Source organism: Ursus americanus, chromosome 2 (assembly GCF_024610735.1).
Source record: "Ursus americanus isolate L20-20 chromosome 2, mUrsAme1.1.p, whole genome shotgun sequence".
In the NCBI taxonomy this organism is placed as follows: Eukaryota; Metazoa; Chordata; class Mammalia; order Carnivora; family Ursidae; genus Ursus; species Ursus americanus.
The window spans coordinates 9,456,826-9,597,448 of NC_142128.1; the positions used below are offsets into that span (position 1 = coordinate 9,456,826).

The following is a 140,623-nucleotide window of genomic DNA, read 5'->3' on the forward strand; positions in this document are numbered from 1 at the left end:
ATGCAGGCTGCTGTCCATACAGCTGCAGCAGGTCTGTCTGAGGAATGGGGGATGTTGGCTGGTTTTCACATGCTGCTCACTTGTGAAAAACCAGCAGCCTCTCCCTTTATTTTATAAGGACTCCTCTGGTTGTTAAAAGTTTCTGGTCAGGTTCCAGAGTTCCGAAATAGTTGACTCTAATCACTTTTCCCAGCTCATTTGGTTGCTTTGGTGAAGAGCTTCCTACTCTGCCATTTTGTGTGACATCACTCTGGGGAGTGTTTTGTTTTGGTTTTTAATTTAACAATCTTTTTTTTTTTTAATTTTTTACTTACCTAGAGAAAGCGTGAGCACATGGGGCGGGGAGGGGCAAAGGGAGAGGGAGAATCCCAAGCAGGCCTCATGCTCAGCACAGAGCCTGACACTGGGCTTGTGATCCCACGACACTGAGATAATGACCTGAGCCAAAATCAAGAGTCGGACGAACGCCTAACTGACTGAACCACCCAGGCACCCTGACAATCTGTTTTTTCAAATGGGTCTGTTTAGACAATTTACATTTAATAGAAATTTTGATTGGTTAGGATTTAAGTCTGCAATTTTACTTGTTTCCTATTTGTTCCCTCTGTTTTTTTGTACCTCTCTTCCCCCTTTTCATGCCCTGTTATGGGGTACCTGAACGTTATTTAGTATGCCACGTTAATATTTCTAGACTTTTTTTTTTTTAAAGATTTTATTTATTTATTCGACAGAGATAGAGACAGCCAGCGAGAGAGGGAACACAAGCAGGGGGAGTGGGAGAGGAAGAAGCAGGCTCCCAGCGGAGGAGCCTGACGTGGGGCTCGATCCCAGAACGCCAGGATCACGCCCTGAGCCGAAGGCAGACGCTCAACTGCTGTGCCACCCAGGCGCCCCTATTTCTAGACTTTTAATGTAGTTCTCATTTTAAAGATTTTTAGTGGTTGTGATAGAGGTTATATTATACATACGTGGGATAATTTACTAGTATCAACCTTTTAGCAGTTCATGTGAAATGTAGGAACTTTACCACCTTTATGTCCCTTTTCCTTTCTTTATGACATTGTAGTCTTAAATATTACCTCTTCATACCCTGAGAACCACATGAGATGATGTCATAATTTTGCTTTCATCAATCAAACGTAACTTTAAAAATTGAAGAGATTATGTTCAACTAGATATTTACATTAAAAAATGCTTTTTTTCTTCATTCCTGATGTTTCAAGTTGGTTATTTCCTTTTCACTTGAGGAACTTTTCTTTGATCACTTCTTTTTTTTTTTTGTTTTAAGATTTTATTTTTAAGTAATCTCTACACCCAGCCTGGGGCTCGAACTCACAGCCCCGAGATCAAGAGTTGCGTTCTCCACAAACGGAGCCATTCTTTTAGAACAGTTCTGACAGTGGCAGATCATTTCATTTTCCTTCATCTCATAATGTCTATTCCGCCTTCATTTCTGGAAGATATTCTCACTGGATATAGAATTATGCATTGTCGGTTCTTTTCTTCCAGCACTTTAAAAATGTTTGCCACTTTCTTCTCTCCTCATTTCTGATGAGAAATTTTTAGTCCTTCAAATTGTTCTTCCCCTGTATTTTCCCACTGCCGCTTTCAAGATTTTTCTTTGTCTTTAATTTTCAGACATTTGATTATGATGTGTCTGGGTGTTCATTTATTGGGGTTTATCCTTAGGTTTATGTCCTTTGCCAAATTTGGGATGCTGCTGAAGCCAGTATTTCCTCAAGCACTCTTTTTTCTCTCCTAGGACTCCAGTAAAAGGAGTAAGATCTTTTGTTATTGTCCTGTAGGCACTTGTTCTTTTTTTTCTGTTTTGTTGCTTTTGTTCAGATTGGATAATTTCTACTGATATATCTTCAGGCTTATCGATTCTTTCCTCTCTTAAATCTTCATTTTTTTTATTAAGCATGTCCTGTGAGTTTTCCACTTACTCTAATTTTTCATTCTGAAATTTCCATGTGGATCTTTCTTTTTTTTTTTTTTTTACGAGACTTTGTTTTCCAGTATGTTTCAAGAATGTTCATAATTATGTGTTGGAACGTTTTTGTGATAGCTGCTCTAAAATCCTTATTCAGAATTCCAACATCTTGTCACCTCAATGTTGGTATCTGTTGTCTTTTCTCATTTGAGTTGTTTTTCCTGGTTTTTAGTATGAGTAGTAATTTTGTATCTTATCCTGGACATTTTGAATATTATGTTTTGAGGTTCTAGTTCCTATGTAAATCTTCTATTTTAGCAGTCAGTGTGTTTATGTTCAGAATGCACCTTCTGGTCCATATTTGTAGGCTCTGGTTTGAAGATTAAGTTAGTTTTTGAAACCTCTGCAGACCTATTTTGGCCTGCCTCACTTCTGTGCTCGCCAGAGGCCAGTTTGAACCCGCAGAGTTTTCCACATTGTAGTTCAGTTCTCAAAGCTTTTGCTCTGTTGATGCTGATTGGTTTCACACATGGGCTGCTTGGGGAGGCATGCCCAGTACTTCATACCCATATTTAAAGAATCCCTTTTCCCACAGGGCGCCTGAGTGGCTCAGTCACTTAGTCATCCAACTCTTGATCTCAGCTCAGGTCTTGATCTCAGGGTCATGGGTTCGGACCCTAAAAAAAGAAATCCTTTTTTTCTAGATCCTCACACTGCATTTGAGAGGGGATGCTGTGCCACCTTTTTTAGTATTATTCAGTTAGTGCGGGTTGTGGATAGTAGGGCTCCTTCCCAGTCTCTTCAGTGCTTGGTGGGGAGGGGAGAGGTGCCACTTCTGCTCTGTTGGGGCAGAGTGGGGATCGGTCAGCTGGGCTTTGTCCCGCAGTCTCTGCAGTACCTGACAGGGTACTGTGTATGTGATGGGGAGTGTGTGACGGGGAGGGGAATGGTATGGGCTCTTTCCTGGTATTTGCCTGGAGTAGGGTGGCTGTAGTCAAAAGGGTACCATCCTGTGGAACTACCCTCTTCCTGGTCATTTGGCTAGACAGAGTGGGCTTTTCTTGGGGCTTTTCCATGTGGGGCAGTTGGATGGGGGGGTCTGTTGGCATCTTCTGGTTGTAAACTGCTCTGTCACCCAAGCCAAGATAAATAGAGGGTAAAAGAAACAGACAACCCGGGGAACTCACCACTGGTCTTCTCTCAGGTCTCTAGCCAGTTTGCCTTCTTTCCTCCACCTTTTAAGAGGTCTTTGGTAGCTGTCGCATGTATTTTGAACAGGAGTTTTGGTTGCAACTAGCCAGAGGAATGTCATGGATGTGCTTACTCCATCTTCTACGGAACCGGAAACATGAGGCACTTTTAATTTTTTATTGAGAAGTTTGAGCGTGCTACTACTCATTTTAGTGATGGTACATGTGCTCCCAGGTGATGCACAACCCTGCCCGTGCTCTGTATAGGTTATGTCTCAGGGTCGCAGACTGCAGCAGGCAGTGGAAACCTCCCCCCAGTACACAGACAGCATGCAGAACTCCACGCTCCAGCCCCCGCCTCTGTTCTCCGGCTCATGGCACCTCTCCCATCTCTTTCCTCACTTCATCTGTCCATTGGGGTCCTGTTCTCCAGGTGAGCCGCATTGTCACCCGTACTGGACTTGCAGTGGCCGGGCTGGCAGGAGAACTAGGTGAACGAGTGCATGGCAAGCACTTAGAACAGCCACCGGCACCAGCTCGGCAGGCACCACACGGCGGGCGGGGGTTGTTAGAGCCTTCAGTTCGGGCACGGGCTCCGCTTCAGGTAAAAGACAACCCGCCCTGTCTGCGATCTCCCAGCAAAGCAGGGGAGTCACACTCTTGTTAGCTTCAGTCTGAAGATGAAATTTGCACTCATGCAACAATCTGCCAACATTTATTGAGTGCTCGCTGCGTTGCACATCCGAACGTGAAAAAATAAGGTACAGTCCAGATCTCCAAAGAGCACAGAGACCTGAGTGGGGAGTCATATCTATGGAAATGCACACCGTGAATAAATGCGATGAAAGTAGCCTCTACAAGATAGAATGGGGACCGCAGGGTGGGCATGGCCATATGTTTGGGGCTGAGGAAGCGTTCACACGGGTGGTGACACTCAGGCTGAATCTTAGAAGATAAGTAGGTTTTCCCCAGCTGAGTAAAGGCATTTCACACAGAAGCATAGATCAGCGTGGCAAGGAGTTTAGTGTCCACGTAATCTGGGTCATATGTCTGTAGGTGGATCGAAAGTATATGTTTAGAGAACACACAAGCCAGACTCTAACCTAAGTTGCACGGGTATGATTCTGGTTTTATCTCTTGTCGTTTGCATACAGAGAATTATAATTCGACCTGACAGGATGTATTGATACCTGCACAGTGATACAGAGTATTCATTTTAAAGGTAAACCTCTTGGGTCTGGCTGGAGGCACGCCCAGCAGCTGGACACACATTCAGTCCCAAGTATAAGATGAGAAAGAACCCCGAGTCAGTGATCTGAGGACGACGGCAAGGAGTACAGGTAGCAGGTGCCTGAGTGATAGCAACGTGCTGGATCTCCCCGCCTCCACTGCGTCGCTGATACAGCTGTGCGGCCTCTATTTCCAGCTGCCTCTGGCATCTGGTAGAGGCAGAGCTATTTTCTCCAGACTTCCATTACTTCGTCTGGATAAGATTTGGCCAGATTCGATTTTATCTTCCATACTGGGGCCTCTGGGGTAGGATGGCAGCTAAACCACGCACCTCTTCCCCACTCTCACCAGTGTGCTCCTGTCCCCCCCAGCTCCTCTTTTCCTAGGACACCACTGCCTGGAGGCTGCTGCTATTCTTAGGGGTCCAGCACAGAGGGCATGGCCCAGAGCACACGGAATCTTCCCTGAGTATCTTCCTCCCACAGCACTCTTCCCTTGCCTCTGCTTTCAACACACGGAAACCCAGCATTCCCACATGCCAGCCTCTTTGGACTGCAGCCCTTTAAGTACCTCCACCTGCAGCTCTTCCCCAGGCTTCTCTTAGCCCCCGATCCCCTCCGCCTGAGACAAGACTTCCTCACAGAGGCCTTTGCTGACAGCCCTCTTTGGCTAAGGTGTGCCCCCCATCCTATGCTATCATGACAGCCTGGGGCAGAGTGTATTTTCTGAAGATGGCCGCAGTGATATCTCCCATCCCGCATGCTCTTCTTACAGTATAATCTTACTGCTGCTTCCATCACGTGACGGTGGCAGTATGTCTCTTCCCCTAGAACCCGTGCAGATCTTTGAGATGGCCTCGACCAAATACGGTAGGACAAAAGCGACGCTGTGGTACTTCCCACGCTAGATCATCAAAGTGCCGTGCACGTCCCCCCTTTTTCTCTGGGAGCGCTTGCTCTTTCAACCAAGCTGCCATATTCTGAGGGAGCTCAAACCAACATGGAGAGACAACAGGCGGAAGAAATGTGCGTCTGTTCCAGCCCACAGTTGAGCAGAGGTTTCAGCTGACGGCCAGCATCAGCCACTAGCTGTGTGAGTGAAGATGCCTCTAGATGATTCCAGACCCCTACCATCAAGCACCCCTAGCCTTTGAGTCTTCCTAGCTGAGTTCCCAGACATTGCAGACCAGAAACAAGCCAGTGCGCTGGAATCACAGAATCCCTGAGGATCAGAAAATGATCATTTGGGATGCCTGGGTGGCGCAGTCGGTTCAGCGTTCGACTCTTGGTTTCAGCTCAGGTCATGATCTCAGGATCAGGAGATCAATCCCCCACGTCAGGCTCTGCACTCAGCGTGGAGTTTGCTTGAGATTGTCCCTTTGCCCCTTCCACCTGTGCTCTCTGTCAAAGGAAGGAAGGAGAGAAGGAGAAAGGGAAAGAAAATTGTTTTATACCACTACATATGTTATTGGTTTCTTATGCTATTAGTAACCGAAACAGTCTTTTTCTTTTCTGCTTCTGTACTGTCGGTGCATTTCTGTGTGTTTACTGTCTGACTTCCCTGTTAAACTGCATGTTCCTTGAGAGCTGGTCCTGTGTCTGCAGTGCTCATTTCTGTGTCTTGTGTGCCACAAGGCAGGCAGTGGGTGCACAATAACTACTGAATTAATTAACAGGAGGTCTGTGTTTCTTCTCTTTTAATGTGGGTAGACGTTCATGTTGGTGTCTATACGTACAAGCAGGCACCCACATGTTTCTGCGTGCAGGGTGGCTTCTGGCCTGCAGTTGTGTGCTGACCAGGTTGATCCCTCCGTCCCCAGGAATCTTCTCTCCCTCCCCACCCTGACGGATCTATTGCTGTGAGATGTACTTGATTGGTTCTGCCACATTTTTTACTTGCAAGTAAGTGGTGCCTGTAAGAAAAGGTGAAGAAGAAATAGGAAGCTGGGAGTTCCAAAGACAGACTTGACCCATTTTATAATTTTGTCAATGACAATCTTGAGAGAATAAGTACAGACCTTAGGTAGTCTGGTGTTTTGTCCTCCACCGCAGTTCACAGGCGGTGTAGATTGCGGGGTTAACCGCTTGTCACTGTGCCGTTATGGAAAAGCTTCAGGCTGCCCTCTAGTGGCAAGTAGCCCGAGAAAGCACTGTGCTATACTCCAAGGCAGCCTGGATCTCAGAACAAAGAAGCAGGAGTGCAGGGTCCAGTTCTGTCTTGTGGACTATAATCTGGCCGTTAGTAGGAGCTCAACTACTATTTACTTAACAAAGTAAGCCACGTGCACTGTTGGGAACACTAGCACATTTCTCTAGAGCTTACCATGCGTAAGACACTAAGCCAAGCACTGTAGAGGATATAAATCAGGGCCAGGTGGTTAATATTTTAGGTGTAGAGGCCATATGGTCTCTGTCACTACTCAACTCTGCCACAGACAATACATAATCTAATGAGCGTGTCTCTGTTCCATGGAAACTTTATTTATAGAAACAGGCGGTCTGCTTGCAGCCATAGTTTGCTGACCCCAATATAAATAATAAAAACAGGGATCTTTTCCAGTCACCAATAACCTCCCATTGCCAAATCCACTGGATCCTTTAAAAAATTTTTTTAACCTCAGAAATGTACAGAGGATAATATAATGAATATCTCTTCTGTCACCTACATATACCAAATGTTTATGTTTTGCCGTGTTTCAAATCTTTAAAAATAACAATACAGGGGCGCCTGGGTGGCTCAGTTGGTTAAGCATCTGCCATCTGCCTTCGGCTTAGGTCATGATCCCGGGGTCCTGGGATCCAGCCCTGCACGGGGCTTCCTGCTCATCAGCACGGAGTCTGCTTCTCCCTCTGCCCCTCCCCCCACTCATGTGCACTCTCTCTCATGCACACACAGGTTCTCTCCCACTCAAATAAAATCTTTAAAAATAAACTATTAGTTGAAAATAACAATACATTAGAGATAAAATTGAAGTTCCTTTGTGTATGCCACCTGGATGCCATTCCGTTCTTTCTCTTCCTTTCCAGGGGTGAACATAATGTGGAAGTTGTGTGTTTTCTTCCCATGCATGCACGTATTATCTTAATACATATGTAGGTATCCATATTGGGTATATTATTATTTAGTATCCTTTAACTTTGCATGTATCATTACGCCACTTTGCTTTTTCCACTTAACATTGTTTTTGACATTTATCCATATGCTATGTGTACAACATTGAATTATTTTTAATGGTAAGTACTTTTTGCACACAAAGGTCACAAAGATTATCTCCTATGTTTCCTTCTAGAAGTTTTATAGTTTTACCCTTTATTTAGTTCTCTGATCCATTTTTTTAAAGTAATCTCTGTGCCCAACGTGGGGCTCTAACTCACAACCCCAAAACCAAGAGTCACACGCTCTACTGACTGAGCCAACCAGGCACCCCTCTCTGGTCCATTTTGAATTATTTTTGTGTGTGTGGTATGAGGTAGGGGCTGAGATTAATTTTGTTCCATATGGATATCTAGTGTGGGCATTTTATAATATGTTCACGAATTCTTTGATATCCCTGTCTTCGGATGATAGAACCTAATTCTTCTTAGGTATGGGCTGTACTTAATGACTTGATTTTAATGAATAGAATGTGATAGAAATGATGGTGTGTGACCCAAAATTAAGGCATAAAAGGCATTTTGGCTTCCGCCTTGCTCGCCCTCCTTGGATTACTCACCCTGTGGGAAGCCAGATGCCGCATGTTGAGGACAATTAACCAACCCTATGGAGAGGTCCACATGGTGAAGAACTGAGGTCTTTTGCCAAAGGCTGGCAAGGAACTGGGGCGTCCTCTGAATACTAAGCGAGTGAGCCATCTTGAAAGCAATCCTGCAGCACTAGTTGAGCCTCCATGTGACGGCAGCCCTCACTGATGCCTTGACTGCCACCTCATAAGAGCTCCTGAGCCAGAACCACCCAGGTAAGCCACTCTCAAATTCCTGACTCTCAGAAACTGTGAGTAAATGTTGATTTAAGCCACTCAATTGTGGAGTAATTTGTTCTGCAGTAATAGCGAGCTAGTACCTCCAGTGTTCCAGCATCTTCCCCATTGAATTACAATGGTGCCAATATAGATCATCAGCTAATTACACATATATTAGTCTTTTTTTCTGGATTCTCTATTCTCTTCCCATAAACTATATGTCTGTTTATGCCAACAGCATACTGTCTTCATTGCTGCAACTTTTACTGTAGTCTTCAAGTCAGGTAGTGTAAGCCCTCCAACTTTGTTATTGTTATTTCTCTTGCCAAAATTGATTTGGCTATTCTGGGTTTTTTTGCATATCCATGTATATTTTAAATCAGTCGGTTTCTACAAGAAAAGAAAACCTACCGGGATTTTCAGTGGTACTGCACTGAATCTGTAGTTCAACATGAGGATAATGGCTATCTTAACAATATCGAATCTTCCAATCCGTGAACATATATCTCTCCATTTAATTAGGTTTTCTTTAATTTCTCTCAAAAATGTTTTATAGATTTGTGTCATGTTTTAGTGTAGAAGTTTTGCATGTATTGTTAAATTTTGAATATTTCATGTTTTATGCTATTGTAATTGGTATTATATTTTTAAGTATAAAATTTTAATTGTTGCTGTAATTGATTTTTATATACTGATCCTGTTTTGTTTCATGTACTCTCGCTCAGTTCACTCATTAGCCCTAGCAGTTCTTTGGTAGATTGTATCAGATTTTCTCTGAACACAATCATGTCATCTTCAAATAGGGAACCCTTTTACTTCTTCTTTTCCAATTTGGATGTTATTTCATTCTTTTTCTTGCCTCGATTGCCCTGGTAATGTTGAATAGAACTAATGAGAGTGGACATCCTTACCTTTCGCAGTCTTTCCTCAGTACGTGTGTATGTGTGGTGATAATATTGAAGATCTACCCTCCTAACAAATTTCAAGTATGCAATACAGCATTGTTACTTATTGTCATAATATATATTATATCTCCAGAACTTATTCATTCATAGCTGAAAGTTTGTACTCTGTACTCTTTGACCAACATATCTTCATTTCCTTCACCACCCGGAGGCCCTGGCAACCGCCATAGATTCTTTTAGATTCCACATATAAGTGAGGACATAGTATTTGTCTCTGACTTATTTCACTTAGCATAATTCCCTCAAGGTCCGTCTATGTTGTCACAAAAAGCAGGATTTCCTTCTTTTTTGGCTGAATAATATTCCATTCCATGTACATACCAGATTGTCTTCATGCAGTCTCCCATAGCTGGACACTTAGGTTGTTTTCATCTCTTACTTATTGTGAGTAAGTAAGCCCTCTCGTCAAGATTGTGATTTCATTTCCTTTGGCTGTATACCCAGAAGTGAGATTACTGGATATACGGTAGTTGTATATATTTATTTTTTTGAGGAACTGCCAAACTTTTTTCCACAGCCATATTTGAGGGTTCCAGTTTCTCCACATCCTCACCAACACTTACTTTCCTTTTTTAAACTATTATTATAGTCATCCTAGTAGGTATGAGATGGTATCTCATAGTGTTTTTTTTTTTTTTTAAAGATTTTATTTATTTATTCGACAGAGATAGAGACAGCCAGCGAGAGAGGGAACACAAGCAGGGGGAGTGGGAGAGGAAGAAGCAGGCTCATAGCGGAGGAGCCTGATGTGGGGCTCGATCCCATAACACCGGGATCACGCCCTGAGCCGAAGGCAGACGCTTAACCGCTGTGCCACCCAGGCGCCCCCTCATAGTGGTTTTGATTTACATTTCTCTAATGACTAATGATACTGATTTCATGTCCTTGTTGGCCATTTGTATGTCTTCTGAGAAATATCTATATGAGTCCTTTGCTTTTTTTTAAAATTGCACTATTCCTCTTTTTGTTGTTGAGTTGTAGAGACTTGCTGTATATTCTGGATGTTAAACTCTGATCAGATTTCTGATATGCAGATATTTTCTCCCATTCTGTGGATTGTCTTTGCACATTCTTGATAATCACCTTTGATGCACAGGAGTTTTTTATTTTGTTGAAATCCAATTTAGTTTTTCTTCCTTTTTCTTTAAAAGATTATTTTAGAGAGAGAGAGTGCATGTGAGAGAGAGAGGGAGTAGGAGGAGAGGGAGAGAGAATTTCAAGCCGACTTCTCACTGAGTATGGAGCCTGATGTGGGGCTTGATCTCACAAGCCTGAGATTGTGACCTGAGCCAAAACCAAGAGTCGGAGGCTTAACCAACTGAACCACCCAGGCGCCCTTAGTTTTTCTTTTGTTGTTAATGCTTTTGATATGAAATCCAAGGTCATAAAGATTTACCCCTGTGTTTTCTCTTAAAATTTTTATGGTCTTAACTTTCATATTTAGGTTAATTGATTCTTTCTCAGTATTGTTTTGCGTATTTGGAACCCTTGCAATTCCATATGAATTTGAGGATTGACTTATTTCTATGTCTGAAAAAAAAAGGCTGTTGAAATTCTTTTTTACTTTTTTTAAAGATTTTATTTATTTATTTGACAGCACAAGTAGGCAGAGTGGCAGGCAGAGAGAGAGGGAGAAGCAGGCTCCCCGCGGAGCAGGAAGCCCGACGTGGGACTCGATCCCAGGACCCTGGGATCATGACCTGAGCCAAAGGCAGACGCTTAACCAACTGAGCCACCCAGGCGCCCAAGGCTGTTGAAATTCTGATAGGGATTGCCTTGAATTTGTAGATTGCTTTGGGTAATACTGTCATCTTAACAGTAAGTCTTCTAATCAACAGGGGGTGTCTTTCTATTTGTTTATATCTTCTTTAATTTCTTTAAGCAGTATTTTATAGTTTTCAGTGTACTAATCTTTGGCTAAATTTATTACTAGGTATCTTAGTATCTTAGATTCTACTGTAAATGGAATTGCTTTCTAAATTTCTTTTTTGGATTATTTATTGCAGATGTATACAAACACAATTTAACACGATTGATTTTGTGAGTTGATCTTATACCCTCAACTTTTGTTGATTTTGTTTACTAGCTCTAGTGGCTTTCTTTTAAGTTCTTTGGGATTTTCTGTATAGGATCATGTCATCTACAAATAGAGATGGTGTTACTTCTTCCTTTGGAATTTGAATGTGTTTTATTTTTCTTGTCTAGTATCTCTGGCTAGAACTTCTAGTTCAATGTCGAGTAGCAGTTGCTAAGGTGCTGATCCTTCTCTTGTTCTTGATCTTACAGGTACATTTCAGTCTTTCACCACTGAATATGCTATTAAACATGGAGTTTTCATAAATACCTTTTATCATGTTGAAGAATTTTCTATTTCTGCTTTTCTGAGAGTTCTTATTGTGACAGGATGTTGGATTTTGTCAAATGTCTTTTCTGCATTAGTTGAGATGCTTATGTGTTTTTCCTTTGTCCGATTAATGTGATGTATTACATTGATTTTCATATATTGAATCATGCTTATTACATCCTTAGGATAAATACCACTTGGTCATGGTGTATAATCCTGTCAGATTTGGTTTGCTGGTATTTTGTTCACAATTTTTGCATCTATCTTCATAAAGGATGTTGGTCTATAGTTTTCTTATGATGTCTTTATTTGGTTTTGGTATCTGCTCTCATAGAATGACTTACAAAGTGTTCCCTTCTCTTCTATTTTTTGGGAGAATTTGAGAACAGTTGGTGGTAATTCTTCTTTAAGTTTTTGGTAGAATTCACCAGTGAAGCCATCTGGTTCTCGTCTTTATTTGTTGAGAGGTTGATTCAGTCTTTTTACTTTTTTAAAAAAATTGTTTATTTAGAGAGCACATACAAGCGGGGGGAGGGGCAGAGAGAAGGAGAGAGAAAATCCCAAGCAGACTCCACCTTGAGTGTGGAGCCATATGCGGGGCTCAATCTCACAACCCTGAGATCATGACCTGAGCTGAAACCAAGAGTAAGATGCTTAACCGACTGAGCCACCCAGGTGCTCCAGTCCTTTTACTTGTGATAAGTCTATTGAGATTTCTATTCTAGCAAAATAAGTCAGTCAGAGAAAGACAAATCCATAGGATTTCACTCATGTGTGGAATTTGAGGAACAGAACAGATGGACATATGGAAGAGGGGAGAGGGAAACAAACCATAAGAAAGTCTTAACAATAGAGAACAAACTGAGGGTTGATCGAGGGAGGTAGTTGGGGGATGGGCTAGATGGATGGAAGGGTATTAAGGAGGGCACTTGCGATGAGCACTGGGTGTTGTATATAAGTGATGAATCACTGAATGCTACTCCTGAAACCAATATTGCACTGTATGTTAACTCACTAGAATTTAAATAAAAATTAAGATTTCTAGTCCATCTTCAGTTGGTTTAATTTGCATGTTGCTAGGAATTTGTCCATTTCATTTAGATTATCTTATTTGTTGGTGTATTCATGGTATTCTCTTATAATCCTTTTTTATTTCTCTAAGGTTGGTAGTAGTGTCCCCACTTTCATTTCTGATTTTAGTTATTTAATGCCTTCTCTTTTTTATGTCCGTATATCTACAGGTTGGCCCATTTTGTTGATATTTCCAAAGAACCGACTTTTTGGTTTTATTGGTTCTCTGTTGTTTTCTACTCTGTGTAACATTAATCTCCATTCTAATCGTTATTATTTCCTTTTTCTGCTAGCTTTGTATATAGTTTGCTCTTTTTTCCTACTACCCTATGGTATAAAGTTAGGTTATTGATTTGAGATCTTTCCTCATTTTAAATGTAGGCATTTACAACTATACATTTTTCTGAGCACTGCCCTCACAGCATCCCGTAAATTTAATTATGTTATCTTTTCATTTGAATTTGCCTGTTTTTTAATTTCCCTTGTGATTTCTTCCTTGACCCACTGTTTATTTAAGAGTGTTGTTTAATTTCCACATACTTGTGAATTTTTTCAATTTTCCTTCTGTTACTGATTTCTGTTTTTATTCCTTTGTGGTCCAAGAAGATGCATGGTATGATTTCAGTCTTCTAAAATTTATCAAGACTTAGGTTGTGGTCTGACTTATGCTGTGTCCTGGGAAATATTCCGTGTGTACTTAAGAAGGATGTATATTCTGTTGTTGGGTACAGTGGTCTATGTATGTCTTTTAGGTACAGATGGTTTGTAGAGCTGTTGAGGTGATCTGTTTCCCTGTTGAGCTTCTGTATAGATAGTCAATCCATTTAAAGTAGTATATTGAACTCTGTTAGCACAGAACTGTTTCTCCCTTCAATTCCTTCAGTTTTTGCTTCATATAATTTGGGGCACTGTTTTTTAAATTACATGTCTGTTTATAATTGTTACATCTTCTTGATAAAATTGGCTCTTTTATCAATAGATAATGTCTCTGTCTCATAATGGTTTTTTGTTTTGTTTTGTTTTTTTGAAGATTTTATGTATTTGAGAGAGAGCGGGAGAGCACTAGCAGCGGGGTGGGGGGTGGAAAGGGAGAGGAGGGGTTCTCTGCCCTTCCCCTCCTTCCCCCCACCTTCCCCCCAAAATTAAAAATATACAGTTGAGTCTTTTGTAGACAGCACCTAGTTGGATCATGTTTTTATCCCTTTTGTCAATCTTTGCCTTTTGATTGAAATTTTTAATTTATATTTAAAGCAGTTACTTATAAGGAAGGACTTTTCATTTTTCCTATTAGTTTTCTGTGTGTTATACTTTTTTTGTCCTTCATTTTTTTCCATCACTGCCTTCTTTTGTATTTAATTTTTTTGTAGTGAACCATTTTGACTGCTTCTCATTTCTTTTTGCAGGTATTTAAAAAACATTTCCTTTGTGGTTGCCATGGAATTACATTCAACATCCAAAATGTGTAACAATCTAGTTTGAATTGACAACTTTAATAGCACATGAAAACTGCTCCTATGCAACTCCACCCCCCACTATTGTTGTTGTCACAAATTACATCTCTATATATGGTGTGCCCAGCAGCACAGATTTATAATTATTTTTAATGCATTTGTCTTTCAATCATGTAAGAAATAAAACATGGAGCTATAAACCAAAATACAATAATTCTGGTTTTTCTATATGCCCATATAGTTACCTTTACCAGAGATCTTTGTTTCTTCATATGGCTTTAAGTTCCTAACTCATATTCTTTCATTTCCATTGAAAGGACTTACTTAAGCATTTTATGCAGGGGTATCTAGTGTTATTGAACTTCCACAGTTTTTGGAACTGTGAATAAGTTAATTTCTTTTTCATTTTTGAAGGAAAATTTTCCTGGATGTAGAGTTCTTGGTTGACAAGTTTTTCCTTTTGCCATTTTTTTTTGAGACATAAACACAGAACACTGTGTGAGTTTAAGGTGTACAGTGTGTTGATTTGATGCATTCGTGTATTGCAGTAAGATTACCACCCTAGGGGCGCCTGGGTGGCACAGCGGTTGAGCATCTGCCTTCGGCTCAGGGCGTGATCCCGGCGTTATGGGATCGAGCCCCACATCGGGCTCCTCCGCTATGAGCCTGCTTCTTCCTCTCCCACTCCCACTGCTTGTGTTCCCTCTCTCACTGGCTGTCTCTGTCTCTGTCAAATAAATAAATAAAATCTTTAAAAAAAAAAAGATTACCACCCTAGCTTTAACTAAGACTTCTATCGTGTCACATAATTAACATTGTTTTTGTGGTAGGAACAGTTAAGTTCTAGTCTCTTAGCATCTTCGAAGTTTATAATACAGTATTGTTGACTGTAACCACTATGTTGTGCATTAGATCTCCAGGAGTCATTTTTCTATTGGTTGCAAGTTTGTACACTTAAACAACATCTCCTTCATTCCTCGGCACCCCCCCCCCCAGCCGCTAGTAATCACCATTCTACTCTTTGTTTCTAAGAGGCTGGATGTTTTGGATTCCACATAGAATATCATGCAGTATTTGTCTTTCTCTGATGTATCTCCCTTGGCATAATGCCCTCAGGGTTCATCCATGTAGTCGTAAATGGCACGGGCACTTAGGTGGTCTTCACATCTTGGCTGTTGTAAATAATGCTGTAGTAAACATGGGAGTGCAGGTATCTTTCACCACTTTCAATGTAGTGTCTCACTGCCTTCACGTCTCCATGGTTTCAGATCATAAATCAGGCGCTAGTCTTACTGAGGATCCCTTGTACTTGACAAGTTGCTTCTGTCTTGCTGCTTTCAAGACTCTCTTCATATAGCTTGATTATAACGTGTCTTGGTGTGCATCTCTTTGGGCTTATTTTATTTTGAGTTTGTTAGCTTCTTGGATGTGAGGATTCATATCTTTCACTAAATTTGGAACGTTCTGACCATTGTTTCAAATATTGTTTCTCTTTCTTTCCTCTGAGACTCCCATAATGCATTTGTTGGGCTTCTTGTTGTTGTACTGCAGGTCTCTTAGTCTCTGTTCATTTTTTCTCAATCTTTTTTCCTTCTGCTCCTCAGACTGGATAATTTCGGTCAAGTTCGGTGATTCTTCTGCCTGCTCAGATCTGCTCTTGAAACTGTTTAATGAATGTTTTATTTCAGTTAATGTACTTTTTAGCTCCAGAATTTCTCTTTGGTTCCTTTTTGTAATTTATCTCTTTATCAATATCCTCATTTTGCTCATACATCATTTCCCTGATGTCCTTTAGTTCCTGAGCATCTTCAACACTGTTCTTTTAAAGTCTCTGTCTGGTAAGTCTAAGGTCTGGGCGCCCTCAGGGGCGATTTCTGCCTATTTATTTTTGTTACTTTCAGTGGACCGTACTGTCCTGTTTCTTTGCATGGCTTGTGATTGTCATTGACAATGTCATTGGACATTTGTATATTATAATGTAGTAACTCTGGAAATCTGATCTCCCCTGCCTTGCTGCTTGCTGGGGTTTTTTAAGATTTTTTATTTATTTATTTGACAGAGATAGAGACAGCCAGCGAGAGAGGGAACACAAGCAGGGGGAGTGGGAGAGGAAGAAGCAGGCTCATAGCGGAAGAACCTGATGTGGGGCTCGATCCCATAACGCTGGGATCATGCCCTGAGCCGAAGGCAGACGCTTAACCACTGTGCCACCCAGGCGCCCCTGCTGGGGTTTTTTAAAAATAAAATCATTGAAGGCTGTAATAGTCCACTTGTTTTGTGACTTTTCCAAACTTTTTGCAGGCTATATCATTGTCATGTGTGGTCACTGAAGTCGCAGTCATGTTGGCTTGTGTTCAGCTAATGGTTTGATAGAGATGTCCTTGAATACCAGGAGCTAAATATAGAAGGAAAAAAAACCCCACTTCTAGTCTTTGTAGATTGCCTCCATGCTGCAGCTTTTTTTTTTTTTTTTTTAACACTTACCAAGGCCTCTACTGATCCTAGGGATCAGACCAAGGTGAAAACTTAGGATCTTGTCAGATATATTCTGAGCACACACCTTGCCCTGGGCATGCATGTGGCTTTCTAAATTCTCTCTTATACATAGGTGATTACAAATGCCCTGATTTCCCAAAGAAACTCCCCAGCTCTCCCCCCCATACTTTAGGCAGTCTGTATTAGCCGGCTAGGGGCCTACCATAACAAAATACCACAGACTAGGTATCTTAAACAGTAGAAATTAGTTTTTTCACAGTTCTCAGATGCTGAAAGGCCAAGATCGATGTGGTGTTAGTGCTGGCTTCTGAGTCCTCTCTTCTTGACTGCAGATGTCCATCTTCTTGCTGGGTTCTCACATGGCCTTTCTGTGTACACATCCCTGGGGTCTCTACTTCTTTTTTTTTTTTTTTTTTTGAGATTTATTTATTTATTTAGGGAGGGGAGAGGGAAGGGCAGAGCAAGAGAATCTTCAGGCAGTTTCCCCACTGAGCTGGGGCCTGACACGGGGCTCAATCCCAGGACCCTGAGATGATGCCCTGAGCCGAAACCAAGAGTCAGATGCTTAACCAACTGAGCCACCTCTACCTCTTCTTGTAAGGACACTAGTCCTATCGGATTAGGGCTCCACACATATGACCTCATTGAAATTTAATTACCTTTTTAAAGAACTTAACTCTGGGGCACCTGGGTGGCTCAGTCGGTTAAGCGTCTACCTTCAGCTCAGGTCATGATCCCAGGGTCCTAGGATGGAGCCCCACATCGAGCTCCCTGCTCTGCAGGGAGCCTGCTTCTCCCTCTCCCACTCCCCTGCTTGTGCTCTCTCTCTGTCAGGTAAATAAATAAAATCTTTTTTTAAAAAAATAAAGAACCTATCTCCAAATACAGTTACATTGAGGATTGGGGTTCAGCATACATATTTTGAGGGGACAAAATTCAGTCTATAACAGTGGTTCATTGTGTCTCAATTGTAACCTTTTGCCCGATGCATTTGTGGTGGTTTGTTTTCCTTGCAGTGTTTTCAAGCAACGCCCATTGCTTTTCCAGCCTGAGTGAGTTCCAAGTTTGGCAAAATAGAAATGAGTTCCTGCATCATTCCCTCAGGTCGCCCCCACATAGAGCAGATACACATAGTAATTTGCAAATTAGGTCTAGTGTGTTCCCTATGGAACCAGTGACCAGGTTCCTACACTGGGAAGGTAGGTTTCTGTCTTCAAGGTTGCTGCCAAGATGGAGAGTAGGTGGGAGAAGGACAAGTAAAAAAACAAAACAAAACCACAAAGTTTTTCTCCTCTTTAAAATTGCTGTTTTCTTGGTTCAGCATTTGTTTGGTTGATGTAAACCTCTCATTGTTTTCCAGAGTTCTGATAAAGTCGCTTCTAGCAGTTAACTGCTTTTTTTTTTTTTAAGATTTTATTTATTTATTTATTTATTTGACAGAGAGAGAGACAGCCAGCGAGAGAGGGAACACAAGCAGGGGGAGCGGGAGAGGAAGAAGCAGGCTCATAGCGGAGGAGCCTGATGTGGGGCTCGATCCCAGAACGCGGGGATCACGCCCTGAGCTGAAGGCAGACGCTCAACCGCTGCGCCACCCAGGCGCCCCCACTGCTTATTTTTTTTTGTTTCTGTTGGAAGATGGGAGCTTGAAGCTGCTTACTCTGCCATTTTGCTTAGGTCACTCAGTTATCTCTTAAAGAGATTTAAATAATGAGGAGGAAAAGTCATAAATACCTACGTACACAGTTACCATTTCCGGTGCTCAGAATTCATTCCTTTGTGTAGACCTAGGTTTCCATCTGGGATCATTTTCCTTCTGCCTGAAGGGCATCTTTTAACATTTCTTATACTGTTAGTTTGGTAGTGTTGGATTCTTCTTAGCTTTTGTATGTCTGAAGACCTCTTTATCTCACCTTTTTAAAAGATACTTTCAGCAGGTATCTCATTCTAGATTTAGAGTTTTTTCTATCAGTATTTTAAAGTTGCTACTCTGCTGTCTTCTCCTTTGCATTATTTCCAAGAAGAAATTTGGATTATCCTTATCTTTGTTCCTCTGTAAGTAACACGTTTTTTTTCTCTAGCTGTCTTTAGGGTCTTATCTGTATCGCTGGTTTTGAACAATTTTGTTATGATGTGACTCGTTATAGTTATCTTTGTTTCTTGTATTTGAGATTGAGCTTCAGATAGGAGGATGTGTATTTGTCATTATGTTTGGGAAGTTTGAGGCCACTATTTCTTATATTTTTCCATATCTCTAGTTATCTTTTTGAACATATGGAATCGTTAAAATAATTTTTATAGTCCTCTGGTCATTTTAACGTGTCAGTTCTGGGTCAGTTTCGATTGAGTACACTCCTCTCGATGAGCTGTTTCCCTGCTTGTCTACGTGCCTGGTAATCTTTGTTTGGATGCCAGACACTGAATTTTACCTTGAGTGCTGGTCATTTTTTTAGTCCTGTGTATTTTCTTGAACTTTGTTTTGGGATGCAGGTAAGATTGTTGGAAACAGTTTGATCCTTTCAGGTTGTGCTTTTATGATCTATAAGGTAGGTCCAGAGCAGTGCTCAGTATAAGGCTGATTATTTCCCATTACTGAGGCAGCAGCTTCCTGAATACATCTGATATCCTACTATGAGTTTTTATAGGCTGGCTGGTGAGAATAGACATGGCTCTTGACCCTTTGTTAGTGCCAGATCTTGTTTCTTTTAATACTTTTGGATGGTTTTTTCTTTGGCATTGAGCAGTTTCCCCATAAACATACACTCAGGAGGACTGTGCTAAATACTCGAGAGAAACCTCTGTAGATCTCTGGGAACTCTTCACAGTTCTCTTCTCTCTGCTGTTCTACCCTTTAAACTCCAGCTGTTTTGATCTCCCCAAACTCTTAGCCCTATATTTCAAGTAAGGAAATCCACTGGGCTCTTCCTCAGTTCCCTTCCTTTCTGTAACACTGCCTAGAAACTCAACACAGTAAGCTCTGAAGATCATAGGGCTCACATGGTTTCTCAGTTCAGTGATCACAGCCCTTTATTGTCTAATTTGTAGTCTTGGAAACCACTGTGTCATATATTGTCTGGTTTTTTGTTGTTGTTCTAGGTCATAGGGCAAATCTGTTGTTCTGTTATCTTATGTCGGAAGTGAAAGCCCCTATTCCAGATTTTGATACATTATATTTTCATTTTAATTCATTTCAAAATATTTCCTAAGGTCCCTTGAGACTTGCTATTTGACTCATGGATTAATTAGATTGTGTTGTTTAATTATCAGGTGTTTGGAGATTCTCCTTTTGCTTCTGTTATTGATCCTCTAGTTTGATTCCATTATGCTCAGAGAGTGCACCTTGCTTTATAATCAGTTCTTTTACCTTTAAGATTTCTCTCTCTCATGATCCAGGATATAGTCACTGTCGAATACCTTTACACATCACTTTCCTAATTCTGTTTCACCATACCTCTTTCTCATGTCAGACCTGGCACTTCTAATGGCCCACTTCCTGCTTCCCATATCACAAATGTAATAACCTTACGAGAGTGTAATTACACTTGCCCTCCCCACAACCCAGTTTTTGGTGGTTGTTATTACATCTTTTCCTTCTCTATTTGTTATACTCACCTATACAATGTCTCTCTATTTTTACTTGAAACAATCAGTTCTTAAAGTAAATCATGAAAAAACAGCCTTTTTACATTCACCCACTTGTTTACCATGATGGTCTCCATTCCTCCGTGTAGTCCCACATTTCCATCTGCTTGTAGCTCCCTTTCTTCTAAAGCGCAGCCTTTAACATTCCTTGTAGTGCAGTTCTGCCAGTGATGAATTCTCTTAGATTTCTCAGGAAGTGTCTTTATTTCACTCTCATTTTTGAAGGATTTTCTGCTGAACGCAGAATTCTGGGATGGCGAGATTCCGAGTGTGCCACTCCCCCCCCCCAGCCCCCGGCCCTTCATTTAAAAAAACTCTTTCACTGTCCTCTAGCCTCCCTTGTTTGTGCTTAGAAGCTGCAGTTATTGTTTGAGTTGCTTTGTAGTTTGTTCAGCTTCATGGATCTTTAAACTGTAATTTTTCACCACATCCTGGCAATTCAGACATTATTTTTCAAATACATATTTCTGCCCCAGTCTCACTTTTCCTTGTGAGAGTACAGTTGCACGTACGGTAGACTATTTGATAATTGCTTCATAGATCCTGGAGGTTCTGTTCATTATGAAATCATTTCTGCTGATCTGTCTTTGAGTCCACGGACTTTATTTTCCTGTCTCCAATCTGCTGGTAAGCTTATCTAGTAAAAATTTTCAATTATTTTTTAGTTTTAGCATTTCTGTTCGTTTCCTTCCTTACAGTTTCCATTTCTGGGCAGATTCCTATCTATTTACTTATTAAGACCATGCTTTCCTTTAATTCTTTGGATATATTTATAATAGTCCACTAAGATCTTGGTTGGCTAGGTCTAACATTTAGACCATCTTGGGTTTATTTCTATATACTGCTTTTTTTCTTGACTATGGATCACATTTTTGTTTCTTTGTCAGTCTAAAGGGATTTTTATTGAATATTGTACATTGTGAATAATACTCTGGAGTCTCTTATTTCTCCATGAGGTATATGGATTCTTGTTCTAGTAGGCAGTGTAATTACTGGCTAATGACCTTACACTTGTTTATTCTTGGTTTTGTTTTGTCTTTACACATCAGTGAAGAGCCTAGAGTGTTTCCCAAGCCCCACTAACTTGGTGAGACTCAACCTCCAAACTTGTTTCCTGTGGATCTTGTCATGGTTTGATTTTAGAATTTATTAAGGCAGACCTAGAATAGATCTTACTCTAAACTATGATCCTTACCTGAAGTTGTAACCTCTCTGCTGTTTCAACTGGATTCCAAGGATGTTAAGGATGCACTTATGAGATCTCTCCGTTTTGGTAGGGCCAGAACTCCCCTGGCAACGCTCTTACCCCAGGACTGCTCTAACTCTAATATCTCTGTTCAAATTGTAATCCATTTAGTACTTTGCTTTCTAGGAAGCCTCAGGGAGTCTCTGTGTGCATATACTGCCTGGCTGTATTATTCAGAGTTCTCCAGAGAAACAGAGCCAATAGGGGATGTATACACACACACACATATTATCAGGAATTGGTTCATGCAGTATGGAGGCTGAGAAGTCCCAAGATCTGTAGTCAACAAGCTGGGACCCAGGAGAGCCAATGGTATAGTTTCAATCCAAGGCCAAAGGCCTAAGAAGCAAAAGAGCTGATAGAGTGAGTTCCAAGTTCAAGTCTGAAAGCAGGAGAGAGAAGACAGATGTCCCAGCTAAAAGCCAGGCAGAGAGAATTCTTACCCAGGCCTTTTGTTCTGTTCAGGCCTTCAACAGATTGGTTGAGGCCTACCCACTGTGGAAGGGCAATCTCCTTTACTTGGTCTACCACTTGAAATGTTCATCTCCTCCAGAAATACTATCATAGACAAACCCCAAAATAATCTTTAACCAAGGACCTGGGCACCCTGAGGCCCGGTCAAGTTGAGACACAAAATTAACCATCATGCCAGCTTTCAGCCACAGATTTTTAGGGGACTCACACATAGACTTCTGGAACTCCCTGTCTGCATGACACCCTCCTTTCTGTTCCTCTGCCCAGTGGTTTCCAGCGGTTTCAGCTATCTTCAATCTGATTTTTGCCTCCTCAGCCAAGCGAGATCTCCCTACTCTGCTCAGACTCTAGCTGTCTGCACCCACTTGGGAAATTGTCCCCACTTAGAGGAACTAGGTGATTTTAGGGGCTTACTTCATGAGTTTCCTCTCAGGGATCAGTCTTGCACTTCCTGTTGTTCTTTGTCTGCAAGTAGTTGCTTCATAAATTTTGTCCATTTTTATAGTTGTTCATGGTGGGAGGACTAGCCTGGAATCACTTAATTATGGCTGGAAAGGTGGTTAGTTTTCAGCTGCTTTTAGAGTATTTTATTATATGAATTATGCCACTATTTCTCCATTCTTGGGCTGGTAGACATTAGACATTTAGGTGTGTTCAAATTGTTGGTAATACAAATGATGCTGCAATGACTTTGTACCCAGAAATAGAATTGCAACGTTATAAGGTACCTATTTCTTCAGTCTTACTGGATATTGCCAAATTGCTTTCCAAATTATAGTTTTACATATCCACAAACGTGTCTGTTCCATTTGTTTCACATCCTTGTCAAAATTTGATCTTGTTGAACTATTAAATGTTTCTCCTTGTGCAAAGGAATGCAAAATGGTTTCTCGTTACTTCAGTAAAGCTTTCCTAAATTACTAGTGAGGTACATACAGATATACATGTACATATGTATTTATTTCTTATTGGCCATTTGGGTTTCCTATTCAATAAATTACATTTTTATATCACTTGTCCTTTTTTACAGTTGAGTCTTTTTGTACTGATTCTTAGGAGTTCCTTATAAATTCATTACATGGTTTTTAAATATGAGTTATAGGAGGATTTTTTGTTTGTATGAGTTAGTTGTTTTTTCTCAGTCTTAGCTTGTTTTTTAGCAAATGTTGTCCTTTCCGATACAGAAGTGTTAAATTTTAATGTAGTCATATTTGCATTTTACTCAGTGATTTGCAGGTTTGTGTGTCCATTTCTTCGACCTCTGGGGTGCCCGGGAGTTTAAGTCTCAGACCTCTCTGTCTACATTAATTCCCAAGTAATCTTACTCTCACGGCATGGGTACACTGATGGCTTTTATGTCTGGTTCCTCCTCTGAATACCAGTAATATATGATAATTTAAAGGACCCTTGCTGAGCTAGATACTTTCTTCTTCCTTATCCAGATTCCTTGCATGGAAAAATCTGCACTCACTGCCTCCACTTCCTGGTCTTCCATCCATAGTTTAACTCACTGCAGCTGGGCTCTTGTCCCACTCTCCCACTGCTACTGCTGAGATTTGTTCCTAAGTTGAAATCAAACAGACAGAAGCAGAATTACCCTCACAATGGGTTGGGGAGAACTGCCTGCCTTTCTCATCTCTTCAGGTTGCAGCAGAGGCCTCTTTACTGAGCCCAGCCTATCTTTCTAACCTCTCTATTCCCTCAAACCTCCTATCTCCAGCCATATTCCTTTCCATCTCTGTGCTTCTGCACACTGCTCCTGCATCTGCCTTGAACCTGCTTTAACCAGTTCTTGTCTTTAACCAGTTTTTGTGGACTCAAGAAACACCTCCCAGCCTATCTTCCCCCTTATCATTCCCTCTCTTTTTTGTGGCTCTGTTAATCATACTGGCCACAGTGAATCGTAGCTTTCTACTTACACATCTTTCTTCTCCACTAAACAAAAGGCTTCTAGAGACCGAAGACCCTGCCCTTTCCCCTTTCATGTTTATCAGTAGTGGAGTGAATGAATGGCTGAGGAGGCTGAGCTCGATCAAAATCTGAATTCGTAGACCACCAAGGTTTTTTTCCCCACGGTTTTATTAAGATATAATTAATATACCGTACAATTCACAGGGTTGTGCAACCACCACCGTAATCTAGTTTTAAAACATTTTTGTCCCCCCCAAAAGAAAACCCTACCCTTTAGCTGTCATTCTCCATTTTCCGACCCCCAACACACTCCCCAGCCCTCACCAACCACTAATCCACTTTCCCAGACCACCAAATTTAACTGATCACAAATTCTCAAAATCTACCCGATTCTGGACCATGATGTGAAACTTGAGGTAACTGTCCCACTTAACCAATTTGTAGGGCAGGAAATCAAACTTAGCTTGCCGCTTCAGCTTTGATCCGCAATATGTTAGACTGCTTGATCGGTAATTTATTAGAATAAGATCCACATTTAACAAGGGTGGTTGGTCTGGGCTGGTCTGGCGTTTCACTGTTGCTGTGCATGTAAACCCCCTTTGGCAGAAACAGGGCAACTGAAAAACTTACCACCTCTGGTAGCAAGTGCCCGGTTACCACCTCTTCCGGGGAGTTCAGCCCTCTAGAAAACAACATGGATCAAGCATTACGTGAATGGTCGCTTTCCGGAGCATTTATTTTTAACGCGACTCTTCTACCGTTTCACCTCGGGGTGGGTGCCGCGCGGTGGAGGCGCGGAAGCCTCGAGAAGACCACCGCGGTGTTTCTGGGAGGCAGCGTTTGCAGAGTGGGGTCGGGTCTAGCGCGTTGCCAGGCAGCAGCGGCGTTGCCCGCGGCAGGCGCGCGTACGAGTCGCCTGCGCAGTGACGCAGCCGGCGCGCGGTGACGCGACGCGCGGCGCGGTGCACGCTGGGATATTTAAGTCTTCTCCGCGGCGCGGAGCCGCGATGTCTCCGGCGGCTGCGGCGGCTGGCGGAGGCGAGCGGCGGCGGCCCATAGCGAGCGTCAGGGACGGCCGGGGCCGGGGCGGGGGCTGCGGCGGCCCGGCCGGGGCGGCGCTCCTCGGCCTGTCGCTGTTCGGCCTCGTGCTGTACCTGGTGCCGGCGGCGGCGGCGCTGGCCTGGCTGGCCGTGGGGGTCACCGCGGCCTGGTGGGGGCTGAGCCGCGAGCCCCGCGGTTCGCGCGCCTTCTCGCTCGTTCGGGACGCGCGGCGTCAGCGAACCCTGCACGCCTCGCCTCCAACCAAGTCGGCGGTGAACGGAAATCTCCTAGAGCCGCGGACCCTGCTCGAAGGACCCGACCCCGCAGAACTGCTCCTCATGGGCAGTTACCTGGGCAAGCCCGGCCCCCCGCAGCCTGCCCCCGCCCCGGAGGCCACGGACCTGCGGGAGAGGCCCGGCCGCCGCCGCACTCCCGCTCGCGCCGCGCCGCCCGCGCACTCGGCCCATCGTGTGCACCACATTCCCCCCTCTCTCCCCAGTCCTCTTCTCCGACCCTCTAGGAGGCCTTTCCACCGGTAAGATCCGCACATCTCCCCCACACCCTCCTCTCTGTCGACCGGCTTTGAATGGAGAGCTTGACTTTTAAATCCGATTTTCTTTTTCATTGAGTCAGAAGTGGATTCTGTGTCGCTTTGTTCTCTTGAAACACCTTGGTGGGTGTCAACCGTCCCCTGCTCTCCTTGAGCCTTTGGAATGAGATGTGATGCCAGAGCTATTCCTTTCTTTGCAGTCTTTAAAACTGAATTTTAATACAGCATTTAAAAATATTTGATAAGCTACTAAAATATCCCTACTTGTGAAAATATCTTGATGTTTCTATAGTAGTTTTATAGTATGTTTTGTTATATTTTTCTTTTGGACCAATAAGAGCAATTAGGTCGGTTAGCCTAGCTCAAAGAGGTGTTCCCAGGAGACCCCTCTTTGATAAAACTTGATTGATAAAGATGATCAAATTAAAGAGCCATTTCCATTTAGTCCCAATAACTGAGCATTACAATGGAATACAAAACTTTGGTGAAAATGTTAGATTATCAATAAGTATATTTAGTTGAAGAATGAACTGAGGTGTCAAGAATGTTTGACTTTGGGTGTTTATTGCTTATGACTCAGCATAAAAGATTGAAAAGATTTAAGAATTCTTGAAAAGTTCTTCCTTGCATGTCCTAACATGCATTTTTCTTCCATTGCAGTTTTACTTGTGTGGGCAGGGTTTTCAATTTCCCTCTCAAAATTGTTAAGCCCATTGTAGGGACAGCTGCTAAGCAGCTGCCACTTTCCATCCTTAGACGGAATGGGGGAACGTTGCCATAAAAATGCTTTGTTTTTTGTGTCTCAGAAATCAGTTCAAGTGGCTCCTGGGTGGCTCAGTCAGTTGAGCGTGCACTCTTGGTTTCGGCTCAGGTTGTGATCTCAGGGTTGTGAGAGGAAGGCCCGCATCAGGCTCTGCGCGCTCAGGCATAGTCTGCTTGAGATTTTCTCTCCCTCTTCTGCCCCTACACCACGTGTGCTCGCTATCTCTGTAAATAAATTAATTAATTTAAAAAAACTTTTTTTTTTTTAAGCTGTTTAAGCTCTCTGGAAGATAATTGAACCCACATGATTCTTTAGTATAATTTACGATTCTGCCATTCCTCCAGGCTTCTTTGGTTCTATAACATGTCTCCCGTTCTCCTTAGGGATTGTGGGACTTTATCAAGCCGGTTTATGATAACACCTCGAAGACGATATCCTATCCAGCAGGCCCAGTATTCCCTTCTGGGCGTACTTCCTACAGTGTGCTGGAATGGTTATCACAAGAAGACTGTGCTATCTGCTCGTAATTCCAAAATGGTGTGCAGCCCAGTGACAGTGAGGATTGCTCCTCCAGACAGTAAATGGACTCGTTCGCCAATGTGAGTATTACTGCTGGCAGAATCAACTCCTGTTTATTTCCATGTATTCTTCCACAGCTGTTCCTCTGACAAAACGACTGTAAAGCAAAAAAGGGAAGAAGGTGCTTATTTGAATGAGAAATCCCTAACTCTAGTCCTTGAATAGCGTTTTGTTGTGTTTTCTTTTGGCTTTAGACTGTAGCTTTAATTTTAAGGGCAGTTTCTTTCAGTGTATACTTTTGCTTATTAGTTAGCTTCTGATTTCCACTGTCTGAAGTCTGTGCTATATAGCATGGTTATTAAAATATCTTAATGCCAGAGTCTTGTTTTTCATTACAGACCAGAGCAGACAATCAACTCAACACTGTCCTCACCATCAAGTAATGCCCCAGACCCATGTGCAAAGGAGACCGTACTGAGTGCCCTCAAAGAGAGGAAGAAAAGGACAGTGGAGGAGGAAGACCAAATATTTTCTGATAGCCAGGAAAATAAAAGAAGGTAACAGGCCCCGCAGGGTACTAAACAGGCCTCCCACACAGACTCCTGTGATTCACTACCAAAAAGAATCAGAGGCCAGCTCCACAGTTTGTGAGCCTCAGTAGGTGCCCGTCTTTGGATTCCATGGAAGAGCTTGGTAACAAGGGCTTTAATTCTGTTAGTTTCTTGAGGTACAGGTTAAATTCGACAACTAATCTTTTCCATAAATACTAAAGATAAGCTGACAGCTATTAGCCATGTTAGCCTCATACTTTTGATACAAAGGTGCTTAATTTTATTTTTTTAGAGAGAATGCTAAAAATCTTCCCTTCACCAGCTTGTGTTGTTCAATTATTTGGATAACCACCATTCGAATGTCATATTTGTGCTGAAGGAAATGCTTGGTGAGGAAAAGTGAAGACTGGAATATGGTAGATTTATCAGTAATGAGAGTAGAACCAATTTCATTATTTGGTTTCGGATATATTAATGAAAATGGAGTAAGCAGTCTGTCTCCCAAGTGCAGAAGGAGCAGAGGTTGAAGTCACTAGGTATGATGCATAACTGCTTATGGCTTACCAAGAATCAGTTGAGGATTTCATTCTTTTAATTTGACAGGTTGAGCACCTAGTGTGTGCCTGGGCCTATTCCAGGTACTGTGGATAGAGCAATGAGTAAGTTAGAGTCCCCATGGGACTTGCAGGGCGCCTGGGTGGCACAGCGGTTAAGCGTCTGCCTTCGGCTCAGGGCGTGATCCCGGCGTTATGGGATCGAGCCCCACATCAGGCTCCTCCGCTATGAGCCTGCTTCTTCCTCTCCCACTCCCCCTGCTTGTGTTCCCTCTCTCGCTGGCTGTCTCTATCTCTGTCAAATAAAGAAATAAAATCTTTAAAAAAATAAAAAAAAGAGTCCCCATGGGACTTGGATAATAAAATAAGGAATTATAGATTGTAAGTGTATAGAAGTAATAAAAAAAAAAAAAGAAAGAAAAGAAAAGGACCGCAACAGGATGATATAACAGACTAATGAGAATGGTTTTTTTTTTTTTTTTTTTTTAAGATTTTATTTATTTATTTGACAGAGATAGAGACAGCCAGAGAGAGAGGGAACACAAGCACGGGGAGTGGGAGAGGAAGAAGCAGGCTCCCAGCGGAAGAGCCTGACGTGGGGCTCGATCCCAGAACGTCGGGATCACGCCCTGAGCCAAAGGCAGACGCTTAACGACTGAGCCACCCAGGCGCCCCTGAGAATGGGGGTTTCTTTATATACGTTGGTCAGGGAAGCACTCTGAGGAGACAGTGGACCCCACACTTGTTAAATATAACCATTACCTAGACCAGATTGTTCATATCCTACAAAGTTGGCCATCTTTGGTACTACCAATGCCAGGTTAGGTAGGGAGATATAAATAAATGGATGTGTTTTTATGTGACATAGGAAGATCTAATGATGAGTAGAGATGATTTATAAGTGAGCAATTTGAACTGATGTCACCTGGCTAAGCAGGGGTGGGAAGGAGTGGGGGATGTGGAGGTGGGTGAGGGAATTATTCTTATGGTCCAAATAAGTCTCGTATTCTCCAAGGTTATAATTTTTCTTGACCGCAGTGAGCCTATACCTGAGGATCCTGTACTAACTTCCTCACACTTGGAGTGAGCAGTGGTTATGGGCACCGTGCATAGGCCCTTATATGTAATATGTGAAGTTTTTCCCTAACAGACTTGCCATATTAACCTCGAGCACTATGGGATGTGTGGGCTAGTCCCTAAAATGTTTTCAATTTTGGTTTTTCATTTGTGGATGGTAGGGTATTCAATTTGTGATTGCAATACTTGGGAGAGACATTAGCAAATAATACACCTGAATGAGTTCTAAAGGTCTTGAAGCATTTTTATGCTCATTATTATGAGGATAGTCTTAGAATAAATCTACCTTTCAGAATCTTCAGGATTTGAAGCAGCGTTTTTCTTTTTTTTTTTTTTTTTTTAAGATTTTATTTATTTATTTGACAGAGAGAGAGGCAGCCAGCGAGAGAAAGAACACAAGCAGGGGGAGTGGGAGAGGGAGAAGCAGGCTCCCAGCAGAGGAGCCTGATGTGGGACTCGATCCCAGGACTCTGGGATCACGCCCTGGGCCGAAGGCAGACGCTTAACCGCTGTGCCACCCAGGCGCCCCTGAAGCAGCCTTTTTCTTGTCTAGCCATTTCTGTGTGCCATAGAAATAGTATAAGGTTCCAGGAGTATGAGAGGATGCTCTAGGAAAAAAAAAGGTCAGTTCATTTAATTGAGGGTTTTTTGATTTGTCACAGGCGCCATGATAGCAGCGGGAGTGGACATTCAGCGTTTGAGCCCCTGGTGGCCAATGGAGTCCCTGCTTCTTTTGTGCCTAAGTAAGTGAGAATCCATCTGAATGAGGTAGACTGGAGAAGAGCACTGTCAGAGCTGTTGTCTTGTAGATTTTCCTCCTTGTTTTTCCATTGCTTTATTAGTCCAGGTTCAAATCCGTGACATCAAAGAGGAACATTTTGAGTAACGTCCCACAATAGCTATCTCCTTATTTCTTTTAATATTTTTTCATTAACATGGATAAAAATATGGCAAGGGTGAGAGAGTTTGTAAATATATTTAATAACTACGTATATAAACAGATTTGTGTGACGGTTAAAGTGCAACAGTATGAAATTTAAGATAAATGTTAAGTTTGTACATTTGAGTTTAAATACATTTAGGGATTGGTTGAAAGGTAAATGTCTTGGAAATCTGTGCGAAAAGACTTGAGGTAACTTACATGCTCATGGAGTCAGGAGAGTGGTAAGGCTGCTAAAAGAGCTGACATGCTCCTAGCCTGTGCTGATAGCAGAACAAAGACTAGAATGGAGCAGGTGAGGATGGGGTCCTGTTGTCCTCAGTTCTGCTCACACTGTCCGTGCGGTGTTGTGCTTGGTTCGGTGGCCTGCCCTGTAAGAGACGAGAAATACAATTTGACATTCATTCCAAGTGAAGCAGTTGTAAGATGTTACAGGGTGGTGGCGGTGCATGAGTGGGTTTTGAAAGTATAAAGTATTAACCCAAGGGAGGAAAATCTCAAGGGGAATAAGGAAATGAGGGAGGGAAGGATAATGGTCTCCAAAAACCTAAAGGGCTGTCGCATGAAGAAAAGGCTAACAGTTGTTCGGTTTGCTCCAAATAGATCCGTAGGGGAGATAGATGGAAGTTAGAGGAAATACGTTTTCATCCAGTGTAAGAATAAACTAGTCCGTGGTTGACATTCATCACTCTAGGAGAAAGTGAGTTGTCAACATTGTAACAAAGGTTGGATGACTATTCCGCAGGAAAGATGTTTTGGTTGGAAGCTTAGAAAAATTGGTTGGTTCCTCTTAACTCTGGTTTTTTTAGGAGGTTTATTGAGGTTTAATTGACATTATAATAAACTGTGCCTTTTAAAAGTGTACAGTTTGAGAAGTTCTGACATGTATACACCTGTTAAACCATTGCCATGGCAAAGGTAATAAACATAACCGTCTTCTCCAAAAGTTGCCCCATGCCCCTTAGTAACACCTCCCTCCAGTCCTGCCCCCAACCCCAGGCATCCACTGATGTGCTTTTTGTCACTGTAGATTAGCATGCGGGTTTTTTCTAGAATATTATGTAAGTGGAGTCATACATTTAATTTTTTAAATATTTGGCTTTCCCTTCCTGACTTTGTCAGATAGTTAGCTGAAGTGGTAACAATAGCATTAAGAGCTTTATCTTTTTTAAGTTTATTTAGGAAATATTTTGTGACCGTGGAGGAACCCTTAAAAGAATGTTGCTGTAAATAGCACAGCTCACTGTCTTTCTCTCTCGTTAGGCCTGGCTCTCTGAAGAGAGGTCTCAATTCCCAGAGCTCTGATGACCACTCGAATAAGAGATCTCGCACCTCTTCCGTGAGCTCCTTGACAAGCACGTACACAGGTGGCATCCCTAGCTCCAGCCGTAATGCCATTACGAGTTCTTACAGTTCGACTCGAGGTTTCTCTCAGGTACGTGGCACGGGAGAAAGGCATTCCGAGCATTATTTGATGAGCCAGTGTTTATTAAGCACATTCCATCTGTCAGATACTGAGATTACCTCTGAGCTAACAGAAGATGCAAACCCTTGAATGATAACTTAGACTCAGGGAACAGAATAGGAAGCCCAGAAGGTAACCCAGGGCATATGGGGACAGCTAATACAAAACAGCCGGTATTGGAGATAAATGGCCAAGGGTTGAATAATCCAATAAATGATATTAATTTGATTGAAAAGGTAGATTCAGTCCAGATTGCACGGGGTCATAAAAGAGATTTCATCCTGTTGTCATTGAGAATTGAGCGAAAGTTTTTAAAATATTGTAATTTTTTTTTTAATTTTTTTTTAGAAAAAATTGCAATCCTTTCTTAGAAAGAGGATGCAGTATGGCCTAGGGAACAGAGCAAGCTTTGCTACCAAACAGACTTGGATTCAGAGTTTGGCTCTGACACTTAGTAGCTATAGGGCCTCGGGCAGGTAAATCTCTTCAACTTTCCTTTTCTCCTCTCCCAAGGATTATTATAAATATCGAAGGTAGTGCTTGAAAAATATCCATTACAATGCATGTCAGTAAGTGGGTACCCTATATATAGTAGCGAGAAAAAATAAAGCGTGCACGGAGGAAGAGTTTTGGGGGGAGAAAACTTTTGAGATAAGGTAATCCGGAGGGCTTTTACAAGAACATAAATGAAAGATGAAGGCCTAAGCCTGAACAGTTGGTAGGAATAATCACCACAACAGGCAGACTGAGGATAATTCTCAAGAACCCTAGGATTTTCAGAATGATAAATGAGTACTGGCTTCAGTAAAGTCACCAGCCGCATTAGCCCCTAACAAGAGAGTGAGCCTGTCCTTTGAAGCTTTGAAGCCAGGCACTGCCTTCGTAGTTGCGAAGGTCCTAGATGGCGTCTTCCAGTATATGCTCTCTCTGTTGAAATTCCGTTGTCTGGCGTAGCCCCCTTCATGAATGATCTTAGCTTCTGCATCAGCACTTGCTGCTTCCCCTTGTATGGCGATGGCTTCTTCCCGGAAAGCTACTGAGTCAGCCTCTGCTAGCTCCAGACTGGTCCCCTCACCTCTCAGCCTTCGTGGATTGAAGAGTTAGGCCTTGCTCTGTTTTAGGCTTTGGCTTAAGGCGATGCTGTAGCTGGTTTGGTCTTCTACCCAGACCACTCAGACTTTCTCCATATCAACAATAAGGCCTTTTCACTTTCTTATTCATGTGTTCATTAGGATAGGACTTTTCATTTCCTTCAAGAACTTTTCCTTTGTGTTCACAACTTGGCTGTTGGGTGAAGAGGCCTAGCTTTCAGCGTGTCTAGGCGTTTGACCTGCCTTCATTATACCAAGCTTCATCATTTGTAGCTTTTGATTTAAAGTGTGACGTGCGACTCTTCCTTTCACTCGAACACTTACGAGGCCGCTGTAGGGTCGTTAGCTTGTGTAATAGCGATACTGTTGTATCTCACCGAATAGGGAGGCGGGAAGAGAGAGAAATGGGAGAACTGCGGTGAAGGGGACAGAACACACACACGTACCCTTTAGGTCGGCCGCCTTACAAGCGCGTGGCTTGCGGCTCCTCAAAACAATTGCAGTAGTAACATCGAAGATCACTGATCACAGGGGCGCCTGGGTGGCACAGCGGTTAGGCGTCTGCCTTCGGCTCAGGGCGTGATCCCGGCATTGTGGGATCGAGCCCCACATCAGGCTCCTCCACTGGGAGCCTGCTTCTTCCTCTCCCACTCCCCCTGCTTGTGTTCCCTCTCTCGCTGGCTGTCTCTATCTCTGTCGAATAAATAAATAAAATCTTAAAAAAAAAAAAAAGATCACTGATCACAGATCACTGTAACAAAGGGAATAATAAGAAAAAGTTGGAAATAATAGCAACATTTATCAAAACGTGAGTCAGAAACACAAAGTGAGCAAGTGCTATTAGAATGACACCGATAGACTTGCTTGAAGCAGATTGACCACAAATCTTCAATTTGTTAAAAACAACATTTGCGAAATGCAATAAAACGAAGTATGCCGGTACTCATGTGTTCTTAAAATCTTTGTATTATGTCAAATTCCAAATGTACACAAAAGGAAAGGGAGTCTAATCTATAGCTTTACTTGTTAGTTACCAGCATTTTGTCTGTCTGGTTACATCAGTCCACCCCACCCTGTTTTTGCCCTGGTGTTTTACAGTAAATCACAGACTTGTCGTTTCACCTACAGGGACTTCGGTGTATTTTAAAGCTTTTTGTAAACATTAATAACCACAGTTTTATGTTTTAAGATTTTATTTCTTTTAGAGAAAGTGCAAGCAGGGGAAGGGGCAGGGGGGAGAGAGATGATCTTGAGTAGACCCTGCGCTGAGAGCACAGAGCCCGACATGGGGCTCGGTCTCACCACCCTCAGATCGAGACCCAAGCTGAAATCAAGAGTCAGACACCTAACCAACTGAGCCACCCAGGTGCCCCTCAAAAATAATTCTTAAGCTGATTTGAAATCTTACTGTTTACAATGCACTGATATCATTATTTTTGAAATTGTGTATACTGGGACCAGTCAAATAAGTAATTATGAAGCAACACTTTTTGTGTAAGTATACATAAAAATGAGGGGGTGCCTGGGTGGTTCAGTTGGTTAAGCATCTGACTTTTGATTTCAGCTCAGGTCATGATCTCAGGGTCGTGAGTTCAAGCCCCACCTTGGGCTCCACGCTGGGTATGGAGCTTGTTTTTTAAAAATTAAAAATAAATAAGTAAACATAAATGTAAATAAATATAAATAAAATAAAAATTGTTCTGGAGAACATATGAGAAAACAAAATACACTCAGAGAAGTCCACACTTTCCACCTCTTTCTGCTTCACATCGTTCTCTTCCTATTTTTATTACTTTTTGGCCATCCTTCCTCTGTCTTTTATTCTTAAAACTATGTGCAAATCCATGTCTGTGTGTAAACCCCACCTTCTAACGTGTGAGGCAGTCATATGTACAAGTTTGCGCCTTGCTTCGTCGTTCCTTCTACGGTAATGCAGTTACTCTTGTCTTCTGTTGATAAATATTGGGCTGTTCCAGTTTTCTGCTGTGACAGATGGTACTGCACGTAATGCTTTAATTCATAATGTCATTTCACTCTTTGGCCATTACACTTCTTGGATAGGTTGCCTAGAACACAGATTTCCCAGGCCAATAGTTAAATGCATGTACAGTTTCGCTGCATATTGTTAAATCGCTCTCCTTAGGGGATGTACTATTAATAAGCATTCCCGCCAGCATCGTATGAGTGACCACTTCTGCACAGTCACACCCGATTAGGTTGTCATAGCTTTGGGTTTTTACCATTTGGGTGAGGAACAGTATTTGTGTGTGTGTGTGTGTGTCTCTCTCTTTTTTTTAAGGTTTTATTTATTTACTGAGCACGTGCATGTGAGGGGTGAGGGGGCAGAGGGGGAGAGAGAGAATCTCAAGCAGACTCCACGCCAAGCACAGAGCCTGACACAGGGCTGGATCCCACGACCTGAGCTTGAAATCAAGAGTTGGGTGCTTAATCCATTGAGCCACCCAGGTGCCCCATATTTGTGTCTCTTAAGAGTGAGTTTGGGGGCGCCTGGGTGGCACAGCGGTTAAGCGTCTGCCTTCGGCTCAGGGCGTGATCCCGGCGTTACGGGATTGAGCCCCACGTCAGGCTCCTCTGCTAGGAGCCTGCTTCTTCCTCTCCCACTCCCCCTGCTTGTGTTCCCTCTCTCGCTGGCTGTCTCTATCTCTGTCAAATAAATAAATAAAATATTTAAAAAAAAAAAATGAGTTTGGGCCAATTTTCATATATTAGAGAAACATGTTCCAAATGAACTAAAGATTTAATTGTAAAATAAAAATCTTTAAAGTATTTGCAAAAACAGGCTACTCACGCATTGCTGGTGGGAGTGTCCATTCATAGAGTTCTCTGGCGAGCAGTGTAGCAATAATTATCAGTATTATAGATGCATGTGCCCTTGGATCCAGCAGGTTTGCTTTTAGGAATTAATTCTATACATATACTCAAAAGCATATACAAGGGTGTCGATTGTAACATTTTAGTAGCAGAAGCTTGGAAACAATGTAAACGTACCTTCAGGGGCGGGGGGGGAGCTGGTTGAATAACAGTATTTCCATAAGTTGCAATACTATGTAACAGAAAGAATAAGGTAGCTTAATAGGCACTGACGTGTGTTCAGAAATACTGCACAAAAGCAAGGTGCAGAACTGTGTGTATAGCGTCCTCTGTTGTTTGTGCTGCTGGTTGCTTTAATTTTTTAACATGCCTAGAATAATTTTGTTAGATTTTATTAGAAACCGGGAATAACTGTTGAGTTTGGAGGAAAACTTTTTACTGTGTGCTCTGCTTGTTGGCATGTAGGATATGTGCTGCAAATGGTACCTTCCTGCTTTCACAAAGGTTTTAAGTGTAGATAGCTGGTAAGTGCAGTAAGATTCCCTGTCCTGGCTGCCGTGGGTACCTGTGGTTAACGTTTGTACTGGGTGTGCGAACACAGGTAATACACAGAATTTTTGGTCTGTGTTACACAAATGGGATCATCGCATATGTGCCATTTTCTCTCTCTCTTTTTTTTTTTAAATCATATATTGCATAGCATTCTATGTCAAATCTGTATTTAAATTTTTTTTTTAATTAGAGTATAATGTAGGAAAACAAATACCTTAAGAGTGTGGCTCCATGTAACCACCCCCCAGGTCAAGTAATAAATCATTTTCAATGCCCCAAAGCCCCTCTCATACCTAGTCCTTCCTTCTTGAATATTAGCACCATATAGTTTTCCCTATTTTTAAACTTTATATAAATGGAGACCAGGATATGCTTTCTTTTGTGTTTGGCTTCTTTCACTTACTGTTTTCCTTGTGGGATGCATCCAGATCGTTACATGTAGCAGCAAGTCTTTCATTTTCTTTATGTGAATATACCGTAATTACGTTTTTCCTCCTGCTGTTGGACGTTTGGGTTTCCAGTGTGGAGCTATTATGCATAATGTTGCTGTAGACATTCTCGTATTAAGTCTTTGGTGCACCTAGTAAAGTGTGTGTAATGCTCAGTTGTAGTAGATGTTGAACCATTTTTTAAAGTTATGGTTACGTTTCAGTTGATACTCTTACCAGTGCAGTGTGAGATTTTGTTCCTGTGGTTACACATCCTCACTAATACTTGTTGTTGCCAGTCTCTTTAATTACCCATTCCGGTGGGTATGAAGTATTTCGTTGTGGTTGTAATTGTAATTGCTGATTGCTAATGAAATAGAGGTATGAACTGTTCGTTAGCCATTCGTACTTCCTTTTTTATGAAGTGCCTATTCAAGTTTCTTTTCATTACTGATTTATAGAAATTATATATTCTAGATACAAGGTCTGTAAATTGTGTGTGTTGCAACAAATCACTATCCTACTCTCTGTCTCACTTCATTTTCTTCACTTTACACCAACGGTTAATGTATTATGTGCACTATTTAGGAACTCTTTGTCTACCTAAAGTCATGATGATGATATGCTACCTTCTAGAAACTTTATTCTTTTTCTTTTCACAGTTGGATCTATAATCCACCTGAAGTTGATTTTTGTATATGTTGTGAAGTAGCAATCAAAATTAGTGTTTTTCCATATAAATATCCACTTTACTTAGCAACATTTATTGAAAGGTTGGATCATCCCTTTCCTGTTGCTCTGTGGCATTGCCTTAGTTATAATTTAAGTGTATATATGTGGATCCATTTCTAGATTCTGTTGTTTCATTGTCTGTTTTTCTGCCCTGTGCCTATGGTTTTTTTCTACACTGTGCCACACAGTCTTTTAGTTTTGATGATGTGTAGTAGAATAAGTCATCCAACTTTCTTATTGCTCTCATTCTTTTCAGAATTGTCTTGGATCTTGACCCTTTGCATTTCTCTGTGAGTTTAGAATCAGCTCGTCGATTTCCACTAAAAGAAAGAATGGACACTTGTTGAGATATTAAGATTGTCTTTACCAATTATTTTGGAGAGAAATTACATTTTTACAATGTTGAATCTTCCAATCCATGAACATGGTATATCTTTCACTTAACTTACATCAGCTTTAACTGGGTAGTGGTTTTACATATTAAATTTATTCCTAGATATATTTTTTGATGCTATTATAAATGGTATACTAATATCTATTTCTGATATATGCAAGTACAACTGATTATCATATTTAAAAAATTTGCTAAATTCCATAATATTCATCTGTATATTCTTAGGATTTTTGTGTGTACATCGTGTTGTCTATAATGACAGCTTTTTTTTTCTCTTTCCTATCTTATATTGCTTGTTTATGCTTGTTGTATTTGTTTAAGACCTACAGTACAATGTTGAATAGAAGTGATAGCAAACATCCTGTTTTTTCTTGATCTCGAAGGGAGTGCTCTCCACTGTTACATATGCTGTTTGACGTAGGGTTGTTGTGGGTGGTTTTTGTTTTTTAAGATTTATTTATTTGTTTTAGAGTGTGTGGGTGGGGGTGGAGAGAGGGAGAGAGAGTCTCAAGCAGACTCCGAGCAGAGTGTGGAGCCCAATGTGGGGCTAAATCCTACGACCCTGAGATCGTGACCTGAGCTGAAACCAAGAGTCAGCCACTTAACAGACTGTACCACCCAGGCTCCCTGATACAGTTTTTTGGTAGATACTCTTTATTTGGTAGATACTCTTTATTGGATTAGGGAAGTTCCTTTTTCAAGGTTGTATCATCAAATAACCAGTTTTAGGAGTCAGTCTTCTACATGTTTTCCTACTTCTTTAATTTCTGCCCTTCTAGATATTATTTCCTTCTTTTTAAAAATTTCTTTTTTCCTTTTTTAAGTAGGCTCCATGCCCAGCATGGAGCCGTGGGGCTTGAACTCTTGACCCTGAGATTGAGACCCAAGCTGAGAGCAAGACTTGGATGCTTAACCAGCTGAGCCACCCAGGCGCCCCCCCCTTTTCTTTTTTTCATGTTTGACTTGCTGGGATTTCTTTCTGACTTTTCTTTTTTAAGATTTTATTAATTTATTAAGTTTGAAGATTTTTTTTTTAGTTTTAAATAATTATTTGAGACAGAGTGCACAAGCAGGGGGAGCTGCAGAGGGAGAGGGAGAAGCAGACTCCCTGCTGAGCAGGGAGCCCAGTGCAGGGCTTGATCCCAGGACCCTGAGACAATGAGCTGAGCCGAAGGCAGATGCTTAACCAACTGAGCCACCCAGGCACCCCTATTTATTTATTTATTTGTCAGCACAAGCAGAGGGAGCAGCAGGCAGAGGGCGAAGTAGGCTCCTTGCTCAGCGAGGAGCCTGATGCAGGACTCGATCCCAGGAGGCTGGGATCATGACCTGAACAAAGGTAGACACTTAACCAACTGAGCCACCCAGGCATCCCTCTTTCTGACTCTTTAATCCAGATTCTTAGATTCTTCGATCACCGGGTTTTTTCCAGCCTTTTCCCTTTATATGCATATATATATATATATGTCAAAGGTTATACATTCCCTGTAAACCTTTGCTGCATCCCACAGTCTTGAAATAGAAGTATTTTTCATTTTCATTCGGTTCAAATACTTTTCTAATTTCCATTTGGAGTTCAAATACATTGCTTAATTTCAAAACAGTTGATTGTCTAGTTATCTTTCTGTTACGGGTTTTTAGCTAAATTCCACTAGCTCACAAGATGTGCTCCTATCGATCCTTAAAATGGGGTAATTATCATGTAACAATAAATGCCATAGGTGCTACAAAAGTCATAAATGTCATGATAGCACATTTTTTAAAAAATAAAGTTGAAGTGAAGCTGAAAATTTAATGAAAGCAGGACTAAGTTTACTGGCTTATCTTTGCTGTGATAGGGTTTTGGGGGGGAAGGGTTGCAAAAGTTGCTTATCATTTCCGTAGACAATATAAAGTAAACTTGTAAGCATCATGGCTCCGAACCATGACTGAATTCCACTTTTTAGTATCTGCAAAAAGTACATTCACTCCTTGTACATTGATTACTTAGCTTCTACTTGTTCTGATTATTTTCCCCCCATAGTTAGTACTGGCAGTTGACTTTCCTTCAGGGGCCTTCCTTCACAAAGAAATGTTTTTGGGGTTTTTTGGGGTTTTTTCTTAAGATTTTATTTTTAACTAACGTCTACACCCAACACAGGGCTTGAACTGACAGCCCCAGGAGTCGCACACACTGGTCCCTGAGCCAGCCAGGCGCCCCACAGAGAAACGTTTAAGTCACTGACAAGGAGACTTGCTAGGCAGTGATGAACAGAACACGGACTTACATTGTCCTGTAGGCTCAGTTGTGTCACTGCTGTTTGCCTTTCAGCTTTGGAAGAGAAGCGGACCCAGCTCGTCACCGTTCTCGAGTCCTGCCTCGTCCCGCTCCCAGACACCGGAGAGGCCGGCAAAGAAAATAAGGTAATGAGTCCTGACTCGCGCTGCAGATTCATGAGAGGCAGGAAAGGAAGGACACGTACTTGGCTGTTAGGCTTCCTGCAGCTGTGATTTGGAGAATCTAAGAAATTGCCATCTTGAAGGCCAGTGAAAGTACCAGCCTGAACTGCTCTCATCTCTCCCGGTCTCCGTGCCGACCCTAGAGGCTCTGGCCCTCTTCCTCAGCCTGTGGCTCGAGCAGCTGGGGTGTGCAGGGAGGCCACGGAGAGTACAGACAGCAGGGGCAGGAGATTTAATGTTCTAGACTCCAGCTGACCCTCTAGGCACCAAAAGTGGACTAGAACGCTGCCCTTGGGGTCAGATGTGTGGCTCCAGCTCTCAGGGACTGGCAGGTTGTAAGTAGGGTTTTGAAGGTGGTTATGTGTCGTGCTAGCTGTGAGACAGGTTTGTCCGTGGTGTCCATGAACTGCCTCCTTCGTCTTGTAGGAATCTTCTTTTGATAAATTTTTTGTCCTGGTGTACTGTGATCTTAAATCATGATGGTCTAGACTTTGGCCAGTTGGTAGTTAGGAGGGTGTAAGAAGTTACCCAGTACTCTGTTGGGAGGAGTTTGTTTCTTCCTTTCCCTTCCCCTTCCCCTTTCCTTTCCTTTCCTTCCCTTCTTTTTTAAGATTTTATTTATTAGAGCAAGCACAAGCCGGGGGGCAGAGGGTGGAGAGAGAGAAGGAGACTCCCCAGAAGCCCAATGCGAGACTCCATCCCAGGACCCCGGGATCATGATCTTGAGCCAAAGGCAGACTCTTAACCAACTGAGCTACCCGGGCGCCCAAGTCAAGAGGTGTTTCTAAGCACACTTGTGCCTCTTGTGCCCGCAGAGAAGATGAGCTTTCTCATCGCTCCAGTTCTTCAACTCCGTTGGCAACAGACAAGGAGGCCCAGGGAGAAAAGGGTAGGTTGATAAGCGCGTGAGAGTGGCTTGTGGTGGGAGTGTTCCTGGAGGGTGTGCAGACCGCCGCCTGTCTGAAAACACGTGCCGGGCATCGCTGCCTGTAGGGCCTGGTAGGCAGAGCGAAAAGTGCCTGTCCGCACGGGAGGTTTGCAGTCCGTGGTGTGGGCAGGTCTACACTGCAGCCCGGTGTGGCTGGGCAGGCAGTCAGCTGAGGTGGCGGAGTCGTCCGGGTAGCACCTATCCCGTGGTCGGCGCTTGTCTGCCTGCATTTGGGGCACTTCCCTCTGCCCTCCTGTCTGAAAGAATCTTGCGAACACTACCCAAAACCCCAGCCAGGGAAGAGACCACCTTTCAGAGGTACCCAGTGAAGATTCAGTGTGGAAACCCTGCTGGGTAGACAAACCTAGCTATTTCTGGAAGAGAAGAGGAAGAAGACAAGTCATGTTTGTTTCCTTAGCTGCAGATGCAACCACATGGAAGGCGCAGAACTCGTGGAGCTCCCCGCCCACCCCCGGCAGCTCCGGGCAGCGCAGGCGCAAGATTCAGCTGCTGCCCTCGCGGCGAGGGGCCCGGCTGACCCTGGTAGGGCTCTGTGCGTCCACACCCCCCCCGCCCCGGCACCGTGCCCCCGAGTTCTAGGGAAGCTAAATACAGGTTTCTTCCAGCTCCTCTGACTGGCAGGCCTCTCCCCTTCTGTCTGGCAGCCCCCACCTCCCCAGCTTGGCTACTCCGTCACTGCCGAAGACCTCGACCTGGAAAAAAGAGCTTCGCTGCGGTGGTTTAACAAGGCCTTGGCGGACGGGACCGGTAAGGAAGACCGACCAGCTCCACGCTCCGGAAAGGGGTTGTTTCCTGGGGCTTTATTTGGATCCTTCTCATCGGAGAAATCCATTTGGGTGCTCGGTGGAATCGGGAACCCTGAGCCCTGGCATTGGGGAGGCTTTTCCAGATAAGCGGATTCCGAGAGCCCCAGTGTCCCGTGCCCTGTGGGGTAACCCGGGAGAGAACTGGAACACCGTCTTTCTTCCGCCTTAGATACTGCCTCGAACTCCGTCACCGAGAAGCCACCTACCACTCAGCCTTCTCTGCCCTTTACCCTGCCCGCCACTGGGACCACCGCCTCCCCAGCCCCCCTCCCAGCCCCAGGCAGCAACCCGCTGCTGGAGAGCCTGAGGAAGATGCAGAGCTCGGCCGGCTCGCCGGCTGCCCCGGGTGAGTACGAGAGCCGCTCCGAGCGAGTGCAGGACACACGGCTACGCTTCACTCCAGGTAAAAGCAGCGCACCTGCCCAGCCTGGAAATCGGGAGTTTGAGCCTGCCGTGGCTCACCGAACCTGAGCTGGCGCGCGCTCCAGAGCTTCGAAAGTCTCCAGTCCGGAAGCTTCCAGGAAGGGCTGCAATGCTTAAAACTGGGGTCAGCAGCCCCGTTTAGTAGTCACGTGGCTCGTGGATGGAAACTGGCTTCCTGAGCTGCTCTGAGCCTTGCTGTCATCCTCTCTGATGTGCGGGTAACGCGTAGCTTGTGAGGTGGGAGGCGTCTCTGAAACGTAAATGGGATCGTGTGGTTAGAGGCTTTTTAGACTGCAGGCACGAGAGGATGTCAGTCCTCTTTCCTCGAGGCTTCCAGGGGTCCTTCGCGGCACCTGGCCATGTAGTGGGTTGTGTCAGGCATCGGGCGTCAGCCTCTCCCGGGGCGGGGGCAGGCACCGTTCCGCTCAGGTTATGGGCTCCGCACTCCGCGCACGGTAAGCACACACAGTAGATCCTCCCTGGGTGAGGAAGGTGCGGCAAGGTAATTAGCTGGACTTGAGTCTGGGTGATTGGGTTTTCCTTAGTTTCCACCATTTATCCCCCACACATTCCCTGTTATGTTCTGTGAAGGGCAGAGATAGCGAACCCCGCCTTGATTTTAGGGAGCGGATATTTGAAGGGTTTGTGGTATGGATGGCGTCACATTCGTTGACTGACGCGGGAGCCCGAGCCCTGCGCCAGGCACGGGGGTACAGAGGCATTAAAATCCGTCACGGTGGAGGGATTCGGAATTCACTTTCTCTCTTCTTCCCAGAATCCACTGGAGTGGCAACCACTGTGGCCCCTTCGCCTCCGAAGACACCCAGCCTTCTGGCCCCTCTTGGCTCTTCACAGTCAGGGCCCCTTCCAGGCACCTCCTCGGACTCCAAATCCACAGCCACTTTCTTGGGGCCGACTCCTGCTGCGTCCCCGATACCAGCCACTGACACCACCAAGTCCCCTCCGGCTCCTCAGGCTGAGACATCTGTCAAGTCCCCAGCCCCGGCTGCCCCGTCCCCCACCCCTAAGCAGAGTCTTCTGTTGGGAATGCTGAGCACCCCACCCACTGACCCGCCTGCGTCTGCAGCCCCCTCTGTGTCCTCAGCATCCCCCATGTTCAAGCCCATCTTTGTGGCCCCGCCAAAAAGCGAGAACGAGGGCCCCTTGCCATCTAGCCCCTCCAAGGTCACCACCTCGACAGCTTCCAGCTCTGCCCTTCCTGCGCCCGCCAGCAGCCCCCAGCCCACATTCAAGCCTATCTTTGGCAGCATGGGGCCCCCTACGTCTGCGCCCTTGTCTAGCCCCTTCTCCTTCAGTCAGACCGCTGCTGCAGCCACTGCCACGAGCACGCCTCTCTTCGCCGGCCAGGCCAGTGCCGCCTCAGCCGTGGCCCCCGTGGCTCCCGTGGTTCCCGTGGCTCCAGTGAGCACGGCCAGCACGGCCGTAGACTCGGCTTCGAAGCCCGCGTTCAGCTTTGGCGTGAGCAGCGTGACCAGCACCAGCACCGCTGCTGCCCCGCCTTTCCTCTTCGGGGCCCCCCCTGCCTCCGGAGCTGGCTTTACCCCAGCCATGGGCTCCGTATTCCAGTTCGGCAAGCCGCCTGCCGCGCCCGCCTCGACCACCGCCACCACGTTTGGCCAGTCCGTCCCCGGCGCTGCGCAGACGGCCGCCAGCAGCAGCAGCAGCGGGGGCACTGGCTTCAGCGGCTTCGGCGGCAGCCTCACCACGCCCGCACCCGCCACCAGTAGCCAGCCGGCGCCGACATTCACCACCACCGCCACCCCGGCCTTCCACATTCCCTTCGGCTCCAGCACCAAGCCCGCACTCCCCCCCTACCCGGGAGCCAACCCCCAGCCCGCCTTCGGGGCCGCCGCCGACGGGCAGCAGCAGGGCACCGCCAAGCCGGCCCTCACCCCGAGCTTCGGCAGCTCTTTCACCTTCGGGAACTCACAGGCCCCAGCCCCGGCTGCCACCCCGGCGCCCGGCCCGGCCCAGCCCGCCTTCGGCAGCGCCGCACAGTCGGGTTTCAGCGGCGTGAAGGCCGCCGCCTCCGCCTTTGGCACCCCTGCCAGCACCCAGCCCGCCTTCGGCAGCGGCACGCCCGTGTTCTCCTTCGGGGCGGCCACCACCTCCGGCTTCGGAGCCACGACCCAGACCACCAGCAGCGGGACTGGGAGCTCCATGTTTGGCGGCACGACACTGTCGCCCTTCACATTTGGGGGATCCACCGGCCCGGCTGGCGGCGGGGGCTTTGGGATCAATGTGGCCGCCCCCGGCACCTCCGGAGCGTTCAGCTTTGGCACGGGACAGAGTGGGACCACTGGCGGCGCGACCCCCTTTGGAGGCGGCTTGAGTCAGAGCACTTTGGGCGCGCCCGGTCAGAGCACACCCTTTGCCTTCAACGTGGCCAGCACTCCTGAGAGCAAACCTGTGTTTGGAGGTAAGATCAGGAATGGCTTCGGTCTGCCGCACGTGCAGGCGCGGTCCCCTTGCTTACAGAGCTTCCCGGCCTGGCCCTGACAAGGCTGACGTCAGTAGTTAAATACAAGCTCAGGGAGCAGGAGGCATCCCGGGAGAAGGCAGCGTGCCACGAGTGGCTGTGGAGGAGCTCTTCGGGTAGTTAAGGAGGGCGGGCCTTTCAGGGGAAATTTAAGCCAAGTCTGCATCTGGGGCACAGGGGTTGGGAGTGTGGGTGGGTGTGTGGGTGTGCAAGAGCGCTTTTCAGGCACAGGGGAGCTGGTGCAAAGGCCCAGGGGCAGGAGCAAGCTCTAATTGTTCATGAACAGAGAAAAGCAAGGTGTGGCTCAAAGCTAGATCTAAAAATGGAAATCATCCAAAATGCTGTGGAGAGTCAGAGTTGAAGGTCATTCAGGGCGAGGGTTTAAATTTGGATTTTAAGTGGAAAGGGAGAATTTCAGGAGAAGAATGAAGTGATCATTTGTCATGCGGAAGGTGACTCACAAGGAGTTCTGATCCTGATAGCTTGTGTTCTTAAATGTGAAAGAAGATCGTGGGGAGTGGATTGGGGAGGCGTGTGTACAGATGAGGGCCTCTCGAAGTCGTTGTTTGGAGAGTGGGAAAAGGAACGCAATGAGAACTGGTAGAATTGCTAGGGAGTTCTGGGTGCCAGAGCACTGGGGTCATGATTTTGAGGCCGGCCTGCGCTGCTAGGCTTTCGCTCGGCAGTGCTCACACACGAGCATGAGGAGGGCAGGGGCAACCCCCCCCCACGGTGGCAGCTCCAGCAGCTTCCCGCAGGGGGGCACGGGGACAGGAGGGCTCTGTGACCTGGGAGCCCTCTGGGAGCTGGGACGGCCCTGGCGATGGTGCGGGGTGACTGGAGGGGGCGGGTGGAGGCAAACAGCAAGACGGCAAGGTCGGGACCGAGAGAGAGGCGGCCAGCCGTCCGTGAGGGTTGTAGGGAGGCAGGGGCGGGACTGGACAGCGGGACTCTGGTGGCGAGGGCAGAGGCGTGCTGGTGTGGCCGTGGGAAGGCCAGAGGACCCATGGGGTGGGTTTTGTGGAAGGCTCAGCTTTCTGGAGGAACAGGTAAACGAGGAGAGGAGGCAGAACTCAGTTGTGTCGGAGGGAAGTAACCTGGTCAAGCTGGGAGGTGGGGGTCTGCCGAGTGTTCCCCTCTCTAGTGCTTTGGTGGCCACGGGAATGGCAAAAAGACTCTGTGACTCAGGCCCGAAGGCAGTGGTGCAGGGCTTTGGCTTGGCCGCAGCAGGTGGGGGGAGCGGCAGTTCCCGCCCCTGGGGTGAGCCCGCACGGGGGTTCAGGGCGGAAGTGCCCTGTGGGGACACCCCCCCCTTCAGTAGCTGGCTCGGATGCCCTCTGGGCACTGGCCTAGTTGCTAGTTTTCTGTGGTCTCTTTGTTCTAGGCACCTCCACACCCACCTTCGGTCAGAACACCCCTGCTCCCGGGGTGGGCGCCTCGGGCAGTGGTCTCTCCTTTGGGGCACCCTCAACACCCACCCAAGGCTTTGTTGGAGCCGGACCTTTCGGTAAGCAGCGAGTCACCTCGTCACCAGCGTAACCAGCCTATTTCTCCGGGGGGGGGGGGGGGAGGCTTGGCAGGTTCCTGGCTCTGGGGCCCCCTGGGAAAGATCAGGCTCATAAGCAGGAGGAAGATGTAGCCTGGCTGGGAGACCAGCACAGCCCAGGTATGGAGTTGGGGGGAATATTCCAGACCACTGGAAAGCCAAGTAAAAATGCCTTCTGCTCACTCGCAGATGATCTAGGATTCTGCATTTTTACTAGTCCTTCCCCCCCCCACCCCCCAGCAACTGTAACGGTTTGGGGAGGCCCAGTTTAGTACCAGGCCTTCTGCTGGCCTAACCTTCCAGAGATTGGGGTGCCCAGGGAAGTGGCCCAGGCAGCAGCTGCCCTGATGAGACCTCGTTGACTCTTTCCAGGATCGGCGGCCCCTTCCTTTTCCATTGGTGCAGGATCCAAGACCCCGGGGGCTCGGCAGCGACTGCAGGCCCGCAGGCAGCACACCCGCAAGAAATAGCCTTTGGCCTTTGTCCCTATCCCGTCCCCCCCATTCCTTGCCCAAACCTGGACCTCAGCACCTGCTAGAAAGAGCCTCTGACCCTTCTAGTTCCCTAGAACAACACCCTCCCCCCCCCAACTCTGGCTTCTGCCAGCGGGGAGGCAGTGGCAGCCCTGGTGGCCGGTCCCGCTGCTCCTTGAGGAAGACGCCTCAGGCCTCCCGGGGCGGCAGGGCAGCAGCCTGCTCCCTTTCCTTGAACAGCTCCGTGGTGAGGCTCCAGAGAACGAGAGAACATCTGTACATATCGTCCCCCTCCTTCCCTGACTCTTGTCTGGTATACGAGGGTAGTGAGGCGGCCTCCCTTCCCGCCCCCCCCCCCAGGGCCAGTTTGGCAGGGGGTTGGGTGGCAGGCACAGCCCTTGCCCGCATCGCCACTGGGCAGCGGGGGACAGGAGTTGGGAAGCTGGGTCAGCCCCGCAGCTTTACCTTGCTTGGCTTGCCTCTAACAAGTGCTTCTCCTGGGTCCCATTAGGGGACCCTGCTTCCCATTTCTTGCTGCTTTGTCCCTCACCGGTTCCTTGCAGGATCTGCTCCTTTTTAAATGACCCTGAATTTAGCTTTGCCTTGGAGACCCCAGCGGGTGCCGCTCCTGCTGGTCCACTTCTTCCTGCCAAGTCCGAGTCAATGTTTTGTCCCCCACCCTCTGCCAGTTTGGCCCCTAAAAGCTTGGTGGCTCAAGACTGTTAGCCTGGCAGCTGCAGGGGAGATACCTCGCTCTGGGGGGGAAGCGCCGGGAGCAGGAGGACGTCCCCTGCCGTTCGGCCGCCTCCTCGCCCGCCTTCCCCGCCGGCCTCCGTGGGGCTCGCCCGCCTCTCCTCCCCGGGGTTGTATGTTTAAAGCCTTGTCCTGTGTTACTGTCTGATGCTCATGTCTATTGCTCTTTGAATCGAGTTTGGAGGAAGAATTGAATTGTATGAGTGGCGGCATGTTGGTAGTGCCGGACTTAACTGTTTCAAGTTTCTGGGGCCTCGCTAATTGAATGTGGAAAGTAGCACCACTTCATGGCTACACGTGCTGACTCCTGGATTTTCAAATGGTGTTTTGACTTTAAGGGCTGGCAGCCCAAGAGGATGGGGCCGAGGGGAAGCAAAGACCTCTTCCCTCCGCTGCTTCCCTTCCACCGACCTGACCCCGCCGTGGGCTAGATCCACCCCGGGATGGGGTAGAAAACCAAAATTAACCACACACTTCAGAATTCTTCAGGTTCCCGCCCCCAACAGAGCCTCCCCCCTTCCCCTGTTCTTCCTCTGTCCCCAGATCACATACCCCGGGCCCAAGAGCCTTGCTGCCATGCCCATCCTCTTTGGGAGAAGTATGAATGCGTGTGTCTAAATTAAAAGAAAAAAATATTTAAACATTTTTTAACAAAATAAAAATTTATTTTTGTATTTAAGCTAAATTGCCTTTTAAATTCCTTCAAGCTTGGTTCACTGAGGTGGTTAAGTATAAATGCTGTTATACTGGGAATTAGCTGTAGAGTTAAGTTATGCCTGTGTGAAGAGGCTCACATGCTGTCCTAGGCAGCTCTCCTGAGGGGCCCGAGCTCCGTCAGGACACACGATATAAAATGTAATTCTTATTTCATAAATAATGTGACGTAGATGTACGTAGTCCCCCCTCGCCCCGTGACTGAGGTTGAGCACTGTGGCAGGCGATCGTCCCTCCCCACCCCTGGGAAGAGCCGAGGGAGAGGCCTGCCCCTCAAGTCCCAAATCCCCGTTAGGATGGGGGGGCCGCGGGTCTAGTCACCGGGCGGAAAGCAGGTCGTCTTAGCGGCAGCGCGCTCAGCCGGCTGACCTCAGTTCCACAGGCAGGACCGTTGGTCCGGGCGCCCCCGGAAGAGGGGGTCCCGGCGCAGCCTGAGTGAGTGTGTGGGTGTGTGTGTCCACGTACGTGCACTGGACAGGAACGGGAGGCTGGGACTTTCCATGACAAATAAGGACTTAATTCCTGTGAGTCTAGTTGGAATTTTTAGTATGAATGTGAGATTTTTCTCCTTGCTTATGTCATTAAGAATAAAAAAAAACTGTGATCTATCGTAGACCATGTCCTGCCTTTTATTTCCGTGGGCAGAATTCTCTCACCAGCAGGAACATGGGCGGGGGAAGGGACCCAGAGGACAAGGAAATCCACTCTCTGCCCGCAGCTGGAGAATCAGGGTTACCGCTTTCCTTCCTAAAGCAAGAAAAAGAACAGAGCCTTTCAAAGACCTGCTGGCTGAGGCGCGGGGAGGCCCGGGCCCTTCCCTCCCGGCCGAGAAGGCGGCGCCCCACGGACCTGCTGCGTGCGGGGCAGCAGGCCGGGAGCCGCGGCTCGGCGCCGTCTCTTCTTTCTCCGCGGGGCTGTGCTGGGTGTGAGTTCCGGGGCCGCTGCTGCAGCCTGGGGGACTGAGCTAGAAGGAAAGTACCTGTTAGATACAGCCCGGTCCTCCGGCGCCTTCCATGCAGGCCCACCTGCCCCCCACTCACCTTGGCACCTCTACCCGTTCCAGAACAGCAACAAAGAAGCCACCCGTGAGTGTGGTCTCGGGGGAAGCCCGGAGGCAGTGCTCTGCCCCTGGAAAAGTGCCAAGGCCTCGGTGGGGCCAGGAGGGTAGGACGGGAGCTAGCCTGTGGAGAAGAACGGCCGGGTTCTGGGTAAAAAGCGAGCAGCCCCGTTCCCCGGGGCCCCGGCGGACCCCCCTGCTACCTAAAGGTCCCCGGGTTCTGCTGCAGGGCATCCCGCACCACATCTTCATTCTCCTCCTGGCAGAGGGAGCATGTGGAGTAGACCAGGCGCTGCAGGGAGGGGAAGGTGAGCGCGTGGCGCAGTGCTCGCTGCTGGAACCCGGCCAGGGCCTGCAGGCGTGCCTGGCTCGGGGTGCCTGCCCCGGGCTCCTCCAGCTGTCTGGCTGGCATTCCTAAGGACAAAGCGTGTCAGCTGCAGGACGGCCTCGGTTCGCACGGAGCTCCCTGCTTCACAGGTGAGGACACTGGCCTGGGGTCACTGGATGAGGAGAGTCAGAACTAAACCCGACGCCAATGCGAACCCCGGAGCTGCAAGTCCTCAGACACACTCTGTCCCCATCTCACCTGAGCCGCTACAAGAAGGATCCAGTAAGATGTACTGGACCTGACGGTAGCGCTGGTCAGAGGGTGAGACTGCCAGGAAGTCCTGCTCTGCCAGCTCGCAGCACGAGACTCCAGCCCGGGCCAGCAGGGTAGCCATGGACGCCAGCCGCCCAGCATCCAGGTCGAAGGCAAAGATCTTCCTGGGGGAGGGGGGAGAGCTGGGGCAAATCACGGTGCACCTAAGGGCCCACAGATCTGACATGCAAGAACATGTCCACTCGGGACACAGAAAAGAAGGGATGGCGTCTAGTTAGAGGGACCGGACCTGACCAGGGGATTCAGAGCTCACACCGGCCACCCGCTGGGAAGCTGAGCTGAGGGCTCCACCACCAACTGCGCTAGGTCCAGATGGAATTATTTAAAGGAAAGTCCTCCTTTCAGCCTTCATGCCCTACTGGAACAGAGTTCCCGACTTGCTCAGAGCCCATCCCCTTCTGGCTGCCCACGGCACTCACCCCTGGTTCTTGAGAAGAGCAGCCAAGTGACTGGTCTTGTTGCCTGGGGCAGCACAGGCGTCGATGACGTGGGAGCCCGGGGGCGGGGCCAGCAGCATGGCAGGGAGACAGCTGGCCTGCGGGGCAGAGCGCGGTGCTGGTGCACGGGGACCCGGGCCGTCCCTCCCACGCGTGCGCCCCCTCCCCACCCGCCTGCCCCACCTTGTCCTGTAGGATGAGGTGACCGGCCCGGTACAGTGGGTGGTCATGCAGATCTGTCTGGGCTGGAAACACAAGCAGCTCTGGCAACAAGGGATCCAGAAAAAAGCACTTCCCTTTGAGGGCCCGCAGGTCCTCGAGGCTGCCAGGGAACAAGAAGCATTGCACATTCTGAGTTCCTCCAGGCCGAGCACCAGGCTGGGCCTCTCACATGTGACCTCACGTGAACCGTTCACGAGATGCCTCAGACCGCTCCGGAGAAATGGACAGGGATGGGGAGAGAGAGGCAGCAGGGAAGGGAGCAAGTGGGCGCTCAGGCCAGCCCGGGCCCAGGGTCCCACCTCTGCCATTTCCCAGCGGCGGCTTCACCTCGCCCCGCTCTCTCTTCTGGGAAACAGTCATTGCGAGGATTGAGCTGATACAAAATACTTAGAAAAGTATCCGACACAAGTGAGGCACTCATGTCAGTGCTTGAAAACGTACCTCGGCGGGGAGAGGTGGGCACTGCGCTGGCTGCTGACGGGCAAGGGGCTCCCCACACTCACCAAACTCGGGGAAGGAGCTCGGCACACGGCACCTGCCCCACGCCAAGTGGCTCAGAAAGCTATCCAGGGGCAGAGCCGAAGCCAAACCCAAGCAGCCGTCCGCTGCTGCACCACCCTGGCCTCCCAGCATCGCTCCGCAAGCAGAAGGGGAGAGGGAGGGGCGGAGGCGACCCCAGAGCTGACAAACCCTGGCCCAGGCGGTGGGAGAGTGCAGGGGAGCAGGTGGGGGAGCGCCGGGGAGCAACGCAGTGGGCCCACGACGGAAGCAGGGGGCACGGCCCAGGGGCCAGCCCAGAAAGGGTTTATGGGCTGGGAGATCCTTCCACGGCCGACCACAGGTGAAGTCTGCAAGAGGGAGACGGGTTCCAGAGGTTCTTCTGTCCGTGAAGATAGAAAATGACAGGCACGGTCCGGGAGGACAGAAAGCTTCTGCAGGCAGGGTAGGCGTGACGGGGGTGGGGGGGGGGGGTTTACGCTCGGCTGCTGGCCTGGCCAACTGTTCGCTGACGACAGGGAATGCTGGAGGTGCCAAGCGCAGGGACATGGGGACAGTTCCACACCCGCAAACCAATCCATACCCTGCACCACATTCACAAAAGAACAAAGATCCTGATCGTCTCATCTGACAAGATTCAACACCCACTCATGATAAAAACTGTCACCAAAGCAGGTATCGAGGGCACACAGCTCAACATAGGCCACATGGGAAAGCCCACAGTGGACAAACTCGGGTGAAAAGCTGAAATCGCTCCCTCTAGAATCAGGAACAAGACAAGGATGCCCCCTCGCGCCTTTTCATTCAACAGAACCCATTCAGCACATCAGGCAAGATGAAGAAAGAAACAGCATCCAAACTGGAAAAGAAGTAAAACTCACTATTTACAGATGACCTACACAGAAAACCTACATACTCCAACCAAAAAGTTAGAACTTTCAAGCAGCTTCCGTGAAGCGGCAGGATACAGAATCCATACGCGGACACCACACTTTCTCCTGGGGCAGATCAGGGAGACGCTGTGGCCCCGCGCTGGGGGCAGGCCCCGGGCCGTGCAGCTCCTCAAGCCCGTCCCTGGCCATCCCTGGCCGTGCGTCCCGCCTGCCTTCCCCGCTCGCAGAGGCCGCTCAAGGACACAGCCTTGAGAGCGTGACAGGGTGCAGGGACCCTCTGCAAGGGAGGAGACTGAACTCATGAAGGCCTCCGTATAAACTCTGCAGATTCTGGCAGGTGGGCATGGAGACGTCTTGCTGCTGCCCCAGACAAGCTTCCCAGAGAAGTGCCCCGCTTATGAAGCCTGCCCCCTACCCATCCGAGCAGCCTCCCTCTTTCTTGGTCGCTGCCTGGCCTCTGCATCGCGGGGCCAGTTCAGATCGTACCTGGGAAGCTCCCGAGATGGTACACCGACCATGGGGACGCCAGCCTGGAGGCCAAACACGCGGGCTGGGCCGGGGGGGGGGGGCGGGGGGGGGGCATTGGCCAGCGACCTGTGTGTGGCACGGGGTGGCCCCTACATCAGATGCTTGGGGGCCACTGCGTGAGTATGGGACACCCCAAAAGCGCAGCCACTTTAATGCACTTGTTGGAGAAACTGCACCGGTGGCCCTGTGGCAGAGCGAATGGGGTGGGGGCAAGGAGAGAGGAAGAGGAGGGCTTTGTGCTGACGGACGGCCAAACGGCCAGGCATCCCACACCGGCGCACCCCTAATACAAGAGCAAGCAAAGGCATCAAGAGCAACCCCAGCCAGCAGGGCAGCCCCCCAGTTCGGGCAACACTCCTGATGAGGGGGTCTCCCTCGGAGCTTGTGGACACGGCTGCTGAGTTCCAGTAGAGGCCGGGGCAGTACCCGGCGCCGCTGGGCGATGGGCCGCAGGGCGCTGGCTGCTCCCTGACGGCGCGGGAGCCGGGGAAACTGAGCCCCATCCCCTCACACCCTGCCTGCCAGCAGGGGCTGCGCGGCTCGCTTACAGGAAGTTCAAGGGACTTATGTCCTCAGATGCTGGATTATTCTAGCCCGCAGGGAGACTTGGCCCAATGAGGGTGACCGTCCTGGGCATGCGGGACCCCGGGAATCTACAGAGTAGTACAACAAATTCTTAGGCAGCTGGGAACAAGATGGGCCATCTGCACCCCAGTCTGTGAAGGCAGGAAGGAAAGCCAGCTCCACTTGGCCCTGCCACCAGATATGGGCTGCTCACAGGCATGCAGACCCTACCTGCGCAACGAGACATTCGGGGTGCTGTGGGAGAGACCCGGGGCCGAGACGGAGCTCCAAACGCTACCCCCAATCGACCCAAAAGGGTCTGGAGAAAGTAACCTTGAAGCACACGGACTTGACCTCATTGCTGCGGGGCCCCCAGTGAACACAGCCGTCGCCTGTGGAAAGCCTTACAACCCAAGCGACGATGCCAGTCAACAAAGTCCCCTGACGCTGCCAACTGGGCTTTCTCCCCCGGCCTGAGAACGTAGGGGGTCTCCCCAGACTAGGGGACACACCGGGTCCGGGATGCTACCAAGTCGAACTCTGATGGGTGAGTTCCACCTGAGGGCTAATCAAACCAGTGCTGAGGGCAAACACCAACGGGGAACCTGCGAGCCCGTCCCCCCCAGAGAGTAAGTGTCACACAATACACGCCACACAGGGACAGAGGAGAAACCCTCCGAGGGCGGCACGGAGTGGGCAATGCCCTGCCCGGCGCTTCTCACGGCCCAGCCTGGCCCACGGAAGGGCGGGAAGGCTCCTGGCCGGTGACGGCAGAGGACCCAGGACCGTGGGTGTGCCCACCACCGCCGCCGCCGCCTTAGCTTGGCCACGGTCCCAGGAGGGTACCGCGCTGCGCCGGTCTCAGCAAATGCCTCTTTCCATATCCCCTTGGCCACTGAGGCAGATCAGTTTGCCTTCACATGGGAGAGGCAACGATGGACCTTTCAAGTGCCCCCCCAAGGTTACCCGCACGGCTCCAGCAGAGGTCACAGGAGGGCAGCCGAACACCTGTCCCTGTCGTCCTTCCCACACCAGGAGGATGGGCTCATCACACGCCCTACTGTTCACGCGGGAACACTGGCGTCTGTCGCAGGCCATCCTGCAGGCTCTGCTGGGGGGCATCCAAGCATAAGAGGCCAGGCAGTGAACCCACAGAAAATTCAAGGCCCAGGCACTGCCATTAAGGTTTTGGGAATCGTTTTGTCGGCGAAGACAGACCTCATCTCGGACACTGTGACTAAGGGACAAGATGCACGTTTATCCAGCCCCTAAGAACGTGAAAGAGGCGTGCAAGCCTTGGCAGGGGTTTCTGGAGTCTGGAGGACTCTTCGTCCCCACCTGGCACAGCGCCTCTGTCCCCAAAACCAGCTGGTAAAGAAAGGGCACGGGCAGGAGTGGGGGCCACAGAGCAAGCCGCCTGAGAAGGCAAAATACTAGTGAAGCAGATGAAGGCTCTGGGCAGCTCCGAGCCGGTCAGCCACTGGAGCTCGAGGGGTGACTCTGGAAGGTGTGGGCTGGGCGCTGTGGCAGTGACAACAGACGGGGAGAGCGCCCCTAGGATTTTGGTCCCAGCTTGGGAAGGAGACAGAAACGAGACATCCCTCCAGAGAGCAACGGCTTCTAGTCGTGTGCGCCACGCTCCCCCAGGGCAAGTCTCTCCGGGAGGAACAGAGCTCAGCAGCCGCGGCTCAAGTCAGTGCGTTCTGGCCGGTGATCACTCCCGAGCCCCGGCCCTTAGCCCTCCGCACTGACCGCGGGTGGCTCTAAGGGGGTCCTGCCTGTGGCGCGGACAGTGGGAAGCGGAGGGGTGGTTCATGAATGAGCCCCTGCGGGGTCAGGATATATGAAAAGACAGGTGGGATCACCTGCGAGAGGCCAGGGCATCCCCACTGTGTTCCACATCCGGTCTCCCGGACACTGTCTGGCAGTCGAGAGAGGCCCTGGCCCACGTACGAGCCCCAGTAGCTGACCTTTAGGCAGACAGCCAACCAGGCGCATAAGACAGGCGCCCACCGTTGCACCCCAGTGGGAAGGCAGACTGCCAAGGAAGCCAGACTGCCCTTAAAATACAATGACTTGGTTAATTCAGTAACAACACGTCCCATGTGTTCTAAATCACGCCCTGGGCAACTAGCAAGGCCACCTGGGCCGTCCTCCTGAGTTTGCAGCGGCAAGAAACCGGCAAACTGATGAGACCGGCCCCGCCCTCCACGCCTCAGTGTGGGCGGTCACGGCCTTGGGCCCAACCGGAGCTCTGCCCGCCGCCTGTGGAGACCGGGCTGCCACCGTTGAGACTGAAAAGAGGCTGAGTACCGTGTACAGATCCTCTCATCAACTGGACCGTGACTGAGGGTCACATTTCAAAGGTCCTGACGTGAAACTGGGCAGAAGGACACGATACGTAATGGAGGATCCATGACCCCTCTAACCTGCGAGCAGCAGGGCTGGTAGACAGGAAAACAGGATTTGAAACCGGATGCCATTACTACCGGGCAAAAGCACCTTGGCTAGGGGGACCAAGTCCTGTCCCAGGCTTTAGCACGTCCGAACCATCCACCAGCAGGGCCTGTTGCTCCGCAGGCCAGACTGGGGACCCCTGCCGAGACAGCTGACACCGTGCAGGAAACCGCTGCCCTCTCCCCGTGGGCCAACGTGCTGTGCTGCTGAGAATGCCAGGCTCCACCACGCTGGGAAAGGGGTCATCTACTGAAGTGCATGCTGGGATGATCCCCCCAGGACAGGGACGTTACCTCCCACCCCTGGGTGGGGGCAACCGCATCTCCTCTGGGGTCCCGCTGGCCTGCTGCCGGCTGCACCTGCAGAAATCACTACACCTGGAGCGGTGCGCACACCTTGGAAGAGGGGAGGTGGGGGTCCTGAGCTGGCTTATCCTGCCCCCCCCCCCCACGCCTGACAGTGCTGCCTCTTGCGGCCAACAAGAAGCAAAAGCTGCCAACCTCCCTCTCCTCAGGGCCACACAGTATGGGTCTTCCGGTGATACCATCACTTGGCGCTTTGTTCCTTGCATGGGATGGAGAACGTGAAAACACAGACAGGAGCCTCTACTGAATGCACCCAGCACACCGTGAACGGCGGGTGCCCGAGCCTGTCCTTACCACTCACTGCAACACCTCTAAGAGCGAAACTGCCCTCCAAGATAGGACGCACCTGCGCCATTATCCAAACAACATTCTGTGTTTACACGTGGTGAGCCGCTCACACACCATCTTTAGTAAATCACATAAATAAGGACACAAGTGAATGCCCTGAGTGATCTCGCCTCCAGCCTAGGGGATATTAATAAATCAATGGTTTGGATCCTGGGGTGCCTGGAGGAAGAAGTTACCACTGATTTGGGGAATTACTGTCTTTTTTTTTTTGAAGATTTTATTTGAGAGAGAAAGTGCGAGAAAAAGCGCACAAGCAGGGGTAGTGGCAGAGGAAGAGGGAGAAGCCGACTCCCCACTGAGCAGGGAACCCGACACAGGGCTCGACCCCAGGACCCTGAGACCATGACCCAAGCCGAAGGCAGACGCTTCACCAACTGAGCCCCCAGGAGCCCCAGGAAATCACGGTCTTCATCTGTTTTCTCCTGCCTGTGTCCCATGTTGCTGTGGCATCTGCCTCTAACACAGCCAGACAGCTACCAAAGGAGCCCCCTCCATGCTGGTGAAACCCCTGCTGACCACTCAGGACACACGGCAGGAAACAGGGTCATGTGGGATTTTAAGAGCTGGTCACAAGGGTCAGAGAGTTAGGGAAGGTCACGGAGAGGATGGGACCACCAGCTGACGTGCAAGCTGGACCCTGGCAAACGGAGGCTCCTCACCCCTTTCCTGTCTTTGGAATGTGCATCCCGCTTGCCTTCCCCACCAGAGGCTGCCCCAAAGACAAAGCCTTGGGACAGTGACGTGGCGCACAGGTTCCCTCACGGTACCGCATTTCGCTTCACTGCGCTTCGCAGAGAGTGTGCACTTTCTACAAACTGAACGCGCCATCTTCCCAACACCACCTGCTCACTGCGTGTCGCTGGGCCACATTTTGGTCATTCTCGCAATATCTCAAAACTTTTTCATTAATATAGTATTTGTTACGGTGATCTCTGATCACCGATTAGGACTCACCAAAAGCTCCGATGATGCTTAGCATTTTTTAGTAATAAAATACATACATTGTTTTTTTAGACATAACGATCTTGTGCACTTCACAGACTACCCTATGGTATAAACCTATTTTTCATAGGCACTGGGAAACCAAAAAGTTCATGTGACTTGCTTTATTGCAGCGATCTGGAACTGAACCCACAGTACCTCCAACATGGGCCTGTATGTGACTGCACCCAGTGAAGCCCTCTATATAAACTTTTAAGATTCTGGCAGGTGGGTGCAGGGATCTACTCATCTTCCAGCTACTGAAGGCAAGACTTCTAGGAAGCTCACTTATTACTAACCCTGCCACACGTCAATCTGGAGTGGCCTGCCTCTCTGGCCCTACCCTGTGTGTATGGGGGCTGGTTTCAGATTATACCTGGCAAGCTCCCAAGGAGTTTGCAAACCAACGTTATCAGCAAAAGAAATTAAGAGAACAATCCCATTTACACCCGTATCCACAAAAAACCAAAAAACTAGAAATAAACTCAACCAAGGAGGTGAAACACCTATACTCTGAAAACTGTAAGATACTGATGAAAGAAACTGAAGGTGACACAAATGAAAAGATTTTCCATGCTCATGGGTTGCAAGAATATTGTTAAAACGTCCATACTACCCGAAGCACTCCGCAGATTCAATGCAATTTCTAACAAATTCCAGTGGAAACTTTACACAGAACAATCCTAAAATTTGTATGGAACCACAAAAGGCCCGAATAGCCAGAGCAATCTTGAGAAAGAGCAGCTAGAGATCTCACACTCCCTGATCCTGAACTATATGACAAAGCTATGCCATCAAACAGTACTGGTGCTGGCATACACAGACACGCAGATCAATGAAAGAGAACACAGGGCCCAGAAATAAGCTCATACTTATATGGCCGATTAATTTATGACAAAGGAGCCAAGAATATACAAAAGGGAAAAAACAGTCTCTTCAATAATGGTGTTGGAAAAACTGAGGCCACGAGCAAAAGAATGAAACTGGACGGTTTTTCCAAAGACAGATGGCCAACAGGTACACAAAGAGGTGCCAGGGAAATGCGCATCGAAACCACAATGAGATCTTACACCTGTCAGAGTGGCTATTACCAAAAAGACAAGACAGGAGTGTTGGCTAGGAGGTGGGAAAAAGGAACCCTCCTGCACTGTTGGTGGGAATACAAACTGGTGCAGCCACTGTGGAAAACACCATGGAGGTTCCTCAAAAAAATTGAAAATAGAGCTACCCTACGAGCCAGCAATTCCATTTCTAGGTATTTATCCAAGAAAAAGGAAAACACTAATTCAACAAGGTAACTGGACCCTGTTTACTGATTTATGATCACCAAGACATGGAACAATGTGTCTGTTAGACGAATAAAGAAAACATGTTAACTACACACGTGGGTGTACGTACACACACGTATACACACACACACAGGAATACTACTCAGCCACAAAAAAGAATAAAATATTGCCATTTGTGACCACATGGCTGGACCTTAAGGGTATAATGCTAAGTGAAATAAATCAGAGAAAGACAAATACTGAATGTTCTCACTCAAGTGTAATCTCTAAAGAAAAACAAAAACAAAAAACCAACTCATAAATACAGAGAATAGATTTGTGACTGCGAGGAGGTTGGTTGCAAAAGGAGTAAAGGTGGTCAAAAGGTACAAATTTCCAGTTATAAGATACATAACTCCCAGCGATCTAATGTACAGCATGGTGACTACAATAAATACTGTATTGCATATTTCAAAGATGCTAAGAGATCTTAAAAGTTCTCATCACAAGAGGGGGGCACGTGGGTGGCTCAGTCAGTAAAGTGTCCGACTCTTGATACGGGCTCAGGTCATGATCTCAGGGCCATGAGATCAAGCCGAGCCCTGCTTCAGACTCCATCCTAGGTACTGAGTCTGCTTGAGATTCTCTCTCTCCCTCTGCCCCCCAATCCCTTACAAAGAAAAAAGAAAAAAAAAAGTTCTCATAACAAAAGAAAAAAACTTTCTGTAATTATGCGTGGTGATAAATGTTACTTATTGTAGCAATTATTTTCCAATACACACACATATCAAGTTGCACTGTCTACCTGAAACTAATTTTACATGTCAATTATACCTCGGGGGGGAAAAAAACGCAAAATAATCTGGTAATGTGTGTTTAAGCACATTGTTTTTGAAGGATTTCTCCTAAATCTTGAATTCCGAATAAACTGGATTTAACAATTAAAAAACAAGAAGGTGCAAAGTACAGAGGGAAGATGAATTTGGTCTGACACACGCTGTGGCTGCGGTGTCTGTGGAACACAGAGATGAACCTGAGGGTGGGCATACAGAGAGAAATGTAGACCGGGAGACACAAATCAGCAGGGGAGAAACAGGCCTCAGAGCCAGAGAAACGGCAGGATACAGTAGAAGAACTTAGGCTGGAACTCCCAGGAGAATCAATGTTAAGGGATGGAGAAAGTCAGGCTTTGGAAGGAGAGGGAGAAACTGCTGGAAAAGTATGAGAAAACCAGAGTGCAGTCACCACCACTCCTCCTCTCTCTTCCCCCTGTTTCCCAGCGGCCCCAGGCACCTCCCCCAGAGGAGGGCAGCCAGGCAGGGTTCTCAGCTCACCTGGAAGCCCGACCCTGGTAGGAGAAGCCTTGTCTCTTGAAATAATCAACTGCATCATCAGAGTTGGTCTTGAGAGTGTTCACCCGCACAAATCGAGGTAACTGGGAGGCTAGGAAAACAATCAGCAGTGAGTGGGCAGGACTGAGGCCCTCTCCCCTGAGGGCCTGAGAGCTACCCTCCTCCCCACAACTCCTACCAGCTCACCTGTGCCAGGCCTGGATCCCACCTGCAACAGGTCCTCGTTTCGGCTCACACATCGCTGAACCTTGAGCCGGGCCAACTCGGCCTTCAGCCTTGCCCGGTGCCGGTCCAGCAAAGGTTTCCATCGGCCCCCGCCCCCTCTAAAGCCTTTCCCCAGCAACAACTCATACACTAGCACCTGGGGATGGGGAAAGAACGAGAAAAAAACCCTAAGCATTAGTGTCTTGGAACTCCATAGCGTTGAGCTGGAAGAGCTAAGCAAACCACTTAGGCAAGCAGTAACAGGTAAAAATGAGATATTCCGCCCAAGACCACAAAAGAGATTAATGGCAGACAGGAGAGCTGAGCCCCGTGCCTTGCTTCCAGGTCCCGAACCGCCTCCCCAGGGCTGCTCACCAGCAGAGCTCTGGATCCCCACCCTCCTCCTTGCCAACATCACCCAATTTTCTTTTAGCTAGAGTCCTCACCATGGCACTTCCGTTCTTATTTAATTTCCAACTAGGCTCAAAGGTACAGCACTTTCATCCCACCTCGAATAATGACGCGTCTGGAGACTGCTCATTTCACAGAGGCGACCTGCTCAAGTCACACCGTGGACCGCACGGCGCTGAGACCAGGTCCGGAGAGACTCACAGCTCAGCCCCTACCCACCCGCCCCGCGCCCTGGCCCCCACTACCTTGGCCAGGTGCGGCCGCAGCTTCTTCTCGGCGCGGAGGAGGCCGGCGCTGGCGATCACGGCTTCCAGCACGGCGGAGTAGCGCTGCGTCTCGCACACCAGCGCGTACAGCTGCTTCACGTTCTGCGCGCGGCCGAGAAGACACCGGCTGAGGCGGGGGCCCGGCCCGTCTGGCCCCCCTCCCCAGTCCCCTTCTCGCCCCCCGCCGGGCCCGATCCCCGAACCCCGCTACCTGGAAACTGCTGGCGTACACCAGTCCTTTGATGGAGCCCTTTCGGCTCTCCACGCCCGCCAGCACAGACGCCGCCGTCGCGTACAGGGCCATGTTTCGCTCCCACGCGCCTTTACGGCTCTGTCGCGAAGCACGCACGCCTCGGCAACGCCCTGTCCGTCCGCACTTCCGGGTCAAATGGCACGGAGGTTCCGACCCGGAAACCCCAGTGCCTTTACAGGGCTCCTGAGCCGTGTGTCAGGTGGAGCGCTGGGAGAGCGTTTCCCCCTCCTTTTCGTACCTCTTTTCTTTTTTTTCTTCCAATCCTTGCCAATCTGATAGGCAATGGAATTTTACTGCTGTTTTAATTTCTGTTATAGAGGGTGACTGTTTTGTGTTTATTGATCCTTTGTATTTTCTTATAACATGTTAATATCTTTCATCACTCTTCTACCATTTCTTAGTGTCCCTTGTGTTTTAACAATATATACCTCGCCTTGGGTATATTTTTAAGTTTACTGTTGCTTTTTAATGTGGTTTATAGTTTTGGACCTGTTTTCATTTTTAAAAATTATTACTTCTGCCTTTGGTGTCATACCCCTTCTTCATGCCTTTAAAATATAGCAATCACTGTGGCTTCATTTTTTTACACTTAAATCTTTAACCATTTAGAATTCAGTTTGGAACACGACATGAGGAAGAGAGCTTTGTCTCCAAATGGCTGGCTTTTCATGCATTGTAATAATTGATTTATAAGAAAATTTCCCCAGCTGACCTCTGGGGTAACAGGAATTTTATAGGATTTGCCTCTGTCCCCAGCACCCATGTGGTTATTGTACACATTAATTTGATTGAATAAATCCAGTACACGTGTATCTCAAGTATTCAAGTAGACAGGCCTCCATGGACCAGAATACTCCTGCCTGTACATTCTATTGCCAACAGCACGTCAGCAAGCATCTTGCAAAGGGGTTGACTCTAGTCTACATCAAAATTGTTTAAAGGTTTAACCCAGTCCTGTGGCTCTAGGTTAGTTAATAGTGACCTTTGAGCAGAAACCCCACCCCCAACTGAATAACATCTATGTATTTTCTTCATAGCACCTGTTCCATATGTAGTTTCAATTCATTCTCTAGCTGGCTCCATGAGGGCAAATCCTGTTTGACACTCATCTACCCATACCTCCTAAATCAGTGCTCTTCTCACAGTAAGGACCTAACATCTGTTGTGTGAGTGAAGGAGTGAACGAATGGAGCACAAACTGGTATGGACAGCTGGACAGCCAGCTGTGCCAGTTAACCCATCCTAAAACAATCTCAATCCCCACTCCTTCGGGTGAAGTTAACAAGTGCACCAATATGACTAAAGTCCATAGTTGATTCAATTTTCTTGGCTTTTACCTAATGTCTACTTTCTGTTCTTAAGTCTCATCTAGGACACCACATTAAATTCAGTTGTCATGTTTCCTTGGCAACTCTTGGCTGTGACAATTTCTCAGACTTTCCTGGTTTTTGATGACCTTGATGGTTTTAAGGAATCCTGGTCAGTGTTTTGTAGAATGTCTCTCAATTGGGATTTGCCTGATTTTTTTTTTCTCATGATTGGATTGGAATTATGGGTTTTTGGAAGACTACAGGTAAAGTAACATCCCTCATCAGATCACATCAAGGCATACAGTATCAACAGGACCTTCACTGTTGTTAACCTTGATCACCTGGCTCAGGTAGTGTCCTTCACATTTCTCCACTGTAAACTAGTCTTTATTCTTCTGTTCCCTCTGGAAAGAAGTCACTACGCACAGCCCACCCTTTAAGGAGTAGGGAGTTATACTCTACCTCTTCGAGGGCAAAGTAGCTACATAAATTATATGGAATTCTTCTGCAGAATTCTCTCTTCTCCCAGATTTAATTAGCCAATCATTTATCAGTATGGACTCATGGATATTTACTTTATACTTTGAGTTGTAATCCAGTAGAGAAATCCCCCCCCCTTTTTTTTTAAGTATGCTGCACACCCAGTGTGGAGCCTAATGCGGGGCTTGATCTCACCACCCTGAGATCAAGACCTGAGCTGAGATCAAGAGCTGGATGCTCAACTGACTGAGCCACCCAGACACCCCTGTCCCCCACTTTTTGAAAGCTTGCATTACACCACCTTTATGAAAGACCTACAGTAGTACCTGTTTTCGTTAACTGAAAGAAATCCTGAGGATTTTCACTTTTATGAAAAAAGGGGAAAAGTAAAAATGGTATTGTTTTGCAGCAAGCCCTTGTAGAGGGCCAAGCAGTGAGAGTGGCGCTGTCAAGCTCCTTCCCCAAGATCTACGCACGCAGCATCTCAGCAACAAGCCTCCATGACCCGAACTGCGCTTTATCTCGATTGACTGTGTGCATTCACTTGCAAGATGTATCCTAAGGTGAGAAAAGCTTAAAAACAGTTAATTTGGGGGGTCTGGGAACACTAAAAAACTTTTCCATATAAAGTAATGGTAAGTGCTGCTTCTCATTACTCCACTTCAGCTAATAACAGATTTCATAGAAACTCTCTTTCTGATAGTGGGGAAAACTGTACTATTTTATTTTGTCCCTCAAATTTTTCTCCTTTTGGCCGCTGGGAGTTGGCTCCCACATCCCTTTGAAAGGCCTCTATTATTGCAGGGGCTTTTCACAACTTTGTGAGTGCTTCCTAGCACTACAAGCAACTTCTGGCTCAGCGTATTTCCTGCCCTGGTCCTAGAAGGAACCATTTCTCCAAGGAGCCCTGGTTCATTTTCATTGGAGAATGGCCTTTAGGAGCCAAGATGTGGATGCTAAGTGACCTGTGCCTTTTAATGTCTAATATGGGACCACTAGAAAACTTCAACCTACGTATGTGGCTCATGTATTTCTGTAGGACAACTATCCTAAAAATGCCTTCTCTTAATCCCACCTTCTCTCAAACTTGTGACCCAATTTTCTTCCTTTCCCCACCCAGCTGCTTAAAACAAGTCAGCAGTGATTGCCTTTACTTCCTCCTCACGTGCTACGATCCTCCCTGCAGTCTGTCTCCCATGCTAGTCCACAGATGGCTTCCTCCAAGGCCACCAAGAATCTCCTAATATTCCTCAGGCCTTTCCTGCTGAGGCTGGCCTTCACGGCACTGCGGGGCACACCTTCTTTGTTGGAAAGCTTTGGCTTCCATGATCTTTGCTGCTGGCACACCCTCCCAGTTCTCTGATCATTTCTACATTTCTTTGGCAACCTTGTCTAAGTTGCTTCTAAAATTCTGCTCTTCCATCCTCTGACCTCCTTCCCATGGGCTAGTATTTTCTCCCTGGGCAGACTCTCCCACTCCCTCACTGTCATTACTACAGAACAAAGTTAATATACACTAAAGTAGTATCAGTGGTCCTCCATGGTCTAGCCTCCACCCCCTCTGCAGGTCCAGCTCCAGCTGTGACATCCCTCCATGGACTCGACCCCCAAAAGCTCTTCTCCTCTGCCTGTCTTCCACTTCTTTCAGCTTAAATGCCAACTCCACATAGTGAACTGCTCTTTCACCTGCCTTCTCCATACTGAATGGATCTTTTGGTTGCAAGCACAAACATTAACTCTGGCCAGCCAAACAAAAGAGGGCATTTACTGAGTGCAGAGGTAGGTCACTGTGTCTGTCAGCATCTGGCGGGGCAGAGGTGAGCACACAATGGTAGTTGAGGTGAACTTAAAGAAGGGAGTATTTATGAAAGGATGGTCAGGGTTAAGGGAAACTAGAGGTGGTGCAGTACTAGGGCTAGTGACAGCACTGCTCACGGCCAGGCCTGAAGGAACAAGGAGCAACAGAGAAAGCGGCCATCTGCCAAGGATCTTTAGATGAGGAAAGCTGCCAACCCACAGCCCAGCAGGCAGGAAACCAGAAAAATAAGCACCTTGAACTCCCTCTCCTGCCGTTGGATCTCCTGCCAGTCCCCTCCATCTGCTGAACCTAACAGGAAGCCAGAGGGTTTTGCATTCCATTGGGGCCAGTCTCCCAGGACGAAGAACAGGGTGCAGAAGGTAGGGGGGAGGGAGAGTGGATATAGAGGGCCACAATCTTCAGCCTAATCATGGAATTGAAGAGCTGCATAACCAAAAACCAGGTCTGCAAGGTGTCAAACACACAGCAACCAAGGCCAAGGTCCGACAGATTCAGCTGGTAAAGGTATAACAAGCATCTTTTAATTCAGACAGCTTATTACTTACATAGGCAGAAGATTAGTCAAAGGTGCCAGCTCCACATGGTCCTGGTTGCACACAACAGGAAGAGGACTATGAAGGTTGGGGGACTTCCCATTGCTGAGAAGCCAGTTCTAGACGCAGTTAAGCTTTTTTTCCAGTCTACAGCTCTACTTGGAGGGAGGCAGGGCAGGAAGTTTCACACTTACCAGAGCCTGGTAGGCGACCTCTCCTAACAGCCTCCCATGGGATAAGGTCAGAGCCTCACAAACCTCCCATCCTCTCGGGTTCCTGGAGGATCACTCCGACAGGTGGCAGGTCAAGCCTCTGCCTGTGTGGCCCATGTGGGTAAGCGTCAGGGCACTAGGACAGAGTGGTTGCCCAGGGGAGTCGCTCAGGCAGCTCTACAGAGCTGGGTGGCACAAGGCTGAGGAGCTTCTCTATAAAGCACCAGGTGTCAGATAACTCAGCCCCAACCATTCTCTTCCAACTTTCAAATTCTTGGGAGAGAATTCAGCTGTCCCAGCTTTGGTCTGGCGTGAACACCATCAGCTGTGGCCAGGGGCAAACTCGCCAGGAGCAGATGGGGGCTCTAGGCCTGCTCTCATGTGCCCAGCAGCTTTCAGGGATAGGCCATGCCCGTCTGGACCCTACTTGCTTCTGCTCTGAAGAAGTGTTATTTCCATCTCAACTAATGGAAAGGGAGATCGAGAGAGGTCTTTGAAGATAGCAGTAACAGAGTGACTGACTAACCACAGACCAGGCGGCCCGGGGTAGAGGGGACTTCTTTTAAAGACCAGAGGCTGGAGCTGCTTTTAAAGACCTGAGTATAGGGGCGCCTAGGTGGAGCAGTCATTTAGCATCTGCCTTCGGCTCAGGGCGTGATCCCAGCGTTCTGGGATCGAGCCCACATCAGGCTTCTCTGCTGGGAGCCTGCTTCTTCCTCTCCCACTCCCCCTGCTTGTGTTCCCTCTCTCACTGGCTGTCTCTGTCAAATAAATAAATAAAATCTTTTAAAAAATAAAAAATAAAAAAATAAAGACCTGAGTATAAACCAGTATGTATGTACAGCAGCTAATATTTGCAAATCATTTAAAGAGAAAGATAATGTCACATTTATTATCCTTAAGTTCACGATGACAAAGAGAATTACGTGTGGGAATGTTTTCACCTTCAGTTAAGAGTAAGCAGAAAGCATGGTTAGGAGGATCAAGGGAAGCCTATCTTAACCCATGGACACCAAGGCCTTGCTCTGCTGGTTAACAGGCAGGTGAATAACCTGGCAAAAAGGTTAATAAATATGCCCCTGGCTGATAGGAAAGGGATTGAGGTCCTTTTCTTCTTATCATTAGAGGTTTCCAGGAACACACAGGCACGAAGACTTCCCAAACAGTAAAGAACGTCATCTCTGCTCACCGAACCCAGCGGACCCACCAGCAACGCTACAGCTTGGTGGGCTGTGGGGGGGTGAGGTGGGCAGGCCCGCTGGGCGGGGGCAACACCATCGGCAGCGCGTTGCTGCCCCTTTCGTGCCAGCATGTATCCAGGATGGGGTAGAGCTTGCCCTGGAAGTCAGCCTGGAATGTGTAGAGCAGCCGCAAGTCATCGGGGCGGTCAGCATCAAAGAAAGTGAGCTCTCCATGCTCATAGTGCAAGTAGACGCCGATGCGGTGGGGGTGGCCGGCCACGGGCAGGGGCACCCGAGGGCAGCCAAAGGCCTCATACACCCGGCCCTCCTTCAGGCCAATGAGCCACACGCCGTTCTCGGGGGACTTGCTCAGCTTGCCCTTGCGACTGGCTGTGCCCTTGATGACCCCCAGGCGCCAGTCGCTCTTGTTGCCCACCACCACCTCCCAGTAGTGACGGCCCCAGGAGAAGCCCCGGCTGGCCAGGACACAAGCGCTGTAGTCAAAGCGCTCAGGTTGGCTGGCACGCCGCTGGGCCAGAAGCCCGCACTGCACCACCGTGTTGCCCTTGGAGAGTTCCAGGAGGGGGTGGGCGGTGGCAGGGTCTAGCTTCAGGGACTCCGGCGCTAAGAAAGATCAAAGAAGTGTTTTGAAGCTACACAGAAGGCAGCGTACCCTGCCGCAAAGGACTCTGATTGGAGGCCCTGGGCTCCTCAGGGGAGGGACTGCAATGGCCTCACCCCTGTATCTGAGGACCCTTCTGAGAAGGGGCCAGGCACAGAAGAGGCAACCCTAAGGATGCTTGCTGAATGCATGAACAACTCCTGAAGGGTGGGAAAATGGACAGCTGTGAGGGAGGCATTCTGGTTAAGGGAAAGGGCGTGCACTGGGGGCGCCTGAGTGGCTCAGTCTATTAAGTGTCGACTCTCAATTTCGGCTCAGGTCATGATCTCAGGGTGTTAAGATTAAGCCCTGTGTTGGGCTCCGCACTCAGCAGGGAGTCCACTTGGGATTCTCTCTCCCTCCACCCCTCCCCCAACTCGAGCGCTTGCTCTTTAAATAAAATCTTTTTAAAAATTAAAGAAAAAGAAAGAAAGAAAGAAATTATACAACTTCTTTTAGGCCAGTAAGAGCTGGAGCTCAGCTTGAGTCCAGCATGTCTGGTGGAACACCTAAGCCGCACTCCAGTCTTCTGTGCCCACCCTACAGGGCAGCCCTCAGCAAAGAGAACCGGTTGGAGCCTTACCTGGCAGAACTTTTCGGAAGAGCCTCTTCCACACGGTCAGCTTGATGTCAGCCTGGTGGAGGCCTGGCTTGAAGGAGATGGGGCTGAAGGTGCCTTCCAAAGGCCGGGCCTGCTGGAGCTCTGCTCTGAGGGTGACGATTCACCATGACGGCGGAGCTACGCGCCAACCCCACCCCTTCACCCTCATACCAGTCCAACAAGCCAGCCGCAGGGCAGAAGCCTGTGCACTCACGATGCCTGTCATTTCCTCCCCTCCACCCCACTCTGAGTGCCTGCCCCCTTCCTGGAAGGGGAAACACTCCACATCAGGGCAGGCCCAAGACCAGCAGCATCACCTGGGGGCTTGCTAGAAATGCAAATTTCTCAAGTCCCACCCCAGACCTGCTGAATCAGAAAGTGATTACTAGAGCCCAGTGGTCTGATGCAACAAGCCATCCAGGTGGTCCCCAGGCACACTAACGTTTGAGGACCGACCGATTCCCTATATTGGACGACCCTGGCCCCTAGCCACAGCTGGAGTGGGCACCTGCTCCCAATCAGCTTCAGTGTCCACTCATTTAAACCAATGTTCCTAACCCAGTTGTTCTTAAGACTAAAGGAAATTTGAAAAAACAAGGAGACTCTCATAATCAAGGTGTGACATAGGCCAAGGAACTGCATGGCTGTTCATTTGTTGGGACTGGAACATGGATTCAATCCCTTCCCACAAGCCATGGTTCAGGATTCATGGCCCCTCGTTCTGGCTCTTACCTCTCCCATTCATTGCCCGTTCTGCCCTGCATCATACGTTTTACCCCAGTCCCACACCCTACTTCACCTTTTCACGTAAGCATTCCCCACTCTGCTTGCCTGGTCAACACCTGTCCTCTGCCCTAAGCTCGTCCACCACGGTGTCAATTCCCCCACCCGCAACCCCAGTCATCTTCTCCTGTTATTCCTGTAGCTCGTGTGAACTTCTATGGTTTTAGGTACCCACAGTGATGGAACCATAGTTTGCCATCAGCTCCCACTAGTCTTTGAGACCCATAAAGGCAGGGGCATGTTCCCCGGGCTCAGCACAGAGCCAGATGTGGGCAGCTGCTGAAGGCACTTGTACAGCTGAAGACAGGAAGTGGTGGAGAGGAGCCACCAGATCCAAGCTGAGAGCTCCCTCCAAAGTTATTACCTGGAGGTCATGGAGTGATATTTCTGGAAGACAAGACAGGAGAGTTAAGGCATGGGGAAGGCTCTTGGGACCTGGGGGCCTCGGCATGGGGGACACTCCCTTGTCCACTCACCCGGATGAACTCATGGTGACTCTCATTACTGAACTGCTCCAGCACGCGCTCGGCCTGGACCAGCCGCTCCTGAGTGCCCTGGGCCTGCTCCAGCTGCATGTCCAGGGAGGCCACGAGGCCGCGGGTATGACCCTCCAACCCCTCCAGGCAGCGGGCCTTCTCCTCATCCACCAGGTGGTGCAGCTCCTGGAACTCGCGACGAATCACCCAGCTGAAGACATCAGATTCATTCTGGGACAAGGAGGGGCTGGTCACAGCTGAAACCTCAGCCAGAACTGCCTGGCTATGGCTGACATCGGTGTCCCCAGGCCCTGGCAGCTTAGGCCTTCTTGGGCCTCCAGCTGGAGCTGGTCCTAGTAGTTGAGTTGTAGGGCTGACTCCTGCCCGATGTTCCCACTGTGCTGGGCATCCTACGTGTGGCCACGGGGAGGGCAACAGAGGCAGGGGAGAGACTGGCACCCAGCTCCCACTTCAAACACAGTGGCTCTGCTTGCATCTACCCTAACTTTTAAACGTGCACATCAGATTTAGCGTTAGTGCAGGATTCCACAACTGAAAAAAAAAAAAAAAAAGTCTGCAAAGCCCTGGGAGAGCGGACTTTAGACAGCCAGGATTCCATGTGTGACCCTGAGTTCAGCCTCCATCGGGCAGGGGTAATGCCACCTCCCTCTGAGGGTGAGGAGGTTAACCGAGAGGACTCTCAGGGGACACCGGCCTCTGGCTCCTGTTTCACAACTGCCTGCAGGGCCCGGGCTCCACACCCTCCTGGACTGTATGGATGGAGCTCTCGGGGATCCGTCCTGCACACCTGACCACCCCACCCCAACCTGCACTTACACGCAGGCAGGTGAAAGAATGTTGTTCGTGAGACTCGTGCTGCATGAGTGACCTTGGGAGCCTGATTAGTGGACATCAGCTGGCCTCCAGGTCAGAACTGGCCCTCCTGGTCTAGACACTAAGAGCTGTAGACCTTGCCTTACATCCCCTCCAGCTCCAGGCTGGGCTGGCCCCCTGGAATGGAATCTGGGAGAAGGGGCAAGCACACCTAGCACAGGCTCCTTGAATACGTAAAGACGTGAGCACACAGAAATGCAGCTCACTCCAACCTGCACATAGGCGAACAGATGTTTAACTTCATTTGCCCTATAAATACGTCCCTTATGGGGACGGTCAGTTGGAAATCTCAGCTTGGCCCAGGCCCCTCCGTCGAGACTCCGGCCTGGCTGTCTCCGTGGGGCTTCCCCAGCTAATGAGGTTGGATGTTGTAAGTACCTGGTTTGATGTAACTCTGTCTTACTCTCCTTTACTGCTTACCATTGCCCTCATCTATGTGCAGATTTCCCTTTTCTTCTTTCTACTTCTATTAGACTTTTATACCATCAATAAAGTGTTTTTTCTCCTTCAAAACTGAGAGTACCACTGCTGTGAACCTTTTTTTCAGAACACCTCCCAGTCCCAGTGTGCCTGTCACTCAGGAAAAGCAGAAAGCCACCAAGCCTTTCCACACCTCTGCTCCAAGGTGCTGGGCAGGCACCACACAGACTGTCAAGGTCAGACAGACACAGAGGGCAGGAGAGTCATGCCCACACTTTGAGCTGTTTACCTCTGGGACTTAGGTTCTGTGTTATCTCATTCCCAAGGACAAGAGGAACACAGCCAACTTGGACAGAGTCCTAACAACTGAGTTGAGTCCCCTGAGGGGATTTGCCCTTCCCCACCCCCCTCCGCTCTGGAATGCTTTGAATTCTGGCTTTATATGAAGGCATGGATTTCTGTAAAAAACAAATCAGAACTGGGCTCCATAGGAAAGGGAAGGGGCCAGCCCCAGGGTAAGGGTACAGAGGGAAAAGGGCACTCACGACAATCCGGGTCCTGTTGTTCACCAGTTTGGCAATATGCTCATCTACCTTCTTCTGCTCCTGCTTCAAGTCAGAGATGAGAGCCGCTAGCTCCTCCTGGAGGCAATGCACCATGGCCTCATGAGTAGCTGACCCCTTCACCTTTTTAGCTCCTTGGGACTAGCCCTGGGCTTCACCCTTCCAGGGAAAATCCCAATGGCCACAAGCACTCCCAGTGGAACCAGAGAAAGAGCTACCTGGGTACTTTTGACTCCAAAATAGGTTAAGATTATTCAAGAATATTCCACGTTGAGGGCAGGAATTACCCAGACAGAAAAAGATCTCCAGGCCATCCCTCTTCAGGACATGGAGACGGACGCTAGACATCGTCCACCTGGAAGGCACCACACAACATCCAAAACGGGCGATGACCAGTCTGAAGCCAACACTCCCTGAATGAAATGCTGGCCACTGGGTACCCACCAAGTAAACTCTCTGGTCACCAGCAGGTCTAGAATCAGTGGGCATTTGATCAAGATATCCCAAAAAGGATGGCCCCAAGGGAGGCCAATCGTGCATACAGTTGCCCAGCTTAAACCTGGAGATTCCCCACCCCCTATAAAAACCTGACTCCTTCCCTGGCAGACTTGGGCCCAGCCTGGATTTGGGGCCTCCCCAGGCTGAAGTAAATGCACTTCTCCTGGGCTTCTCAGGCCCCAAATCTGACGGAGTCTTAAGTGTTCAACCAGGACCACCTAAGACCTCCATCCAGCTGCACCACTTAAGGGGAGCCCTGCTGGTTTGTGTCCATGGAACGTACGTGGTCTCTGGCTTAAGAGAGTTCCCAAGCAGAAATCAGCGGCAAGAGAGGCGCCTGGCTGGCTCAGCTGGAAGAGTATGTGACTCTTGATCTCTCGGTTGTGAGTTCAAGCCCCACACTGGGTAGAAACATTACTAAAAAATAAACTTAAAAAAAAAAAAACCCAGCTACAAAAGCCTCTCAGGAAAGGAGCTGAATAAAGAATAAAGCCAGTGTAGGAGTAAAGGGACACAGGGTCTTGCTCTGGATAATGAGGCATCAGAAGATCTCACAGCAACCCAAGAATGGAATTCCAGTGGTAACTGTCCTGAGGTACAGAGAGTTGAGATTAGTTCTTTTCCCCTTTCCCTGTCAAACTGGGTCACCAGGAGAGGAAATAGAATCATGCAAATAAACAACCTCAAGATCTCAATCAATAGGAGGAAAACAGGAATGCGTGAAAGGGATCTAATAAAGGAACCCAAATTTCGTTGCATCACAGAGAAGAGTCTTGGGATCACAACACGCATCTAAAACCAGGACCCAAGCAGTCCCAGGCTCCAAGCCAGGCATGATGTGCAAGCTCCTGTGTGTTTCCTTCTCTCCTGGGCTAATAAAACACAGGCTCAATTTCATTGCACTGCAACTTGGCTTCCTCCTCTTAACACTCCACTAAAACTACTCTTGCCAAGATAATCAATCCTTACTGCTAAATCTAACAGACTCTTTCCAATCCTCAGCAGGCATTTCACACAAGTGATCTTGTTCTCATTAAAATGCTCTCATTTCCAAGAGGCCATATCAGCCGGTGTTCCTACTCTCTCTGTGGATTCTTTCTGTCCCTTTTGGGGTGCTCTATTTAACCGAAACTTAAACCCTGGTGCTCCTTGGGGGCACCATCCGTGTCTTCCCTATCATGCTACAGGCTCTCCCGGTTGGTCTTCTCCTGTGGCTTCAATTACCACCCACATGCAGTTACTCCCGGTCTCTTCCCCCCCTCCAGCCTCACTCTCCAGTCCACCCTCCGGCAGAGTGCTTGGACCACATCACAACTCTGCTTAAAACCCTCCAGTGCCCCCCCCCAATCAGGATGGTCCTCTGAATAAACTACAAATCCCTTCATATGTCACACAAGCCTAACTCTTCCCTGAGCTTAAAGGAACAACTTATGTCTTAAATATCCCTCCCTCCTAACCTTTTGCAGGGCTGTCATTATACAGGGAATGTGTTCCTCCCCTTCTTTTCCCACCAAGTCCTCCTTGTGGTTCAGTTCTTGGTTTAGCAGTCGGCTTCCTCCGGGAAACCTTCCGTGACCACCTGAGATCATGCAGGAGCTACGTTTGAGGTGGCCTCCCTATTGCCTGTACTTAACCCTGACAGTAGCACCCAACACATGCGACTCTGCCAGACTCCCAGGGTGTGAGCTCCCCAGGGTGGGGCAAACCTCTTGCCCACTATTGTACCACGGGCTCTAGCACAACGCTAAGCACACATTAGGTGCCGAGTAACATCTGTGGGCAAGAGGGGCTGATGGATGGATGGGCTGCCCTGTGCATGTTTCATACTTGTCTTCCAGGATTGAAGAAGCAAAGAAATGCTGCCCAGGGCACTCAGCTAGGAAATCCCTGGAACTCTGCCTTCAGATCTTGATGCTCTTCCCTTTCCCCGCCCCTACCACCTGTATTCTGTCACTCTTTACCTTTACTCTCCCTCCCTCCCAAACACTATGTCAGGTACCCTACAGCAATTCACTTCCAAGCATCCTTCCTGCCCTTCTTCGATCTGTTGGCAATGGAGAGAAAACTGGCCACAGTTTGAGTCCTCACGCTGCCGCTGACAAGCTGTATGACCTTGGGTAAGCCCCTTACCTTCTCTGAGTCTGGTTCCTCATTTGTAAAGTATGATGATAACCCCACCCCCTTCGTAGATCTTAGATCAACGTATTCACCTAAGATTGTATCATCATCGTTGTTCACCTTAAATGATGCCCTGCTAGAGCTGAGGCGAAAGTCCACGAGGACGGGAATCCAGTTTCTGCAAATAGGCTTTGAGCTTTTACTACACACCAGGCACGGCTCCAGGCATGAAAATGCCTGAGGAGACAAAACAAAGTGCTTGCTCTCATGCGTCATCTGGGGATCACTCAAAATATGAACGAGAGCTACAAGGAAAAACTGAGCAGGGGAAGGGGCTAGTATCTGACAAGGGGCTCTCCACCATGCAGGTCATAGTCCCCAGCACCTGGAGACCAGAGCGACTGCTCAGAACATGATGGATGGACGCATGCTCTAGGAGTTCTGCTCCAGGACAGGACTAGAGAGAACTGGCTTCCTGGCCTCAGACCCTTCTGTGCCTGGCAATGGTGCCAGAGAGGTTAAGAGCTGGGCTCAGTGTGTCCCCGCACCACCCCACCCCCCAGCAGCCTCACTGCCCACCTTCATGCGGCTGTAGACAGTGGAGACGGGCGTGATGCGGTGGTGCTGGTGGGAGCCCAGCAGGCCACAGAGACCACAGATGAGCTCCTGATCCCTCTCACAGAAGAGGCTGAGTGGGTTCCGGTGGTGCTCACAGACCTTGGGCTCTGGGTCCCCAGGGAACTGTAGGGCTTCAATCACCCGTGCCAGGGAGACGTTGGGTGGGGAGCTGCTGCTATCCACCTCCTGTCGGCACACTGGGCAGCGGAGCTCTGAGTCTAGGTGGCGGGACAGGGACACCAGGCAGCCCTTGCAGTAGGAGTGGCCACACTGCAGCATCATGGGCTCCTTGAAGACCTCCAGGCAGATGGGGCACTGAAGGCGGTCCTCCAGCTCAGGCACGCTCACCTGCCACGCCATCCACGGTGCCTGGCTAGAAGAGAGGGCAGCTTTCTCAAGCCTGCTTCCTCCATCCCCTGGGGTCCCAACCCCTAGCAAGTGCCACTGGAAATAAGAGTGCCTTAGAGGCTCCACTCCCAACCCCTATGACCTTGGGCCTGCTTTGTCTTTAAAACAAAGAGCTTAATTCGGGGAAACTCACTTGAAAATAGAGGATTCTACATTTTTCACTCAGATTTGGAGGTAAACACAAAAAGGGACATCGGCAAGGTCATTTGGAGTGACACCAACGATGTGCCCTCCAGCTGCATGGACCCAGAAATGGACAGCAAAAACAAGCAAGGTCCTTTCTACGTTCTAGATCAGTTCTCAAACTGGTGAGCAACTGTTGGAAGCACAGTTAAAAAAGATTCCTGAGTCACCCCTTCACACATTTTCAGTGAGCCCCAGAAATCTACATTTACAACAAACACCCTCCAGGTCATTCTAAAGCAGAGACTGCTGTCCTAACCACCCCGTTCCAGGGAGTCTGAGACCCTGCGAAAGCTGATTGGCACTGAGAGAAGAGAAGCACCAAGGTAGAAGTTGGCAGCAGACCTAGGGAGAGCCCCCACAATGAACTACCTGCTTTCTCAGAATCCGTGGAGAGGTCCACCAGATCTGCTCAGTCTCTTCTCCCCAGGATGGGGCAGAGGCACTAAGAGACGTGAGGACTACAGCTGAGGGCCTGCTCCACCCTTAGGCTCTGCCCCTTTCCTCCTCCTCTTTCCCAGCAACACCCCTGTGTCCTCAAGGTCACCCAGAATCAGGTGGAAACTGGGCCACATCACGGGACTGGGGAGGCAGCCTCCTTTCGGCCAGCAACTTTGATAATTCCAACATGCAGGTGCTCACCTTGGCCATGCTTTGGGTAAGGGGGGAGACTGAGTGGGCCCCAGCCACACCTTACAGACCCCAAACAGGAGTGGACTCATGCTTCGACACGATCTTTCTGAATCTATTTTTGAAGGGTATATTTATATAATTTCTTGAGATAAGAGTTCTATAAAGGGCACAAATCTTAACTAGATGCTTGATGTACACATTACATCTGTATACTTCTTCTCAACATCAACATACAGAAGATTTCCAGCACCCAGAAGGCACTCTATGTGCTCCCCAGTCAGAACCCCCTAACAAGGATAGCTACTAACGTGACTCTTATCATCGTAGATTAACATAGCCTGGTTTTGAATTTCAAATAAACAGAATTACCTAGTATGTGCTCTTCTGTGTCACTTCCTTTATTCAATATTATTGAATTATGAACTTTTTGTATAAAGTCTTTCAAAGATTTAGAAGTTCAATGACATTTCTTAATATAATCAAACACTATAGGCTTAACATACTACACAAATCATGGGGGTGTGGTAAGAAATTATTGATTGTAAAATGTGGGAGAGGGTCTCTCGGAGTGTTATGAAACAAGAGCTCTGGGGCGCCTGGGTGGCACAGCGGTTAAGCGTCTGCCTTCGGCTCAGGGCGTGATCCCAGCGTTATGGGATCGAGCCCCGCATCAGGCTCCCCTGCTGTGAGCCTGCTTCTTCCTCTCCCACTCCCCCTGCTTGTGTGCCCTCTCTCGCTGGCTGTCTCTATCTCTGTCAAATAAATAAATAAAATCTTTAAAAAAAAAAAAAAAAGAAAGAAACAAGAGCTCTAAGGGTGCCTAGGCGGCTCAGTCGGTTAAGCCTCTGATTCTTGGTTTTGGGGCAGATCATGATCTCATGGGTCCTGGGATCAAGCCCTGTGTTGGGCTCATGCTCAGCAGGGAGTCTGCTTGGGGATTCTCTCCCTATGCCCCTCTCCACACTCGCATGCACTCTCTCTAAAAATAAATCAATTTTATTTTAAAGATTTTATTTATTTTTTTGTCAGAGAGAGAGAGCGCACGCACGCACAAGCGGGGGGAGCAGCAGGCAGAGGAAGAATCAGCCTCCCCCTGAGCAAGGAGCCTGAAGCAGAACTCAATCTCTGGACCCTGGGATCATGACCGGAGCTGAAGCCAGATGCTTAAGTGACTGAGTCACCCAGCCGTCTCAATAAATCGATCCAAAAAAAAAAAAAAAAAGGAAAGAAAGAGGAGCACCTGGTGGCTCAGCTGGTTAAGCATCTGTCTTCAGCTCAGGTCACGATCCCAGGGTCTTGGGATTGAGCCCCATGTTGGGCCCAGCAGGGAGCCTGCTTCTTCCTCGACATGTGCTCCTCCCCCCTGCTCAAGCTCTCTCTCTTAAATGAAGGAAAAATAAAATCTAAAAAAAAATGTTTAGATGGTTAAAAAGGTAGGAAGGAACAAACGAACGAAGGAAGCAAGAAAGAAGCAAGAGCTTTAGACCAGCTGGATCCAACCTGCATAGGCCAAGCATTCTGTCTGCCAGTGGGGGCAGTCTCTACTCCACGACGAGCAAGACCAAGGTCGGATACAAGCATGGAGAAAGCTGATTTGTTAATTTAATAAATATTTATTGAGCACCTGCTAGTATCAAGCATCAAGCTGAGCATTAGGAAAACATCAGAGAACAAGACCAATGAGATTTCTGTCCTTTCAGAACTTGTAATATAACGGTAGTAAGGGTGGGATAGAATCAAAACTAAGACAAAATCATAGCATTAAATGCTAAAGAAGAAGTAAATGGTGCAGTGAACAAAAAGGGCAGAAGGTAATGGGTTGTTTGAGAGACACATTAGAAAGGGGCAGGGCAGTGTCTTTGAGGATGGATGGTTGAGCTGAGGCTTGAAGGATACAAAGATGCCAGCTACCCAGAAGACTACAGGAGGACAGACCAGGCAACAGGCAAAGCAAATGCAAAGCCTCCAAGGCTAGAAAGAGTTCGGTACGTATGAGCTACCCTAGAAAGGAGGCCTGAGTAGCTGGAGTGTAGTAAGAGGGAACAAATGCCGCAGAGGAGGTCAGAGGGGTTGCCAGAGAGGGCCCTGCAGAAGTGGGCAAAGGTTTAAATTTAATTTTAAGGGCAGGAGCGCCTGGGCGGCTTAGTTAGTTAAGCATCTGACTCTTGATCTCAGCTCAGGTCTTGATCTCAGGGTCGTGAATTTGAGCCCTGTGTTAGGGCCCCGCGTGGAGCCTAGTTAAATTAAAATACTAACAACAATTTCAAGGGCAGTGGGAGCTACTGGAAGATTTTAAGGCAAGGAAACATCGTCTGACTTGTATTTTTAAAAGACCACTCTGGCCACTGTGTAGATACATAGTAGCTTCAGCACCTGGGTGGGTAGACAGTGAAGCCTGATACAGAAAAGATCAAGGGGAAACAGTAGGTGGGAAAATCTAGAGTCAGACACCTGAGGAAATCCCGGTGGAGCAACTGAGCAGCAGTGTTCTGCAGACTTCAGCAAACAGAATCACCTGGAGTGCTTGTGAAAACCCAAACTTCTGGCCTCCGGCCCAAGTTTCTGATTCAGGAGCACAGGGATGGGCTCAAGAATTTGCATTTTTAAGTTTCCAGACAACACTGCTGCTGGTCTGGGAACTACACTTTGAGAACCACTGAAAAAGGCAATTGGGCACAGGAGCCCGGAGCTCTGGTGCTCAGGGGAGGCTCTAGGCTAGTCAGATATATCCCACCTGTTTAAGTACATCACATATTTAAACTTGTGGGAATGGCTAGGATCTCTCTGGGATTAAGAACAGAGAAGGGCAAGCATCCAAGAACAGAGCCCTGAGGTTGCTACTGTAGAGAGATCAGGAAGAAGAGCATGATTGCAAAGATACAGCTGGTAAAGTAGGAGGAAAATCAGAGAGTACAATCACCAGGAAACAGATCCATATGACCCCTTACTAGTAGGAAACTTTTGGGACCCCTTAGCGGTAGGGAACTGGATGGCTCAGTTGGTTAAGCATCCAACTCCTCATTTCAGCTCAGGTCATGATCTCGGGGTCCTGAGATTGAGCCCTGCATCGGGCTCTGTGCTCAGCGGGGAGTTGCTTGAGGATTCTCGCTCTCCCTCTGTCCCTCCCTCTCACACTCTTTCTCTAAAAATAAATAAATCTTTTTTAAATAAAAAAATTAGGGGCGCCTGGGTGGCTCAGTCGCTAAGCATCTGCCTTCGGCTCAGGGCGTGATCCCGGCGTTCTGGGATCGAGCCCCGCATCAGGCTCCTCCGCTAGGAGCCTGCTTCTTCCTCTCCCACTCCCCCTGCTTGTGTTCCCTCTCTCGCTGGCTGTCTCTGTCAAATAAATAAATAAAATCTTTAAAAAAAAAAAGTTATTTAAAAAATAAATAAAAAAAATTAAAAAGAAACAGGAGAGAACTTTCCCGGGCAAAAGTCAGGAAAGCATGCAGTAGAAAAGAAAGAGGATTCAAAGCATGAGAAGATTCAGTATGCTGTTGCGAACTCTGACCTACAGGGAGCCCAGGAGCAAGGACAGGAGAGAGGGCCTCTAAGAGCTAAATGTGGCCTCTGGCTGACAACCGCCAAGGATGTGGGGTACAGAGCTCAGGTACAGAGCTCCAAGGATCTGGATTTATCAACATGAATGGGCTTCAGGTTCTTCCCCAGTGCCTCTATTAAGACTGAGGCCTTTATTTTAGTCCAGTGAGACTAGTGTCAGATTTCTTTTTTTTTTTTTTTTAAGATTTTATTTATTTATTTTGACAGAGAGAGACAGCCAGCGAGAGAGGCAACACAAGCAGGGGGAGTGGGAGAGGAAGAAGCAGGCTCCCAGCGGAGGAGCCCGATGTAGGACTCGATCCTGGAACGCCAGGATCACGCCCTGAGCCAAAGGCAGCCGCCTAACGACTGCGCCACCCAGGCGCCCCTAGTGTCAGATTTCTAACCTACAGAACTGATGATAAACAAGTGAGATCATAAAATACTTATCGCTCTCAACGGCTAGTTTTTTGGGAATCGACTGTGACGATGAAAGGAAACTAATACAGAAAAGAAAAAAAGCTTTCAAGGAGAGGTCAGCTTCATCAAACGCTGACAAGAGTCCAGTAATCTGAGGACAAAGAGGCATCTTATGGATTATGGCATTCAGTGCAGTGTTGGTGACTCAGAGCAGGGACAAGTGGTACCTAAGTGGGTTAAAGAGAAAATGAAGGATGGACATAAAATCGTTGAGAAAGCCTTCAAAGCAACTCTTGTGACAAGTTTTTCTATAAAGAGAAGGAAATGGGGCCACCTGCAGGAGATGGGACAAAGGAGGACTTGTTTAAGGTGGGACATTTTAGAACATACCTAAGCTGCAGAAACGAGCCAGTAGTCAAGGCAAGACTGGTGCAGGAGAGAGGGGCAACCTCTCAGTCCTGGAGTAGGCAAGAGGGGAAGGACCCAGGGAACAAGCCAAGAAGGGGGTGGGATCAGAGCCATCCTTGCTTTGCACCCCCATGAATAAGAGGGGCAAGGAGACGTAGGGGGTCCCTGGCAGGGCTCTGAAACCATTCCTGGCAGGCAGAAGCACTAAGCCAGAGTGAACAAGAGATAATGAAACAGACCACCTGGCCCTAAGTGTTAGGGAATATTTTTCTTTGGCGGCTACAGTGTAATCACAAAAAATGGCCAAACCTCAAAGAATTAAGTCATTAAGGGTGTCATCAAGAGTCCGTGCTCAAACCAAGAACTCAAGGCCACAAGCTTCCCAGTCCACCATAAAAGCCTGCCACTAAAAAAGCCCTCAGTGGCAACCCATTCGGGACCCCTCTCACTCTAGAGAACTACTTCTTTCCTTTCTGCTCTCGCCTTCACGTAATAAACTCTCACTTCGCTTCAACCCTTGCGTATCCACGAGATTCACTGTTGCGCTCCGTGAGACAAGAGCCCTGCAATCCTCTAACACCCAAGGAGCAGGTCGGGATTTTGTGGATTCGCGACGGGAAATATGAGCAACGTCGCCTTGTTTTCTCACGATCTGGGCATTTGGCCTTTAAAGGCCTGTCTGCGCCTCAATGTCCCCGGTACAAAGAGGAGGTCGAGGAAACGGGGAAAAGGTGGAGATAACCCGCTTCTGTGGGGTCTGACAGCTTCCAGCAGCAGACCGTTTCTGGAAGCTCATCCTCCCCAGCGCGCTCCCGCCACAGGTCCCCCACCAGACCACCCGGGTGGCCCATGTCCCGCGCCGTGCGTGGCACACGTCCCGACCAGGTGCTCCCTCTCGCACAGCAGTCCCCGTCGAGCGCCCCTTATCGCTGTCCCTGCCTTGTCACGCGTCTTGTCACTCAGCGCACCCGAGCCATGCGCCCCTTCTCATTCACCCACAGTGCCCCCATGAGCCCCATCGTGCCACAGGAGAACCCTTCGCATTCCCCACCGTGCCTCACGCCGCCGTCCCCTCCACCTACCTCCTCACGACCCATGCCTCCCCGGCCGGGTGCTGCGGCACAGACCGCCACGAGGGCCATCATGCGCCGCTGCCGCTGCAGCTGCCGCCGCATCTCCCATCATGCTCCGCGCCCATCGCGCTCAGCATGTCCCCGTCACGTGCCCCGTCAAGCGCGGGGCTTCTCCTTCACGTGCCGGACACAGACACACACACACACAGACACACAGACACACACACACACACACACCACCCCCACCCCCACCCCGCGTCTCCTTCCTGCGCCCCATCACGCTCAGCGCGTCCGCGCCGCGTGCCCTATTACGTGCCGCGCATCCCGTCACGTGCCCCATCAAGAGCAGTGAGTCCCGGCCACGTGCTCAGGCGCGCGTTCCTAGGCCCCAGGGTGGTTGGTGGCGGTTGGCACCAGGCGATCAGGGCCTCCTCGAGGCCCCTGAGCCGAGCTCCGCTGTTGGGAGGGGAAGGCTAGATATAAAGGGGTGGCCCGGCCATCGCCAGAGGGAGGGGGAGGGGGTTGAGGGCTCGTGCTGCGGGCTAGGCCACGTGACGATAGAGGTGAGCGCACGGAGGCCAAGAGTCCTGCAAGGGGACAACGCTTCCGGCCAGGTGAGGGACTGCGCGCTGCGGAGTCACGGGCGTGGGGTGCCGGGGTCGGGGTGCCAGCGGGGGGCTCTGAGGTCTTGTGTCTTTCCCCCTCAAGTCTCCCTACCAGAGGTTAAGTCGGAGGATGCTGGACATTTCCGGGGACCGGGGCGTGCTGAAGGACGTCATCCGAGAGGGTGCAGGGGAGCTGGTGACCCCGGATGCTGCCGTGCTAGGTACCGTCTGCCTCCCAGCTGGTGATGCGAAAGTACCGGTCCATAAGCGGGTTCTGCATCTTACCTTGGAAGGTGGGGAGGGAAGTTATGTTTTAAACAAAAAGTAGAACTTGCTTGTTTGGTTACAATTCGCATTCTTAAGGGAAAGTGAAGGAACCCATGTCCCCTTTGCGTGAGTCCACTATGAACAAGGCACATTGAGGCTCACCAGCCAAGCTCTTGAAACAGCCAAAGGGCAGGCGTCCAAAGGTTGAGCAAAGATTTTTCCTATCACTCAGGGTGGGAGAAGGTTTGAACGCATCGAATTCCATCGTTTTTGTTTTGGGGTTTTTGTTTTTTGTTTTTTGTTTTTGGGTTTTTTTTTGTTTTGTTTTGTTTTGTTTTGTTTTGGTAACAGTGAGTTGATATGGAGGTGTGCACATTCTTGGTCTATTTTCCTTGTGCCGTTTTTTCTGTCCTAGTAAAATATTCTGGATATCTGGAGCATATGGACAAGCCTTTTGCTTCCAACTGCTTTAGGAAAACTCCCCGGCTGATGAAACTGGGAGAGGGTAAGTCGAGATGAGCAGCTGGAAAAGCAGGGATTCTTTGGGAAAGCTTTCAGAGCACGGAGTCTTTGAGCTGGTTTTTCTGAGGCTGGGTTTTGCTAAACCAGCCCTGTTCTCGTCCACATTTCCCGCTGAGGCCTAGATATTGGGGAGGTGGCTTACCTGGCCAGGTTACCTTTGCATCCTGAGAATTATGGGGCATGATCATTTGTTAACAATGTTTATCGGGGGCTTAGTATCCATAACACATGGTGAAAAGAGAAGATGTTCTGAAACGATTAGAACATCTCAGCGAGTGTGGTGGAGGGGATTGCGCGCATTCACAAAATCGGACGAGGTCCTGGGAGCGTAAGTAGTGTTGTGGGAGTGCTTGATGAAGGCACAATTGATTCCAGCCAGGAAGATCAGGAAAGGCTTTATGGAGGGGGGGTATTTAAAATGAGCCTTGAAGTTTGAGTAAGATTTCAATCAGGATAGAAGCTGGGCCTAGGGTGAGGAAGCAGGAACGTCCTTGCAGGAAGAAGGAACTGCATGAACAGTGGTAGAGAGGCTGGATTGCCGCAGAGCCCATAGAAGTTGGGAGTTTGGGAATGGTGGTGGTAGTGGGAAACAAACTGAAAAGTGAGTTGGGAGCGTAGTGCAGAAGGCTTGGGGTGTGATGTGGAAAGATTTGGACTTCAAGGGGGAAGAAATTGAGAACGTTGGATGAGGATGTGGGGCAAACTTCAAATTCTTTGTCTCTTCTTCCAGATATTACACTCTGGGGCATGGAGTTGGGCCTTCTGAGCATGCGGAGAGGAGAGCTGGCCAGGTTTCTGTTCAAACCAACCTATGCCTATGGAACGCTGGGCTGCCCTCCCTTGATCCCCCCAAACACCACTGTCCTGTTTGAGATCGAACTGCTTGACTTCCTGGACTCTGCGGAGTCAGACAAGTTCTGTGCCTTTTCAGCTGTAAGTTCTGGAGCACAGATGTCCATAGTGTATAGAGAGAATGGGTTTGTGTTTTTGGTAATTACCCTTCTCTGATGGTGATCCTCTGCCCCACATTCCACCCCGAGGCTCCCGTGTGGTGGTGGGGGCAGCGGTGGAGGGGTTCCCCTACTTCCTGGTACATGTCCGTCTTAGTAATGGCTCTTGTGTATGGGCAGATGTTCCAGGCCAAGGCCCAACCTCGGGTTTGTTCTGGACCAGCAGTTTGTGGTGATCTTTTAGTCACGCCTTGCCTAGTTCTCCCTGTAAGACCGTGACCATTTGCTTCTCAACATTAAGTCTGGTTTCTAGCAAGCATTGGTAGGGGTCGACCAGGGTGAACATATGTTTTATTGTTCAACCTAAAATACTTGAGAGCAAAAGAGATTATTAACTGGATGAGATACCGGGACATCGGGTGTAGACTGGAAAAGCCCCAGGCAAATGGGGGCACATGGCCTCTGCTCTCATAATTTAAACATTGGCTTTTCTTTATAGCCTTTTACTTAACCCACCGCACAGAACTAGGGCTTATAATCTCTTCGGCCGCCATACACACTCTCAGTTATGCTGTCCCACCCACGTGGACGGTATATGTGGCCTTAGATGTCCACCTAGGTTTATATCTGGATATGATGTCTCCCCAGCTAAACTGTCGTTGCCTCAAGTGAGGGCCCTTACCTTTTTCTCACCTTTCCACAAAGCAGAGATTCTTGCAAATGCCTGCAGCCCCCCTGTGGGGTACTGATCGAGAATCTCTAGGCGGGGATGAGGCCAGGACACTGGGTTTTGAAAAGAGGCTCTGTGGGTGATTGACATGTATCCAGGGTACAGCATTGTGGCCAGGAAGCCCAGTAGGGCCCCGGGCAGATGAAGACCTGTCAAATGTTTGTTGGATAAATGGTTGTTGTGAGACCCGCTTTCCGTGCTTGCCAAGTTCCGTCAGTTTCTACTTCCACGAGACAGTGTTTTTTGAGGGAGCCTCTCTGGGAGGACTAAAGGGACAGACCACTTTTTGGCTCTAGTGTATAAAATGGGAGTCATAATACCCTTGGCTTTTGCTGGGAGCCACAGAGATGAGCTCTGCAGGGGCACCAAGCCCAGTGCTTGGCACACATGCAGCACCCAACAAAAGCGCACGACCTGAAGGAGAAGAGCTAGCGTCTGTAAGGTACTCGCGCCGCGTATTGTGGCTTTCACTTTCCCTGCTGGGTGTCCTTGTCTTTGGTCCTCAGGAGCAACAAGATCAGTTTCCACTTCAGAAGGTCCTAAAAGTGGCAGCTACTGAACGGGAGTTTGGCAACTACCTTTTCCGCCAAAATCGTTTCTATGATGCCAAAGTGAGATATAAGCGGGTAAGGATGCTTTAGAAGTATACATTTAGACCCTACTCCTTATTTATTTTTATTTTTTGAAAGTTCTCGTTTGTCCCTGTTCTTCACATGCAGTCCTGAAGAAAAACCTCATAAAAAACTCTTCCTGCCGGGAATAATGACCAGGAGAGCGGACACAGGAATTGTGTTCGTGTTCTGTGTTTGTGCCTGGATGTGGTTACGTGGCTGTGTTCAGATTGTCAGAGTTGGTTGAACTGTTCACTTGTTTTTGTAATTACGTGTATGCGTGTGTGTGTGTGTGTGTGTGTGTGTGTGTGTTTCAGTAAAAAGTCTTTAAAAGTTCTCATTCCAGGATGAGGTCCTCCACCAACTGATTTTCCATTCCGTTTGCCATCTTCATTTCCTGTCTCTCTAACAGTGGAGATTTTTCTAGCTCTGAGGTGACTCCGGTCTCACCAGGCTTTGGAGTGTGGTTTGGCTCCTTGCGTAGGTTATGCTGACAGGAATTCGCTGTTTGCTTTGTAACTCACTCAACAAATATGAACGTTTTCTGTATGCCAAACTCTGCCCGAGGTTCTAGAGGCAAACAGAACAGAGGTTAGAGTCTAGGAGCATTCTGACTTTGTCTCATTTGTGAAGTGAGCCGCATTCATTCAGGATTTGCATTCAGCTGCAAGCAACAGAATCTTGAAAACCTGCACTTTAAACCAGGTTTAGGGGCGCCTGGGTGGCTCAGTCGGTTAAGCGTCCCACTCTTGATGTCGGCTCAGGTCATGATCCTCAAGGTGTTGAGATCGAGCCCTGCATCGGGCTGTGCGTGGGGCGTGGAGCCTGCTTAAGATTTTCTCCCTCAGCCCCTCCCCTGCTCTCAAGCTCTTGTTCTGTCTAAAATTAATTAATTAATGAAAATAAACCATAATTTAAATTTTTTTCAAGTGAGAAGGGAGGCATTCCAAGGCTGGTAGGTCAGTTCCATGAAGCCCTCAGGGATCCAGGTTCCTTCTTTCCGCTCCACTACCCTTAAACATATCCTTTTTTACCCCAAGATGGTCCCTTCAACCTGTGGCATCACAGGGTCACCCGCGCAGGAAGAAGGGAGGAGAGAGGAGTCTGGTGTTCTGTTAGGAGCTTTCCAGAAGTACCCTCTTAGCCATTGAATTCCTTTTCTCTATCATTGGCCAGACCCATATTCAGTGGACCCCAGTAACTGTGTAGGAAGCTGGGAAATAGAGTTTAATTTGTATACCACTGCTTTGAATGAACTCAAGGCTCTGCTGGCGGAGGAGGGGGATGGGATTTGGGGTAGGTGGCTCATGGTATCTGCCACGTTTGGTTCGTGCATATGTTTAAGAGACAGGAGAGCGCACGAGCGTGTTGTCCTTTGGAACGCTGACAGAAGCAAGGTCCTAAACGTGAAGGGTCCAGGCTTGGGCTCACAGTCCGCTCGAATCACAGACACTGTTAATGTTGTAAGGTTTCTTGAGGCAGAGCCTGCTCACACGGGGGAAAGCTTTCCAATGAAGAAAGACCAGTTCAGTCCTTCCATCATCAGTCCTATTTCCCAGGCCCTCTTTAAGTCTGTCTGCAGCTTTTTCTGGCATTGTGAGATGATACTCGACAGGCTTTAGTTCCTGTTTCTACTTTTTTTTTATTTTTTTTTTAAGATTTTATTTATTTATTCGACAGAGATAGAGACAGCCAGCAAGAGAGGGAACACAAGCAGGGGGAGTGGGAGAGGAAGAAGCAGGCTCATAGCGGAGGAGCCTGATGTGGGGCTCGATCCCAGAACACCGGGATCACGCCCTGAGCCGAAGGCAGACGCTTAACCGCTGTGCCACCCAGGCGCCCCTAGTTCCTGTTTTTAACATCTTTTACTTGTCGTTCTGGAAGGTGGATCTCTAGCTCTCACTAGTGTTTTCGCCCTGCTCTCTGGTGTTCTGGTTCAGAATTCTTGTCCTGGGCTGCCCTGTGATTCTGTTTGTGGACTTCCTGTTGCTTTTTTCCACTCACCCCTTGTGTTGATAGAGTAAGTATATCCTTGCATTTCTAAAAATACTCTTGTACTTACCACACACTTAGCAGTTGGCATAACTGAGTATAGAATTGTAGCATGCGGTCATTTCTCAGATTTTGCAGAATAGTGTTTGATTCTAGCTTTGACAGTTGCTGTCAAGAAGTCTGATGTCATTTAGGTTCCTGTTCCTTTCTGTGTGACCTTTTCTCTTTTTTTCTCTGTAAAGACTTGAGGGTTTTTTTTTCCTTTGGTGTTATTGAATTTTACAGTGGGGGGGGTTAATATTTGTTGTATTGAGCCCCAGGTGTATCGTTTCACTCAGGAAACTTGTTCTCTGTTCTGGGAAACTTTCCTGAGTTATTTCCTTGGTAATTTGCCCTTGTTTCTGTCTCCTCTTTTTTGGGACTCTTTGTTAGGCCTCCTGGGTTGAGCTCTGCTTTCCTTCTTTTACCCTCAATGTCCATCTTCTTGTTGTCGTTTCACGGTTTTGGAGCTTTCCTTGATTTTATTTGCCATCTATCCTTTTTTTTTTTTTAAGACTTATTTATTTATTTTAAATAGAGCATGCACACGGTGGGGAAGGGCAGAGAGAGAGAGCAGAGCTGAGCAGAGCCCGACGCGGGGCTCCACCTCACGAACCTGGGATTACAACCTGGGCTGAAACCAAGAATCTGGCGTTGAATGGACTGCACCCCCCAGGCACCGCTATTTGCCATCTTTTAAGTAGTGGTTCATTTTTTTTAAAACTTTTCCCAGCTTTCCGTTCTTGGTTCACACATTCATCATCTTCTCTTACGTTTTCAGACTATTGGTTATAATTAAGTTTTCTTTTCTCTGTTTTTCAGATTAAAAAAAAAATCTTCATTTTTCTTTTGGTTTCTGTGTTTTTTTTTTTTTCCTGTCTGTTGGAAACTGTGTCCATTTGCGTTAGGTTTGGTGGTAGGTCCTAGACTCAATAACTATCACTAGGTCACTGTTACTGTTTCTTACTCATGTGAAAGGCTTAAGGTGAGCAAACCAGGGCTGGTTGGTAGCTGTGCTCCATAATGTTTTCAGATAGCTAGAAAATTTTTTAAACAGGAATAATTGGGAAAGTGATTTATTAACTTCACTTTCACTTACTGATGAGAATAGCCAGATAAAGGTGGCCTGTAGAAGACGGTTTCCAGGTGGCAGATTGTCCCATGATTCTGTTTAGGAATGGGACCAGAGTTAGGAGACAGCTTCAGGGTGGGGACGCGGGACCTAAAGCAGTTCAACAGGTGTGAGGGCAAGGGACAGAAACTTGTGTGACAAATGCCCGGGGCTTAGAGATGAAAGGGAAGGCAAAGGAAGCCTTGTGGCTTTCTGCCCATGGGACCATCCTGTCTGCCATGTTTTCCAGTTCTTCCAAATGGAGTTCTGTGAGTCCCGTTGACACTGCTCACACTTCTCTTCATCACTTTTTTTCCTTTGCTGTGTGGTTGAGAGAGAATTCACATACCATAAAATTCACTTTTAAAACATACAGGTTTTTCGTGTATTCGTAAGGTTATTCATTTATCAATACTAATTCCAGACCTTTTCATCACCTCAAAAAGAAAAACCTGTACCTGGTGGCAGTTACATGCCATTCCCCCAGCATACCCTGGTAGCCCCTGTTTTCCTTTCTGTTTCTATGGATTTGCCTATTCTTGGATATTTTAGGTAAATAGAATGATCAAATGTGTGATGCTTTGTGCCTGGCTTCTGTCAGCTGGCAAAACGTCCTCGAGGTTCATCCATGTTGTAAGGTGTATTCATGCTCCATTCTGTCTTAAAATTTTTTTATCTTTTAATTTTGGTAAAAATATGCATAACCTAAAATTTATCATTTTAATTATTTCCAGGTATACAGTCCAGTGGCATTAAGTGCGTTCAGTGTTATGCAACCATCACCGCTACCCGTTTCTGGAGCTTTTCCCTCATCCCAAACATTGTTTACCCATTAAACAGTAACTGTCTCTTCTCCCCCCTCCTCCAGTCCCAGTAATCTTTAGTCTAGTTCATGCCTCTAGGAATTCGTCTGTCTACCATGAGTGCTCCTATAAATGGAATCCTACAGTATTTGTCCTTTCGTGATTGGTTTCTTTTACTTGGCGTAATGTCTTCAAGGTTCATCCGTGTTGTAGCATGTACGAGACTTCATTGATTTTAAGGCTGAGCGGATCCTAGTGTGTGGATCCTACCATGTTTTGTTCATCACCTTGTGGACATTTGGGTTGTTTCCTCTTTTTGGCCACTGTGAATAATGTTGCTTTTTACACTGGCGTACAAAATTTTGTGTAGACCCAGGTTTTCATTTTTCTTGGGTTTGTACCTAGGAGCACAAGTGCTGAGTCATGTAGTAACTCCCATGGTTAACTTTTTGAAATACTGCCAGACTGTTTTCCATAGTGGCTGCAACATGTCACATTCCCACCAACAGCACGAGGGTTCCAATTATTTCACACCCTCACCAACGCTTATTTTCCATCTTTCAAATTGTAGCCATCCTAGTGGGTGTGAAGCGGGATCTCGTAAGTTTGATTTGAATTTCCTGATAACTAATGCGTTGATTGGCTATTTGTATGTCTTCTTTGGAGAAATGTCAGTTCATATTCTTGACCCATTTTTAATTGTATTTTCTGTCTTTTTAGTCTTATAATAGTTCTTTATGTTGTCTGGATACTAGCTTTTTTTTTTAAATATGATTTACAAACAGTTTCTCCCATTCTGTGAGTTGTGTTTTCACATTCTTTTTCTTTTCAGGAATGTACGAAAGTCTTTTTATTAAAAACACAGAATTATCTGTAGGTATGGACAATGACAGCAGTAAGCCATTAATTATGTTATCAGCTTAAACCAGTAAGTGATGGCTATAGTGATTTTTCTTCATTTTCTTGATAACGTCCTTTGAAACACAAAAGTTTTTACTTTTGAAGTCCAGTTTAGTCTTTTGGTGATTTGTGCTTTTCATGTAATAGCTAAGAAACCATTGTCTACTCCAAAGTCCTGAAGATTTATACCTACTGTTTTCTTCTAAGGGTCTTGCAGTTTAGCTCCTATGTTTAGGCCTATGATCCATTTTGCTAACTTTTGTATGTAGCTTGAAGTAGGAATCCAACCTCACTCTTTTGCGTGTTGACATCCACACAACCTTGTCCCAGCACCTTTTCTTGAAAAGACTACTCTTTCCCTGTTGAATGGGGCTGGTCCCCTTGTTGAAAATCAATTGACTACAGAAGTATAGGTTTGTTTCTCAAGACTCAATCTTCATTGTCAGTTCTATTCTATTGACCTAGGTGTGTCCTTATGTCATTACCACACTGGCTTTGCTACTGTAGCTTTGTAATATGCTCTGAAATCTGGAAGTGTGAGCCTTCCATTTCTGTTTTAAATTTGTTTTGGCTACTTGGCATCCCTTGAATTTGCATGCGAATTTTCAGGTCAGCTTGACCATTTCTGCAGAAAAGGCTGTTGAAATTTTGGTAGTGGTTGCTTTGAACCTGTAGACCAATTGGGGAATATTGCCTTAACTATATTAAGTCCTTTGATCCTTGAACATGGGATGTATTTCCATTTATTCATATCCTTCAATTTCTTTAACAGTGAGTTGAGAATATACAATTCTTGCCCTTTAAATTTATTGTGACTTCTTTTCATGCTGTTGTAAATGGAGTGGTTTTCTTCATTTTCAGATTGTTCATTGCTGCAGTATAGACCTACAACTAACTCAGATGTGTATATTGTGTCCTGCAACTTGTTGAGCTCATTTTTTTTTAAAGATTTTATTTATTTATTCGACAGAGATAGAGACAGCCAGCGAGAGAGGGAACACAAGCAGGGGGAGTGGGAGAGGAAGAAGCAGGCTCCGAGCGCAGGAGCCTGATGTGGGGCTCGACCCCATAACGCCGGGATCACACCCTGAGCTGAAGGCAGATGCTTAACCGCTGTGCCACCCAGGCGCCCCCATTTTTTTTTACCTCTAATAGTTTTCTCTGGATTCCGCGGGATTTCGATAATAGGGTGATGTGCTTCCTCTCGACTACCTGTCTTCCCTCTCCACAGGCCTTGTTGCTTCTCCGCCGACGATCAGCAGCCCCTGAAGAGCAGCACCTGGTGGAGGCAGCCAAGCTTCTTGTCCTCCTTAACCTGTCCTTCACGTACCTGAAGTTGGAACGACCTACTACGGCCTTACGCTACGGAGAACAAGCTCTGATCATCGACCGGAAGAATGCTAAGGCCCTCTTCCGGTGTGGACAGGTGTGTTGGAGGCCAAGGACTTGAGAACGAATGCCCAAGAAAAGATAGCAGTGGTGTTCCACTTGGGCACTGGAAAAATGCCGTCTTTCCTAACCAAGTATGTTTTTAAAACTGTCTTTTGACAGGCCTGTCTTCTCATGACTGAGTATCAGAAGGCCCGAGATTTTCTAGTCCGAGCTCAGAAGGAACAGCCCTTCAATCATGACATCAATAATGAGCTGAAGAAACTGGCCAGGTGAGACCTGTTTGCAGGAGTACAAACCAAAGAAAGAGGCAAGTGCCGTGGCTGGGGTTCCGGGTCTGTCCCCCGGGTAAAGGACTGTTTGGGACTGTGGCCCAGCATGTGTTAGGAGGCAGCGCCCCCTAGAGCTGGCTTTATGAAGTACCAAACCAACAGCTTCCAGCGGAGAGGTGGGACAGTCCTCCAGACTACAAGTCTGGATCATTTTCCATTTCCCTGTTCCCCACCTCCTACCCCCGAAGTAAGCACCCTAAAACAGGTCGGGCAGTGACTTTTTATTCAGTTACTCGTCCCTACTTGCCATCAACTGAAAACCACAGTTCTTAACAGACCGCAGGAGGGTGTCTTACAGATCCCGTGTGGCCTGCAATGGGTCTTTCAGGTCTGACTCCTACCCACAGGGTGACTTCCTGGTCAGCCGAGTAATAGCTGTACCAGTGTTGCAGTGATACAACACTTCGTGATTGTAGACGTTATTTTCAAAGTTTTCTACAATGACTGACTATATTGGCATAGAAATAGCTGTCTGTAATTCCAGCACCTCGTAATCTATCCACTGTCTTTTTAGGTGTTTTTTTGTCCTTCTGTACTGCTCCTGTTGACATTAAACATCTACTCTAGATTGCTGGTTAAAGCTTCCGATGTTAAAAAAAAAAAAAAAGCCTGTGGTGTGTGTACCTCTTATATTTGGATCCATTTGTTACATTTCAGGCCTCTTAGGACTGTCCAGCAATTTCTTTGTGTTTTTTTTATCTGAAATTTTTTTTTAATTTTTAAAAATATCTTATTTTTAAGTAATCTCTACATCCAGTGTGGGGCTCGAACTTACAGCCCCAAGATCAGAGTTGCATGCTCTACCAGCTGAGCCAGCCAGGTGTCCCTCTTTTCTGTTTTTTTTTTTGTTTTTTGTTTTTTTTTTAAGATTTTATCTATTTATTTGACAGAGACAGCCAGCGAGAGAGGGAACACAAGCAGGGGGAGTGGGAGAGGAAGAAGCAGGCTCCCAGTGGAGCAGGGAGCCCAATGCAGGGCTCGATCCCAGGACCCTGGGATCAGGCCCTGAGCTGAAGGCAGATGCTTAATGACTCAGCCACCCAGATGCCCCTTATAAGGATCCTTTCAGTCCCACCTGGGGTACCAAAAATAATAATAAAAGTATCCTGTCAGGGTACTTGTAAGTTAGATGTAGAAATGTTGTAATCTGACCATTCTTTAGCAAAGAAGTCTCAAGATAAGTTAGAGGCCATGGAGTATGAGGCCACTTGGCAAGACACTCAGCCTGACAGCCCTTACAGTGGCTCCCAGCCTTCAAGGCTGCAGTCTTTTCAGACTGTGGGCTTTCTGTCCAAGGGCTTCTTGAACAGCCTCTGAAGTAGAGATTCACTGTTACTGTCCCCTATCTCTCCAGCATGGCTTCCGTCCCCTCCTGATTCACTTCAGGACCTGCTGAATTTTCAGTATTTCTGGACCTGAGTGCGGTATTCCGGCCACCAGATGTCACCTCCTGCAAAGACAGACTTTGTCTAACTAGTGTGTGTTTCTGTCTCCAGCTATTACAGGGACTACACAGATAAAGAGAAAGAGATGTGTCTCCGAATGTTTGCCCCTTACGATAACGGCTCTACAGTAGGAGAGAACTGAAGGTAATCAAAGGGCCGAAGCATAAAAGGCTTCAGGGTTTTGTCCACTATGTGGAAGGCTTGCTGTTCTCCTCAGTCCACCAGGGAGTATTGGCTGTCTGCAACTGAGTATAGATGGGAGTAGAATGTTCCTTGCGGAAGCTCACAGCACAGTGACCACGTGGTGTGCACATACCATGGGCCTTCCCATGAAGATGATCGTGGAGAAGATTGGAAAGTTACCCGGAGCTGGAGGTTAAATTTATAGGTTTAGGAGGTCTTAGGCTTTAAAATTAAAAATTTTTTCCATGTTGTATGTTAATGTTTCCCTCACAGGCCCTTGGAACATGAGGCTGTGAGTAGAGTCATTAATGTGATGGTTTATCTGGGCTTTGAAATGAAGAGGAATGCCTTTCTTAATCTGGTTTTTCTTGAAAGCTTCCAACGTCACTTTACAACTAACACACTGTTAACGAAGACAAAATCCAAGATGTCAAGGGGCAGCGGTGGGCCGGGACTCTTAAGTTCTGCTTACTGTTAGTACGAGAGATTGGAAGGTGTGAGAACCACCGGGGATCAGGACCTCGCCTTCCTGCTGCAGCAGACGCCCCGTGGTCTAGCAGGCACAGGGCTAAGGTTTCCCCGGGAGTTCATGAGCGGACTCCCTCTAGTCTGGTTTACTATTACTTAAGAAAATTAATGGAAACAAAATCACCTGCCTTAAACACCTGCTTAGCTGGGTCGATAACTCTGCTCTCTTGAGAGAAGTTAAACAAAGAGCAACAAGAAAACAGCTGCCGAATGGGCTCGTGGTAATGAATCTGCCCTTTCTTGCTACCTACATCTCTACAAAAGAGGTTTGAGAGAAGGCGGCAGGGAAAAGGCCTATTCATCCCAGACATTTTCACAAGTGATCCAAAAACTGCTGTTTTCGGCCCTGTCAAAAACAACCGGTCGGTATCAGAAGTCGGTGTTGCCTTTATCATGGACTCTGACCCTGTGACCCTGGGCTTCAAGTCTTTCGGGGACATTGGAGTATTTGTAGGTCTTCTGAACTGAGCCGTGAGCCAGAGGACTTCTCCTGTTTGGGGGCTGTTCACGCGCAGCAGGAAGGGAGGTTTGCTGGCTCTTCACCAGACATTTTAGACCGTCATCTGGCATGTCCTGCCATTTAGCGAAGACCCACTTCTTCCAGGGGCCGTCCTGGAGACAGATCTGGGAAAATCCAGCACAGCGGCTACTCTACCCCCTGCCCCCAGCTTTCTCGGTCTTGAAGGCGTTTTGGACCTGATGAGTTTTTAGATGGTTTCCCAGATATTCCTCTGTCTTGGGTGTTTTGTCAAATTAGCAGTGACTGTGTTTGGGTCTAAAATAGCCATTATTATTCTCCTCCCACTGCTTTTGACATTGTAACTTATTTTGGCTTCCGGGTCTTTGGTGTTCTCTCCGCTACGCTCTTTTTCTGTTGGACTCATGACTAGTCAGTCACTTTTAAAAAGTCCAAGTTTTCAGATTCTTTTGACAATGTATTTTGACAAGATTTGTTATTTTCCGAGATGTTAAATTCTAGTGATCTGTCTTCATCTTGTCTTCTTTTTTTTTTTTTTTAAAGATTTTTTTATTTATTTATTCGACAGAGATAGAGACAGCCAGCGAGAGAGGGAACACAAGCAGGGGGAGTGGGAGAGGAAGAAGCAGGCTCCCAGCAGAGGAGCCTGATGTGGGGCTCAATCCCATAACGCTGGGATCACGCCCTGAGCCGAAGGCGGACGCTTAACCGCTGTGCCACCCAGGCGCCCCTTCATCTTGTCTTCTAAGATGTTGATCCTTCTGGTGGAATGCGTGTTCTCTCAGTTATGTTCTCGAAGCTCCTGGTCAAAACAGACTACATTTTTTGAGATCAGAGACCGTGTCTTTTTTTGTCTTTGTATTTTCTAGCATCTGAAACCATGCCCAGCACATGACTGGCAGTCAGTAAATGTTGGTTGGATCAAGTGTAAAATAGCTGAAATGCTAGACCAGCCTCTTTGAAACCATATCCTCCAGGCTGGCTCTCATATTGGCTGTCAGGACGCTCGTCCCTGCCAGTGACAGAAACCTGTCTTCAGCTAGCATCAGCTAAAAAAGAGATTTGCTTGAAGGGATTTGGGGGAGCTCGCAGAATCGGAGTTGCTGAACAGCCAGGACTTGGGCAGGTGGAGACCTGCAGCTCTGAAGGCCTCAAGGACCTTATCCATCTCTGCTGCATATGCTCTCCCACCGTAAAGAGTGCCTGGGGGTCCCTTCCACAGCCTTTCTGTTTGAGAACGGACTCTTCCTTCCTCCATACTTCCCTTTTTCATAGTATCCCACGTCCTCCACCCCCATGCTTTTGTATAATGAAAAATCTCAAAGTTCGACAAGTAGAATAATAGAATTCTCCCGGGTATTCCACCATTAGGTTTAACAGTTATCAGCATAAAGCCAATGTTTCCATCTCTGACCCCACATGTTTCCTCCCCACCCCTAGCACTGTCAGGTTAATTTGAAGCGGATCCCAGTAGTGCTATCATTTCATCCACAGGAGTCCCCATTTCCCTAGGATTCTCTAGAAGATAAGGACCATTCTTGTACATTTTCTCTTGTTCTCTGAAATGTTCATTTTTCTGCCTGTTTGCCTTGACCTGACTTTTTTCCATGCTCCAGACTTTCCACCCATAGTTGGTGTTTTCTTGGTGGCCTATTCACGTTTAAGAATGCAGCAGTTGAGGGGTGCCTGGGTGGCACAACGGTTAAGCGTCTGCCTTCGGCTCAGGGCATGATCCCGGCGTTATGGGATCGAGCCCCACATCAGGCCCCTCTGCTATGAGCCTGCTTCTTCCTCTCCCACTCCCCCTGCTTATGTTCCCTTTCTCGCTGGCTGTCTCTATCTTTGTCAGATAAATAAATAAAATCTTAAAAAAAAAAAAGGAATGCAGCAGTTGAAAAATTGGTCAGGAGTTCTTACACCTGGGCAGGGTATCCACCCCTTCTTCCTAAGGCTGAGCAGGTGGGAGCCAAGCAGAGTGCTTCAGGACCCTTTGCATTGGGTACCGACACTTAGACTAGCTTCCCCGACTTTTCCTCAGGTGGATTGTTCCCCCTGAAATAGTGGATGCAAGTGCAATGTCCTCTTAATCTGTTTATCCCCAATTTCTAGTGAAGTTGAGCAGCTTTTTGTGTTTTTATTGGCCATTTATATTCGTTATGCAAACTGCCTGTTGATCTCCTTTGCCCCCTCTTCTCTTGGGTCTTTTTTAGTATTGATTTGTAAGAACCCTTTTTCATGTGAAGGATGTTGATTAAATGTTATGTAAGTTCGGATCTCTTCTTCCAGCTCTTCTGAGTATGTGTGTAGTTACACGCGTCCCTGTTTCTGTACGGTTCTTGGAATTCCTGTTGTGCTTATGTCTGAGCTGAGGGAGTAAGCCGAGGTCTGCAGTGAGTGGACAGGAGTGCTCGGGGCGAAGGGCTTTCAACAGTTCTTCCTAGAGTCTAAGCATTATGCTCTGTCTGCGGTGCTTCCTAATATTCCCAAGCCCATTAATCTTCCCAGCGTTTCTGAGGGAGAAATTACTGTTCCCCTTCGCAGATTTGGGAAGGCATGAAGCTCAGGGAACGAGGCCCTTTCCATGTGGAGGTCTTGTGCTTATGTGTAAACAACTGTGACCGTTTTCATTGGATTTGAAATCTAAGCCCCAGATGAAATCGGAAGTCTTAAGTATATTCAGCAACTTTTTTCAGCTGGAGTCTTACCCCTGGGTGCCCCTGGGTTTTTCTCCCTCTCTTAGATGTTTGGGAATTTCTTCCTTTTTCTCAGCTTTCCCTACTTAAGCTGAAGCCTTTGAGCTGTAGAATTAAGAGGATTGAGCCATGTTGCGTGGGCAGCGTCAGGAAAAAGTGTATCTTAACAGACTTTTTAAAAAATGTTTTCTTGGGGCGCCTGGGTGGCTCCGTCAGTGAAGCGTCCAGCTCTTGATTTCAGCTCAGGTCATGACCTCTTCGGGGTCGGGCTCCGCACTCAGCGTGGAGTCTGCTTGTCCCTCGCCTTCTGCTCCTACCCTGCCTCACGTGCGCACATTCTCTCTCTCTCTCTTTCTCTCAAATAAATTAAAAAGAAAAAAAGAAATAAATAAAAATAATGAATGTTTCCTGGGAAGCCAGAGAAGTTCCTTGGAGGCTCAGGTGGGAATAAAGGCCATGCTGCAGAGATTACATTCTTATTAGCCGAAATTCTGAGATTTAGTCCTGGCTCAGAGTTGGCCTGAAATGAGCACTAAAGCAGCAGGCCCCACAGAGCTTGGTGCCAAAGCTGAAGCTAGAGGTGTCCTCTGGGGTCAAGGGTTCCCTCGTTCCAAAATAGCCTTCCTGTGTCCGGGTCAGACTGGTCAGGTGCCAGGAAACCCTGGGAGCAAATCATCATTTCCCCACAGTATGTGACTGGATCTAGATGGGGAATTTATTTGATCCCCCTCTTCCCAAAGAGATTAAGAAGAAACTCTCAAATCTACTCTTGAGCCTACATTTCATGCCTCCGGTAAGACTCCTCTGAGTCCTGAACAAATAAGAACTTGTTTAAAGATACTTCTGTAATTTTATATATCATTCATTCTTCAGGTTTTCTTTCTCTGAATCTCCACTTTTCTTTTTTCTCCTCAGAATGTTAGTTGTATTTTCTCAAGGGTAACTGGGCCAGGCAGGCGTTCTCTTGTTGTCGGATGAGGGCCATGTCGTTTTTCAGGCAAACTGTTCGACACAGTCCCTTGATCTTTTGAATGGCTGTGAAATGCCTTTCTCCCAGCTCAGGGGTACCATTGAAGTCATCCCTTTGTTGTGTGACTATAAATAACTCCACTTAGGTTGGCACCTTTTCATTATACCCCTTCCTGGGAAAGCATTTCCCCTGGCAGAGTTTTTTTGGCTCCTTCACCTCTCTTCACATCCTCTCTTGGCAGCCGTAATGGGCCCCAAACCTGCTTCCTACTACGGTTTACTTCAGTGGATTCTGTGTTCTTTGTGGGTAAGGTATCGGTGAGGGCTACTTAATTAAATTTCAGGAGATAACTAGGTTCCTTTTTCTAATTTTCAAAATCTGTGATATGGAAGTGCCCTTTACCATTCATTATGGGGTGGAGAAACAGGAAATGTGGCTTCTCCGCCTTCACTCCCTTGGCTATGACCCTAGCCAAGTCCATTAGCATCTCTAAGCTTCCGTTGCATCATTAAATACAAACCTGGTTTTGAAATGGAGGCATGGGTGTCACTTTTCACCTTTTTGACCAGCTACCGTGTTGCCTTCACCATGGCACTGTGGTCACTGATCGCCATAAGCTCTGACGGCGGTCGTGGGAGGAAGTGCCTCAGGGCTGTGCGGTGGGTCCTGGCCGCCCCCACTCGGGGAGGGCCCGGGAGTGCTGTCTGGTTCAGTTTAAGCCTAGAAAGGCTGGGCTTGGGGGACCACTCAGAGACTTGACGGTTCCCAGCAGGCCAGAACATCACATGGCAGAGCATGAAGGGGCTAGGGCTCCTTCTGAAATTCTCCTCCTTCAGTTGGAATCACTCGAGATACCCAGACTAGGTTCTTCCGATTAGCTGAGAAATGTGTTTTAGGAAAGAGAAGCAGTTAAAAGAACAACTTCAGAGAGGGTCTGTGAATTTTCACCTTTACGTACTGTGTTTCTGCATCGTCTGGGATTTTGGAGAGGGATCCGCAGCTCTCATTAGTTGTTTTCAAAGACCCAGTGTTGCCGACGGTCCTCACAGATGCCACTCAGGGCTGACCCTCGTTCTCTCTGGTTCCCTGCAGTGGCCCTAGAGGGAAGTGCTGTGGACGGGGCTGCAAGGCAAGGTGGGGCTGGCACCAGACTCCGTGGGAACCCTGCTCACCCTGCCCCCCGGCCCCAGGGCTTTGTACTCGGGTCTCCAGCATCAACATCCTGGACTCTGCCTTGTCCGGCTCAGGCTTCCAGGATTACCTCACTTCTCGGGCTTCTCTGTTACACTTTCACACTCTTCTTTGATTACCGCTCGCTATTATGTGCAATTATTGTAGACACCGATCGTATCCTCGCTGGAGTTTCGATTTCACATTGGCTGCCTTTTCCCCAGGCCTGGGTCTGCTCTCCTTGGAAGCCACTGGTTTCGTATTCATATATTCAGTGGGAGGCTGCCTGTTGGAACTTTGTCTGTGTCCGCTGCCTAAGTCTGGCTGCTTTTGTCTTTGTAGGTCTCGGGGCTTATCTTTCCTTGAGCCGTGGAGACGTGATGACCTTTCTCTCTGACTGCACCTCGGTGCGCTGTGAGAATTGGATTCGCAAAATGTGAACTTTTCCATTTTGATACTTCCTCATTTATGCTAAAGTGTTACTTTTTATTGGTCCCAATTTGAAAATTCAACTAACCGGACCTCCTAAAATCCCAGTGTCTGATCCTGTCGGTTGTCTCTACATAGCATCGGCGTTCCTGGGAACAGCTTCGCGCTGAGTGGATATTGGTCACAGGATTTACGTCTAACGTCATTTCACGGAACACAGACTAGATTGAAACATTTTTTTTTCAGTTCATTATTATTAAGCTTTTCCTTGTGGAGATTTTGAAACCTACAGGTAGAAAAAGCCGGCATGCTGATCTGGCCGTGTATGCATTACCCGTCTGACAACTGTCAGCTTTCTGCGCTTTGGTTTCCTCTACCCACTTCACCCCCACAACTTTTTGTCAGTCTTTAAATTATAAAAATGCTACGTGCTTACAGTTTTAAGAAAAAAAAAGGGGTTGAAGTATAAAGCTCCGAGTCCCCAAGCCCACTCTCCAGCGGTAACTACCACTGTGGATGTTTTCTGTGTATCCTTCCTGAAGTTTTTTGTGAATATTTGAGAATGTGGGTGTATATGTAATCTTCCCCACAAATAGAATTCTGTATTTTGTACCATACTATGTTTAAATACATTTGGGGGGGGCACCTGACTGGCTCGGTCAGAAGAGCATGTGACTCGATCTTGGGGTTGGGAGTTCAAACTGCACATTGGGCATAGAGATTACTTAAATAAATAAAATTTAAATACATTTTGGGTGATCTCTAAGCACTCAAAGAACTACCGCCTTATTTTAAAAAACGACGAGTTTAGGGGCGCCTGGGTGGCTCAGTAGGTTAAGCGTCTGCCTTCGGCTCAGGTCTCGATCCCAGGGTCCTGGGATCAAGTCCTGCATTGGGCTCCTTGCTCAGCGGGGAGCCTGCTTCTCCCTCTGCCTGCTGCTCCCCTTGCTTGTGTATGTGCAATTGTATGCACACACTCTCTCTCTCTCTGTCAAATAAATAAATAAAAAAATTTTTTTAAAAGATGAGTAGCATTTCATCCTAGGAGGGTATTACAATATTCTTTTTGCTTTTTTCCATGAGAGAGCACAAGTACGGGGGAGGGGCAGAGGGATAAGGAGAGGGGGCAGCAGACTCCCAGCTGACCAGGGAACCTGAGCCAAAGGCGGACGCTTAACCCTGAGCCACCCAGGCACCCCGTATCACAATATTTTTTTTTTAAGATTTTTTTAATTTATTTATGTGACAGAGAGACAGCCAGCGAGAGAGGGAACACAGCAGGGGGAGTGGGAGAGGAAGAAGCAGGCTCCCAGCGGAGGAGCCCGATGTGGGACTCGATCCCCGGAACGCTGGGATCACGTCCTGAGCTGAAGGCAGACGCTCAACGACTGAGCCACCCAGGCGCCCCCGTATCACAATATTTTTAACAGTAACAGGAGGTATTGTAGTTACCGTCCCCACACCTGAGCTTTCTGTGACACTAAGCAGATGTATCTTTGTATCTGTATTTCTTCAACGAAAGTAGGTACTGCTGAACTGATGTCTTTAGTGGCCGTGCCAGTTCACGTGCCCTCTGCTAGCATCTGAGAGATTCTGTCCCATAGCTTTGCTGTCACTTATATTGTTAATCTTCACCGGCTTGGTACATCTGGAGAGGGAATCTCGTTATTAGAATTAGCATGTCCCTGATCAAGCATCTTTTCACATGTTTACAGAGTCAGGTGTCCTTTCTATAAATATTATCTGTTTCTCTATAACCAAACACCTTTGTGAATTTTTTAGTTTTTTTTTGTTTTTTTTTTTTTGTTTTTTTTTTTCAAGATTTTATTTATTTATTTGACAGAGATAGAGACAGCCAGCGAGAGAGGGAACACAAGCAGGGGGAGTGGGGGAGGAAGAAGCAGGCTCATAGCGGAAGAGCCTGATATGGGGCTCGATCCCAGAACGCCGGGATCACGCCCTGAGCCGAAGGCAGACGCTTAACCGCTGTGCCACCCAGGCGCCCCGAATTTTTTAGTTTTCTGATAGTTCTGTCAGTTACGTTAGTTGGTCAGTTGCTTCCCTGGATAGTCTAGGTATAGGATCATCGTATCCAAATACCTCTACCAGTTGCATTTCTTGTTTTACTCAGAGCCCATCGAAGCATGTGGGCTAGTGCTTCCAGAAGAGCGTTGAAGAGTGGTGGCAGCCCTGAGCACCCGCGTCTGTCCTGGCGGTGATGGAACTGCCACTCTCAGCTCAGGCGCACACGACGGGATTTTGGGTTGAGACAGTCTTCTTTTTATCATGATAAGGAACTGTTTTTATTTAAAGCTTTTATCAGGAGTGATTGGTATCAGATGTCTTCCTGTCACAAAGATAAGCTTTTTTTTTTTTTACCCTTTGACCTGCTGTTAGTGTTTTTATAATATTGACTCTTTGATGTGGCAGGGAGAGAAATATTGTGCATTTTTAATTGGTTGCTTTGGGAGAGCAGCAGAGGTCCTCGTACACAAAAGAACAGTTCTTCCCTAAGAAAGCGCATCTCCGGGACATCGTATAATGAAAGACCTTGAAACTGAGTAGAAGAGTTTGAAGTGAAAGGAGACCAAATTTGCTCCTCCTCCCAGGTTAATAGGCAGCTTGATGCCTGAGAGAGAGGAGTGTGGGAAGAAAGCGAGAGGAGAGCCTGAGAGCCCCGCTGAAGAGGGGTGCGACGAGCTTGAGCGCAGCCTTGTGGCTAGGACGGGCTCCCCAGCCGCGTGTGCTAAGGCGGCCAGCTTTACCCAAGCTCCAGGCACCGGGACCCTGGCGCTCCCGGGTCTGTGGCCTGAGTTCCGGAAGCGCCGTTACGGTGGGGGGGCCCCGTCGTACATTTCTGGTGTTTGAATTTGTGTTTCTGGGAAGCTTCTCCTCATTTGCTTGTTGTCTATTTACATGTCTCCATAGCTAGCAAGAAATGTCTGTGTTCTAGTATTTAATTAGAGTTCTTTTTTATGTTTAGAGTTTTGAAACTATTGGCAGTTTATTTCCGTCCCTAATTTGAAGTAGGGATATAGATCTTTATCTTGTGCTCACACGTCTGAACAGCTGTGCCGAGCGCCTGGCCAGCTTGGTCGGTACAGCACGCCACTCTTGATCTCAAGTTGTGGGTTCAAGCCCCATTTGGGTGTGGAGATGGTTCTTTTTTAAAGATTTTATTTTTAAATAAGAAATTACACCAAAATTTGTTTATGGACTTCAAATACCACATATGGTACCTGGAACAAGCTATCTATACAGGATAAATTAACTCCCTCTCTTGAACAATAGAGTGACTGGTTTGTGGGACAGACAGGTTAGCATGAGTAGTGGAATGACTATATCCTGCTCCGTGGAAGCTCCGGTGAGTCTCCCTCTCCCCGTAGTGACGCTGGGGCTTGCGCTCTGTCTTGACTAACCAGTAGGTTCTGGGCCTGAACATTACAAGTCCTGCTGGGCCTCAAGCTGGACAGCAGTTGCTAGTGACCAGAAGCAGTGTCACTTGGTTTTGGCCCCAGGGCTGGACGTTCCTCGGTGTGATTGCATCAGAGATCCTGCCACTAGTCAGGAGATGACTGCCAGGGTGTTGTTTCTCTGGGACTTTGCTTGGGGTTGGACAGGAAAGTGCTTTTGATGTTCTGCCCTCACGCATCCCATGTGGTCACACCCGCACCCTGTCCTTGTCTGGATGCCCAGCAGAGCACAGGAGATTGCCACGTCAGTGGCTGTGGGTAGGGGCTCATTCTAGTCAGGCAGGTGAGTGGACTGTTGACTGCAGCCCCCACGTGGCGTGTCCAGGGCGATGGCCGTAGAATGGCTGCACGTGCGTGGCAGCTGGGGTTCGTGGAGGAGTACATGGGATGTGAGGTGCTGCCCAACGGGGAGGGAAGCTGCCAGTCTCCAAAGGCCCAGACCAGGAACCTGGCACCGCCTCGCAGCTGCCACCTCAGTGCCCTGGGCACTGCTGTCTCTTCCCACAGAGCAGCCAGAATAACCTTTCTTTTCTTAAAAAGTCGTTTCTCTGCTCAGAACCTCCCATGGTGCTTGCAGTGAAACCTGAAAGTCCTGCCCGATGACTCCGTGGCCCAAGCGACTCGGCGCTGGCTGCCAGTCCAGTGGCACGGCCCACCTGTCTTCCCCTCGTTCACTCCATCCACGCCACACTGGCTGAGGTTTCTCGCTCCCGTCGTAGTGGTGACTCCCGGCCGCCAAGCCTTGTCCTGGCTGCTTGCAGAGCTCCATCTGCTTAAACGCACCCTCCGGGAGGCCGTGGAGTTACTCGCGGTAAAGAGCGCGCCGCATCGTTCTGCACGCCCATGGCCTATGTTTTATAGCACTTACGGTTTTGTGTTTCTTCATCTCTCTCCCGCTGAGAACGAGTTCTGTAAGAGTGGGGACTCTTCGTAAGCTGAATTTTGCTGCTGCCGTGTCTTCCTGTCATGTGTGATGACGGCTTCACCCGCAGCGTGCCGGCGTATTTATAGGCACAAAGAGCACTCCGCGTAGATTCACGTGAGAAGCGGCATAGACGGCTTGAGGAGGAAGCCTTGGCCTTCCCCCTCCGGCCTTGGACTGTCCCCACCTGCTGCGGCGGCTGTCCACGGGGTCGGGGCGAGGTGGTGGCAAGTTCTTCCCCCAGAAAGCGCCGCTCTGCACGAAGGGAAGGCCGCTCTGCTTCCACCGGCGCCGGGAAGGGCCGCCAGCCGCCCGGCCCTCCGTGCGCACCGGCGTGTTGCAGCTCTGGGTTCGGAGCGGGCTCCAGGGACCGCCGAGCCGTCAGCAGGTTGGGACGGTGGCACCATCAGGTTCCCTCCTGCTCGTCCCCGTCCCACTGGCCCTGCAGCAGCTGCGTCAGGTACAGAGGAGGCAACGAAGGCGCGCAGAGCGGAAGCAGCGGCCGCCACGACTTGAAGGTGTGCATGTGCGCGCGTCACCCCTCCGGCAGTGTGACGTCGCTTGTGCCCGGGGCTGCCTGGGACAAGTTCGTCCAGGCTCCTGGTCTGGTTGCCTCCCGAGCGGCTTGCGCTGCCCCAGTGCATGCGACAGGTGTTTGTGGTTGCCGGTGGAAAAGCAGCTGCCAAAGTATTCTGCTCTTTGTGGGGGTTTTCATATCCTTAAATAGCTAAGGAAGTGTGATTCCTTGGGGAACAGTTGAGACTTTCCAATGAATAAAGCTCTGCCTGTGTTCAGAAATTAGTCTTTTATTTTGGGGCCTCATCTGAAAAATGGAGTTGAGCTGGATGATCTCAGGGTCCTTTCTTTCCGACCTTCAGGGACTGTCCTGTGTTCTTGATTGGAAGTTCCAGAGCCACGACGTTCATCAGCTACCGTTTCCCAGAATCCATCCAGGACGGGCTGCACAGCATGGCCTCTGTCCCCCGATCCCGCTTAGTCTCGTCACCATGGACCCGGGACCAGCTTGGCTCTCTGGCACGTGGCCGTGGCCGCACGTGGCACCTCCACATTGTGATTGCTCTGCGTTGGGCAGCTGTGTCCTGTTGCGTTTCTAACTGCTGTGTTTGATTCCCAGATTCTTCAACTAAACTACAGACGAGAGTGGCCAGGCTGCTGGAGCTCTCCCTCGGTGGGGCTGGGGGGCTTTCTGGAAAGAACTCCCCAGTACACGCTGTGTTGCAGGGACGCGCTTGGAAGGTGGGGCTGGAATTCCACAGCCCACGGCCATTGCCTCATCTCTGACTGACGCTGCTGAAATGTGTTTTCACAGGTGCTGTTTTCTGTTTCATTTTCATACACAGAGTAGGAGAAAGTGTAGCTACTGACAAGTAGAAAAATGCTATTTTTTAAAAGGCAGCTTCTTGGGTTTTTTTTTTTTTTAATGGAATTAGTCCTTGGCTTTTCTCCCAGTCCCAGCCCCCCTTCCGGCTGTTCGTGTCCCTGGGTAAATACAAATAGAGATCGCTTTGTGTACTTTATAGGGTTTTCTGTTTTAGAGAGAGAATTATGTTACACATGTTCTTGTTGTAAATAAATAAACCTTTCTCTGTCCTTGCAAGACCCAGTATAAATTAATTGTGTGAATTCAACTGAACTTGTAAAGTCAGCAGGTGGGGTAGAGGGACAGCCATTCATTAAGACCAGTCGGATCAGCAAGATTCGCAACTGGGTCTCTCTTCTAGAGCCAGCACAGTTCTTTCCGACGTGCCTAATAAGGAAATGCTGAGCATTTGGACTGGGGCTCCCCTGCCCTCTCCCTTGTGGTGAGCTACTGCTCTGGGATGAATCCCGGCGAAACCTGGGAGCCACCAGTCCCCCGGCACTTGGCTCCCCCTGGGCTGGCCTTCCGGCTCCCTGCAGTGCTGAGGCGGGAGGTGCCCTCTCCTGGGGTCTGCCCCTGACCCCTGCAGCCTACCCCGCAGCTTTGTTCCAGTCCTCGTGTAAGCATACCCAGTCCTTCCTACAGCATCCGCTCTGCCCTTGGATCCTATCCACCCTGTGTCCTCCCTCTGCACCCTCCCTGACCCTCGTCTTCCTTCCTGGCCACCCTTCTTCAAGGGCGTTGTCTACACTGGCTTTCTCCACTCTCACGCCCCCGTTATTCCCCTGCCCACTGCCTTCCCACCATCTCACCCCGACCTACTGGGCAGTCCAATCCAGTGGGCATTTCCCTCTCTACCTTTTCCCTGAATTTCCCAGATGGAAGCTCTTGATTTCCTCCCAAACCCTTGGGCAGCCCTTTGGTTTCACTCTTATTACTACCATCCTCCTCTCCCCCTTCAAAAAACATTCAGAGCATTTCTCCAGTGAGTTCCCACGATCAACAGCCACACAAGTGACCCAACCAGACCACAGGCCTTGTAAGAGGCACCTGGCCTGTGTCCCCACCTTCTGGCACCTCCCTTCCTGCCAGGGTCAGCTCAAACAGCAGAAACCAAGTCCTCCTGGGGCAGGCTGGGCGCTGCCTCTGTGCCTGGGGAAGAAGGGCAGGGTGGTGCTATAGGGGCCAGGGTGCTGAGAGGCCCCCCAGGCGACTCCTGTTCCCCCCTCCCTGGGGATTCCTTCAACCTGGGTACTGGAGTGGTAGCCTTAGAACCATGATTTTCTCTAGAGGCCATGAACACCTTGCTGATCGTTTCCAGATCTGCTCCAGGCCTCATGATCTCTTTTTTAAAAGATTTTATTCATCTATTTAGAGCACAAGCGCACAAGGAAAGTGGCGGAGAGAGAGAGGCAGGCCCCCTGCTGAGCAGGGAGCCCGATGTGGGGCTCGACCCCGGGACCACAGCCCCGAGCCAAAGGCAGGTGCCCAACTGACCCAGGTGTCACCCAGGTGTCCCAGGCCTCATGATTCTAACCTGGAATCACCTGGGATCAGACGTCCCTCAGTCCCTCCAGGTTCAGGAGGGCCTAGACCAAAACCACCACCTCACCCCACGCCTGCTCTGCCATGCCACGTGTCCACAGCCAGCAAGGGCACCCACCCAGCTGCCCTCTCATCCTTGGCCTCTGGTGTGGCTGCGCAGCCCTGCCGTCTAAAGCGCCTCTCTGCTGTCTTCACTCCTTAGCCTTCACCGACCTCCTCCACCTCCATTCTGGAGGCTTCTCTCCTGCCCTTGGCTTGGCCTGCACCCCCACCACACGCACGTACACACGTGTGCGGTGCACACAGCACCCTGGAGTGGTGGGAGCGCCCCACTGCCCACTCCCCGTTCGCGGCTTTTCCCGGCTTACCCTCGGAGGAGGCTTGCTGGAAGCATTAGCAGGGGGTGGCCTGGCATGGATGTTTCAGGAAGATCACTGGGCGGTGAAGCCTTTTGGGAAGACTGTGTGAATGTATTAAAAGTTGAAGAATACACGCTCTTCAACCCAGCAGCCCCCCCTTGTAGAGCTCTGTCCTTCAAAAGCACTTACACTTGTGGACTAAAAGCGTGTTTGTTGCACCCGTGTTAAGGCCGTGGCCGAACTGGGAGCAACTGTGAGTCCTTCAAGGGGGCGTGGTAGGAGATCACAGCGCCGCTATCCTGGGGACACTCTGTGGCTTTGAGGACAAGACAGAACCCGGAGAATAACACGTGGAGTCTGAATACACTTATGTGTGTCAATAAAGAGACAGTGGCATCTTCTCTCTCTGCCGCGGGGACTCGTGAAGAACAGGGCAGCCAGCTTGCGTATTGCTCATGTCCAAAACACCTTCTGAAAGGGCGCCTCACGTGGGCGACACGTGGCATCGGTGCCTTCCAGGAGGCACCGGCCCCCAGTCACGTGGCGCAGTTTGTTCTCAGGAAACCACTTTCACCTGCCGTGGTTTGGAGGCGTGTGCTCCGCTGCGGGCGCAGGTGCAGAGAACAGAGCTCGTGCCCCCCCCCCGCCCCCGTCCTGGCGTGTCACCGCTCGGCGCCCAGCTCTCCGGTTCCGTTACTCTCCTTTCTCCCCGTGTCCTCCCGCACGCACAGCTGCGGGGACCTGCCTCGGGTGTGTCTTTGTCTTGCGTTCGCACAAGGTGTGTGTGTTGGGAGGTGTTACTACGATCCAGCCGTCCCAGGGCTTCGAGCGCTGTGCGGTGTCAGGGTGATGACAGCTGCCGTCGGTGGGGCCGGCCGGGACCCTCACAGCATGGCTTTGTTCATTCTTGGGCCGACTGTGAGGCCAACTTACCAAGGAAGGAAGAAACTGGCTTAGGGAGGTGAGGAAACTACCCGAGAGGGGCGCCTGCATGGTTGAGGGTCCGACTCTTGATTTCATCTCAGGTCATAGTCCTGGGGTTGTGGGATCGAGCCGTGTCGGGCTTCGTGCTGGGGCATAGGGCCTGCTTGAGATTCTCTTTCCTCTCCAAAAAAAAGAAGAAACTAACCAAAAGCCTCCCAACTCTCCCTTGTCAGAGCCTGGGTGTAACTGCCGCCTTTCCTGCCTCAGCACCGCCGTGGGACTGGTCGGGCCAAGGGCCTCTGGCCTCCTCTGGCCTCCTCAGGCCTGCCTCCACACAGCCGCAGTGCTCAGCCCCGGCTCGGCTCCCGGAGTCTTGCTTCCCTTACTCCAACCCTGCCCGCTGATCTGCCAGCACCCACGCCACTCAGCATCTCAGTGGAGACAAGGTCGGGGAGGCCCACAGGAGGAAGGACTTGCCCCAGGCTGTGTGGCTACAGCTGAGCGAGGACTGGTTGACTTTCCACTGGGTTGTCAAGCGCCTCTCCCCTCTGTCTCCACCCACAGCCAGGTGCCGTCTTCAGAAAGGATTTGAGCTCTTTCCCTCTCTCTTTCCCCTCTTGACCAAGGCCAGAAGGCCCTGGCTGACTTTTGCGGAGCCAACCAGGCAGTAGGTGGCGACATAACCCACTGTGTGCCTCCCCGAGCAAGGGGGGGGGCGGTGGCAGAGAACCCGTGGCCCACCCCGGCCACAGCAAGTGACCTGTGCTCGCGTGCCACGGCAGCTGCCCTTCGTGGGAGGTGTGGGCCTGTTGAGAAGGGCCCTGGGCTTCCTTCTGCCCCCTGCTCAGCACGGTCGCTCAGTAGAGAATGGTTGGTGCAAGTGCTGGGACCCAGCTCCAGGAGTCGGGCCATGCCTTCCAGCAGGAAAAGGCCCCAAGCACGTCCATGCTAAACACGGAGAGGGCCTGGAATGGTGTCGCTGGGAGGCCACTTGACCTGGAAGAGCCCCTCCAGGCAGAGAGCAGCAGGAGGTCTGCAGAGCGTGGGCAGACCAGGCCCCAGACGGCCAGCAGCAGGGAGCCCTGAGGCTCTCCTTCCCCAGGGGAAACCAGCGAAAGTCCTCATCCTTTCCCACCTAAGGGCCAGGCTGGCTGCAGGGAGAGACGGCTCGTTCTCTCCTTCCTCACCTGTTTAAGAAGCTTACCTTGACCTCTTTGGTAAACCAAAAAATGTTCTAACTTTCTTATAAACATGATATTCTTAATTCCCTTCAAACCGAAAGCACAGCTGCGGGTGGAGAGGGACTTCAGCCAGATCCCATCTCCCGCTCCTGCTCCCTTACCAGCTCCCTCCCGTGGAGCTTCCCCTCACTGCTCACATCAAGGTGGAAACGCCCTGAACCTTCACACCCAGCAAATCCACACCCAGAAAGGGATGGGACTTGGGGGGTGTGGCTGTGGGCTGCTCTTGGAGACACCCCAGGAAACAAGGACAGCACCAGGAGACAGACTGCATGAGGAAAGGGGATTCTGGAAAAGGCCACGTGACCCCAGAAGGAACCCCAGACTTACTCCTGCCAAGTCACCAGGTGTCTCTGTAGCGACCCTAGGGGCCCTGTACCAGGAGGGGTGTTCACTCAGCGGTGGGTGCTGCTTGTACGCCAGCCGAATCCAAATCCAAACTCCGGATGGAAAACCTTTTGAGGTAAATGGTGAGGTGGGTGAGTGGGCTACTTTCTCATTGCCTGAACTTGAGGACTAGGCTTCCCAAACTCATTCCTGCTTGTTCAGTGTTGGGAGGACCCCTACAGAGCTCGTGAGAACCCCACACATACAGAGTGTACCTCAACACCCTGGCGGGAGATGGTCATCACCCTCAGATGCTGCCGCCCTGTCCCCCACCCGGTCCCCTGAGCCAGACTCCCGGGCCCTGCTCTTCCGCTTCCCACTCAGCCTCATCCCGTGTCTCCAGGGCTGAGAAGTTTGCCTCCTTAACGTCCCCAGTGCCGCCCCTACTCTTCATCTCCTCCACGCTTGAATCTGACGCTAACCTTGATCACCTCCCCAGCCGGCCTCCCCAGTCCAGTCTGGGCTCCGCTATCCCTCCTCCACCTGTTAGCTCTGTCCTGCCCCGGCTTAAATGCTTCAGTAGCTCCCAATAGCCTTTGAGATAAAGTTCAAACTCCCTGATTTAGCACAGAAGGGCTGGCCCCCCTCCAGCCACTGTCTGCCAGGCTCCCTGCCTTCCAGCCACACTGAGCTGCTGTCGGGCGGTCCCTAACCGTCCACACCCGTCCACACCTCTGTGCTGCTCTAACCAGACTGCACTTCCACTTCTTTTCCAAAGCTTAGTTTAAGATAGCAACTTCCCAGTGGAAGCCTCCGAGTCTCCCAAGCCTTCAGTGACAGGACTAGGAGTGAAGAAGACACATGCGTTCTGCTTTGGTATTGAGATATTTCTCATGTTTTTAAAAATCATTAATTTTTTTATATAAAACCACACACATAAGGTAGTTAAAAATACATGCACAGGGGCGCCTGGGTGGCTCAGTTGGTGAAGCGTCTGATTTTAGCTCAGGTCATGATCCCAGAGTCCTGGGATCGAGCCCCACGTCCTCAGAAGGGAGCCCGCTTCTGCCTCTGCCCCTCCCCCTGCTCATGCTCTCTCTCTCTCTCAGCCTCTCAAATAAATAAAATCTTTTAAAAAAATACATGCATAAACCTGGGGTGGGGAACTTAAAGCTTAAGTCCCTCCTCCTCCCGGCAGCCTTTCCTGACCACCCTGACATGGCTACTTCTGCGATGCCCAGGCCTGGGTCCCCATCTCACCACTGGAATCAAATCGTCTGGCCCAACATCCCCAGGAGTGAGAGCTTCTTGGGGGCAGCAACCGTATTCCATCTGGCTTTGGTTCCCCATCCCTAGCACCGTCTGATAGACACCAGCCCCAGTTTGTCCAAGGAATACATAGATCTCATTACGAAACCTTTATGGACAAGTCAGAAAGATAATAGACTAGGGGCTTGGCAATGAGGTCTGCACCAGTTTGCCATGTCAAGGAAATGTGGTTCAAGGACACTTGATGAAAAAAGACACACTTTTTGTCTGTGACTGTGACCGTGAGCTCATATGGGGGGTTGGGGGTGGGGTGCAGTGACTGCTAAAAGGAACAGGACAAGTGCTGCTGGGGACAGGCTCGGGGAGACACCCATAAAGCAGGCGGGGGCTCACACCCGAGCCACGGACCCCAGGCAGGTCTGCAGCCTCCAGATCTGAGGACAGTCACCAACCCCAGGGAAGGGCTGTGGGCACGTGGACGAAGTCAGGCTCTGTGCCCTGCTTCTCCACCTTCACGAGGGACTACCTCCCTCCGTGCTCTTTGGGGTTTTGTTTTGTTTTGTTTTTTGGGGGTTTTTTTGGTTTTTTTTGTTTTGTTTTAAAGACTTTATTTATTTATTTATTTATTTATTTGACAGAGACAGCGAGAGAGGGAACACAGGCAGGGGGAGTGGGAGAGGAAGAAGCAGGCTCCCAGCGGAGGAGCCTGAGGTGGGGTTCGATTCCAGAATGCTGGGATCATGCCCTGAGCCGAAGGCAGACGCTTAACGACTGCGCCACCCAGGCGCCCTGCTCCGTACTCTTTGTGAAAGCCACGTGGGACGTCAACCTCCGGTGTCGGTGTCGGGAGAACCCTAACCACCACCACCCCCACCCCCCCACCCCACCCAACCCCCGCACACAGCAACCAGGTGGCGGGAAATGCACTGAGGGTTTTGAACTTAGGTTGTGAAGAGTTGTCTAAACTTGGCATTGGCCGGGAAGGTTGAAGACCACAGCCGTGTCAGCCACCTCTTCTCATGGCCCTAACCATTCAGTCCGCACCCCAGAGATGCAGCGACTCCCCAGCCCGGGGGCCACTCCGCTGGGCACCATCAACGGTGCTCCTTTGCAAGGGCTGTGCACCTCTACCCCCACGACCTCCTCCCCTCTCGGTGACTTCGGGGGGCGGGGTAAAGCAGACACTCGGCAGGCCAGCCCCTGTGCGACCACAGCCGATAGCTACCAGTTGTCAATAGCACAGTGTCCCCAGCACACAAAAAGCCTCACTCAGGCTCCGTGCAATGGACGTGAAAATCACCAAGGTGCGTTTCCAACCTCAGAATTACTCAGCAGCCTTTCATGCGTCACTGGTTCCTTTTTCGATTCCGTGAGGGGGCCCTTCGTAACCTCTCCCTGACGCTCAGACCCTCTCCTTCCCTTCCAAGCACCCCCACTCTGCTCTCCGGGCCTGCCTCCACAGAGACAGTAAAGGCCCCCCTTTCTCCTCACCCCTACCTCTTCTGTATCTTTGCCCATCCCGCCCCCTCCCCTGGGTCCTGGGGGGTCCAAGTCTCCGCCCCTTGCCCAGCTGTGTCTGTGCAATTGATCCTGACCTCATGAGGGTCATCGGCCATCCTTCCCTCTTGCCTCTGCACGCGGCCTAGCCTCTGCTTCCCACCAGAACACTCCTTCAGTCCCACCCCTCTCTTCAGCCACAGTCAGACCGCTTTTATTTTATTCTGTTCATTCACTTCTTGAAAATGTCATCCATTCAGTCATTGCTCCTCACCCCAACCCCAGTTCCTTTTCCCCCATCAGCCAGGGGAATTCACGATTTTTACAAGACGATTTCTTCATTTATTTCTCCTTTGTTGAAAAAAAGGGACATGATTCACATACCACTAATTTCACACTTTAAAGTACGCGATTCAGTGGTTTGTTTTTTGGCTTTTTTTCTTTTTTTAGCATGATCACAAAGTTGTCCAACCATCCCCCTCTCTAATCGGGGGATATTTGGATCACCCCAAAAGAACTGCCATACCCATTTGCAGTCATGCCCTCTCCCCTCCCCCCTTAGGCTCTGACAACCACCAGTCTACTTTCTATCTCTATGGACTTGTGTATTCTGGAGATTTCATGTAAAGACAATCATACAACATTTGTCCTTCCGTCTCGGGCTTCTTTCGCTCAGTGTAATGTTCATCCACGTTGTACCATGTGTCACGACTTCTTTCTTTTTATGGTCAAATAGTATCCTGCTGTATGGCTACACCACTTTTCCTTCATCCGTTCATCAGCTGATAGACATTGGGTTAGTTTCCACTTTTTGGCTGTGACACATAATGCTACTATTAGCATTCATGTATGTGTTTGCACACCTGTTTTCATGCTTCTGGGTATATACCCATGAATGGAACTGCTGTGTCCTATGATAATTCCACGTGTAAATTTTGGGGGAACTGTGCTGTTTTCCACAGAGGCGGCTCCACCAGCCACGCATGTGTGTGTTCTGGTTTCTCCACATCCTCGCTAACACTTGTTCTTTTATCTTCTTCCTCTTCTTTTTTAATATAGCCATCCCAGTGAGTGCGAAATGACATCTCATTGTGGTTCTGATTTGCATTTCCCTAACGACAACTGAAGTCAAGCCTCTTTTCATGTGCTTATTAGCCATTTGTATGTCTTCTTTGAAGAAATGTCTGTTTAGATCCTTTCACCATATTTTTATTGGGTCACTGGTCTTTTTATTGTTGACCTGTAAGAGTTCTTTATACATTCCGAAACGAGTTCCATATCAGATTTATGATTTACAAAAATGTTCTCCCATTCTGTAGATTGCCTTTCCACTTTCTTGATGGTGTCCTTTGAAACACAAGAGTTTTGATGCAGTCCAAATATACGTATCTTTTGTTGTTGCTGCTTATGCTAGTGGTGCCATATACGAGAAACTATTGCCAAATCCAAGGCCATGAAGATTTACCCCTATGGCTTCTTTCAAGAACTTTATACCTCAAGCTACATGGTATGGCGTGAAGTCAGAATCCAACTTCATTCTTTCGTACGTGGATATCCAGTTTCCAAGCACCATTTGTAGAATTAATGATTCAAGACCCATTGAATGGTCTTGGCACCCTTCTCAAAAATCAATTGACCATGGGGCGCCTGGGTGGCTCAGTCAGTTAAGTGTCTGCCTTTGGCTTAGGTCATGATCTTGGGGTCCTGGGATGGAGCCCCGCATGGGGCTCCCTGCTCAGCAAGGAGTCTGCTTGTCCTTCTCCCTCTGCCCCTCCCACCCCCTGCTCATGCTCTTTCTCTCAAATAAATAAATAAAATCTTTTTTAAAAAATCCATTGACCAAAGATACATGGGTTTCTTTCTCAACTCTGGATTCTATTTACTAATCTATACATCTGTAAGTCTATATTCTCATGCTTCCAGCATACAGTCTTAATTACTGTAGCTTAGTGGGTGGGCTTTGTAATCAGGAACTGTAAATTCTCCAGCATTGTTCTTTTTTTTTTTTTTTTCCATTTTTGCTTTAGCTATTGCAGGTTCCCTGAATTTTTCCATATTAATTTCAGGATCAGCTTGTCCATTTCTGCACAAAAGCAGCTTTGCGGGGGAACGGTGGTAGGGATGGATTTGAATCTAGATTCAGTTGGGGAATGTTGCCGTTTTAACGGTAATAAAACTTCCCAATCCAGGGATGCCTGGGTGGCTTAGTCGTTAAGCGTCTGCCTTCAGCTCAGGTCATGATCCCACGGTCCTGGGGTCGAGCCCCACATCAGGCTTCCTGCTCAGCGGGAAGCCTGCTTCTCCCTCTCCCACTTCCCCTGCTTGTGTTCCCTCTCTCGTTGTCTCTCTCTCTCATCTATGGAACATAAGAACTAGGAAGATCGGTAGGAGAAGAAAGGGATAAAGAAAGGGGGGGTAATCAGAAGGGGGAATGAAGCATGAGAGACTATGGACTCTGAAAAACAAACTGTGGGGTTCAGAGGGGAGGGGGTGGAGGAATGGGATAGGCTGGTGATGGGTAGTGAGGAGGGTACGTATTGCATGGTGCGCTGGGTGTTATACGCAACTAATGAATCATCGAACTTTACATCAGAAACCAGGGATGTACTGTATGGTGACTAACATAATATAATAAAAAAATATTTAAAAAATAAAATAAAATAAAAAATCAATCTTCCCAATCCATGAACATGGATGTCTTTCCGTTTAGGACTCCTCTGGTTTCTTTCAGTTGTACTCGTGGTTTCCAGTGTGTCTTCACAACTGCTCTCACCCTTGCCCCTTGGCCCATTACTGTCACCACGCTAAGGACACCACTCTGATCTAGGTCCTCAGTGACCCCTGACTTGACTGGTGAGCAAGTTCCTTCTGGAAAGCTTCCCACAGACCTCTGTAATCTTCCACCAATTTCGAACACTCCTTTCTTAAAATTCCTTCTCATGCCACTTTTACAAACCACTCTCCCATTCTCTCTGTCTCCTTAACTGACCCTCGTCCTCCCCCAGCCCCTCAAATGTTGGGGTACTGTCCTGGGTCATCTTCTTTTGCATATGAATGAGTTCATCTTGGGCAAGCTCACTCATTCCCAAGGCCTCAGCCTCCATCTTCACCTCAAAGCCTCCCAGACCTCCTCCTCCAGCCTCACCTTCTCGGGACCTTCAGAGCTGTATCTGCAGGGACCCTGAGACCATCCCTCCCTGGTCTCTCCTCTGTCTCATGCTCCTGAGGCTGACCAGTGGTAACACCCCACACAGGAGCAAACCTAGTGGCCCCCATGCTTATCTCCTCTCTCTTGCCTTCACTCCCACATCTCGTCCACTGTCACCTTATGGCTTTTGCCCCCTAAATATTTCAAAGGCAGATCTAAGGTGGCATAGGGCAGGCTGTGCGCAGGGACAGCAGAGTTGGCGTACAGCAGCCCAGCCCACGGCATCAGGACCACAGTGCTGAGGGACCCAAGGCAGGCTGCGGGCTCAGAGGAGGGGTGGGTAGGCGGGCACACACTGAGGTCAGCGGAGAGGAGGAGGGAGGACCAGAGCCACAGCCGTGGAGACCCCCCGAGTGTGGGTTCAGGAGCAGGCAGTTCTAAGCGAGGCGGGTGGGCACAGGAGCTCAGAGGGAGCATGGCTGAGTGTGGTGGTCTGAGAGGACTTGGCTGAAGTTCTCTGGCATCCTTTATGTGACCTCGGGTGCGGCACTTAATACTAAAGCCTCAGTTTTCTTATCCAATGCCAGGCCCGTGGGGGGATCACCTCTGATCTCACTCCTGAAAGTCCCCTGTAAATGGTAAAGCGCTGGAGGTGTGTAAGGCCACTCAACGCCAGAGAGGGAAGCAGGCTGCACGCTGTGAAGGCCACGATTTCCAAGTGCTCAGGCTCTACCGTTCAGGTGGGCCGAGGATACTGGGTGGGACTTTCTTAATTCCAAATGACAGTATGTATGGGGGTGGGGGGTCGCATGGCTTTCCCAACATTAATGGTAGTTCGTTCCCAGTTGGCAAACCATTAGGCGGCCTGTCCTCCAGCGGGATTTCCATTGGAAGCCAGCACTGGGCATCCAGGGCCTGGGGCAGGCGTGGGTTCTTTCTTCACCCCACCAACACGTTTGGAGGCTGGGGGAGTCTCGCACTGGCTAAGGGGTTGCAGGAGGGACACAGACCCTGCCCGGCAGGGGCTCGGACCTAACAGGGACCACGAAGAAGTCCTGCAGGAGTCCTGCGTTGGGATGACCCAGGCGGGCTTCACGGAGGAGACGGCCTTGAGGCCCCTCGGCGCTCCCGATGCGCCGGGGAGTGGGGTGGGGGGAGCGGCGGGATGAGGACGAGCAGCCCCGGAGCCGAGGGGCGGTCCCAGCGAGGCGAGGCAGGCAGGCTTGTGGCCCCAAGTCCGGAGCCCGGCTACCCCGGGCCTCCCCGCCCCGCGCCCGCCCCCGCGCGCGCACACAGGTGGAGCTCGGGGAACTCCGCGCCCGCAGCCCTACCCGGCCGGGCGCTCTCCCTGCGCGGCTCCCGGGGTCCCCGCCGCCCGCGATTTCGGCGCGTCAGCAGAGCGGAAACGGGAGCGGCGCCAGCCCCAGATCGGCGGGGACGCGGCCTGGCAGCGCGGCCGACGGCCCCGCAGGTTCTGTTCCGCCCGCGTTTGTGTTGGCAGCTGCCCGCGGCGCGCGGCCGGGCGCGATGAAAGGGCCTTCTGTGTGCGCCGAGCGGCCGCGCTCGCCTTTCATTCTTAATATAATCTTCACTTCATTTTTAACCGAGCAGAGGTTCTCTTGGAATTTTTCCCCTTCTTCCAAAAATACATGCGCGCGCGTGTGTGTTTGCAAAAGTTCCTTCGCGGTGAAGGTCGGGATTGTCCTGGGGAGGGGAAGTGCGAAACCCGAGGCGGGTTCAGAGCGAGACAGAAATGCCTTTCTTCCTGCACAGGGGCCTTCCCGGCGGGTCGCAGCCTCCGCTGGGGTGTCCGCCCTCGCGGGCTTGGGGTCTGGGAGAGGAAGATGGGGATTCTTTTCTAACCACCGCCCCCACCCCAACTGCAGGGTGATGGGCTGTTCCGAAAGGTCAGTGGGGAGGGAATGGGATGCCTCCTCAAGGGGTCCCTGCCCGGGGCTGGTCATAGAGTACTGCCATCAGGTGGGGCCAGCCCCGGGCTGTCCTCCCAGAAATGAATAGAAAAGGAGACAGGACCTCTGTGTCCGGGGCTCTGCTTGGGGAGACAACATCCTTTACTGATGTCGGCTCCGTGGGCTTAAAACAGCCTGCGACAGTGCCTGGGAAGTGTCACCAGGCAGCCACCATTCACCTGGCGGTGCAGAGGGGTGTTCCACCTAAGAAAAATTTCAAGATTATACCAAAGACATTTAGAGAGACTCCCACCTCAAGCATCACAGGGCCAGGACTTTCCAAATGTCGTCGCAGGCCCTGGGAGTTCGGCCTCATTATCCTAACTTTCCTGTCGGGAAACGGCGGCTCAGAGAAGGCAAGTAACCTACCCCAAGTTCCAGAGCACGAGGGTGCTAGGACTGGAAATGTGGAAGCAGGTGGCAGGAAGGCTGAGTTCTCCCTTCTCTATGGGTGGTTTCCAGGCTGTGTTCTGCCAAGCTGCTACCTGCTTTGAGGGCTCTGCAAATTTATGATTCTGATTCTTGAAAAAAAAAAAAAAAAAAAAAAAGAATTTGTATTTAGGTTTGGACGTCTGTTTTGAGTAACAGAATGGATTATATAACCTGAAAACCATCCTGCTGTGAACACCTAGGAAAGTTAGACTCAAACAAAAACAGCCAAACAAAAAACCCCACCAACAGTATCTTTTTTAAATATAAGAAGAAAGAAACCACATCCTTTTATGTCCAAGAAATTAAGAAACAAAAGGAAATCTCCAACCAGAAATGAAGTTGGCCACACCTACCCTCTCTGGGGGACCAGGAAAGTGGTGAGGGCACAGGCTGAAACTGAGGACTGGTTGTCATCCAGAGAAGGGGAGGTATTGGACCTAACCAAAGTGGGCTTTGAAGCAGAGTCCCAGCTAAAGCTGAAGCTGTCTGGGGCTATACCTTCAGTGAAATAATGTGCTGGGAAAAAAAGAAATCAGACCTTGCGGTACCTGGGTGGCTCAGTTGTTTAAGTGCCTGCCTGTGGCTCAGGTCATGATCTCAGGGTCCTGGGATCTGGCCCTGCATCAGGCTCCCCGCTTAGTGAGGAGTCTGCTTCTCCCTCTGCCCTTGCCCCCTACTCATGCTGTCTCTCTCTCAAATAAATAATTAAAATACAAAGGAAGGAAGGGAGGGAGGGAGGGAGGGAGGGAGGGAGGGAGGGAGGAAGGAAGGAAGGAAGGAAGGAAGGAAGGAAGGAAGGAAGGAAGGAAAAGGGGAAGGAGGGAAGGAAGGAAGGGAGGAAGGAAGGAAGGAGAGGAAAAGAAAAGGAAAGGAAAGGAAAGGAAAGGAAAGGAAAGGAAAGGAAAGAGAGGGAGGGAAGGAGAGAGGAAGGAAAGAAGGAAGGAAAATAGATTGATTTAGGCACAGAAGGACAAGAAAGAAATATGCCTTTCTCAACCTGGCTAGTAGAATTTTTAAAAATCCCTCTTGAGAGTTTCTTACAATGAGCCAGTGCTCATACAAGTTTTTGATTCACATGGACTCTATCCTGTGAAACCTAAAACTGAGAGATTAACGAAACTGTTGGTCCCGGGCTTAGTAATATCTGCGGGGTACTTAACAGAGACAAACTTGCTCTAAAGGCACAAGACCCCCACTGAGGCCACCCAGGATTCCCACGGGTAAAGCCGTGCTGAAGGTAAATGATGGTGCACAGAAGACTCACCGAGGGTCACAAGTCTGGAGATGCGCAAACAAGAAGATTACCCAAACACAATCTGATAGAGACTGTAAAATAAGTATGTTTAAAACGATGAAGGAGGGACGCCTGGCTGGCTCGATCAGAAGAGCGTGCAACTCGTCATCTCAGGGCACACAAAAATATGCGTGTGAATATTTATAGCAACACTATTCACAATAGCCAAAAATTGGAGTCAAAACTGATGCCTGAAGAAATAGAAAGGCCAAACAGACCTATAATTAAAATAAGTTGAACCAGTATTTTCACATCCTCAAAAATAAGACACCAGGTTTAGGTGGCTTTTTAGGTGAGTTCTTCCAGATATTCAAGGAACATAAAATACAAATCATGAACAAAATATTCTGAAGAAGAGAAAAAGAGAGAATGCTTACTGACTCATTGGGTAAGGCTGATAGAGTGTTAAACCCAACACCAAACAAAAACAGTAGGGAATAGGAAATTATAACTCAATCTCTCCTAATAGCATAGAACAGGTCACAAATGCAAAGATCCTAAGGAAACTTCGCAAATTAAATCCAGCAATTAAAAAATTAGGAGCGGTACTTGGGCAGCTCTGTCAGTTAATGTCCAACTCTTGATTTCAGCTCAGGTCTCTATCTCAGGACTGTGAGTTCAAACCCCGCATTGGGTCCACAATCGGTGTGGAGCCTATTTAAAAAAAAAAAATTAGAACATTATGACCAACTTGAAAATTATACCAGGTATGCAAATATTGTTCAATATTAGAAACATCTATTAATACAATTCACTATGTTACCAGGTTAAAGGAGAAAAGCCATCTGATCGTCTCAATAAATGCAGAAAAAGCAATTGAAAAAATAACATTTATTTATGTTTAAAAAAAAAAAACTCTCCGTAAACTACAAACACAAAAGCATTTCTGTAATCTGAGACTGCTCTGTATTCCCCTAAATCTGTTCATCACTTCTTCTTCGCTAATAGAATATTTAGCTGGGCATCGGCACCACCAGCATAAGGATTAACTTTCCTGGCTTCTCTTGCAGGCTTGCTGGGGACCTCTGATGGAATGGGACATAAGGGCAAATTTCTGGGAGCCTTCCTTAATAGAGAGTTTCTTTGCATCCTTTGCATCTGTTTCATCCCTTCCTTCCTCCTGTGTAGAACTCAGAGACCACCTTGGACCATGAGGACCACACAGAGAGTGGAGCAGTGAGCTGAAAGTAGCTTGAGCCTCTGAGGACTTCTTGGGAACGAGATGTCATACCAACCTCCGGCTGCCAACATCTGAACCGTTCCATCCAAATGAAGTAAGTGTTTACCTTCTTTCAGTCCCTGTTGTTTGGGAATTTTCTGTTAGAGCTGACATTAATCCTGCATGGACAAAACTGATCACGGGTGTCTACCAAAAGCCTAAATCAATTGTTACACTTAATAGTGGACTATTAGAACCACTTCCTTAAAATCAGGAACTCTATTTCAGTGAAGAATGATACAAAGACATCCACTCCCACAGTCTCTACCCAGAATGGTCCTGATATTCCTAGCCAGTGCCATAAGGCAAGGAAATAAACATGACACTGTTCCAAGGTAGAGGGGTGTCACATGGTTTCCGTATCACCCAACCATTCCAATTCCAGGTAAGTACCCAAACCCTTGCACATATGCATAAGGAGACATGTACAAGGATGTTCATGGGGCTCCTGGGTGGCTCAGTTGGTTACGCGTCTGCCTTCGGCTCAGGTCATGATCCCAGGGTCCTGGGATCAAGCCCCAAGTCGGGCTCCCTGCTCAGTGGAGAGCCTGCTTCTCACTCTCTCTCTGTGTCTCTCTCTCTCTTTCTCATAAATAAGTAAATAAAATCTTTAAAAAAAAAAAAAAAGAATGTTCATGACATCATTGCTTTTGGTGAAAATGAGAGATCAGCCAAAACATGCATCAGTAAGCCAATGGTCAAACAAATCAAATTATTTTCCCCAGGTAATCAAATTTTATGTTAACAGTTAAAATAACAGAACTAGAGCTACACGTACCACATGGGTAGATTCAAAATACACTGTTGATTTTTTAGGAAATGTCTTTATCGTTTGGAGCTCTGTAGTGCAACTTTTACAGATGACATTTCATGGTGTCTGTTCTGCTTTAAAATAAGTCAGAGGAGTGAGAGGAAGTGGGTAGGTGTGGTAATGAAGCACACGTATCCGTAACTGGCTATTACTGAAGTTGGCATAGGGATACATGGGGTTCAATATGTTATCCTCTTCTTTTGGGGAAAACATAGTGTGAAAAGAAACCACTGAGAACAACATACTCAAAAGGATAGTATTTACTTATTTTAAAAGCACACAAAACACTACTCCATATTGTATAGTTCGAAATGTTTGAAAATGTGTATTATTTTATAAAGCATTCATAAGAGTAATAAAAATTTATATATATTTTAGGGGCGCCTGGGTGGCACAGCAGTTAGGCGTCTGCCTTCAGCTCAGGGCGTGATCCCGGCGTTACGGGATCGAGCCCCACATCAGGCTCCTCCGCTATGAGCCTGCTTCTTCCTCTCCCACTCCCCCTGCTTGTGTTCCCTCTCTCGCTGGCTGTCTCTATCTCTGTCGAATAAATAAATAAAATCTTTTAAAAAAATTATATATATTTTAAACATATATTTATATTATATATATATATTTTTTTAAACATTCATGAGAGTGATAAACACTAAATTCAGGGAGATGGGGGAAATAATCAGGGGAGAGGTACATAGGGAACTTCAACTGGTTTTGTGAGATTTTATTCCTTAAAATCTGAAGCAAATAATGCAAAATGTGCAGATTTGACAAAGCTGGATTGTATTAGCTGTTGGTTATGTAATATCCGAACATTTTTTCTGAATGCTTGACACATTTATTCTAAAAAACATTCTTAGCTATTTACGGAAGAACAACATGCCCACTCAAATGAATTTTAAACCAAATGCTTACACATTTGTGATCACCGAAGCAAAACTTATGACTAAAGTTAATTTTTTTTGAAGATTATATTTATTTATTTGAGTGAGAGCGCACAAGCAGGGGAGAGGGAAAAGCAGGCTCCCTGCTCGATGCGGGGCTCCATCCCAGGACCCTGGGATCATGACCTGAGCCAAAGGCAGACGCTTAACCAAATGAGCCACCCAGGGGCCCCACAAAACATACAACTTAAAGTGTACAACTCAATGGTTTTTAGTACATTAACAAATATGTACAATCATCACCACAGTCAACTTTAGAACATTTCAACAACTCCAAAAACATTGCAATAGCCTTGTAACCTTTAGCTATTTTTCCTTCCCCATCTCTCCCAGACGTAAGTCAAAACTAATCTACTTTGTGTTTCCTATAGATTTGTTTATAAATGGACATTTCATATAAATCATACAGTACGTGGCCTTCTATAACTGGATTCTTTCATTTAGCAAAATGTTTTCAATGTTCATCCGTGTTGTAACATGTATGAGTATTTCTTGCCTTTTTATTGTTGGATAATATTTCATTGTATAGAACTACCAAACTTTGCGTATCCATTCATCAGTTGATGAACATTTGGTCTGTTTCCATCTTTTGGCAACTATGAATAATGCTGCTATAAACTTTCATATACACAGTAGTTCTGTGGATGTGTGTTTTCATTTGTCTTGGATATATACCTAGGAGTGGAATTGCCAAACCATATGGTAACTGAATGTTAAAACTGTTGAAAGAACTGCTAGGTCGTTTTCTCAAAACAGCTGTATCATTTCATATTCCCACCACCTGTGCATGAAGGTTCTGATTTCTCGACATCTTCACCAACACTTGGTATTATCTGATTCTTTGATTATAGTCATTTTTAGGGTGTGAAGTGGTATCTTGTAGATTTTATTTGCATTTCCCTAATGCCTAATGATGTGAACATCTTTTCATGTGCTTATTGGCCATTCGTATATCTTTTTTTTTTTCTTGAGAGAGAGAAAGTGCAAACGGGGGAAGTGATAGAGGGGGAGAGAGAGAATCTTAACCCAGCTCCACACCCAGCACAAAGCCCAACAAGGGGCTCGATCTCATGACCCTGAGATCATGACCTGAGCCAAAATTAAGAGTTAGACACTTAACCGACTGAATCACCCAGGTGCCCCTCGTATATCTTCTTTACAGAAATGTTTATTCAGATCCTTTGCTCATTTTTAAATTGGGTTATTGGGTTTTTTTTTATTGTTGAGTTGTAAGTGTTCTTTCTATAGTCTAGATACAACTCCCTTTCCAGATATATGATTTGCAAAAATTTCTCCCATTCTGTTAGTTTCTTTTCACTTTCTTGATAGTGACTTCTGAAGCACAAAATTTTGAAAATTTTTTTGTTGCTTGTGTTTTTTGGTGATGTATTCAAGAAACTTTTGCCTAGTCAAGGTCATGAAGATGTACCCCTATGTTTTCTTCTGAGAGGTTTATAGTTTAACTCTCATATTTAGCTCTCTTATCTTTGATCCATTTTGAGTTGATTTTCTCATATGGTGTGAGGTCAGGATCCAACTTTAGCTTTTTGCATGTTGCTCTCCAGTTGTCCCACCACCATCTGTTGAAGAGACTGTTCTTTCCCTATTGAATAGTCTTGGCACCCTTGTGAAAAATCAGTGACCATGGACACATGGGTTTTTTCCTGGACTCTCAATTCTATTTTACCAATATATATGTCTATCCTTATGCTAGTGCCACACTGTCTTGATTATTTTACTTCATAGTAAATTCAATAGACAGGAAGTGTGAGTTTTCCAACTTTTTTTTTTTTTTTGAAGATTGTTTTGGCTATTCTGGGTCCTTTGTATTTCCATGTATTTTAGGATCAGCTTGCTCATTTCTAGGGGGCAAAAAGGCAATTGGAATTTTTACAGGAGTTGCACTGAATCTTTAGGTTAATTTAATAATCAGTCTTTCCGTCTAGGACTTCACAATATTATTCTGGAGCTCTTTATTCGTTCCTGTGGATTCACGTTAATACCATGAGTCATTTCCTTAGCTTTGCTTCCACTCATCTCTTGTGTGCTGTTATTGGCCAAAGCAAAACAAAACAAAACAAAGAACCGCCATTACATTTCTATGTGTTATGGGCCCAACAATGCATTATCTGAATATTGTTTTACTATCGCTTTTTAAACAAGAAATAAGAAGAAATGCAATGGAACGTAAGAACTAGGAAGATCGGTAGGGGAAGAAAGGGATAAAGAAAGGGGGGGTGATCAGAAGGGGGAATGAAACATGAGAGACTATGGACTCTGAGAAACAAACTGAGGGCTTCAGAGGGGAGGGAGGTGGGGGAATGGGATAGGCTGGTGATGGGTAGTAAGGAGGGCACGTATTGCATGGTGCACTGGGTGTTATACGCAACTAATGAATCATCGAACTTTACATCAGAAACCGGGGATGTACTGTATGGTGACTAACATAATATAATAAAAAATCATTAAAAAAAAGAAATAAGAAGAAATGCAGATTTATACTGCCTTTTATAATTACATAATTACCTGCTGCTATTCCTTTGTTTTTGTTTTTTTTTTTTTTCCTTCTGTGAATTCTGTCTCTTGTTTTGGGATCACTTGCTCTCAGCCTGAAGAACTTCTTTTAGCACTGCTTATTGTTTTTGAAGATTTTATTCATTTATTTATTTGAGAGAGAAATTGAGAGAGAGCGCAAGCAGGGAGGGAGCGTCAGAGGGAGGGGGAGAAGCAGGATCCTCACTGAGCAGGGAGCCCAATGTGGGGCTTGATCCCAAGACCATGAGATCACAACCCAAGCCAAAGCCAGACGCTTAGCTGACTGAGCCACCCAGGCCTTTAGTACTGCTTATAAGGCAGGTCTGCTAGCAACCAGTTGCCTCCATTTTTGTTTATTTGGGAAAGTCTTTTTTTGTTTTGTTTTGTTTTGATTTTTGAAAGATAACTTTGCTATTCTGAATATAAGCTTCTTGGCCGAGAGTTTTTTCTTTGAGAATTTTGAATATGTTACCCCAGCACCTTCTGGCCCCATGTTTTCAGATGAAAAGTCATCTATTACTCTTATTGATGTTCCCTTTTAAGTGACAAGCTGTTCTCCACTTTCTCCTGTCTTTGACTTTCAGCATTTCTACTGTGATGTGTCTACGTATGAGTCTGCTTGTGTGTATACCATCTGGAGTTTGTTGAGATTCCTGGATGGGTAGATTAATGTTTTTTTTTTCAATTTAGGAAGATCTCAGCCATTATTTCTTTGAATATTTTTTCTGCTCATTTCTCTCTCCTCTTTTTTTTCTGGTACTCCCATTATACGTATGTTGGTGTGTCAAGTGATGTCCCACATTTCTCTGAGGAGGTGTTCATTTTTATTCCTTCTTTTTTAATCTCTGTTCTTCAAACAGCATACCCTCTATCAATCTATCTTGGATTTTACTGATTCTTTTTTCAACCAGTTCAAGTCTACTGTTCTGTCTCTTTAGGGAATTTTTTCATTTTAATTAGTATACTTTGTAACTCCAAAATTCCCGTTTGATTCCCTGTGTCATTTCTGTCTCTATTGATACGCTCTATTTGATGCAACTGTATCATCACATCTTCCTTTGCTTCTTTTGTCATGGTTTCCTTTAGTTTTGTGGATATATTTCTAATGGCTGCTTTGAGGGTTTCGTCTATTAGATCCAATACCTTTCTCATAAGCAGTTTCTGTTACCCAATTTTTTTTCCCTGATATGTGAGTCATGCTTTCCTGTTTCTTGAATGTCTCATATTTTTTTTCTTGGAGGCTGGATAATTGTAGATTATAGACATTAGATTTTAGATAATACACTGTCAGAACTCAGGATGGTCCCCCTCCCCTGGGGCTTGTTATTGTTATTTGCCTATGTATTTGTGCAGTGGCTGAATGGATTCTTTGTTCCGTCCTTTCTCATTCTCAGTGTATAGACTCTGATGTGGCTTCTAAGGGGCTGCAACCATGGGTATGCCCACAATCACCCTGGAAGGACAGTGGTTTTGGCAGGATTCTCTTTGACCGTCTCTTTCCCTGACTGCACCCATCTATTAAGCTCCACTGATTGCTGGCTAATTATTATTTTCCACAATGTGTTATGGCATAAATTGTTCCCAGACTGATCCAAACAAATTTGGGCTCATTCAAAGGGATAGTTCTGAGGTCAATGTTTGAGATTTGTTCTGACCCCAGAAGGGCTCTTTCCAGGTATCTCTTTCCCTGATTCTCTCTGACCAACTAGCCAGCCTACAGTTTAGCCTAACTACTAATTAGGGAATTACTGATTCCCTTTCAACTACATTTTACCACAACCTCCACTGTCTTTTAGAGCACTCTAGGCTTGAACTTCTTTATACTAAGTGAAGTCAGTTCCTTTGGGAAGAGATTGGCAGCCCTCTGTTCCACGGTCTGCCTCTTCCTCTAGGTAAAACCTCCGGGTCATGACTCTGGAGCCAGGGATAGGGACAGGGCGTGCTTCTCTCTGATAGATAGCTCTGCTTTAGGAGCTGAGTGCTTAGGAAAGAGGAAGGGCAGTAACCTCAGGTCTTCCTGGGTTTTCTCTCCCACGATGGAACCTCTGCCTTACAAGCCAAGGGAAGGGGATTGGGACCTAGAATTCTCAGTGGTATCCTGCTCATGGCAGAATGGGGGCTGGGCAGAAGGGAGCCCAAACCAATGCCTCAGCAACAGATAGCTGGAGGTGGGCTTAGAAATGCTGGTGTCCTGGCCCTTCTGGGAAGATAGCCCTCTCACTGGGAGCTGGAGGGAGAAGGACTTTGGTGTTCTGGGCTACACTGGTCTGGAGTGGAATTACCATCTTGATGAGCTGGAGGTGGGGGTGGGGTGGTCTAAGTTCAAACACCATAGGCTCTCACTGTCCTCACCAACTTTTAGGAGATTTTCTTGAATAAATATTTCTTCATTTGTTATATGCCTTTAGGACCATTTCCGTCCATTTGCTGTGATGAGTAAAGTCCCCCTCCCACTCCCAGTGGACAAGCAGTGTGTGAGGGAGAACTGTTCTTTTGCTGTTTTAAGCCCCTGAGAATAGGGAGTTTTGTTACCACAGCAGATCTAGCTTCATGGTTCTCAAACTTGAGCATACACTGGAATCACCCAGAAGGCTTACTAAAATAGAGTGTCTTACCTCCTGAGTTTCTGATTTAGCATATCCGGGTTGGTGACAGAGAATTCACATTTCTAATAAGTTCCCAGGTAAAGGTGACCCAGGACTCACACTTTGAGAGCTACTGCTCCAGCCATCCTTTCCAAAATGTGGGGGTAAATAATAGTACAGTGGTACTGACCTCGTTAGAGTATTGTAGGGATTATTGTCTTAACATCTGTAAGTCATTTAGAATAGTGTCTGGCACACAGGCAGCCTTAGTACTATTATTACTATGTCCCAAGGTTTTCTTAATAAAAAGATACTCTCAGGTGTTTAAATTTTAATACTCTTTGGCCTTTTACTGAAATAGCCCAGATGACTAGACTTCCCAGGATTTTCAGCTGTCTCTTTTTATTCCTTCTTGATCCACTCATAGCTCACACCGATCGCTAGGAAAGGCAGTCACCCCGGCAGGATTGTTAACTAGACAGCATAACCTTACCTACCTGCCGCGGTCGGCATGCTCACCCCTACAGCACTGAAAGCAGCCCCGTTCCTCACCATGCACAAAGGGGCTTAGGCTTTGTGACTGTGGTTCCCCTCTATTCCCATCAGGACGGGGCTCGGTGTTCTCCTTTTTGATGAACCCAGTACAAGAGCCCAAAGTGGTGCTGAGATTTTTTTCCTTGTGAACAGATTATGCAAAAAAGAAAGACAAGGGGCACCTGGGTGGCACACTCATTAAGCGTCTGCCTTCGGCTCAGGGTGTGATCCCAGCTTTCTGGGATTGAGCCCCACATCAGGCTTCTCCACTAGGAGCCCACGTCTTCCTCTCCTACTCCCCCTGCTTGTGTTCCCTCTCTCGCTGGCTGTCTCTCTCTGTCAAAAATAAAATAAATAAAATCTTTAAAAAAAAGAAAAGAAAAGAAAGACAAGAACTACGCAGTGTCAGGGAGAAGGGGGCGTACCTGGTTTCTGCTGTGCTTCTTCACCCTTCTTCCAGCTGCACGAGGCATCGGGAGGTTCACCTAGGAGGCTGTGGTCCAAGAGGAAAAGGCAAGAGCAGGTCCCTTTGAACTCCTAAGAGGGAAAGAATAAATGATGGCACTCTGTACTTTGATGCCCAATACTGGTCCTGTACCACTAACTCATTTCATCCTCCCAATGGCAAAGCCAGTAGCACTATTGCCCTCACTTTACAGTTCGGGGAACTAAAGCACAGAGAGGTTAGGTGTTTTGTCCAAGGCCACACAGCTAGTTAAGAGAGCCAAGATTCAAACCCAGATGGTTCTAGAGTCTCTGCCGTCAACCCTGCCACCGAATCCCTGGAATGTAAGCGCCATGCGGACAGGACTGTGGACAAGCACCCGTTCTGTCTTACCCACTGCTGTCGCCCCAGCCCCGGAGGGCTGCCTTACCTACAGGAGATACTTCATAAACATCTGTAGAATGAACGAGCAAATTCCCTGTTTGGAGCGGGTGAGCAGAGACTTTGAATATGTGCTCATCAAGTACTGTTTGGACAAAGAGGCTCAGAGAAGAGCGACTCTTCTGAGGTCTCGTAGGGCGTGGTGTGGGCAGAACCACTGCCCTGGTCTAATTAGATGAATTAAGTGCCTGCAAGTCTCTGCCAAAGCAAGAACCTGGGGCAGGGCGGGGTTCTGCCAGCCGGAGGCCGCCCCAGGGAGGCAGTGCCCGGCCAGGGTCGGGGGAGGGCGCCCTGCCTGCCCCTCTCCTCCTGGACATCATGAGAGACAAACACTGAAGGCAGCTCTGCAGTGATACTGAGCTTGGACATAAGGGAGGATGTGGGGTTTTCCACCATGACCTAGACCGTGGGCTGTGGCCAGACCCAGGTTCAAATCCCAGACCCAGGGATTCTGCTGTCTGGGAGAGTTCATTATTCAGACTGATGGATGTGTGAGTAGTTCAAGCAGGCCCTTAGCCCTGTGGGCTCCTCCCAGACCTGGCCCTAGGGCCTCAGCCCCCAGAAAGCTGCCTGTCCCCACCCCAGGCAGGAGCGGATTTCCCAGAGAGAGGCTGGGACGCTGGTAGGGTGTGATCTTGCCTCAAATAGGTCACTTTTCCAGCCGGTCACTTTTTCCCGCTGTTGCTGACCCAGAGACAGCTGGCAAACGGGCTTGCCCGAGGAGAGGAGGTGGAAGGGAGGGCAGTGAGCAGCCAGCCCCCCCCCCCCCGCCCTGCCTTCCACCTCCCAGTGGAAGGGATAGTTCTGAGTCCAGAACTCCTCCAGTCCTGTGCTGTGGTGGTCCCTGGGCTGCCGGCAGAGACAGAAGGCCCGAGTCCGTGGGGACCTTGCTTAAAATGCACTCCTGGCCCTGCTCCCGAGAGTCCAGGACCCGGCATCTCCATTGTGAGGAGCTCCCCAAATTACTCTGATGCAGGCCTCACACTGCTCTTTGGGGCACACTGGCCAAGGAGTCTCACCCCAGCATCAAACCTGGTTCTGGGTCACCCTAAGTTCCTCCTTCCCATTCTTTTTCTCCATTTCAGGGGAGGCCCTGAGGGTATAGCAGGAGCTGACTCGGGATTTTCTGCTGACATACTGCACCCCCAGCCCTGACCTTTACTCCCCACCCACTACCCACCTCTGACTCTTTCCCCAACTTGACTTGGCCGAGGATTTGTACTCTCCCCTCTGCAGCTGGCCTGAGCCAGCCCAAAAGGCAGAAGTCTTGGCCTGGTGGACGGAGCTGCAGGGGACCCACCCAGCAGCTCTGTCTGGCACCCCCCCACCCCCCCCACCCCCCCGTGGAGATGAGGGGCAGGCAATGAGCCTGGTGCCCGGCAGGGAGGAGGAGGTGGAAACTTTGTCCTGATGGTCAAATGAGGCATGACCAGAGGGCGGGGCCTGGGGGTGGAGGGGTTGGCCGGGCCAGCTCTGTTCCATGCACAAGCATGTGCACGATGCCATGTGGCTATTTTTACTCCTGCCAAGGAAATAGCGTGATTTATGGGAGGCCTGGTCCCCTTCAGGGCTGTGTTATAAATACACCTGGCCCCACACTCTTGTTCACTTGGAGAGGAAGCTCAGGCCCTGTCCTGTGTGGCCTCTCTCCTGCCTCCCTCCCGGCCTCCCTGGGTCGTGTCCACACGTGGCCTTCTTGGGGTATCCTCCCTCCCCCCCACCCCGTGGTGGCTCAGCTCTCAGTCATCAGGGCCTCAGTATGAGTGCGTTTATCCAATGCTTTCAGGCATGAGAGCTGTCTGGAAGCTGGCTCTGATGGGCAGAAGAAGAGAGAGGCTTTGAATTTGGGGTTCACACTGCCGTCAAGGGCCAGTCCAGGTAATAGGAAGGAGAGAGAGGCCAGGCAGGAGGCAGGAAGGCCTAAGAAAAACTCTGCCCCTCCTCCAAAATGTACCCCTTTGACCAGAGCCCCTTCCCAGAAAGTAGCGGGCAAGACAAAGAAGGTTCCTGGGGCGCCTGGGTGGCTCAGCCGTTAAGCGTCTGCCTTCAGCTCAGGTCATGATCCCAGGGTCCTGGGATCGAGCCCCTCATCGGGCTCCCTGCTCGGCGGGAAGCCTGCTTCTCCCTCTCACACTCCCCTTGCTTGTGTTCCCTCTCTCGCTGTCTCTGTCTGTCAAATAAATAAATAAAATCTTTAAAAAAAAAAATAAGACAGAGAAAGTTCCCGAATACCTGCACTGAGGGGCCTCCGTGGGCCTGGACTCGTCCCGGAAAGATCCCACCTCAGGAAGGCCAGCTGGGCTGTTCCACGTGTCAGCTACACGGGCCTGGGCAAGTCCCTCAATTTCTCTGACCCCCAAGTTTTTCTTCGGAAACGAGTGCATACGTCCTGGGTTGACATGTGCGAGATTCAGGCCAGGCCGGATGGACAGGGAGATAATCAGGGCAGGCAGCCGGGGTCTGGCATCATCGTCTTCCCCTGAGAAGCCCTGGCCACGGGGACATGGGAGCAGCACTGACCGGGGGATCGCACCTCCGCTCTGCCGGGGGGGAAGGCAGGGCTCCTTCCCTGTGTGCACGGTTCCCTTGCTCCCGGGAGGACACCGTCCAGTCACTTCGGAGAAGTCCGTGTCCAAACCTGGCTGAGCAAGGGCGGCCTGGGTCCCATCACAGACACTAGGAGCTACAAGGGCCCCTGGGGTCACCTAAAAGTGCCAGTCAGCTGTTGCCACAACGGTGCTGCCCGACAAGCCACTGAAAACCCAGAAGCTCGAAACCACGAACATTTCTCTCCTGCTCATCCTGCCGGGACGCTGCACTTGGCTCCAGCTTGGGTCCAGGACTGCTCCACGCATCTCTCACCCTCCGCGGACAGGTGCACCCACTGGGCCATGTGCTTCCCGTAGCCGGGTCAGCAGTCGGGGGCAGCCCGGTCACACAAGCCTGCTTCCGAGCTCTGCTCGCCTCCTCTCTGTATCCCATTGGCCACAGCCAGTCTTGGCCAAGGCCACCCTAAATGGGGTGGGAGGCTCACTCCTCCCGGGGACTAACTTTGCGATCTGCCCTGGACGAGGGGAGGGCATCCTGGACATACTCTGGGGCAAGCACAGGGAGAAGGGACAGATGTTGCAACCTCCCCGCGCCCCAGCTCCTTCCAGAGCCTTCGGGCTTCCGTCTTGAAGGTGGGAGGTGGAGGGAACTGCTTAGCTATTCCTGTGCTCTGCTCTTCTGCAGTTCTGAACCTTGTCCCGGGACAGGCCCTGCGAAGAGGAGAAGAAGACAGGAGGGGCTGTCAGACACCCAACCCTACAACTGTGCCATCTTGAAAAGGAATGAAGTTTAATGCCAGTACCTTCCACTGTCACTGACCAAGGTCCGGGCTTGGAGAATGACACTGGACTGTAGAGTTTCTGATGAGGAAAATAATCCAGACAAGAGGAAGGAGGGCCGGGGCTGGGGGGGGGGCGTCCTCCACTCCCTGTACCTGGGAATTGTGGGAAAGGAAGTGACTACAGCCTGTGTCCCCACCTGGGCTTCCAGATAGATGGAGAGGGGCTCTCTCGCCCTGTTGCCCATTGGGACCATGAAGGAAACCCTTCGGGCCGAGCCACATCAAAGCGGACACAGTGGCCAGCGTGGTGAGGCAGGAGAAGCCTGGACACGGAGCTCTCCAAGGCCCTCCAAGTGGGTCCTGTGGCGAGTCCCGGGCTAGAAGCCAGCCGTCAGCTCCAGGGATGGCTGTGGTGGGCAAGGGCACGGCCCTGGGCAAGTAGGACCTGGACCCTTCACCCCTCGCTCCCTGTGTGTCCCGGCCGCCCTCTCTGAGAGCGGGGAGGCCTGTGGATACCCCCTGCCCATCCCCACACACTGCTACTACTGGCACCAACATCCCCCAGAAGAGGTCAGAGCAGTTCACTCTCTTGCTTAACGTTTGTGGCCAGCCCCTTACCCATGGGGCAGGAGTCCACTCCACGGCCTTCCCTGACTCTCTAGCCCCCTACGCCCACAGCTGGCTCCAGCCATGCCAAAGCTGGCAGAGACCTCAGGTTGTGCCTTGATATCCTTCCTCCCCTTTTTCCGTGGCATTTGAACCCCTGAGTTTTAGCTGGACATGTGGCCACCCAGAATAATCTCTTGGCTGTCCTTGTGGCTAGGATGGTTACAAACCAAATTCTGGCCAACAGGTTATAAACAGTGTCACCTGTCAGCTTCTGAAAGCCTTCCTTTAAAACACTGACGTGTGTATTTTCCCCCCTTCTTCTTCACCTCTTTCTCCATGCCATTGCCTGGAATGCGGGTGCAATGGCTGGGACTCTAACTGCCATCTTGGGCCAAGAGGTCAAAACCCACATTCCAGGAATGTGTGGTGAGCTGGCAAGAGCCTGGTCCCTGAAGAATTCATGGAGCCAAGCCACCATGTCAGCCCTGACTGCCTCCCTCCGGACTTTTCCATGAGAAGGGGGGCAGGGAGCGGGGAGAGAAGCTTCTATCTTGTTGAAGCCACTGCGTTTCTATCACTGTCGCTAACACATTGAACTTTTCACTGTTTCCAGAATGGGCCACATTCTTCCACACCTCCAGGTCTTTGTACCTGCTCATGTCTTTTCCCGCATTTTCCTGTCCCCCCTACCAGCCAACAGCCTGAGAAATTCCCATTTACCTTTAAAAACTCACCCCAGACATCATCTTCCCTATGACGAAATCTAAAACTACTCCGATTTTAGGTGACTAATGAGCCAATTCTTCTCTTTCTACTTGCATTTTATTCTTAAACTCTCACAAAGTTAGCTGCTCCCAGTTGTGGGTTCCCCCACCGGGCCCACCTCCGCCTCAGTGCCCTCCGTACACCTGTCTCTCCAGCCCAAAAGCACACTCCTCGGCAACTTAGACTTTTTGTCTTTACCCTCCTGGTCCTTCACGAAGCGTGATTCATCCGTGGGGTCTGGTGGGTGTCTGCAGGGCTGGGCTGATTCTGAGTCCCAATCCAGCCCTTTCTGTCATTCTGTCCCCCTCACACCCACCCCGGGCTGGCAAGAGGGTGACAAGATGGTGAGGGTCAGCCCAAGCCAAAGGCAGGCCAGGGGGCCACACACCTGGGCTGTGCCAGGAGCACTACTGGGCGGTGGGTGGTCCGCTCTGTGGCACAGAGGTGGGGGCTTCAGCCCAGGGCTGTGGGGATGGGCCCAGGGGTCAGTCAGGGCTGCGGAAGGGAGGAAAAGGGCGCGCCAGGGAAGTGTAGATCCCCCCACACTGCCCGGCCCTGGCAGACAGTCCAGACATTATCGCACCAGCCATGGAAGGACCTCAGACTAGCTCGCTTCTGCTCCCAGCTCTCTGGGACACTGACGTACAGGGGACCCTCTCTGGAGCCAGCCTCATTCCTCGCAGGGACGTTGTCAGAGTGCTGGGCCCCTCTTGGACGGAGCTCCCCTGCCTCCTCCTGTCCCTGTGCTCAAAGAGCCAGTGACCCCACTTGGAGGGACTGGTCCCTGCACCGAGGGGAGAGGAGGGCCAGGCCATGGATGGTGGACACCCTGCCCGGCCTCAGAGCCACACATCTTGAGAACAGACAGAGCCCCAACTCCAGACTGAACTCTGCTCTCTGACTGTGTCCGCATGGGACCATGCGGAAGTCGGGATGTCAGAGAAGATCTCTATCTGTCCCTAAAAGTTCTTTGTTGTCCGGTTCTTACAGAGAAAGGAGCTGGGCAGACAAACCACATCCAATAAGGGGGTGTGATTACCACGAACAGAATGATTCAGGATATTCCCTGGACTGGCTGATGAACTGGGCGGTGGCAAGCCAAGGTATGCCTGGGTTTCTAAGCACAAAGCCCCAGCAGATGTGATGTCACCCCCTACAGTGAGGACAGAGCAGAGGCAGCGGGCGGGGGGGGGGGGGGCAGACAGGAAGGAAGCCTGTTCCAGCCCCAGTTGGAGTGGTCACACAGGGGGATGCCAGAGCTCAGGGGGCAGGTCCTTGACGGGGAAAACAGTGCTGCCCTGTCTGCACTCGGAGAGTAACGGGGAAGTTGAGGCACACCCACAATGTGCAGGTCAAGGTCAGAGAACCAGATGCCTTTTCTGAGGGCTCTAGAATGTAAGCTCCACATGGGCAGGGACACTGTCACTTGTCTGTTTCCCCCACCTTGGCCCTCCTGGAGAGCCTCCCAGATGCCCCCAGGGGGAGCTGGCCATGCCTCCCCCACCCGTAAGTAACCCCCACCATGGCATCAGACATGTTTTGCCATTGGATATACTGCTTTTAAGAGAAGATACGTAAAGGAAGGCAGGTTTTGGGGCTGGAGGTGGTGGAGAAAATGCAAAGGATCCTGTCAGAACGGGCCCCTCCCTGCCGGCTGGGAAGTGGGTGCTGCCTGCCCGGCCTTCTCCACGGGGATCTTGCGGGAGCAGGCAGAAGACAGGGAGGGGACAAATGCCAGGGGCCACGTTGTGGCCCCCACTCACACCTGCAGGGCAGGGTGGGCTCAGCCTGACCCGGAGGGGGGATGGGGCCCTAGAGGATGTGGAGGGCCTTGCTCCCTCCCCTCACAGTATGGACAAAAGAACCAGGACAACTGGGGTGCAGGCCCAGAGTCTCCTACCCCCCCATGGAAGGAGCTGAAGGGACTTGTCCAGGTCAGGCAGGCTGGCAAGGGGCATGAGGCCCTCCAGACACCAGCCCCTCCTGAGCCCTTTCTGCAGCTGGAGGCCATTTCCTTCCCCAAGATCACAGCACCCTCCCCCCCAGGTGACACAGCTGGGACGGGAGCCCAGGGACTGCCATCCACCCCAGAACCTTTCCGCCCATCAGCTGCTGTGTCCCGTGCCTGGGAACCCCTGCCGGGGGTCCCTGGCTCCTTGCTTCCTCTCTGGGGGCAGCCCTGGGACCAGGGGGGCAAAGGGAGGGACTGGAGGCCCAAACCTTCTGTGGTTCCTCTTCTCTCATGGGCCAACAAAACTCGGGGTGGGGGGGGGAGGCTCTGCCTTCCATTCGCCCCTGTAACCACACAGCAGCTATGGTCATGGGGTTGGGGTGGGGGGAAAAGAAAACCCCAACACCCCGCTTTCCACCCCAGGCCCCAACTTCTCTGTATTTGTTTATTTACCTTGGAAAAGGCCCCACGGCCCAGGCAGGAAATGGGCCAATTTCAGGAGGCTCGGCCGGACTGGGGAACAAGGAGCCACATTGTGCTCCATGCCCGGCTGCTCCCCACCCTGGGCCTGCCGCGGGAGCCCGGAGAGGGGGATCTGCATGGGGGCCCGGCAGGAAGGAGGCGTGGGGCCGAGGGGCTGCCAGCGCTCTGAGCCAGCCGTCCATGAAAGGGCTTCTGTGCGGGGGCGGGACTGGGGGCTGCCGCGTCCCTACCCCTCCTGGGAGTGATGAGGCAAGGATGCAGGGCATGGGGAGGCCCCTCGCTACGGCCTAGGACCCTCCTGGCACCCACCTGCCAGCTCAGCTCGGAGGGGAGAAACCCAGGAGCTGCCTGGCCGTGGTCCCCACCCCCCATCTCTTCCCGGGCAGATGCCACCCTTCACTGGGGGGATGTCCTGCCCTCAGCCTCCCCACCCTGGTCCCAACTCCTGCCAGGCAGCTGGCCCAACCTCAGGTCTCCCTGTGGAGGAGACGGTGGGCCGGAGAGTCCTGTGGTCAGAGCCCTGCCCTGGCTGATGAGGGCCAAGCCGATGTGGAGCTTGATGTCACCACGGGGGCACTCAGGGAGGGCTGGCCCTTCCGCAACTCTGGACTCTTCCGTACCAGCAGGCTGTGTCCATACAGGCCATTCATTCATTCATTCATTCATTCATTCATTCATCTAACACGTGGCTCCCTGTCCGTAGCCGCACACTCCCTTCTCTATTCCTGCAGCCCTGACTGAGACAGTGGTCCCTCCCCAGGGTCCCAGAGTGCTACCAGGAGACACAGATCTGAGTATGACACCCCATCCCTAGGGGTCTTCTTCAGAGACTTCCTACTACTTTCCCCGCTGTGCTCAGGCCCCAGCACACCAATGACGGGGTGTGGGGGTCCATGGGGGGTCAGGGGTGAGATGGACTTCTCCTACCCAGCACTCAGGGCAGCTTTGGGATGGACATGTCCTTCCAGCTGGAAGAGAGTCTGAGGGGCCTCAGAATCGGGATGAAGACCTGGAACATGGGACGGCCCCTCCCACCCCCACTCAGGACTCTGAGGTGGCTCTGTGCCCCCACCCCTGCTGCCCTCACAGCCCCATGCCACCCGGTGTGTGTGTGTTTCTCTGTGTTCATCTCCGACTGGATCATCAGCCCCACCGGCCGGGACCTGGTCTGTCTCCACCGCGTGTCCGCAGAGGTGGGCCAGAGTAGGCGCTCAACAAACGTGCATGGGATGAAGGAAGCAGGAAGGGAAGGGAGGAACGAAGGAAATGACCAAATATGAGGAGAGATCATCTGCCTCCAGAGGGGTGGGCTCAATATTGTAAAGGGGTCCATTTTCCCAAAATCAATCTAGAACTTCAATAAATGAATCTCTAAATCCAATAGGATTATTTATGGAAGTAGACGACAGAGTTTGTCTAGAAGACAAAACAAGGAAGAAGAGCCAAGACGATGATCCATAGAAAGAACAAAGACGAGGAACTGCCCTTCCAGCTATGAAAGCAAAGGCCACATTCACAATCATGAAAACCAATGGGCCCCGCACATTCGCTGTGCTTGCAGCCGCCACTGGGGGCACAGCCATTTCCAGCTAAGGAAACTGAGGCACAAAGGAGTGAGGGCACTGGCTCAGGGCTCCCCCGGTGTGCCCCAGGCCCCGTTCTAAACGCTCAGATCTGATATTTTAGTCCTTATGACAATCTACACAGCGGTACCGTTATCCGCACCGTGTGAAATGCTGGGCCGTGGTTACAAAGGAGGCCGACTGAGCTTTGAAAGGGTCCAAGACCCATCACGTGAGAAAAAGCTACAGAATGATACATTCTGTATCACTGAAAGGAGACACAGGAAATGCGTGTGAGGGATGTGAGCGCACGGAAGTTTCTGGAAACAAAACGAGACCCAAGGTGTCATCTCTGCAGAGGGGAAAGGGATGGGGACTTTAGGATTTGACTTCCTATACTTCATGCACCCTTTTCCTTCTTAAGTGGTAAAATAAAACCCAGAGAAACGTGCATAAAATATAAGCGTCCCCACAGAAACTCGTTATCAAAAGAGCATCCGCGTGACAGCACCCAGGCAAGGGAGCGACGCGGTCAGACCCGCAGCAACCGCCTGCCCTTCCCAAACCTGACCAACTCCCGGTCCCCCCTGACTGCCACATCCTCCCAACCGACTAGGACATTAACCTCTTTACTTTTCAGTAACATTTATCATGAACAGCGATTTACTTTTGCCTGTTTCCAAGTTTTGTCTAAACAAGCGGTACGCATCCTGCCGGGCCGGGCTTCTTTCAGCCTTGTGATTAAAAGAGTCACCACGTCGGTGTGTGACGCTCATCTCTTTCATGGGGCGCCACCCTGGTGACCTGTCACCTGCCAACGGCCCCACGTCCTCATGCCATCCCCCTGGGGGGTGGATTTCCACCTAGGAATTTGGGGCGGGGCGGGGACACAAACACTCTCTCTATAAGCAAGCCCCAAACTGGAGACAACCCAAATGTCCATGAACAGGAGAACACAGCGACTACGCCGGGTCCGTCCAACGGAGCCCCCCTCGGCAACAAGAGTGAACAAATCACAGAGCCTCACAGCCACGCAGAGCCGTGGCGCAGACACCACGCCGAGCGCGAGCAGCCGGGCACAAAGAGCAAATACAGGACGGTTCCATTTATACACCGGTCGAGAGCAGGTGCGGCCAAGCGGGGAGGCTGGCAGTGAGAACGGCGACGCGTCCGGCTGCAGGGGGATGTGAGGCAGCCCTCGGGGGTAACAGGCCTGCTCCGTGTCGTGAGCCGGGTGGTGGTCACGTGGCCACATTCGCTTTGTTCATAATTGGTCAAGCTGGACACACAAGACCTGTGCATTTTAACATAAATTCTATCGCAATAAGGAAAAAACTATCTGCATATGTATTACTCTAATTACAATGGGGCGCCTGGGCGGCTCTGTCGGTTGAGCTTCCTGACTCTTGATTTTGGCTGAGGCCGTGATCTTGGGGCGGTGGGATAGGCCCTGCTTGCCGCGGGCTCTGCGCTCAGCGGGGAGTCGCTGGAGAGTCTCCCTCTACCCCTCCTCCCATTTCCGTGCTCTCTCTCGTAAATGAATAAATCTTTAAGAAAAAGTACTATCAGTAAACAAAAGCAGCCTAATTTTATTCACTTGTAAGAAGGTCCCTGAGCCCACATCTCATGTCTGGATGGACATACTGCCAGCTGCCCTCAGGGGACCCTCCAGGGAGGGGGAAGGGAGCACATGAAGATTTTCACCTTCTTGTCAAAGTTTTTATCTATCTATCTATCTATCTATCTATCTATCTATCTATCTATCTATCTATCAGGAATGTCCACATCCAACGTGGGGCTCGAATTCATGACACCGAGATCAAGAGTCACACGCTCCAGGGCACCTGGGTGGCACAGCGGTTAAGCATCTGCCTTTGGCTCAGGGCGTGATCCTGGCATTATGGGATCGAGCCCCACATCAGGCTCCTCCGCTATGAGCCTGCTTCTTTCTCTCCAACTCCCCCTGCTTGCGTTCCCTCTCTCGCTGGCTGTCTCTCTCTCTGTCGAATAAATAAATAAAATCTTAAAAAAAAAAAAAAAAAGAGTCACACGCCCCACCCACAGACCAAGCCAGCCAGGCACCCCAGTCCACTTTTTATTATAAACTCATGTCTAAAATTTGCACAAAGCATAATGCTAGTTTTTTTTTAATGTGTATGATTATAAATTATGTATATTTCTTTCTCTTTAAAAAGAGTGAATCAGAAAGCAATAGTGACGAAGAGTCCACTATCAGCAGAGGGATTGTCCTGAGCAAAGATGCAGCCCCGGCCCAGGGGTTGGGGTGAGTGTTTGGGGGCCCACCAGGGGCATGAGGGCTGGGACCCTGGGCTCCATGAATGGGAGGCAGGCTCCAGTTAGGAAGCTGAGCACTGAGCCCAGGGCAAGGCCTTGTTCGCTAGGCTGGGCCTTTTGGGTCTCACCCTACAGAAAGTGGGAGCCAGTGAAGACGTGGGAGCAGAGTAGATGTGGTAGGTCACAAAGATCTAGTCTGTCCTTGAGGGAGGCCACTGGGGGTCAGGAGACAGGGGAGGGGCCCCCCCAGCGTGGGTGGACTCAGGGAGATTTCTCATCTGCAGGGGCCCGGGGAAGGCCTGCAGGGTTCTCCTGGGCAGACTCTCCCTCCTTCCCAGGAGAAAGCTCTCTTTGCCCAGGCACAAGGGAGAAAGAAGGGACTCTTTCCAGGCAGGGAGAGGCAGACAGAAGCTCCTGCCGGTGTGTATGGCCCCACCATGACGACCGGGGCAGCACGAAGCCGGGCCAGTCCACACCCAGGGCCACCTTACCCGTCAGGCCCCATGGGTGCCACGCCTGGGCCCACAGCACTTCTGAGGACTCTCCAACATGCTTTCTTTTAAAAACAGAACTGAAAAACCTTGCCGGTCAAAAAGTGTTTTCATACAGAATACTAATATATTCATCTTTCTACGAATGTAGCTGTCAAATATAATTTCTAATATTGTTTTTACTGGAGGAAGGGGCCCGGGAAGGCCAAAGCGTGTGTCACATGCAGCCGTGATGGCAACGGAGACAACACTTTGCAGCCCAGACTGTAACTGAGCTTGGCCCCGGGCTGTGCGCATGGGGGAGCCGTCCCAGCAGCCCCAGAGCACCGGCATGACTGCCCAGGGACGACGCACAGATTACCTAAGATGACAGCTGCCGAGCACAGTTTGGATCCAGGCCCCCAAATCCAGAAACTGTGTTCTGAACCGTCCTGCGACATGACCACACGGGGCCTGGAGGCCTCAAAGATACCCTTGTGCTTTGCCCTGGGTTGGTGCCCACACAGGCCCCAGGAGAAGACCTATGGGAAGGGGGGCGCCTATCCTTCACGTGGCATCACCCTCCCCTTTGCCTCTCCCCAGCACACACCGGGGAAGGGCCGGGACCGGGCAAGAGCCAGGGGGGACCGGGTGGAGGGACGTACTCCCTGCCTGCACTGCAGCCCTTCGTGGGAGTGACACGAGGACGGGGCCTGTCTGGTGGGTTGACCTAAGGCAGAGAGGTAAGGCTGGGCGCAGGCGAGTATAGGCCCGAGGCCCAGCTAAGCACTCAGCCTCAGTCCCCTCATCTGTCAAATGGGGCCAACAAGGTCATGGGTATGAAAGGGCCTCCCAGGACACAGGGAGTTTTGGGATCGTAATCCAAAAGCACTGGAGCCTGGAAGGGGAGGCGATCTGGGCCATGAAGAGGTGGGGGCTGTGGGGGGGGCCTGGGGGTGATGTCCACACCTTTTCCTCCACACGTCCACCCCTGGCTAAGGGAGGACATGGTCTGGAGTGGCTAAAGGTCACGCCTCTGCATCTGACAGGCCTTGTTAGGCTTCTGCCCTCACAGCTAGTATGGCCTAGAGCCAGGCTCCTGCGTGGGCCGCAGGCCGGGCTG

At 48.9% G+C, this 140,623-nt stretch overlaps 4 protein-coding genes and 1 long non-coding RNA gene across 7 annotated transcripts; 2 read left to right on the plus strand and 3 right to left on the minus strand.

The window, feature by feature from the left end:
• Positions 1-1,980: 1,980 nt before the first annotated feature.
• On the minus strand, positions 1,981-24,814 carry LOC148110476 (uncharacterized). 2 transcript variants are annotated; one of them, XR_015726924.1, is made up of 3 exons: positions 24,675-24,814; positions 24,539-24,590; positions 1,981-5,753 (listed from the first exon to the last, which is right to left on the minus strand). It is a non-coding gene; the product is annotated as an uncharacterized LOC148110476 (long non-coding RNA). The 2 variants fall into 2 exon arrangements; XR_015726922.1 differs by having other exon boundaries at positions 24,539-24,814.
• Positions 24,815-24,892: 78 nt separating this feature from the next.
• On the plus strand, positions 24,893-48,613 carry POM121C (POM121 transmembrane nucleoporin C). Its single transcript, XM_045786215.2, has 13 exons — positions 24,893-25,484; positions 26,646-26,861; positions 27,180-27,338; positions 29,626-29,706; positions 31,167-31,338; positions 39,709-39,800; positions 40,652-40,725; positions 41,183-41,307; positions 41,430-41,532; positions 41,761-41,937; positions 42,790-44,454; positions 45,899-46,021; positions 46,433-48,613. Exons 1-13 carry the CDS (start codon positions 24,916-24,918, stop codon positions 46,528-46,530), a joined length of 3,654 nt encoding a protein of 1,217 aa, XP_045642171.2. The 5' UTR covers positions 24,893-24,915; the 3' UTR covers positions 46,531-48,613.
• On the minus strand, positions 48,607-62,167 carry NSUN5 (NOP2/Sun RNA methyltransferase 5). 2 transcript variants are annotated; one of them, XM_045786217.2, is made up of 11 exons: positions 60,724-62,167; positions 60,492-60,614; positions 59,818-59,992; positions 59,614-59,722; positions 50,339-50,477; positions 50,138-50,253; positions 49,644-49,822; positions 49,261-49,471; positions 49,041-49,181; positions 48,850-48,964; positions 48,607-48,747 (listed from the first exon to the last, which is right to left on the minus strand). In XM_045786217.2, the coding sequence occupies exons 1-11, from the start codon at positions 60,814-60,816 to the stop codon at positions 48,733-48,735; spliced, it is 1,416 nt and encodes a 471-aa protein (XP_045642173.1). In that variant the 5' UTR covers positions 60,817-62,167; the 3' UTR covers positions 48,607-48,732. The 2 variants fall into 2 exon arrangements, with proteins under 2 accessions (XP_045642173.1, XP_087724231.1); XM_087868105.1 differs by lacking the exons at positions 48,607-48,747; positions 48,850-48,964 and having other exon boundaries at positions 49,037-49,181.
• A 3,816-nt stretch (positions 62,168-65,983) lies between these two features.
• TRIM50 (tripartite motif containing 50) lies at positions 65,984-75,035 on the minus strand. Its single transcript, XM_045786213.2, has 7 exons — positions 74,896-75,035; positions 73,894-74,305; positions 70,681-70,776; positions 68,822-69,052; positions 68,710-68,732; positions 67,545-67,669; positions 65,984-66,924 (listed from the first exon to the last, which is right to left on the minus strand). Exons 2-7 carry the CDS (start codon positions 74,290-74,292, stop codon positions 66,335-66,337), a joined length of 1,464 nt encoding a protein of 487 aa, XP_045642169.2. The 5' UTR covers positions 74,293-74,305; positions 74,896-75,035; the 3' UTR covers positions 65,984-66,334.
• A 5,464-nt stretch (positions 75,036-80,499) lies between these two features.
• On the plus strand, positions 80,500-92,591 carry FKBP6 (FKBP prolyl isomerase family member 6 (inactive)). Its single transcript, XM_087865520.1, has 8 exons — positions 80,500-80,757; positions 81,306-81,423; positions 81,885-81,974; positions 82,722-82,924; positions 84,178-84,297; positions 90,359-90,553; positions 90,679-90,788; positions 92,345-92,591. Exons 1-8 carry the CDS (start codon positions 80,500-80,502, stop codon positions 92,433-92,435), a joined length of 1,185 nt encoding a protein of 394 aa, XP_087721646.1. The 3' UTR covers positions 92,436-92,591.
• The last annotated feature ends 48,032 nt before the right edge of the window (positions 92,592-140,623 follow it).

Bases quoted from the DNA above. Each gene is read 5' to 3' on its own strand.
- NSUN5 (XM_045786217.2), bottom strand. From the start codon at position 60,816: ATGGCCCTGTACGCGACGGCGGCGTCTGTGCTGGCGGGCGTGGAGAGC. The intron at 59,993-60,491 runs GTAGTGGGGGCC...CCCCATCCCCAG, and splicing joins TGCGGCCGCACCTGGCCAAG to GTGCTAGTGTATGAGTTGTT. The intron at 50,478-59,613 runs GTGAGCTGAGAA...GTTCCCTGGCAG, and splicing joins TACCAGGGTCGGGCTTCCAG to CCTCGAGGACCTGCGGGCCC.
- POM121C (XM_045786215.2), top strand. From the start codon at position 24,916: ATGTCTCCGGCGGCTGCGGCGGCTGGCGGAGGCGAGCGGCGGCGGCCC. The intron at 40,726-41,182 runs GTAGGTTGATAA...TTGTTTCCTTAG, and splicing joins GGAGGCCCAGGGAGAAAAGG to CTGCAGATGCAACCACATGG. The intron at 46,022-46,432 runs GTAAGCAGCGAG...GACTCTTTCCAG, and splicing joins TGTTGGAGCCGGACCTTTCG to GATCGGCGGCCCCTTCCTTT.
- TRIM50 (XM_045786213.2), bottom strand. From the start codon at position 74,292: ATGGCGTGGCAGGTGAGCGTGCCTGAGCTGGAGGACCGCCTTCAGTGC. The intron at 70,777-73,893 runs GTGGGCAGTGAG...CATTGCCTCCAG, and splicing joins CTGTCTACAGCCGCATGAAG to GAGGAGCTAGCGGCTCTCAT. The intron at 66,925-67,544 runs GTAAGGCTCCAA...GATCTTTCTTAG, and splicing joins CTTCCGAAAAGTTCTGCCAG to CGCCGGAGTCCCTGAAGCTA.
- FKBP6 (XM_087865520.1), top strand. From the start codon at position 80,500: ATGCGCCCCTTCTCATTCACCCACAGTGCCCCCATGAGCCCCATCGTG. The intron at 80,758-81,305 runs GCGCGGGGCTTC...TTCCCCCTCAAG, and splicing joins CCCGTCACGTGCCCCGTCAA to TCTCCCTACCAGAGGTTAAG. The intron at 81,975-82,721 runs GTAAGTCGAGAT...CTCTTCTTCCAG, and splicing joins GCTGATGAAACTGGGAGAGG to ATATTACACTCTGGGGCATG.